General features: G+C 44.4%; 2 protein-coding genes and 1 long non-coding RNA gene across 3 annotated transcripts; 2 read left to right on the forward strand and 1 right to left on the reverse strand.

Moving 5' to 3' along the window:
- Nucleotides 1-2719: 2719 nt before the first annotated feature.
- On the forward strand, nucleotides 2720-90387 carry FOXP4 (forkhead box P4). The gene is made up of 18 exons (XM_033917779.1): nucleotides 2720-2808; nucleotides 3116-3231; nucleotides 38174-38360; nucleotides 52438-52527; nucleotides 62013-62135; nucleotides 64746-64826; nucleotides 65811-65940; nucleotides 68724-68901; nucleotides 72052-72156; nucleotides 72930-73017; nucleotides 76188-76253; nucleotides 77641-77842; nucleotides 77924-78000; nucleotides 78189-78290; nucleotides 82563-82684; nucleotides 86609-86675; nucleotides 86809-86981; nucleotides 87452-90387. Exons 3-18 carry the CDS (start codon nucleotides 38190-38192, stop codon nucleotides 87594-87596), a joined length of 1920 nt encoding a protein of 639 aa, XP_033773670.1. The 5' UTR covers nucleotides 2720-2808; nucleotides 3116-3231; nucleotides 38174-38189; the 3' UTR covers nucleotides 87597-90387.
- LOC117347198 lies at nucleotides 66162-73211 on the reverse strand. Its single transcript, XR_004536743.1, has 3 exons — nucleotides 71942-73211; nucleotides 68707-68955; nucleotides 66162-66444 (listed from the first exon to the last, which is right to left on the reverse strand). It is a non-coding gene; the product is annotated as an uncharacterized LOC117347198 (long non-coding RNA).
- Nucleotides 90388-101468: 11081 nt separating the features above from the next.
- MDFI (MyoD family inhibitor) lies at nucleotides 101469-115290 on the forward strand. Its single transcript, XM_033917780.1, has 4 exons — nucleotides 101469-101930; nucleotides 109396-109581; nucleotides 113452-113718; nucleotides 114229-115290. Exons 1-4 carry the CDS (start codon nucleotides 101855-101857, stop codon nucleotides 114480-114482), a joined length of 783 nt encoding a protein of 260 aa, XP_033773671.1. The 5' UTR covers nucleotides 101469-101854; the 3' UTR covers nucleotides 114483-115290.
- Nucleotides 115291-120654: the final 5364 nt, after the last annotated feature.

Consider the following 120654-nt stretch of genomic DNA (forward strand, 5'->3'; position numbering starts at 1 on the left):
TGAGACTCTAGAATCTTGTTACTCTTTGAGGATTCTGCATGGAATGTTGCTACTATTTGGGGTTCCGGAATCTTGTTGCTCTGAAGATTCCCATGGAATGTTGCTACTACTTGGGGTTCCAGAATCTTGTTACTGTTTGAGATTCTAGAATCTTGTTATTCTGCATGGAATGTTGCTACTACATGTAGTTCCGTAATCTTGATACTTTTTGAGGATTCCACATGGAATGTTGCTACTACTTGGGGTTCCGTAATCTTGCTATTCTTTGAGGATTCTGCATGGAATGTTGCTATTAGTTGGGGTTCCGGAATCTTGCTATTCTTTGAGGATTCCACATGGAATGTTGCTACTACTTGAGATTCTGGAATCTTGTTACTCTTTGAGGATTCCGCATGGAATGTTGCTATTACTTGGGGTTCCTTAATCTTGTTACTCTTTGAGGATTCCGCATGGAATGTTGCTACTACTTGGGGTTCCGGAATCTTGCTATTCTTTGAGGATTCCGCATGGAATATTGCTATTAGTTGGGGTTCCGGAATCTTGCAATTCTCTGAAGATTCCACATGGAATGTTGCTACTACTTGGGGTTCCAGAATCTTGCTATTCTTTGAGGACCCGCATGGAATGTTGCTATTAGTTAGGGCTCTGGAATCTTGCTATTCTCTGAGGATTCCGCATGGAATTTGCTACTACTTGAGGTTCCATAATCTTGTTACTCTTTGAGGAGTCCACATGGAATGTTGCTAGTACTTGGGGTTCCAGAATCTTGCTATTCTTTGAGGAGTCCGAATGGAATGTTGCTACTACTTGGGGTTCCGGAATCTTCCTATTCTTTGAGGATTCCGCATGGAATGTTGCTATTAGTTGGTGTTCCAGAATCTTGCTATTCTTTGAGGATTCCACATGGAATGTTGCTACTACTTGAGGTTCCAGAATCTTGTTACTTTTTGAGGATTCCGCATGGAATGTCGCTATTACTTTGGGTTCCATAATCTTGTTACTCTTTGAGGATTCCGCATGGAATGTTGCTATTCAAGGCCCTGGCAATAGCACACAAAACAATTTATGCCACCACCCCCTCCTACATAAAATCCAAGCTTCCCATCTACATCCCCACCTGCACCCTCCGCGCAGAAACGGAGATATGCCTATGCATTCCTCCCGGAAGGTCCCTCCTCTCAGAAACCGCCCGCAAACGCTCCTACAGCCACTTCATTCCCCAACTCTGGAACCAACTCCCCCCTCAAATCAGACTACAGAACTCACTAATGACATCCCGGAAAATGGTAAAGACCCTCCTCTTCAACTAAAGGTCACCCTCAGTCTACACCCAACCCCATTAAACCCCACCTCTACCCTTCTTTCTCCATTCTAATCTTCTGCCTAAATTTCTGTATAGTCTACTCTCAGCCTATACTCAAATAACTTGTATCTAAACTAAACTACTTATATTTAAACTACTGTTCTTAATTTGCTGTATAGTCCCTATATCTAAACTGCTGCACAGTCTTGTATGTCCAAGTATTTAAATCTACTGTATAATCTTATATGTCCAATTCACTCCATTGTGAATGTTTACTTGTAAACCGTTCTGAGCTACTGGGAGGACGGGATAAAAATCTAAATAAATAAATAAATTAGTTGGGGTTCTGGAATCTTGCTATTCTTTGAGGATTCCGCATGAAATGTTGCTACTACTTGGAGTTCCGGAATCTTGTTACTCTTTGAGGATTCCGCATGGAATGTTGCTATTAGTTGGGGTTCCGGAATCTTGCTATTCTTTGAGGATTCCGCATGGAATGTTGCTATTACTTGGAGTTTCGGAATCTTGTTACTCTTTGAGGATTCCGCATGGAATGTTGCTACTACTTAGAGTTCTGTAATCTTGTTACTTTGTGAGGATTCCGCATGGAATGTTGCTACTACTTAGGGTTCTGGAATCTTGCTATTCTTTGAGGATTCCTCATGGAATGTTGCTATTAGTTGGGGGTTCTGGAATCTTGCTATTCTCTGAGCATTCCGCATGGAATGTTGCTACTATTTGAGGTTCCGGAATCTTGTTATTCTTTGAGGATTCTGCATGGAATGTTGCTACTACTTGGGGTTCCGGAATCTTGTTATTCTTTGAGGAGTCCGCATGGAATGTTGCTACTACTTGGGGTTCCGGAATCATGCTATTCTTTGAGGATTCCGCATGGAATGTTGCTTCTACTTGGGGTTCCGGAATCTTGCTATTCTTTGAGGATTCCGCATGGAATGTTGCTACTACTTGGTGTTCCGGAATCTTGTTACTCTTTGAGGATTCCCATGGAATGTTGCTACTACTTGGAGTTCCGGAATCTTGCTATTCTTTGAGGATTCCACATGGAATGTTGCTACTACTTGGGGTTCCGGAATCTTGTTACTCTTTGAGGATTCCCATGGAATGTTGCTTCTACTTGGGGTTCCGGAATCTTGCTATTCTTTGAGGATTCCGCATGGAATGTTGCTATTAGTTGGGGTTCTGTCACGTTTGCCGCCTGGGCTAGAATGGACCACTGTGGGTTTAAAACTTTGCCACTCTACTGTCCTAGTGGACGTGCAATTGCATTTTGAGGAAGATGCCTTTCCCTCCCCCTCTCCCAAAGTGCTGCACCTGCTTTCGAGGCTTTATGGTAGAAGCGGGGCGGGCGTCGCGGGCTGCCTCCTCCCTCTCCCCTCCCCCTCCCGGGTCCCTCCCAGTCCCAGCCCCGGTACCGATCGGAGCCTGAGCCGCGCACACGGGACAGGAGGGAAGCTCCTGGTGCTCGGCTGCTGCCGGCGGTGCAGGTGGGTGTCCGTGGGGTGGAGGTGGGGGACAGGGAGAGGCGTCGCCCCCGTCCCGGGAGGCCCCAAAACTTCTCAAGTTTGTCGCTCGGAAGCCCGACGCTGCCCAGCTCTTTGTCGATCCCCCGGGACTGGCCGGTCCGGCTGGGGAGCCGGAGATCGAGGGCTTTTCTTGCTTTCAAAGCAAGTCGCAGCCCCATAGTTTGCGCTGCACAAAGTAGCTGCCGGGGGGGAGGGAGGGAGGGAGAGAAGGAGGACCTGGATTCGGCTTCGGTCTCGGTCAAAGGTCCGCTTTCTGCTTGATCCGCAGGCTCCAGCGAAGGGGTCGTCCGGCCCAATGACACGTGGGTGCCTCTGCTGCTGACCATCATCGTCCAGGTCCAGCATCTCCTGCAAATGGCCCTCAAGCCGCAGCTCTCCTGAAAGGTCAGTTTGCTTGACAGATCCTTCGCCAAAGTCCAGTTGCATCACTTCAGGCTCTTTGTTTGGCTTTCCAAGTTCTCTTTGTCTCCCCCTCCCCAAATGCTGGCCGAGCCTGTGGGGCTGGAGGGGGGTCCCTTTGTGGGCTCCTGATCTGGCCAGCATTTGGGGCGCCGGAGTCCTTTTTTCCTTCCAGATGGCTTGTTGTAGGTTTTCTTTTGTGCCTCATGGTTGCCAGAGCAGAGTCTGCAGAAGCCCCGGGGTCCAGTGGGTCCAGCTTCAGGCTCGCTCTTCTGGCAAGGAAGTTCAATGAAAGTCAGATTTTCCAGGGCTGAGACAGGATTTCAGATCCCTTTTGTAGTTTGTGCATTCTTGATGGACATTTTGGGTGGGAGTTTGGTTTTCTTTTCTTTTTTTTGGGGGGGGAGGGGCAGGGCACAACAGTTTATTCGCACTCATTTGCATTTCCAGCTTGGTCAGAACCAGTATTTGTTGGGCTTTGATGCCCTAATTCTCCATTTTCAACTCCCCAGAGCATCCCCCTCCCCTCCCATTTTTATGTCCTTCATCTAGTCATCACTACAGTCATGATTAGTGACCACAAACCATCACTAATGTGGACCTGAAGTCTGTCTGAGCCCCGCATAAGACTCCTTCTACCCACCTCCTGGGGCTCTGAATTCTGCTTCCACCTAGACATCCAAAGCACCTGCCACTTGGCCAGCTCAGGAGAGATCGCTTGGAGTGAGGTAAGGAAGCAGGACCCACAGAGCTGGAGCTGGGACTTGGCTAGATTGTAAAGTCTTTCCATATTGTGTAGAGCTGCTGTAAATGTGATCCATTCTAGTGTTTATAGCGCACTCTTCACTCGACTCAGTGGTGATTTTTTTCAGTTGATAGAAAATGTTTAGAGTAGTAGCAGACATCCACGACTGTGTTGTCTGACAGTAGAATCAAAGAGCAGCTGGGTCTATCTGGCGGGCTACAGGGTCTCTAATTGCTTCTGCACGAACTTTCAGTTGAGATCCGAACTTTTAGCCGGGTCTCTCTGGCAGACTGCCCAGAGGAATGGGACCTGGGAAGCAGAAAACAGCTGGATCTGTCTGGCTCTGGGAGCTCTAGTGGACACTGGCATAATTGCAGGTGTTTGGCAGCCTTCAGAGGGGACCCAGGAATCCGGATGTTTGTCTGGCTGATGTGAGGTGCTTTTCTCTGATTTTCTTTTCCTGTGTTTCTGTTCTTTGACAGGTTAACCAATCATTACCCAACTCATAGTTTGCTAAAGTTCTTTCATGAGCCATAACCTGCTTCACTTCTCTTTTCCCCTTCTCTGAACCTTTTCCACTTGCGCTATATCTTTTTCTCAGTGTGGTTGCACCAGGGACCTAGGCAGAGGCTTAATGATATTCTCAGGTTTCTTTGCGATGCCTTTTCAGATAATCCCTAATATGCTACCATTTTTAGCAGCTGTGACACTGGGTTAAAAATGTCAATGTATTGTCCACAATGGCTCTGTTTTTTATTTTATTATTTAGAGCATAAGAATTGCCACTGCTTGGTCCATCGTGCCCAGTGGTCTGCTCCCATGACGGCCCTTAGGTCAAAGACCAGAGCCCTATTTATTTATTTTTTGTATCTGGTGCTTTATTATTTCACACATTCATATTAATAAAATATTTGTAAACTCTTATTTGAACTTTATGTACCTATTAATCTGAAGGTTAATGTGCATTAAATTGATTTTTTCACACATTAAAATTTTTAAGGTGCCTTAACCAGCCAAATACACACTAACGAATGCACATCATTCGCTTCTAATGAACAGCGTGGAATACAAAAGAGGAAGAGAGAGAGACTTTGTCCCTGAAAGCATGGTCAGGAATAATTGTGCAGGATGAGTCAGATGGTCTTTCTCCTCCGTCATTTGCAGTATAACAGGATAAGGAGAGCAGGTTGGGCAGGCATCTCTGCCCATATGCAATTTTAGGGGAGCGGGTCTTACCTGAATGATCCAACTAGCTGAACTTGTAGAATATAGAAAATTATGGCTGGAAGACCATGTTGCTTATTCGGACTGCAAAACCACGCCAGCTGTTAAGAACTAAAGGTTGAGAAATGAGGAAAAAATCAACGTGAGGGCCCAATGAAAAGGTCTCTGGCTCTCTTTGTTAATCTGTTGCGTATGTTCCTGCTCTAGCCTGGTAGAAATGAGAGGTGACATTTCAACAGTAACTTCTAGCTTGGTAGGACATAGCTGTGGACTCCTAGGGGTGCTCGGGGCTTGGGATATAGTGGTGAGGCTGTGGACTTTTCGGGGTGTTTGATATTCAGTGGGATTTAATCAGGTTGGAAGACTCCGACCCACTTAAATCCGACAGACTGTCATTCCTGTTGATATTACTGGCATCGTGGCACAGGCTGCCACAGCTCTACCTGGTTAGTCCCGAGAGAGGTGGTGGAGAAGAAAACGGTGACGGAGTTCAAAGAAGCATGGGATGAACACAGAGGATCTAGAATCAGAAAATAATAGTAAATATTGAACTAAGGCCAGTACTAAGGGCAGACTTGCACGGTGTCTGTATATGGCCTTTTGATTAAGGATGGTTCTGGGGAGGGCTTCAATGGCTTGGAGGGTGTAGATGGGCTGGAGTAGGTTTTAACGGAGATTTTGGCAGTGGAAACCCAAGCACAGCACCGGGTAGAGCTTTGGATTCTTGCCCAGAAATAGCTAAGAAGAAAAATTTTAAATTGAATCGGGTTGGGCAAACTGGATGGACCACTCGGGTCTTTATCTGCCGTCATCTACTAGGTTATGTTACTATATGGGCCAGAGAGGAGTTGGGGGCCATCTTTATTTTAATCAGGCAATTGTATGGGCACCCCTCTAAATACCAGCTAGCAGCTGGGTAACTTTTGACGGTTGCCAAAGATCTATCTGGTCAATGCGATTAAGCCTCTCATTGAACATTGGGGTCTTTTTCTGCCCATAAAAGTCGGTGCCTTTGTAATGGCTGGTTTTTAAAATCCTTCACTGATGGTCCCTTTTGGCGAAGCCTTTTCCTGGGGGGGTTCAGTTTTCTGGAATAAACTCTCCGAGGATTTGTAAGAGATTTCTCATATCTGTAATCTCACAAGCAGTCTTAGGCAGGGTTGTTTCAGAATCTATCAACCGCCTATTCCTAGGCAGCAGCATTACAGAGTAAAATAGACAGGATTTATACAAATATCTTAGGTTACAAATGCATAATTACATCGTCAGGAACCTTAATTCACTAGATCTTCACTGTACCATTCATCCTAAAACCAGTTTTTATTGAAAAGCTTCTGAAAACAGTGTAGTTTGAAGAATTTTCTTAAATTTCTGAATGTCCCGTTCATTTGTTCCACGGTGTTACTCCTATGATAGAAATGGCAGAAGCTCTCGTGTTTTCATAGTGCATTTTTTGAGAAGTCTGTCAAAGCCACTCGCATCGAGGGTAAAAGGAGGCATTTTATGGTTTAGTAATAGCTGTAGTTTTTAACATTTTTCTTGTAAACCATTTTGTAGTAGTTTTGAAGAAACGGTGTGTAAAGTATCTTCATGAAATGAAGTCCCATAAGTGTACTTGAGTGAATGGTAACTGGCCACATCAATGCTGGTCCGAAGGCTCCATGATGGTCACATCAGATTCGACAGCATTTGGCTGATAATCAGGCAGGATGGATAATGTCTCTCTCTGGTCATTCACACTTAGACCATGGTGTTGCTGCTGCTACGGACATATGGACTAAGATTTGGCTTTGGGCTGGGGCGGAGGAGAGCAGAGAGCTCTGCCACCTGGCTTATCACTTGCTGCGGAAGTGGTGAGTGCTGTAAGGGAGTTGGAGAAAGTAAAGCCTGTAACCGAGGGCCGCAATCCAGTCTGGTTTTCAGGATTTCCCCAATGAATATGGATAAGATCTGTTAGCATACCATGAAAGCAGTGCATGCAAATAGATGTCATGCATATTCATTGGGGAAATCCTGAAAACCCGACTGGATTGCGGCCCTCAAGGAGGGACTTTGACACCCCTGTACTAAGGCCTTTCCATGGTGACTGTTTACAGTACCTGAAATGGAACGTACCCTGAGCTTAGGTGTGACTCCAGATCCACAGTTGGATGTAAATTCTCAAGAACTTCTTTCTTAATGAAATGCTGGGTTTGTACTCTGGAGCGCTGTGTGCAGTGTAAAGAGATGCGCTTCAGTACGAAAGTCCAGGACTTTGTTCTGTTCTGTCCCTTTGTTTCCACCGAGAACGAGGAAGTGAAGCTGCTCGGTTTTAGGGGTTTTCTGCTGCAGTGGGTGATTCTCCGAGGTTAGTATCCTGCGATGTGGAACCATTTGAATTTAGACCAGTGGTTCTTAAACCTGTCCTGGGGGACCCCCAGCCAGTCGGGGTTTCAAGATATCCCTAATGAATATGCATGAACAAGATTTGCCTATAAAGTAGGTAGCAGACATGCACATTTCTGGGGGTCCCCCAGGACAGGTTTAAGAACCACTGCCTTAGACAGTTTCAGATCAGAAATACTACGGAAGCCGCACTAAAGTGGATTAGCCACTATTGACAGTAGGATACTGGGCTAGATGGACCATCAGTCTGACTCGTGCCGTCTGGGCATACCAGTATAACCCAGTATCGGTTCACCTTGCATTTACACCAGGAAGGGACAAGCGTCACTTACGGGATCCTGTTTAAACACGGCCTACGTGGCAGCCCTGCCGATCTTCCTTTCCTGTGAACCATCCCCCTCACATACACACTGTGCCATGAATGTACAGCGTGCTGAGACGTTCGGATATTTGTCCACCGATATTCAAAGCTGGGGCCCAATTATTGGTCAGGGCTAGTTGACTAAATGGTGCTGGATATCACGAAGCCACGTTTATCGCATAAATGTTTGTCCTATTTTTGTGCAGTAATCCATGGCTGCTAAAGTGATGAATATGGACAAACGGCTAATCTAATCCTGGGTTCCAGTGCGGCCCCCCCTTCCCTTTCCTTGTAACTTTTAAATTTCTCCTGCGTGAGCCTGCCCACGTCGGTGTTGGCTCCCCTTTGACATCACTTCCTAGACGCGGGTCCCGTTAGTGACATCAGAGAGAGCGCCAAAAAGGTACAGGGAAAGGCAAGGGGTGCGCGCAGCAAGGAGAGGAGGAGGGTGACTGCACCACCCCTTACTCCGCCACTGCTCAGTTCTTTTATCAAGGTTCAAAGGTAAAAATAACCGGAGGTCCCGGCTTTGGATATCTAGGAATCACTTCATCAGAAGTGAGCAAAATGGTCGTCGTCTGCAGAAAACCAGAGCCCTGGTTATTTTTTAGCTGGTCAAGATGGAGCCACTTATGCAAAAATAGCACAGACTCCTGTGTGGTCCCATTTGTGCGTTAAACCTGGCCGCTTAAAGGCATTTTAGCAACTAAGTGCTGACTTTGCCGGCTTTGACTTTGGTGCTAGCCCCGACCAAGTGATTTAACCAATGCCAAAAGGACTGCTCCAAAATAAAATCTCTTTAATGGTCCACGTTTCGCCCACTTTAGGGCTGCTTCAGGGGTAGAATACTCAAAACCATTGAACTAATAGACAGACAGAATCTAAAGTTTTTCAACATAAACGTTCTAAAAGTATGTGGGATCCAGGAATGACATCATGTGCACGAACATTGAGGATAAGACCAGCAACTAGAAATTAAAAACATCAAATCACACAATCACCATCATAAATAAACACAAAACCCGAGTTGTGCATAATTACATTAAACACTATAGTGGAACAAGTGAACAAATTAGAATTAAAACAGGAGCTTGACTTTTGTTAATCTCTGCCGCTATCCGCACCTATTTTGACCTTTGACACCTCGTAGAGACGTGATTACGATGTCTGCCTTTGAAGGCGTCTACCAGTGCATATTTTTTAACAAGTTTTTATTTGGGGGGGTTTTCTACATGGTCAATTACTGGGGCTGTTTATACATATTGTACTAAAAAATAATACCTATTTTTCACATACCCAGAAGTGGGAAGACTAAAGGATTTGTGATCCGAACTAAAATGCTCAGAAACACTCAAAAAGCAAAACAGAGTTTTATGTTAAGATCTGTTTGTCATTGTAGACAATACGATCAAACAAGATGCTAGAAATTATTAGAAAAGACTAAGAATGTCCTAATGCCCCTGTATCGCTCCATGGTACGACCTCATCTGGAGTATTACGTTCAATTCTGGTCTCCTTATCTTAAGAAAGTTATAGTGGCACTAGAAAAGGTTCAAAGAAGATGGTAAAAGGGATGGAACTCCTCTCATTTGAGGAAAGACTAAAACGGTTGGGGCTCTTCAGCTTGGAAAAGAGACGGCTGAGGGGAGTAAAATAGGTACAAGTGGATCGATTTTTCACTCCGTCAAAAATTACAGACTAGGGGACACTTGAAGTTACATGGAGATGCTTTTAAAACCAATAAGAGGAAATATTTTTTCACTCATAGTAACACAGTAAATGACGGCAGGTAAAGACCCGAATGGTCCATCCAGTCTGCCCAACCATACATGCTCCATAAATTAATCATTTAATTTAAATGGTCCTTTTTCTTAGATATTTCTGGGCCAGAAACCCAGAGCCTCTGCCCGGTAGTGTGCTTAGGTTCTGTCTTCTGGAGTCTCTGTCAAAGCTCGCTCACTCACTCAGAGAATAGTTAAGCTCCGGAATGCATTGCCAGACGATGTGGTAAGAGCAGTTAATGTCGCTGACTTTAAAAAAAGATTTGGACAAGTTCCTGGAGGAAAAGTCCCTAGTCTGTTATTGAGAAAGACATGGGGGAAGCCACTGCTACTCTTTGGGTTTTGGCCAGGTACAAATACTAAAGGCCAAAGGCCCATCTGCAGTAACCATTATCTCTTCCTAGTGCTTGCAGCTGCTGGTGATCTTATCAGCATTGTTACTGCACTCACTTTGAAAAATGTTATATCATGTTGGTTTCTTATTTAGATTGTTTTGATTATTGCTTTTCATATTCTACCCCTGAAGCAATCTAAGAGTGGGTGAAATTTGGACCACCTTTGATGATTGTTTTGATAAAGAGATTTTGTTCTGGAGCAGTCCATTTGGGATCTCTTTCTTTTGCATCATACTGTTGGGTGTTTGTTGTGAGGGTTGGTGTGTCTGGTATGTGGTATGGGTGCCTGTGTTTGTGGGGGTTTCTACATTAAAATTATGGCTGGGGGGGGTCTACTCTGGCTCTGTACTTTTTTGTGGGCACTGGGGGGCGAGGATTGCTTGGTTTCTGTTTTGTCCTCTTGTGTCCAAAAACCCATTCCCTCCCCCACCTCAGCATCTCTTTCCCTCCCTTTTTCTCTCCCAAGTTCATGCCTTGTGTCCAAAACGCACTCCCTCCCCCCTTTTGTGTTCCGTGTTTGCCTCCCAGCCCATCTTTGCAACTTTCTCAGCAAAACGAAGCTCAAGCCGCGAGGCTCGTCTTCTGCTTCCTGCCTTGCCCTGCCGCGCACAAATAGCCGAACGGAAGTATTCTCCGACGTCAGCGCTGACGTCGGAGGGCAGGCTTTGCTTTAGCCCTCCCTCTGACGTCAGCGCTGACATCGGGGAACGCTTGCGATCGGCTATATGTTAGCTGCAGGGCAGGCAGGAACAGAAGACGAGCCTCGCGGCTCGAGTTGTATTGAACTCCGCGGGTCCCCCGTCCAGCTCTCTCCTGTCCACGTGGGGCGGACCGCCCCTCTCCCTAGACTGGTGGTACTGCCCTGATGGCGGCCCTGACCGTACGGCACACCAGGTGCCTTACTGGGTCAGTCTGATGATCCATCTGGCCCAATGTCCTCTTTCCAACACTGGCCAATCCAGATCACAAGGACCTGGCAGAATCCCAAAGAGTTTTGATCCCAGGGAAAAATAGTGGCTTCTTTAATAGTAGGTTATGGAAACTTTTTTTTAAAAAACCCACCTAAATTAACTGCTTTAACCACATGCTCCAGCAGCGAGTTCCCAAGCTTGACTACAGTATGTGTAGAGTAGGGCTGTTGGATAATTAAAAATTTTAATACAAATTAATCTCACAATTGCAAAAATAATCTGCCTGATTTGTGGGCAGCATCTGTGATGCAAGCAGGCTTCCTCTACCTGTCCTGAGAGCCTTCCTGCAGCTACTTTTCACCCTCATGGAAACAGGAAGTTGCATCAGAGGCCCAGTCTTCAATTTCCTACGGTCCTCTTGCAGTTTCTTCTAGTCCACATGAGCTATGAATAGTTTTCTGTCCTCTGGAAACTTGATCACCTTGCTTGTCATCCTCATTTCCACTGTTCACGTTCCTCCATTAACCCTACTCCTGGCTTTTGATCATGTATCCAGTCTTTAGGGCAGTGTGAGTTTGGGGTTTGTTTTGAGGGGCTTCGGATTTGTTCCTTGGGTCCCTAAGATGGTAGGCAGTGGGTTGTGGAGGTTGTGCTGGTTTGGGAGTCCCTTTCCTGGATGGATGGTGTCACATGGGTCACTTGTGTTACCCACAGAATAATCAGTATTGGTATGTGGTACACTTGTTCTTCAGTGTAGCCTGTACAGGAGGAAGGGAAGGGATTGAGATTTGAGATACCGTCTTTCTGTGATTACAATCAAAGCAGTTGACATATATAGTCACAGTAAACACTTCTCCCTCCGTATTCGCGGGGGTTAGGGGATTAACATGACCACGAATACTGGAAAACTGTAAATAACTTTTTCATATGTTATTCGTGGTTATCTTTTAAAAACCCTCCCGCATTTGGTGAAACCACGAATAACAATCTCACATTCCGGTAGCTCAACCTTATTCTAACCTTACTTCATCCCCGCTCCCCCTCTGATGCAAACACTTTCCCTGTGTTGCGTCCCGCCTCCCCTCTTGACTCACGGGTACTTTTGACCTGTTGGCGTTGCTCCAGTTTTCAAACTGGAAGCCTGTGTGTTCTTTCCCCTTGCTATGTACCTGCTTCTTCTGTGGGTTTTTGCACATGGAAATGTACAGTCTAACCATTCCAAGTTTCTAAAACACGTCGCTGGTTCTGGGAGCATTGTGAATTACCACGTATATGTTTATCCGCTTTGACAGACGGCACTGTTCAGACAGTCCATTGTACATTGGACTGAACAGCTTTGCCTGGACATGGGAGAGAGGCAGCTCCCACCTGGGCTGCTTTCCATGGAAAGAGTTTTGGCTCCCCCCGAGGGACGGCACTGTCCTGAGGTAAGGTCACAAGCTGCCCTTGAAGGCTGATTTGGCATTTAACTCAGTTCAGAGATAAATAGTTTGTGGAAAACAAGAGGCTTTGTATTGCGAGGGAAGGCTTGTTTGTCTTTACAGCAGGCACAAATTCTGGGAATCTTGGGTTTTAACCAGTTTTTCCTCTTTCTTGCCCTCTTGGATTGCAGGTGTGTAGTGCGATCTTATTTGCTGGTTCTGGTAACCCTGAAACAAGACCCTGAGGTGCCAGAAGGAGAGCCAGGGCTACTCTGCTTTTGTGGGCATGTCTTTCGAGCAAGGCTAAGGAAGCTGCTTTAGGAGTGTTTTTGTGAAGTTGTTCACTAGAGATCTGCATGAAAAAAACAGGGGTCATTTTCTGCTTCTTCACTGCATTTTGGAAATCTTCCTCCCTCCTGGTTTACATTCAGGTACTCAAATATTTCTCCCTATCTGTCCCGGTGAGCTCACAATCTGACTAACGTACCTGGGGCAATGGAGACTTGCCCAGGGTCACAGGAGCAGTGCTGGGCTTGAACCCGCAGCCCTAACCACTAGGCCACTCCTCCATTTCACACATTTTGTTTGAATAAAATTGTTTAATGCGTTTTAGAACCTTGTCACGTTCATTAATTCTTAGGTTAATGTACATTAAATTGATGTAGCCTGTTCTATATTTTTAAGGCGGGCTAACGAATGCAGTCTGGGGGAATTGCATTTGTTGAATATTTGGAAATGGTCCTGTGAGAGTCTGTAAATCCTTTAGCTAAAGATTTGGGCCATTTGCCATGCTGGGGGTACAGTGGTGGTGGTAGTTCAGTTTCATTTAGGAAATTCCGTGTTTGTCCGACTGGATTTTGGGGTCGCTCTTCACTGGTCTTTAAACAAGGCCTTATCCGGTTAGTGCCAGGCAGTCCAGGGGCGGACTTGGAAGTTATCCAGACGCCTGTACTGAATTTTGGGCCTATTGGAGTGCAAATATAGCAGTCCTAACCAAGTCCAGGTACTGGCACTGGATATCGACTGGATTCGTGTGACAGTCCAGGATACCCATATTAAATCTCACCAGCGAATATCAGGATCTGGTCAGAGTGTAAAAGCGAGGCATGACTTCCTTTGGCTGGATGTTACACCGTTGATCCTAGGACCTGTGTTAAGGTGATGTGTGTTGCTGCTTATAATGTGACTCGTGTGTTGGTCTGCAGTGTTGTGTGGATTCTGGACCCTCAAGTCTTGGATTGTCTTGAGGTTTAATTTTATTTGATAAAATCACCTCCCTTACAAGTAAATCAAGGTGATGTACAATAAAGATATATAAAATCAGAAAAGAACTCCATCAAGGTAAAGAAAAACTCACATTCAAAGTATTTTATTCAAATAGGGCCTCTTTTCTTTGGAAAGGCGGAGGCTTAGAGGGGACATGATAGAGACTTACAAGATCATGGAGGGCATAGAGAAAGTGGAGAGGGACAGATTTTTCAAAAAATACAAGAACGAGCGGGCATTTGGAAAAGTTAAGAGGGGACAGATTCAGAACCAATGCTATAAAGTTCTTCTTCACCCAGAGGGTGGTGGACACCTGGAATGCGCTTCCAGAGGGTGTGATACGACAGAGTACGCTACTGGGTTTCAAGAAGGGATTGGATGATTTCCTGAAGGAAAAGGGGATTGAAGCAAGGGTATAGATAGAGGATTGGATGATTTCCTGAAGGAAAAAGGGATTGAGGGGTACTGATAGAGAATTACTTGACCTGATGGGCTGCCGCGCGAGCGGACTGCTGGACGGGATGGACCTCTGTCTGGTCTGACCCAGCAGAGGCACTGCTTATGTCCTTATGTACTTAATTAATCCAGTTTCTACCTCGTAGTTCAGGAGTCAGACAGGGCTCTGAAGTGTTGTGTCCCGAGGCCACAGAATGGATGACACCAGCCTTCATTAGAGATCGTAACCCTTTTATTTAAGGTTCTGCCACACATGGGGGCAGAATCATCAAGACTTAGGGAAGATAAAAAATCAATCCACAGTTTTGCCAACTGCATTGTCAACTCCAGCACTGCCGTGTCTTTCTCCTGGGACAGGTCTTGTTGCTGTTCGCTCGGCATGTCCACCATTCTCATCGGCTCTAGGAGAAGGTAGAGGGGTCACCTCTTAAGTGAACTCATTGTGCTGTACTCTATATTACTTTTAACAGAGATTAATATTTTTAGGAGGCAGATCAGGCAAAAATGGAAAAAAAAACCCGATGGTGGTAAGGGCCATTTTCCAATTTCTTTCTACACTTTTCATTTCCCTCCTAATTAAATGGTTGGAGTTTGCACTGACTGCTTTGCACTTCTTCCTGATGATTACAAAGGGATATTCATTCATTTGTGCCTTTTAAACACCGCCCCGATTAAAATCAGAGAGATTTCCTTCATCAAAGTCTAACATCCTTGAAAAATTAATTTGATGTCTCTTGTTATCAGTTAATTGAATCTGGTTGGGGAAGAGGCCTGGGCAAGGAGTGATTAAAACCAGTCTCTTTTTTCCCTTAACTGCTTTCTTTTTTCCCTTCAAAAATCTGGCATTATAACTTGTTACAAATCATGTAAAAATAACAGAATAGAACGTGTTCGTCTTTATTTTTGAATGTATAAAAATCCGCTGTCCTTTGGGTGCTAGAAATTGATGCCTTTACAATTTTTCACCGCTGAAAAGCCATCAGCTCCTCTCTGAAATGTGTATATTACATATTTCATTAAGAAGCCTTTTCTGGCTTGTAAATGCCACTTGCCAGTGCTGGGAACTTTGTCACTGATCTTGTTTTTAATGGAGTTGGCATTAGCTGTGACTTTTCCAAACTCTTTAAGAGTAAATCTTTCCTCTATGACCAGTGGAGAGGAGAGCTGTCCGATTCAGGAAAATCATTTTTCATTTGATTTTGCTAATAGAATGGATTTTTCGATTCGATTTGCTTTCTGTGATTATAGTTTTAAAATTAGCTTGCAGGTTTATTTTGCGGCCTCTTCACCCACCCTTTGCCCTCTCCAGCCCCACGCCAGTGCTGTCATATGTAAACAAAACAAACACGGTTAGGTCCTAGCTCACGCTCGCAGTCTCACATATTGTAATCACAAAATAGAAAACAAAATTGTTTTTCTACCTTTTTGTTGTCTGATGATTTTATTATTCAAATCATGTTGGTCCCAGGCTCTTGATTCCTGTTTGTCTCCTGCCCATTTGACATTTTCTTCTTTCTCCATGCTCGCCTCACCATCCATCTTTCATCTCTGTAGCTTCCATTCCCTTCTCTCTTTTCCTCCCTGCAGGTCCAGCACCCCCTCCAACTCCAGCTTCAGCCTCCCAGTCCAATGTCTCCCTTCCTTCCAGCATCCCCTCCACCCCATGTGGCCAGCACCCTCTCTCTTTTCCCTTCCCACCAGCTCCAGCCTCAGCCAAATTGTCCCCACCACCATCGTCGGGTCCAGCATTCTCTCTTCCTTCCCTGCAACTTCCAGCTCCTCCTCCAGGTTCATCAATGGCAGCACACCATAGCACTCCACTCTACTATCTTCTTAGCCTTTCCCTCTGCCGGAGTCCTTCCTTCTGGTGTAACTTCCTGTTTCCAAACAGTGGCCCAACCAAATCACAAGTATCTGGCAAGATACCAAGGAGAAAAACCAAATGTTATGCTGCACCTCCTAGGGATAAGCTACTGAATTCCCCAATCCATCTCAATAATGACTTATGGACTTTTTAGGAAATTATCCAAACCTTTTTTGAACCCTGCTAAGCTTTCACACATCCTCCAGCAACAAATTGTAGAGTTTAATTACACATTGAGTGAAGAAATATTTTCTCTGGTTTGTTTTAATTCTAGTACTTTGTAGCTTCATCGCATGTCCCCTAGTCCTAGTATTTTTGGAAAGAGTAAACAAATGATTTACATCTACCCTTTCCACTCCACTCATATCACCCCTGAGCAGAAGAGCAGTAGCCGCTTTAGCCTTTCCTCATAGGGAAGTCGTCCCATCCCTTTTATCATTTTCGTTGCCCTTCTCTGTACCTTTTCTAATTCCGCTATATCTTTTTTGAGATACGGCGACCAGAACTGCACGCAGTATTCGAGGTGAGGCCATACCATAGAGCAATACAAGGGCATGATAACATTTTCATCTTTGTTTTCCATTCCTATTTGCTTTCTTAACCGCCACCAGAGTGCTACAGCTGTCAGAAATTAGATTGAGTGACACTATCCTGTTACATGACATTGAATGGTCTTTCTGGGACCTGGTTAGTAGGAGTTAACCAGGCAGAAGCCCCTCCCACTCAGTTAATTCCCACTGAATAATGAGCCCTTTGTTTGGACCCTGAGAGAAAGGCTGAGACAAAACCCCCAAACCCCTCATCAGGTGACTTGGGCAAAATTACCTTCATTTTACTGCCTTCCATGAAGTCCACTTTGTAATGTGTTTTTAAAATAAAGCTTCAACTTGGTCCAGTTCCACATGTGGCTCTTTGAACTTCTTAAGGTGTTAAATGAGACGTACCCTCTGGGTCCCCCAAATGCAAGGCGCTGATAAGGAAGGCAAAGAGAGGCCTTGAAAAGAAGATTGGCTGGAAGCAAAACACAGTAAAAACATTTGTAGGTAATTAAAAGCAAGTAGCCGGAAAGAGAATCAGTTGGATCGCTGGATGATCGAGGGGTAAAAGAGGCTCATGAACACAAGGCCATAGCAGAGAGATTAAATAAATTCTTTGCTTCATGAGGAAGAGGTGGGAGAGTTACCAGTGACAGAAATGGTATTCAATTCAGATGAATCAGAGACGCTCAAACTTGGAAGATGTAATGGGGCAAATAGACAAACTGAATGGTAGTAAATTGCCAGGACTGATAGAATTGAAAAATGAACTTACAGAGAACTATTGTTAGTAATTAGTAATTTAGCTTTAAAATCCAGCATAGTACCAGAAGACTGGAGGATGGCCAACGTAACGGCAATTTTTAAAAAAGGTTCCAGGGGTAATCTGGGAAATTATAGACCAGTGAGTCTGAATCTGTGCCAGGAAAAATGGTAGAGACTATTAGAAAGAACAAAATGGCAGAACATATATGTAAGCATGGATTAATGAGAGAAAGCCAACATGGGTTTAGTCAAGGGAAATCTTGCCTTTGAAGGGGTGATAAAGGTGAACCGGTTGACATTGTGTATTTGGATTTTCAAAAAGCATTTGACAAAGTCCCTCATGAAAGACTTCTGAGGAAATTAGAAAATCATGGGATTGAGAACTGGTTGAAAGACAGAAAACAGAGTGGGTTTAAATGGTCAATATTCTCAATGGAGAAGGGTAAATAGTGGGGTTCCCCAGGGGTCTGTGCTGGGACCGCTGCTTTTTACCATATTTATCAATGATCTAGAGAAGAGAATAACTAGTGAGGTAATTAAATTTGTTGATGACACAAACTTGTTCAAAGTTCTTAAATCACAAGAGGTTTGTGAAACATTGCAAGAGAACCTTATGAGACAGTGTCAAAATGGCAGATGACATTTAATGTGAGCAAGTGGAAAGTGCACGTGGGAAAGAGAGGAGTTACCACCCAGGAAAAGGAAATAGGTGTCGTTGTTGAGGATACGTTTAAAAACCCTCAGCTCAATGTGTGGCAGCTGCTAAGAAAGCAAATAGAAGGTTAGGAATTATCAGGAAAGGAATGGAAAACCCTTGGATCCTCTATGGTATGGCCGTACCTCAAATACTGAGTCAAAAAAGATATAGTGGAATTAGAAAAGGGATGGAACAACTTCCCTAGGAGGAAAGGCTAAAGCAGCCAGGGCTCCTCAGGGGTGATGTGATAGAGATGGATTGGAAAGGGTAGATGTGAATCGCTTGTTTACTCTTTCCAAAAATACTAGGACTAAGGGACATGCAACGAAGCTACTAAGTAGGAAATTTAACCCCCCCCCCAGAGAAAATACGTATTTTTCCCTCAATGTGTAATTAAACTCTGGAATTCATTACCACAGAATGTGGTGAAAGCAGTTAGCTTAGAAGAATTGCTCCCGGCCCGTCGCGCCATCAACCTTGCGCTCAGTTGTCGGCGCGCCGTTGTCTTGCGCGATTTAGTCCCGTCTCTTCTCATTGAGGGGTGGAGGGGGGGATCATCTGTCCCTGTTCTTGTCTGTGGTGTTCCCAGAGCTGTCAAGATGTCCCGTTCCAGGAGAGTAATTGAGAGCGATTTCTCATCACCCTCTCAATGGTACATTTCTGGGATGTAACTTCAGTATCACAAGAAGTGGTGAACCCATGAAGGTCTGGCTGCTACTCTTTGGGCTGGAGGAAGCGTTGGTCTGACCCAGTATGGCTGCTCTTATGTACCAAAACCAACAGTCCCAAAGATGTCAATCATTCAGCAGTGGATAATCCAAAACTTGCTTTCTCAATGAACAGCACAGTAGGGTCGACTCTACACTGACAGTGTTTTGGCGATTTTGCCTTTGTCATAGATATAAAAACAAGCAGATACACCTAAATAAAGGTAATAAAAACATACAACAATATAAAATGAACCCAGCCACAAAATTTCAAATCATAGATACAGCAGCCGTCACATTTCCCAAGCAAGAAGAGGCCCTTCTAGTAACACATCCCATTTTCACCTTTTGCTCACGGTTTGAGGCACCTTTTCAGTTTGTGCGCCCCGATGTACCGCATCATATGTTGTCATGCTTTAACATGTGAGTCCACGAAACAGTTCACTAAAAATTGGCAGCCACTTTTACTTGTGCCCCTTTGTGGAAAAGAAAGGGTGACATCGATTCTCTGCACCTTTTCAAATGTTTTATCCTTTTTTCAAACACCCCAATGCCAGCTCCAAGCTGGTGCTAGGTTTCCAATGGTAAGGGTGGCTTTGTTTTATGCGTGGTTCTCTGAGCATGGGGGAGGAATAGGAAATGACCTCATTAACATCCATTTGACTACATTTAAATACTATTTGCATTAATCATTAGAATGCGGTTTGTTTCCTGCATTAGAGCTCTCTGCGCATTCTACCTGTGCTAATTTCCTTTAGTGCTGGCGTTAGGTTTTGAACATCTCCCAGATTGAGAGGAGCCAAAGAGCTGTAAGTGTAAGAAAACCAAGCTAAATTCAGACCAGCAGAAGGTTATTTGAGTGGGCAGACTTGTTGGGCCCTTTTCTGCCGTCATATTCTATGTTTCTATCTTTCTGAAAGTGTTATTTCCCCAGAGCCTTTTTTTTTGAGGGTTCTGGCACTGTTTGCGACAATGACTTAGTTCAGGGGAGGCTTTTCTTCAGTCTTCCTTTTTAAAAGATTTGATTATACATCTTTCCAAATCAGAACTCAGCACAAGTTAATTCAGACATAGGGAAAACCTCTTAAGTTTTGCACTTGAAGCAGCAGTGGGATTTAAATGTGGACTTCCCACTTCTAGGCTGCTTTTGAACTTGCCTCGGGTGCAGTGACATTCCCAGTTCCTGGACTATTAGCCTGGTTTTCCTGCAGGACTCCTGTATGTCCTTCTATCTAGCCAGACCGGACCTTTAATTAACATTACATAACATAAAAATCAACTTCTAGATCACATAACCTTGCAGATCTATGCGGTTTGCAAAATATTACATCTACTTATAACCAAACAATCATCACGGAATTTAATTACCCAAAAATCTAGGGAATAAGTTTCCAAGTTTATTAAAATGTTGATAAAACGCAAATCAAGATTTCTAAGCGTTTAACAAATTGTATTAAAATAAGGGGAAAACACTGAACATATAAATACCAACTAAACAATACATGACAAACATGAAATGATAGGAAAGTGGGGAGAATTACAATTTAAAAGTAAAGAAAACATGACAGGTAAACAACATTAGGGAAGAAAGTAAGTTTTCAAATGTTTTCTAAATTCCAGATATGAGAAAGACATTAGAGATAGTTGTTTGAATTCTTCTAGTTTGTTTCCTTGTGGAAAGTGACAGAATTTGCTGGAAGGGACAGTCGGCAGTGTTGGAGGGCCAGGCAAGAGAGGCAGCTTTTGCAGCCCAGAATTCATCACTCCAGTGCAACCAGCTTCTTGGCTCTGGGGTTTGCTTTCAATGACAGATTTTGAGCGTCGTGAAACAATCTTTTTTTAAAGTTAAGATTAATATGATCGATTTGTGACCTTCTTTTCCCAGAAGCTTTGAATAGATCAGTGCATTCACTTGTAATCCAACAATTAGACTATTGTAATGCTCTTTATGTAGGTATATGTCAAAAAGACATTTGAAGATTGCAAAACACAGCAATTCGGTTAATAACCTTTGTACATTGGACCGTATTACTCCATATTTGAAAACAGCACATTGGTTGCTGATTAATCATCGTATTACGTACAAAATACTCTTAATGACTTTTACAGCCTGTTTTGCCACACGGCAACAAATCCCTTTAAATCTCTATGGACTTCGGGGCCGTTACCGCACAGCAGCTACTAGCGCGGCTTTTTTAAAACAGGCCCTTAAAGTCTTACTGACAGATGAACCTCTTCATTTGGCACGTTTTTTGAATTTATATGTACCATCGAGAACACTTGATCAATAAATCAGAAACGGCTTCTAGTTCCATCTTAGCAAGAAGTATTTTATGAACATATTAGGGCAGCTACTTTTCCTGTAATGGGTTCACAATTCTACACTGTTAACACTTCGACTAATAGGGACGCTTGAAAAGTTTAAAACCAAATTTAAAACATTTATTTTTTCGGATGCATAAGAAAATAAATAGAAAAGTTTCAGCACTGAGAGAATCCTGTAAACGACACAAGATGCTTTGATTTTGAATTAAAAAAATTGGGGGGGGGGAATTGAATTGTAATTTTATTTTATTTTTATCTAGTAATTTCATGTAATTAATTTTTTGGATAATTATTTGGATTTTAGAATGTAAGCCGACCAGAAGGTTTATGACCCTTGGTGCGGTATAGTAAGATTTAAATAAACTTGGAAACTTTCAGGCTCACATTCTTCAATCCCCTCTCCCTTCCCCCCTTCTTTTTTCCTTTAGTATATTTTGCAAGGCTAAACTTTTTGGAATAAGGCCCAGATTGTGGGGGATTAAAAGGGGAGCTCTGAAGAGAGAAGGTGGGATTTTGTAAAGCTTGAGAGAGGGCAGAGCCGTGTGTTTAGGGAGGTGAGTGTGAAGTACTGATCCATTTCACAGCCCACCTTTTGCCTTCCTGGGCCTCTAGCCTTTGTTTTCTCCTGTGGTTCTGTACGGTGACACTGCACGTGCGCTGAGATATAAGGTGGACGGTGGTGTTGCAGGTGTTATTCTCCGATCTCGCTCCTAACTCTGAGATTCATATAGTGGATACCAGAAGTACACCGCACTTAAGAGAGAGACTTCTGAAAGCATTTCCACAAGAAGAGACAGTATCTGACACACAGAACCTTGAGTAAAATTTCCCAGACAGCTAAGTGCATAAATCATCCAACCCGTTACTGATGCGTGCGTGTATTCTTCTCAAAATGCAGGATGTGCGTGATGGATACTCCTCTCTTTCATAAAGTGGTACGACTTTTATGCCTCACCTTCTACACCATTTGATCAATTTCTTTGACTGGGTGACCAGACAATTAGATAAGAGGAAGTGCGCTAGATGTGGTGTATTTATTTAAAAAATTTCTATACCGTTTTATATCAAAACGATTTACAAAATGGTTACATACATAAAATGTTAAAACAGATCAGGACAAGTAGAAACAGACAGAATGAATTCTTACAGCAATAAAAATCAATATTCAAAGAAATGCATCAACAAATAGTTAACAGTTTTCTGAATGAACTCCTATCACTGCATTTGCAAGTTTGGTCAACAAAAGGTGTCCCACAATTTTACTCCTGCACATGAAAAGTCATTGATTGCATTGGTTTCCGCATATTTTGGATTGGCATTTGTTTTCAACAATGCAGAATTTTCCAAACGCAGTGATCTTGTTGGTTGATAACTAGACATCTTACTCTTAAAGAATTCTGGAATGAAGCCATAATTGCTTTGTTTTGGATTCTAAATGCAACTGGCAACCAGTGAAGTTGTCAAAGATATGGCGTCATGTGCTCATATCTTGATGTTCCTCTTATCAATCTAGCCGTGGCATTCGGTACCACCTGCAATTCCCTGCACCTGGTTGTGGTTATTCCCAGGTACAGGACATTGCAGTAGTCCAGCCACAACAAGATCATTGCCTGTAGAACGGCACGAAAATCAAATAGTGAAAGCATTGGTTTCACACGATACAATAAATGTATCTGAGCGAAACATATTTGTATTGTCTTTGCCACTTGGCAATTGATTGTAAGCCCAGGATCCAATCTTCCTCCCAGAATTGTCATTGACTTCCTCACTTGCAATACCTCATCTATCCCAATCAGATTTCCCCACAAACATTACCTCCATCTTCTCTACATTCAGTCTCAGGCCTTGCCTTCCATCCACCCAGTAATTTCACTCTTCAGTTTCTCTAATTTATCTCCCCATACATACAAAAATAATATCATCCACATATATTCGATATTCAATCCCTAATTTTAGACGTCTAATAAATAACTGATGCCCTTGGAATGGGCCCCAAAGTTATGGGCTGAGTCAGGAACTGTTTGAGTGGAAGGCGACAGGGTCAATGAAGATTGCTCTGAGGAAAGAACATAAAAGGACATAAGAATTTGCCTCCGCTGGGTCAGACCAGAGGTCCATCGTGCCCAGCAGTCCGCACCCGCGGCAGCCCATCAGGTCCATGACCTGTCAGGTTATCTTGATTTAGCCCTATAGCCCCCTTGTTTTTACCTATACTCTTTCCATACTCTTATCTACCCCTATCTGTTACCAGTGATGTGCCTCAAAGTTCGGTTCTTGGGCCTGTTCTTTTTAACATTTTTATAAACGATATTGCTGGAGGGTTGTCGAGTAAGATTTCCCTCTTTGTGGATGATACCAAAATCTGCAATAGAGTAGACACGCCGGATGGTGTGAATAACATGAAAAAAGACCTGGCGAAGCTTGAAGAAAGGTCTGGGATTTGGCAGCTAAAATTTAATGCTAAGAAATGCAATGTCATGCATTTGGGCTGCAAAAACCAGAGGGAACGGTACAGTTTAGGGGGTGAAGAACTTATGTGCACAATAGAAGAGCGGGACTTGGGTGTGATCGTATGTGATGAGCTTTTAAGGTGGCCAAAGGTGATGGCGAAAGCTAGAAGGATGCTAGGTTGCATAGGGAGAGGTATGGCCAGTAGGAAAAAGGAGATATTGATGCCCCTCTATAAGACTTTGATGAGACCTCATTTAGAATATTGTGTACAATTCTGGAGGCCCCACCTTCAAAAAGATATAAAAAGGATGGAGTTGGTCCAGAGGAAGGCTACTAAAATGGTGTGTGGTCTTTGTTATAAGGCATATGGGGACAGATTTAAAGACCTCAAAATGTATACTTTGGGGGAGAGGGGAGATAAAGGCGCATGAGTTGAGTCTCTTTCAATTGAAAGGAAGTTCTGGAATGAGATTGCACGGGATGAAGTTAAGAGGTGATAGTCTCAGGAGTAATCTAAGGAAACACTTTTTTACAGAAAGCGTGGTAGATGTGTGGAACAGTCTCCTGGAAGAGACGGTGTCTGAATTCAAGAAAACCTGGGACAGGCATGCTGGATCTCTTAGGGAGAGGAAAAGATGGTGGATGCTGCAGATGGGCCATTTGGCCTTTATCTGCTGACACCTATTGTAAAATTTCAGAGCCGACTATAGTGGGTTCCATGGAGAATTCAATTGCTTATCCATAAATATAATGTTCAGGGGAGCAACGGCATGGGGGTGGGGCACAACGTGGTGATGTCGGGCATCAACCTCTCTCGCTATGCTACTGCACAGGAGTTTTTAAATATTTACAGTACGCTGTTATTGAATTAAGCTCAGATCTGCAGGGATCGTGCCCGGGGCTGGCGGGAGGGCGTGCGTATACCCACGCGCATGTATCATGCCTAATACTTGACAGGAATGTGCACGTAGCCAAGTGAACCCCTTTTACAAGACTTCAACACTTAATTAGGCGACCCTGATTAAGAGAACTTGGCGTTCGGCATTCTTTGCCCTCATCTTTCCTGGCTTAGAGTCAAGGGCTTTGATATGCTAATTAGGGAGTAATTTAATTTCAAAGGCCGCAATTAACAAGGGTGTTGTGGACATGCTGTAGTTAAGCGGTGTAATCTAATTTGCATTAGTAACAAGCAGGGACTAATTAGAAGCTTAATTAGACACTTAGCTGGCTCTTGTGTTTACCTTCTTAATGAGATGGAGTGGAGTCACTCCTCCCTTCGAGTGCTCAGCAGATGGCAGGCCACGGGCGCACTTTCTGTGCCAGGGCCTTGTGTGTGTGCCCTGCTGGCTCTGTGCCATAGCAGGAAGGAGCAGCTTGGCATCGGGGAGCCCTGGCTAGGAGCGCTGTACTCTCTCTGCTCCCCAGGCAGAGCGTGAAACAAGCACTAGGATGGAGACAAGCAGTGGGGGGGGGGGGGGGGGCTGTGCTCGACTCTCTCTTTCTGGTGATGTGAGCTATTAGGCTTTTTCCATGCAGAAAGCTGGGTGTTGGAGCCTTGTGTGCTTAAAACTCAGCATGGGGGGTTACCCAATGGACTTGTCGGAAAAAAATTACACCCAGTGCAGTATAAAGAATAATAATTACAGTTTAATATACCGCAAGGCTGTAAAATTCTATGCGGTTTACAATAGTTAAAAATACAACAAATTGAATAAAACTAAAAAGGTAAAAGCCAATCACTAAAAAACCTTAAAAAGATCTGATTATTGCCTGATAAAATTCTATAAATCAGCTACCTAAGTATTTCAGGAACAGATATGTTTTTGGATGTCTCCTAAATTCCCCATAAGTATCAGTAAGCAGAAACGATTGTTCTAGATCTTTGCCCCCTAATGCTTCCTAATATGAAAAAAGATATTGATGATGTGTTTTAAGTTTACATCAAAATTCAGGTGTGAGCTTCTCTTATGTCTGTTGGTAGCAAAAGAGAAAAGCTCAGTTATGTATTTAGGAGCTAAACCAAATAAAACCTTAAAACAAAACCAACCACACTGAAACTTCACACGTACCTCCATCGGCAACCAGAGCAGCTCTCGATAAGAAGGTGTTACATATGCAGCGTGCAAGAGATGGACCATGTGCACATGAGCCTTCGATACCACTGGTGTATCGTGTAGTTGCTGAAACTCTAATTCAGGGCTGCCCAAGTCCGGTCCTCGGGATTTCAGGATATCCACAGTGAATATGCACGAGAGAGAGATTTGCATACCAAGAAGGCAGTGCAGGCAAATCTCTCTCATGCATATTCATTGCAGATATCCTGAAAACCTGGCCTGCCAGTAGATCTCGAGGACCGGATTGGGCAGCCCTGCTCTAATTCATACCTGAGCATCCTGGTATCCTGGTTGTACTGTTAGTGGCTCAGCCCCTTCACGTCTCGCCCAGCTCCTCAATCCTGCCTCGGGGAGGGGGGGTTACCTCTCTCTTTCCACAGACATACAAAAGTTACAGGTCTTTCATAGCCATAGTGAAGAGAAGAAATGACATTTTCACCAACGCAGAACGAGATACATTTTTACTGCTTAGACCCGGCGTTAAACCCCCCCCCCCAGACTCTCTTTTCGGGTTCTTGGAGAACCTCTCTGCATCTGGGATTAAAAACTAATACTTTCGTTAGCAATGGAGTTTTAGCGAGATGAGCTGTGCGCGGACGCTACGATAGAATCCACGCAAGCGGAAAATGCGTTTGTCACAGAGCGTCATGGTAGCGCAGAAAATAGTGCGGAGAAGCCATACTAACCTGTGCACAAAGGTTCCTTCGCTTTATTACACTCACTTGTGAGTTTGGTTATAATGACCAGATGTAGATGCACCAAAACATGAGATGGAAAAGCTTCTTAAGGGGGGGGAGGGGGCTACCTTGATCCGTGGCTTTCTCTCTTTGGATACTACCCGCCTTATTTAAAGTTACTACTGCTATTACTTATGTCTATAGCACTGCTAGATGTAGCCAGTGCTGTATGTTAAGCATTCAAGAGACAGTCCCTGCTCAGTAGAGCTTACAATCTAATCAAGCAGACAGACAGGACAAGTAGGGGGTTAGGGAGTTCTGCTTTGTGATTTTTTTAAAAATGTCTGGGCAGAGAGGATCACGTTAGGGGAGGGAAAAGTTTCTAACAATAGCTATTGTGGGTCAGACCGATGGTCCATCCAGCCCAGTATCCAGGTCACAAGTACCTGGCAGTCTCAGAAGTGGCAGAGTTGCAGTCCCCTCCACCCCCCCTTTGTACTCAGTCAATACTATTGGCCAAAACTACTGACTATAGCAGAGATTAACGAAGGAGCGAGCGAGCGAGCAAGCTCACGAGAGCGTGATTTCTCAGCCAAAGCTTTCTATTCTAGGAGTGAGCCACGGCTCTCTCAGCAGGGTCCAGTTTGATTTGTTTGCTGACACTAATCCCAGCACTTTGTCATAAATGACCTTATTACGTTGCTTCATAGGAATGAAATTTAGGGCTTGTTCTGTTTTGAGGTGCTCTATCTCACCTGGGTCTTTTGATTTCTACAGCTGCTCCTGCTGCCTTGCATGTCCTCTCTGCTCTTCCTCATGATGGGTCCATCCAGTCCACTGGGAATCCACACCAGTTTTCGGCCTTCCTTCCCCTGCTTTACTTTTCAGGTAGTGGTAGATACTTGTACCCCTAATACGGAACTTTAGGGACACTGACCCTCCCCAGTTTCAAGTCAATATTAATTTACTCTGACTCAGGCTTTGCTTTCTGTCCACATTCATCTTGAACCCCACCTCCCCCCACCCCCCACGGGCTTTCCCTGTATGGCTTAGAGCTCATTTTTGGAGTAGGGGTAAATGGCTGTGTAACCCCCTTCAAAATCAAGCTCTATTCTCCTTAGAAGAGCATAAATGAGAGAAAAGTAGCTGCCTTACTGGTTCAGACCCAGGTGCATCCATCTAGCCCAGTCTCCTGTTTCCAACAGTGGCCAGTGCCTGGCAGAGTCCCAAAAAGTAGCAAGATTTCCCCAGGGAAAAGCAGGGACTCTCTCCAGGCCTACCTAAATAACAGTCTATGGACTTTTCCTCCAGGAATTTGTCCAGACCTTTTTAAACCCAGCTACATTAACTGCTTTAACCCTTCATCTCTAGCAATGAGCTCTTTTTGTTTGAAAAGTATTCCTTTAAACCCACATTGCTATTTGTGACCCCAGGCAAGTCACTTAATCCCTTCATTGCCCCAGGTACATTAGATAGACTGTGAGCCCAGAGAGGAAAAAAGGCTTGAGGACCTGAATAAATTCATATAAACTGTTCTGAGCTGACTTAGGAGAATGATGTCCCCTAGCCCCTTTCACTTAACCCACCCCTCCCTCCTCCTGTGGGACTATCACAGAAATAGGCTTATTTCTGATGTGAAGGAGGGTTACCTTCGAAAGCTAATCAAGCAATGCACTAAGTTAGTTCAATAATTGAGGTATTACCTTTATTCCTTTTGTTCTGTTTTATTTCTATTTAATTCTATATATTATGAGGGGCCGTTGAAAAGTTCTCAACCCAGCCAAGAAGAGAATGATGTGGAAACCTGAAACTTACAAGTTATTCCACACTTCTCTTGATACTTTGTTTCAAGGAGGCAAATGCATCTATGAAATGGGCACAAGTATCGGGAAACCAAGCCATTGTGACATCACCGATGAGGCACTGGTGGATGGAGGCATTATGACATCACAATACAAAGGGCCGTTGAAAAGTTCTCAACCCAGCCAAGAAGAGAATGATGTGGAGACCTGAAACTTACAAGTTATTCCACACTTCTCTTGACACTTTGTTTCAAGGAGGCAAATGCGTCTAGTAAATGGGCACAAGTGTAGGGAAACCAAGCCATTGTGACATCACCAGTGAGGCATTATGACATCACAATACAGAGGAGCCACTAGAAGGTTCTCAACCCAACCAAGAAGAGAATGATGTGGAGCCCTGAAACTTGCTAGTGATTTCACACTTTTCTTGACACTTTTCATTTCATTTCATAACATATATCGGCCTCTTGTACACTTTGAAAGAGTAAACAATTGATTTGCATTCCTGTTTGACTTCACTCAGGATTGTGTAGACCTCTATCTTATCCACCTCCCCCCCCCCAGCCATCTCTTTTTCTCTTTAGCCTTTCCTCATGTGAGAAGAGTTTATCACCTTCATCATTTTGGTAACCCCTCTTTGAAGCCCCCTTTTATGAAGCCATGTTAGGGGGGGGGTTTAATCACTGGCTACTGTGGTAATAGTTCCAACGTTCATAGAATTTCTATGAGCGTTGGAGCTTTTACTGCATCAGCTGACAATAAACACCCCCCCCCAACATGGCTTGATAAAAGGGGGCCTGAATCTTTTCTAATTCCACTGTGGTGCTCATTTTCAAAGCACTTACTATGGAACTTTGTAAGCCTAAGTGCTTTGAAAATACACCTATGTATCTCTACTGATGATGTAGTCTCACCATGGAGCAAGACAGGGGCATTTTGGCCATTTGCATTCTATGGTCTTTTTTCCCTCCACCCACAGAAAAGAGGGATTTCACTAGCATGAAATACTAAAGCAGAGAAAAAAAGCATAACCGGTCTCGAGAAGAGGGACGCAGGACACTTTATTACAAAGAAGCCGAGATGGCCCGTGTTTCGGCTCTAAGACTGCATTGGGGGTCGCTTTCCAACGGGATAATTCTTAAGACTGAAAAGACTTTGTGAGAACAGCTCCACTTTTGATTGTAATGACAACTCTGCTGAAAAAAACACAGAAGACTTCAGCCTATTGTACACAATGACACCGAAATCCTTTTCCTGGTTGGTGGACCCCAGTATCATGTACTATAAATTGAGTTCTCTTTCCCAGTGTGCATCGCTTTGCAGCTGCCATTTGGAGACCTAGTCTTCCAGCTTCTTGAGGTTCTCCTGCAATTTCTCGCAGTCTGATTTGCGTCATGTCCCAATTTTCATCACCTGGCTCATTTCTCCCATTCCCACATCATCTTCCAGTCCCAGTAGAAGCCACTATTCACTTTCCTCCATTGAGAGAATTGGCCTTTTAATCCTCTCTGTTTCGGTCGTCACTGACATAATTATGCTTAAATAACCCCTGAAGCAATGGAGCTGCGCGTGAGGAAATAGGGCAGAACAGGCTTAGGATATAAGCGGTATCCCAGAAACTTGCCCTGTCTCTTTACTCTGGCATTGGTTAAGTGTTATAACAGGGGTGACCCAGTGCCGTGGCATTGTAACTTTTGTACAGTGTTCACAGCAATCGTTGTCAGCTATTATTTTGGGGTTTTTCAGTGTTTCTTTTGGCGATACTTTGATATTTTGGATTGATACAGCATTGGTTTCATTATTCGACACTAAGACTCCTGAGGCAGGCCCTCTTGGGCCAAGATACGATCGTGTTGAGTCGATTTGATAAATAGGAGTGAGCACCATCTGGTCTCCTTTCTTCTTTCTTATTCTAACTTGTTATACATATAGATCTCAGGTGTGACTTTAGAAATTCAAACTTAAAGATCTCAATATGTATTCTCTGGAGGAAAGGCGAGAGCGGGGAGATATGGTAAGAGACATAAATGGACATGAAGTGAGTCTCTTTCAATTGAATGGAAACTCCAGAGTTGAGAGGGCATAGGATGAAATTAAGAGTTGATAGGCTCAGGAATAATCTAAGGAAATACTTTTTTACCAAAGGGGGGCAGTAGGTGAGTGGAACAGTCTCCTGGTATAGGTGATGGAGACAGACTGTGCCTGGGATAGGCAAGTAGGATCTCTAAATGGAGCGGAGGAGATAGTGGATTCTGCAGATGGGCAGACTGGAAGGGCCATTTGGCCTTTATCTGCCATCATGTTAATGCTCTATGACCTCACAATGCAGGTGTAAAGAGCCTTAGCCTATAGGAAGAGAAGATGCAAATGTTAAGAGCCTTAGCCAATAGGGAGAGGAGGAGATGGTGGATGCTGCGGATGGGCCATTTGGCCTTTATCTGCCCTCATGTTTCTATGTGCCAGAGAAATTTCTGGCTTGTCCACGTGTGACCGGTGAGCACCTGTTGGATGACAAAAAAGAAAAAGTAGTCTGTCTTGTAGTGTGCTAGAGACATTGGCTGATCTGAGGTAGTGCCCTCTAAGGGGTTCATTTTGTACCAGGGGGTTAAAAGGTTCCTTTTTTAAGTTGCAAATTCACCCTCGAAGAAAATGCAAGTGCTAATTCTGACCAGGTCACTGAAATTTAGGCACAGATTTGAAATTGGCAATTACACGCAGAAGGCGGTACGTGTGCGCCAATATTTAAATGTGGTTGCTTAGAATGACTGCGACGAAAACATTGCTGTTGTATCCTAGAATCTTAGCACAGAAGTGTTGGCGCCTCCCACATGCACGCTTCTTGCAGTTCTGCGCCGTAGATGGAATCGCGACTACAAGTGCAAAATTAGCAGCAATGAGTTCTAGTTATTGGTGATGCTGCTTATTAGCGCTAATTAACACCTAATTGTGCAAGTCATTTAAATGTCTGTAAGTTTTGCAAGATTAGGGGTACATGTGGATATTTTCTTAAATAAATATTTGCATCTCAACTTCCTAAACTGGGCTTCAGGAGTTCTACAGACAGATAGGGCGGCGCTGGTAAACATTGCTTTCCTAATCATTTATGCTTCTTCAGAACCAGTCATAAATATAAGCAATATACAGTACATAAATCACACCTTATTCAGGGTTTAAAAAAGGTTTTGGATAATTTCCTAAAAGAGAGGTCCATATGGGTTGGGGAAATCCACTTCTTAGTCCTAGGATAAGCAGAATAGAATCTGTTTTATTACTTGCCTGGTGCTTGGGACCTGGGTTGGCCACTGATGGAAACAGGATGCTGGGCTTGATGGACCTTCAGTCTGTCCCAGTATGGCAGCTCTTGTATTCTTATAGGACAATGAAGCCATTGTGACATCACTGCTGAGGTTGGCTCTTAGGCATTGGTGGAATGAGGCATTATGACATCACAATCTCAGCTCTGGAATGTTGCTACTCTTTGGGTTTCTGCCAGGTACTTGGGACCTGGGTTGGCTACTGTTGAAAACAGGCTACTGGACTTGATGGACCTTTGATCTGTCCCAGTATGACAATTCTTGTGTTCTTATATTCATTTAGGATAAGGGGACTGGGTAGGGGCCAGGGAAGGTTTTGTTAAGTTGGGGGGAGGGAGCTTTATTCAGCAAATGGATCAGTAGATAATCCACGAGTTTTCCTTTACAGACAATAGGGACCGTGTTTCTAGTGGATTGGGTCCTATATGTTTATAGGTCTTTCTGTGGATTATCCAGCTTTATAAGTCCAGCTGGGCAACATGAATTCTCCACAGTCTTTTTGTTTTAATTTTAACATTGGCTTATAGCATACTTATAGGTACTTTTGGAGCCCTAATTTTGCAGTATTGTATTTGTCCTATTGCGACACGTTCTGCATCAGCTAAATAGAGGCCTTTAAAGAAGAGCATTGCAGTAGTCTAAATATCCCAAAGTTAGCGACTGAAGCCGTATATACAGGGCATTTTTGTCAAAACGTGACCTAAGAACGTGTTGTCTTCAGGTTGGAAAACCTTTTTTTCACGCCTGAGATGTAAAATGAAAATTCTGGCGCACGGTCTGAAGGGTTCCATAAGTGCAAGGGGGCACAGAAAACGATACGGCACACACACATCCCAATTATGCCCTTCATTGACCTCAGTGGAATTTAGGTGCACAGACCCGTTCTAGAATTAGCGTTCCCCGAGCGGTATTGGGGACAAAAATAGGACGTCAGGTCTCAACTCGTGCACACAGTGTCCCTGAGAAGATTGTGGGCCTGGGTGAGAAGTCCGAAAAGGCCCCTGTGCTCCTTAATATAAACTGAAACACAAATGCTCAGACACTGGGGTAAATTTGAACTTGTGCTTTTGGCATAATCACAGGTATTTCATAAAATACTACAATTATCACCTAAACTGTGACTTCCAGATGTAACAGCCTACAGATGTGCACGTGTGCATTTGTACCCGGAGAAAGCTTTCTAAAATTGCCTCCCCACGTGCCTACTTCTTCCACTGTACCCTGTGCCTGCGCTGGAGCAGCCAATCCAATTCACGTCCTGTCTGTCTGACGCTGCTTTTAACTCTTCATGTACCAGGTTTGTTGATTTGAGCAATGTTTCTATAGTAACTCAGATGACTGAAGTCTGTTGTTTGTCTGGCTTGAGTGCAAGTGCCACTGAGTGGAAGAACCGCCTAGTGGTAATGGGCCAAGAACCATGGCAGCCAGGGTTCAAATCCTGCCTCTCGGTGACCGTGGGCAGGGGAATAAGTTGGGTACCTGAGCTCTGATCTGAAGAAGGCAAGTAATTGAAGCTAAAATGCAAATCCAGCCGGAGTTGATCTGTTCGCTGCTGTGCTCTGGTCCGCACAAGATGCGTGAAGTTGGGGCTCTGACTGGAAGACGATGTGTGCGCGCTCCTGAGGACCTTCAGCCATCTATCAGCCTCATTAGAGCGAGCAAGTGCTAATTGGAAAGAGCCGGGGGGTGTGTGCTTTGGGAGAAGGAAAGTCCAGAATAGATATCCTGCCTTGTCAGAGGATCTTGGGGTTAGTGGTATTGCACAGATGGAGGAACTCTTAATTAAAAAGCAGCAGTAATTAACAGCAATTAAGTCTTTACACAGGAGCAGCGGTCTTGCATTCCTTGACGTTTCAAGATAATGTGTACAATTATGTAACCCAGAGCCTGTGTGTTTTCTTGCATTGAATTTCTTCTCGCTGCTTTCTGCCTTGGCTAGGTTTTTCCTCTGGACTCCCTTTTTTCTTCGCAGTCACCAGCCTTGGAAGCTGGCAAAGGAGTGAGGTGCACAGGCCGAGCTGAGGGTGAGGGTCTCGGTGCTGGATTAGCAGGGCGGGAGTGAGCTGCTTTGGCAGAGATCTTTCTGGAGGAGTTTCAATGACATTTTGTCTGTAGTAAGGGCAGATGGAATTGGATTTTGTCATTTTCCATGAAATGCATTGGAATAGAAATAAAGGACCACTGAATCCACGGTGGGATGTTAAAGGTGGGGGATGGGGGTCTGTATGGGGATTAATGCCATTCACACAACCTCATTTCAGAAGTTAATCTGGGCCATGCAAATGGCTGATTACTTCTGGAATGATCGTTTTGATCTTTCATGTTTTTGGAAGTACGTTAAGTGTTTCTGTCCCCTTATGTAGAATTATTTCGGTGGCCAACTGTTTCATCAATAATTCTCTGTCTCCAAAATGTAACTCCAGAGTTGAAGGGTAGCCTAATGGTTAGATGAGCGGCTTAAAACCACAGAAGCCAGGGTTCAACCCCCACTGTGGCTCTTTGTGATCCTTGGCAAGACGCTTCACCTACCATCGCCTCAGGTACAAGCTTAGATTATTAACCCTTCGGGGGCTGAATGAAACTCCTTTGAGTTACTGCTGAAAGGGCCTGACCTAAATCCAAAATCTCATCCTTTCTCTGGTGTCCTCTTGGATGTTTAAAGTTGTATCTGTTTGTCTTTAAGAACATAAGAGTTGCCAGTGGTCCATCGTGCCCAGCAGTCCGCTCACGCAGCGGCCCTCTGGTCAAAGACCAGCGCCCTAACTGAGACTAGCCCTACCTGAGCACGTTCCGGTTCAGCAGGAACTTGTCTAACTTTGTCTTGAATCCCTGAAGGGTGTTCTCCCCTTTGACAGACTCCGGAAGAGCGTTCCAGTGTTCCACCACTCTCTGGGTGAAGAAGAGCCTCCTTATGTTCGTACGGAATCTATCCCCTTTTAACTTTAGAGAGTGCCCTCTCGTTCTCCCTACCTTGGAGAGGGTGAACAGTCTGTCTTTATCTACTAAGTCTATTCCCTTCAGTACCTTGAATGTTTTGATCAAGTCCCCTCTCAATCTCCTCTGTTCGAGGAAGAAGAGGCCCAGTTTTGCTAATCTTTCACTGTATGGCAACTCCTCCAGCCCCTTAACCATTTTAGTCACTCTTCTCTGGACTTTTTCGAGTAGTACCGTGTCCTTTTTCATGTACTGCGACCAGTGCTGGACGCAGTATTCCAGGTGAGGGCGCACCATGGCCCAGTACAGCGGCATGATAACTTTTTACGATCTGTTCATGATCCCCTTCTTTATCATTCCTAGCATTCTGTTCACCTTTTGATATGTTACAAGGGAGAACCCTGGAAAAAGAAAGCATGAAACTTGGGTTGCCTGATTTTGATCATCTTCTGACTAGCGTAGTGATGGAGCAGGGAGAGAAAAGGTCCGGAAGCGCAAGGAAGCTGGTTTGGTACATCTGAAAGAATAGCTGGGATGAGAATACAATCCGGCTTAGAAATGTTTCTCCACGGAGGGAAATGTCCTGCTGTTTTTCTGCCCAAAAAAGAACTTCACATAAACTTCAAATAAAAACTCCTTTAACTTAACTACATCCACATAACCCAACATGGTCACGTTTTGCCAAATACGTGGCTGAATTAGGGATTAACAATGTGCCAAGAACTGTATTATTTAGACTCCTGCTACAATCATTGATTTTGAGTTCACTGGATTATTGTAATATCATTGATCTGGTCTCCAGTTAAAAGAATATCAAAAGGTTGCAGATCATTCAGATCATGGTGTATTTTCAACTTGAAAAAATTTGATCATGTCACTAAATTCTATCGGAAACTACGTTGGTTCCCAGTTGAGGTAAGAATATTAGTCAAGTTAGCTTGTACCTGTTACAAGACATTGTTTGGCCTGATTATATTATTGATCACTTTAAATTTAATGACAGTTTTTCTCAGCATTTTAGATTATTTACATTTCCTATGGTAATTTTATCTTTTCAAGCTGGATCATGGGATAAACCCTTTTCTGTCCTGATAACAAACTCCAACTAAAGACCTACTTGATTGGCAAATTCTTCTGAATGTGATTATAATACACTGGGCTTGTAGAGTCTCTTGATTGCTGTCAACCGCGTTCAACTGAGAGATTGCGGGATATAAGTGAATTTGTTATGTTAAGTTAAATTGCTCTGACAGCAAAACATTCAGAGTCTCTGGATACAATTCTGTGGCACTAGAAAACGGCAATTCAGGAGTTCCCAGAATTCCCCCTTCTACACTTCACCCCTTTCATAGTCATGTGGATCAGGACTTCCGTGTCTAGCCTAGACTGGCAGAAGTCATGTCTGCATTTCAGAGAAAGGTGGGGTACTTAGATTTTAGCAAAAATCGTTCACAAAGTTCTGTACAGGTGACTTATATCTAAACTGAGCGTCCTAAAGTGACGGACTGCGACACATATCCAACTCTGCTAAGACCTGAGTGAAGGAGGGAATGAGCTTGGTTCATTTTTAGAAAAGGGAGAATAAGCTTGAGTCCTGACCTGAGCTTGAGTTGGGAAATGAGGAGGAGGTAAGAAAGGGTGAACTTGGACCCTTACCTGGGGAGTGGACAAGAAAGAGAGAAACATGTCAGCAGATAAAGGCTAAATGGACCATCCACAGCATCTACCATCTCCTCCTCTCCCTAAGAGATCCCATGTTCCTATCCCAGGCTTTCTTGAATTCGGACACAGTCTCTGTCTCCACCACGTCTTCCGGGAGACTCTTCCACGTATCTACCACCCTTTCTTAAATTACTCCTGAGCTTATCACCTCTTAACTTCATCCTATGCCCTCTCATTCCAGAGCTTCCTTTCAAATGAAAGAGACGTAGGTATTTAAATGTCTCTTTCATAGCTCCCCTCTCTCCAGCCTAAAGGTGTGTGTGGGGGGGGGGGGGGCTGTAATGATTAGCAAAATGAGATCCTCTCAAAGCTATTCTTCTGTTCATTTTGCTTTTTGGGAAAACCTCCTAAAGGAGATATTTCAGCATTTTCTTTTTTCTGTCTTCAAGTGTTGATGACGGTTGAGCTTGACTGAAAGTCTTAAACATTGTTATCCCTTTTGACGGATGATCCAACCTGATCATGACCCACTCGCTAGTAAAGCACACAGGCCTGCTGAGCAGGGCCTGTCTCTTGCATGTTTAAATCTGCAGAATTGCATATGTCCAGCAGTGGTAGTGGTAGAACTGATACTTGTGCCGGGATTAGAACCCGCTCATTTTGGGCCTGGCTGTTTGTCCGTCTCTATAAAGCGCTTGACTCGGCCTTGTTTTCTCATTCACAAAGACTTGAACTGGAGTCTAAGAGAGAAGTAGACAGATATTTCTGCTGACAAACATTTCCCCTTTTTTGCAATTTCAGAATCTACTTGCTTTTAGTTCCTCTTTTAAGTCAGTTGCAGGTGCGTTTTATGGCCTCCGAAAAGAAGTTTTGGGTCAATAGTTTCTGCACAGGATCCGGACATCCAGGGTCAGCTGTCCCACCCCTTCAGCTTTGGTCGGTCATGCTTTCCCAGCCCTTGATCAAGGCTGGGTTCTAGGGATGTACAGGCAACTGCCTGGGGTGGAAGCTAGGTTGGACCACTAGCCCCCAAGAAACCACGAAGTGTGCCATTGTTCAGCTGCCAATGGAAGGGGAGAAAAGAGCGTGAATGAACTGGCAATCAGTGTAGTGGGTGGAGTTTTGGGCAAAATTAGTGCCAGTTTTCTGTCTGGTTATAGTCGAGCAGTACATTCAGTCTGTACTTCTTAGCAGCCAGGATGCCAACTTCACTGGTTAAAATTTAGCCGCTTTCTTATCCCTTTAACTTTCATTGGATAAAACACTACTGGCATTATACCTTTAATTGCCCTGAATGTAAGGAGAAAGCATTTATGTTATGATTTAATTTGCATTTTAAGTGAGGGAGGTTTGGGCCTTCATTTGCCATCTATTCAGTTTCTGAAGTTCTTTTGCCTTTGTGTGTTGGGAGTTACAGGGATAAAGTCCATTTGCTGGTAATCTAAATCATCATCCCCCTCCCCTCACGACCTGCACTTGAATGGGCCATGGGCCACCTGCCACCCCCTTGCCAACAGAGCTGAAGCGATTCGCTTCCTATTAGCACCATAACGTGTGTTAAATGATTGCACATGATATCTGCTATAACATGGGTAAAATCAATTTGCATGTGTTAAAAACGTATTACCAAAAATGTGTGAAATAACAGCCAACTGAATCAAAAAGACATTCTCATTTGTTTCCTGTGCATATCCCCCCACCCCCTCAGAACCTGTCTGCATCATCCCTTAATGTGGAAGAGATGGGGGGGGGGAGGGTCAGAGGTTCTCCTAAAATGAGAGGATGTAAGAAGACTGACTGCCTTTCCCAGGGAGAATCCCACCTTCCATTGGGCTTTTGTGTGTGTATGGATATATACGTATGGTCAAAGGAGGGATGTTTCTGTCATAGGAGGAGGGTGTCCACGTCTCAGAGTCTGACTAAATTTTATTGTGGGGAATGGAGGAAGAAAGCTCAAGGTAACTGTTGAGCAAGGACATGTATAGCACTTTGTCAGTCTAGTGGTGGAGATGGAGGTCTGGGGCCACAGTGTGGCTAGTGTTGGGTGGGTTGGGCCACAGGTGCCTAAGTGGTTAGCCTGTGTGGATCTCCTTTCTCTGTATGAACAGTCAGACTTGATTTCCTTCTCCTCCAGGTCCCATTAACACGCCATGATGGTTGAATCTGCATCAGATACTATCCGATCAGCTCCAGCCAATCAAAATGGGGTTAGTAGCCTTGCTAACCAATCAGATGGATCTAGTGGACAAGAAGGAGGAGTCAATGATGAAACAAATGGTGAAATGACGTCAGTGGAACTTCTACATCTCCAGCAGCAACAGGTAAAAATAAAATGGCTGATGACCTTAACCTCTAAATCGCTGACCTTCCTCCCATGTCCCTCCCTAGTGAATCGTTCACCTGTCTCACTGACTGGTAAGTATTTTTTAAAAAGGTTATTTAACTTGTCCAAATATCATCAGAAGCTCATATGTACCAATTTTATGGGACCCATCGCTTCTCATTTCTATTCCTCTCGATGGAGGCTGTCTTTGTTATTTTTGTAAATCATTGGACTAATGCTGGTCTTTCCTTCCAGTAAGTGGCAGTTGTTCATTTAGCTGCTTGGATTAAATGCACAGCTTCTTTCTGATCTTCCCTAGGAAGGTCCACATCCCACCAATACCCCAGGCTGAAGGTGGAAAATCTTCTCAATATACCCCTGATCAATGAATTCACCTGCTTTCAAAACAAAAATCCAAAGCTGTGCCAACACAGACCTGAGGTGGCCCCCTCATATTTTTTGTAGAGCGAGGGGTACATATAAACATGTTGTAATTAAGAAGAGCTAACCGCCCTGTTAGTGAGCCTGGGGGCCACCTCCTCCATCCAGACCAGCAAGCAGAATTAGAATGGCAGCCAGAAAGAGCAGGTGCATGCTGGTCCCACCCCCTTCAACTTAAGACTTGGGTTGCATCAGAGGGAGCGGGACCTAAAGATGCCGAACCTGCTTAGGCTCAGAGCTCTGTGGCGGTGCATGCAGAACATGAGATGAGATGCAATTTTTGGACACACAAGAAGTGGAAGGGGCAATTAGGGGAGATGGTGGACATTGGGAGGTGGAGAGAAAAATGGAAGGGAAGATGCTGGGAAAGGGGATAAGACAAATGCTCGAGGAAAGATGATGGACACGTGTGGTGTAGCAAAAAGAGGAAGCTTGACTGTTTGTAGAGGAGTAGGGATGGAATATGAGTGGATCGAGAGAAGAAAAATGTAAGAAAGCTGAGCATGAAAGATCAGGTGGAGATGAAATTAGGGGATAAAAGAAAAGGCAAATGGACAGGGGAGATTAAAGCCAAAGATGAACCAATATGTGATAAAAAAATAAAATCCATACAGGAAATTTAATAAAGGTCAGAGCAGAAATATCACCTGAATACAAAAAAAAGGCCACTCTCTTCTGATGTCAGGAAGGTAATTAAGGACCATATAGTTAACAAACTAAGCGAGTGGAGAAAAAGTCACAAGAGGCTCAAGAAGTGATCCCGTAACAGTCACAGGTCATAAAAACACTCCACTTGCCATTCACGAGAACAATTTCCTGGTCATCAGGAACTGCAGAGTCTTTCCAGTGATTAAACATATCCACACATGAGTGGAGCAGTTTGTGGATTATTCCTCTGAAGATGCGCCGTAGGGATTTGCGATTTGGATTTTTGAAGATCAGCACAAGAGAAGTGGCGAAGTTTGTATTTTTTGTGCTGTTAAAGTATTTTGCTGTCTGGGTGGAACTAAGACTCTGCAGTTCCTGACGTTTGGTGAGGAGGGAACGTAAGAACTGCTGCTGCTGGGTCAGACCAGTGGTCCATCGTGCCCAGCAGTCCGCTCACGCGGCGGCCTTCTAGTCAAAGACCAGTGCCATAACTGAGACCAGCCCTACCAGCGTACGCTCTTGTTCACCAGGAACTTGTCTAACTTTGTCTTGAATCCCTGGAGGGTGTTTTCCCCTATAACAGACTCCGGAAGAACGTTCCAGTTTTCCACCACTCTCTGGGTGAAGAAGAACTTCCTTACGTTTGTACGGAATCTATCCCCTTTCAACTTTAGAGAGTGCCCTCTCGTTCTCTCTACCTTGGAGAGGGTGAACAACCTGTCCTTATCTACTAAGTCTATCCCCTTCAGTACCTTGAATGTTTCGATCATGTCCCCTCTCAATCTCCTCTGTTCGAGTGAATCGCAAGTGGAGTTTTTTTTATGGCCTGTGACTGTTACGGGATCATTTCTTGAGCTTCTTCTTGCGGGTTAGTGTTTCCCTAGCCTCTTGTGGCTTGAACCGAGGACTTTTTCTCCACTCGCTTAATTTGTTAACTATATGGTCCTTAATTACCTTCCTGATGTCAAAAGAGAGTGGCCTTTTTTTGTATTCAGATAAAAATAAAATCACCAGACAATAAAGGCATGTCTGATTTCCAAAGTTAAACCACTTAGCTACATGGATAGTACCTAAATAGACTCACAGTCCTTATAGCTAGAGGGAACATCTTTGCAATGCCAGGACGGTCTGTAACAATTTTCTCAGTGGTGATATCCACATAGGGCCCAATTCACTAAAGTCAGTGATTTGTGGCTGAATCTGTTTTCACAGGTTTAGCGACAATCACTGCTCTCCGACCCGATTCACAAAACTGCCCAGTGAGTGTTTTCCCCCATCGATCACCCATTTCCCAATCCGGCCATGCAAACGAGCCAAGCGATTGATTCACTAACATTGACGGGACGTTTAAAATGCTTCCTCTTCAAAGACGCCTATGCGAGCGGACTCAGTTCCCTGATTACAAAAGCTATTTCTCTCCTCTGATTTGCTCCTCCTCTTCCTCTCACTTTGACCTTTTATGTTTGCTTTCCTTGAAATATTGTAGTTCTCCCTAGTCTCCTCTTGTTTTCACCGTACGTTATGTCAATACGTTTTGTTTTTATTAAGTTATGATGTTCCCCATTTTATTTTATTCTATAGCGCTTAGAATTTATGATTGGCGTTTTAGCAAAATTTTAATAAACCTGGATTTGTTGGCTGTTTTACAATTCTAAAACCCGACTGCTGTACCTGTCAGTAACTTAGATTGTAAGCTCTTTTGAGCAGGGACTGTTTTCTTTTTCTTTGTGACTCTGGTAGCGATAGAAATAATTAATAGTAGTAACTGGGTGTTTGTTTTTTTTTAATGGCACAGATATTTTGCGTGTATTACACACGCAAAATATCTGGCCAGTGTAAAGGAAAAAGCCCACCCCTCACCCCCACCCCCAAACCACTAAAAATGGCAGGAGGGATGCCGAAGTCATTTGCATGCAAACAAGATAGTGAATCAATCACAGAGATTGAGTCGCTATCGTTAGTGAATCTGGGCCTTCGTATTGCTGAAATTAAGACACTTAGCACATTGAGGGGTAAATTGTCAAAAAGTTGCCAAAATGTAGTTGCCGGCGTGATGCACAGCTGCCGTTACACGCATCTGCTCAATGGCTGCCCTAAATGCTTATGCCTAACTGTGGGTGGTTAGGCATTTAAATAATATCCTAAGACCTGTGCATCCCCCACCCCAAGTCCACATCCCCAGTGAAGCTGCACTTTCTGGAAATGGTGACCGAGGGCATTTGTGTAATTCTTGGCTGTTAATGCCAATTAACAGCCAATTACTGAATTATGTTACCTGCGCAACTGCCCTTATTCTGTAACTTGTGTGCAGAAATTCATTCAATTAGGCAGTTAGTTATCCAATGTCTTGTTTTGGTTGTGACACAAAGAAGAACCGATCGTAAAAGTCCTTAAAATACCTGACGTGGGCCACATGCTGCAGCTGTGGGAAGAAAAAGCAAACAAGAAGGGTAGATTGTCGTGCCAAGCGGGAACACGCCAGTTGGACTCCATCATCTAGTATATATGACCACGGGTGAAACGTGGGCCACGCTGGGCATTTTTAAGGACTTCTGCGGAATTTTACCTACCTGCCTTTTTGGGATCAGCTCTTCCCTGGGTCGGTGCTGTTGTGGATCTGAGGGGCCTTTGCTTGGAGTTCTGTTGCTAATTCTGGAGATTGAGGCCTTGGTTAGGTCAGATCGGTGGATTTTATCCTTTAATCGTTTCAACTTTGCATTTTAAGGAATCTGTAATCTGCTTTGCACATACTTTGGTTAAGTGTCCAGATTAGATTGTAAGCTCTTCTGAGCAGGGACCGTGGAAATGAGCAATAGTAGTAATAGCGATCACGCTTTCACATTAGATTCTCACTTTGACTCATGAATTCCACTGGGATTGCAGTCTTTGACACGTAGTATTGAACGTTGTATGTGCATTAGCTGGAGAAGAGGACCTGGGATAGGCATGTGACATAAGGGTTACTGTGGATGGGCAGACTGGGTGGGCCATTTGGCCTTTATCTGCCGTCATGTTTCTATGTTTCTTACCTGTTGCTTCAAAGAAGAAGATTGAAGGACAATCGGGGGACTTAATTCAGGAATCTGAACAAGAAGATGAGTGTATGAATCTTGATAATCTTTAGCGATTTTAGAGGATTCAGTATCGGTAATTGAGGAAAGAGCTACCTTATTTGTGTTTCAATGCAGAAATTAGATTCTATTTTCGTAATGCTCAGACTCCATATTTTGGACACTGTGTTTGGATTTGCCCTGATGGGAGACTAAAGAGACACAGGAAAAGAGGAAGGCATTTCTCGGGGGGGGGGGGGGGACTTTTTTTGCTCGCATATCCTTGTAAATGTTTTGGGTAAAATATCATTTTTTGAAGATCATCTCTGTCAGGTAATGGGTGTTTCTAATTTTTGGAGGGTTTCTTTTTTTGCCTGGCTAAGCCTAATGAATTTTTCTGGGCTGACCTCCCTCCATATTAGGGGTCTAAGAAGAACTATATTTAATTTAGCTATGGCTTGTTAAAGCTTTTCTTATATGTTTTTTTCCCTTTTCCTAAACCAAAAAGAAGGCAGGTTGTCTGCTCTGGCCAGTCCCAGGAGCTCTTCTGCGACCTCCTCCGGATGTAACTTCCTGTTTCCTCGTAGGCAGGACACAGCAGAGGCAGCCTGTATTAATCATTGCCCACCATAGCCATGGACCCTATGTAGCCTCTCGCTTTGGCGGTAAAGTGGGTAGAGCATATATTGATTCTTTTTTTTTACTGTTTTCTAGGGAAGGGGGTCTCTTCTGAACAGGGTTTCAAACAAAATGAGCTGCAAATGCAAGCCTTTCTAGCTCAGAACCAGCGCTAGGGTTTGGAGCAGTTCTTGGTCTTGTAGGAAGTTCTAAAAGACTAGGCACTGCTTTCTTTACCAGGCATATGCTGTGTCCGTTTCCTCTTTCTGGGGGCTTTGGTGATTTGCAAAATCCCTCCTGGATTTAGTGCTGTGGTTGGGGGTCACTGGACGTGGAAGTGCTGCCTCTGGAATGGCCACCGTGGTTGCTGTGGCAATCCGGAGAAACTTCCAGCCCGGTCACGGGCGAGTGAGGGTGATTTCAAGCACAGCCTTTGTACATTGGTGACTTTTATTGTTTGGCTTGGGGGAATTCTCGCTGCAGTTTCTGACCCCTCCAAGGGTTTATGTTGGATGGCGGCAAAGGGTTACACAGAAATCCTGCCAGACTTGGAGGCCAGCCCACACGCTCGGCAGCTGTAGGGCAGTCTCTTAGGAGGAATTTGTTTTGGGGATGATCTGGGCCGCAGAGGAGCGATCTCCTGCTGAAGCTGTGCTGGCTGAGCCTTTCTGCTTTTTATTAGCAGAGTTTGGAGAGAAGAGAGGTTTCCCCAGCCGCAGAGAAAGGTCATGGCTTTCTTTTCCATCTGAATTCCCACTTGGTTTTGATTAGGTGGAGTTTGTCTGGAACTGATTACGGCTGTCCGTCCTTTCAAAGGCTCTGCAGTGCTGTTTCTTTCACTTTAACACATTTTAAATTTGCAGTGCTGGCATGTCACTTTTAGGAGACTGATGTAAAAATAACTCTTTTTCCAGCAAGCAGCTTTTATAGAAAGAAATAGGTGTAGGATTGTTTTATAGACTTTTAAACAGTTCTGTATAATATACATTTTGTCATTTTTTATTTCAAGTTTGAATCTTATTCACATCCAGTTTTCATGCAGAAAAACTGAGCTGGCTACAACTGTTTGGAAGTTATAAGTTAAAACAGAACGGTGGGCCGGGACCCCCACTCTGTGACCTCTGCCTGGTGTGGGCACCGAGCGTGACATTCACTGGACCTACCCCTCTCCTGGGTGGGCTTCCCGTTAGACTGGAAACTTTCCTGACCTTCTTTTCAATACGTTGCAAGAAAGCAGTTTGTAGTAAAATCAGAAAGAGCAAGAAATACAATTTTAAAAACCAAGACCCCACTGGAGGTGATGGCACCCACCTGAAGCCACTTGCTACCATGGGCTGAATTACCCCGGAAATTAGTGATCGGGGAATGGGCGGCTCCCAGCGTTACTACCAGGGTATGATCGTCAACCCTGGAACAGAGCCAGGCACCAGCTAATACGCAGGTAGGTGCTTTCTCTCTTAACTGTTTGCGGTTACTTAGCCACTTAGCAGACTGAAAATGGCCACTAGTAGGCTGGAGTGGAAGCTTAGCCTAAATCCACTGCTGGACTGACCACAAGACTAGCCAGGTTTAGTGGCACTAACTGATAAGTGCTGCTAAAAAATCTATAGTTAGCCCAGGACAAGTGATTTAAATGGCCAGGGGGCTCTTCTGTCTGTTTAAATGGCTCTGAATATTGATCCAAAGATTCCACATGATGTAGGGTCAGACCGATGCCAACTGCAACCGAAGGGAGGGCTGTAGGTTTGTTTTCATTTTCATCATCCACAGCCATAAATTTTCAAGGGTAAAATGGGTTAGATTGGATAAAGGGAAGTAGTCGCCATCTATGCACATGAGGTGAAGATGGGCTATAACACTAGTCCTTGGCTTGTGCTTTTCCTGTAAGAGAGCCACAGCACAAGCAATTTAAACAAAGGCCTACTGCTGTTCAAACCCTGGAAATGTTTAAGTAAATTTCTAACCAGGGTGGATTTGATTTTTTTTATTTTTTTTTTTAGTATAAATCATGTTTTATTGGCACATCAGCAGTAAATACATAATACAGCACAACAATATAACAAGGTCGCGAACACCAAACGTACCATCAAACACATTTTCACCCCAACCAAAGAATCCCCCCAATCCCCACCTACTCCAAAGCCCAAACCCCCACCCCATCCCAAACCCACACCATGAGACCCAATCCATACTCAAAACCCCCCAACAAGAAAGGAGTATGCTGAGCAAGCTGTTTGCTTATGCCGCTCAGCACATATCAAACAAAACAAGAGATCCAAATCCCATCCTCCCACCCACAATATGTAATCCCACCCTACCCACCGAACTCCACATACTTGGTGGATTTGATTTTAATCAATGATTTAAATCACAATTAAAATTTCAAATCGATTTAATTCACTAGACAGAAAGACTTGATTTAAATCATGGTTTTCTACAGAGACTCATTCTTGTTGGTTAACTGGGACTCTTACCGGTGGAAAAAAAAAGTCCCCCAAAGCACCAACGGCAGCGTCCTGAGCCGCAAATCCTCCTTCCCTCAAGCCCCTAAGCCCCAAGCAGCTATGAACCCCCCTCCCTCCCACTCCACAGCAGCAGTCCTGAGCTGCCTAGCCTTCCTCCCTCAAGCCCTGAAGTGGCAGAAGCAGGTGGTGGTCCCCTCGCTCCTGGCCTCCCTCCCTCTCTTCCTTACCCAAGGTGCAGCGGTCAGCAGGAGGAAACAGGCTGCTCATGGCCAGCCAGGCAAGGCCTTTCCTCTGACGTGTTGGAAGTGACGTGACAGAGGAAAGGCCCTGCCTGGGTTGGCTGCAGGACCGCTGCGCTTCAGGTAAGGAAGAGAGAGAGAGGGAGGGCAGGAGTGAGGGGGTTCGGGGTTCGTGGCTCAGGACCGCCACTTGCTTCTGGCACTTTGGGGCATGAGGGAGAGCGGATGGAGGGCTTTGTGGCTTAGGACCACTGCCGCAATGGTTCAGGGTGGGAACGTGGGGGGGGGGAGGGGAATTGAGAGTGTCTTCCGGAGGCTGTTATAGGGGAAAACACCCTCCAGGGATTCAAGACAAAGTTAGACAAGTTCCTTCTGAACCAGAACGTACACAGGTAAGGCTAGTCTCAGGATGCTGGTCTTTGACCAAGGGCTGCCACGTGAGCGGGCACAATGGACCACTGGTCTGGTCCAGCAGCGGCAATTCATATGTTCTTATTCTTGTATTTGCTTAAGCTTAAACAAAATATCTTTTTAAAAAAACCCTAAGACTATCAGCCAGGACCTCGCATGAAAAACTTAAACTATTGCTTTCTGTAGAGCTCTCACTTATCTTCATCTTCTTTTTTGTTCATAATTTGGAAAAGAAAACCAAGTTTTCCTGATTTCTCAGTGTGGAACAAATGAGTCCAAAGGAAGAGAATATTCTATTTCAGCAGAAAACGCTACTTCTGTTACAAGTAAAATCATTACTTCAACAGTCTCTAAATCCAAGTGCTTTCTTTAAAATATCATTGCGATGCAAGGGAGGAGTCGGAGTCAAGATGGCAGACAGACTGACGACGTTCTTTCGCTCCAGTGATTTTTTCTGAGTGGCTTGGCCATTCTAATCTTTTTCTGTTTCTTCTTTGGAGATTTTTTCTCAATGCCACACTCCAAAAGGAAGGGGACAGAGCCAGTTTATTATCGCCACTGTCGTCCTCACCGATTCAACCTACGATTCCTCAGATACTGGACCGACATGCCGCTGCCAACCCTCGGCTGGAGGATCAGAGGCTTGGTTCTGCAATGGAGCCGAGCGAAGGAGTATTCGACTTCCAAGAGCATGATATCTTGTTATCGCCTCCATTAGGAAATGTACCGCCCTGCCCAGTGGAGTGGGAGATCAGGAGAAGAAACTCTGGATTCCTGGAACTAGATTTGGGCGATGCCTCGCTCCTGAAGGAGCTGCAAAGTGCGGAAAACATCAGAGAAGCTGGAAATTCAGGGTGGGAACCTGCAGTGACACTGGCAACACTTCTTGAGGGCCATAAGGAAGCTCGATGCAACTGTGGGGCAAACGGCACAAGATATAGAGGTACTTGTTTCAAAAGTTGACTCTTATTCTACGGAGAAAATAAATATAGAAACTACTAATTTGAAAGAGACAGTGGCTACAATAATAAAGGATCAGAAAAATATTTCATGGAAAATCAAACAAATATAAAACTTCAATAGACGATTGTTGAATTGTCCAAAACTTTTGAGTATGTCTCCAGTGGAAGTGTTTGAAAAAGTTTATTTTTGAAAGATTGAAGTTTCCTCATGAAACTATTCCACCCATAACCCTATTCCACCCACCCTATTCCACCCATAACCCCTACTGGTTAATAAGGGCAAAAAGATTGGAACAGAAATTCAATAAGTAAATAATATTGGAAGTACTGATCAAGCAACAACCAAAAAAAGTACTTTGCCACCGAAATAGAAAATGGAAACTTCAATTCCCGAAAACTTTCCTATAATGCGCTAACAGCAGCCCCTGTGCCAGGCCTAACAATCATCACTTGCCAACCAAATGTACAAGAACTAGCAGATCCAAATGATTCAAGAAGCTCTCGGATCTCCTTCAAGGCATTCCTCATTCACAACCATCACTCAAGCCGAATGGCAGATGATTCTCCCCTCACCCAAACGCATGTGCCGCCACCAGACATTAGATGAGAAACTGCAGAAGGAAATTAAAACCATTTCTGTATGAACTGCGGACAGACAAATCTAGTAACAACAACTTCAGACCCTCATGGCATTATCTCATCGCATTCTGCAAATAGTATTCTGCTTTAACCAGCTCTGTAGAATCATCTGGGTTTTTTGTTTAATTGCTTAATCGATTACTTTTGGTTCTTTGTAAATTCCCTGTAATCTTTGGCATAGAGCGAGCCACAAATCCTAGATTAGATTTCCAGCTGGGGTGGGTTAGTTTGGAGTTTTGGGGGGGGATTCTGGGGAGGGGTGGTTTATGGGCTTGGGTTTGCCATGAGGTGCTAAGAGTGTACATGCCTTGTGGTTTCTTGGGGGATGAGTTGCTGTTTGTTTGGGAGGAATGGGGGTGGGCTGGGTGAAACCTTGATGACTTTTGGGTTGATCATTTTCTCCTGTGTTGTTTCTTGATCTGTATTGATTTGTTTCTCTGTTTTGATTGCTTGTTATGTTTAGTCATCAATAAAAATTGTTTCAAACTAAAAACGCATTTTATTTTAAAAAATTTTAATAAAAAAAATCCTATTTCTAATTTTTTTTTTAAATCATTGATTTTAATCTATCCAGTTTCTAATTCACAAAATCAACTCAATTTTCATAGAGTAGGTCTTGGCCTGTGCTCTCTCTGCTAATGCCGTCATGTTGAATTGTCTCGCCTATGCTGCTTCTCTGTGGTGTGTACATCTTAATCCTTAGGATTTGGGAAAATGTGAGGACGTTGCCAAGTCTAGCTTGACTTTTTCTGTGAAGGAAAACGGTTATTTTCCGTTCATCGATTGGCTCTTTTCCCCTCTCTGGTTTCTGTGAGATGACGTGATTAAATCCAGCTGAAACATTTCTCAGGGGCAGATACAGGTTTGTTTTCAGTCTCCTCTTCTGATCGTTAGGGGCAGGCCTGACTCTCTCTCTGACACAACTGCCACTGGACCCAGACTTTTCAGAAAGTCTTCTCTTCCCAGGATACCGAACCATGAATTAAGGGAGGAACTGCAGAGCTGGGTTCAACTGATGGTCGAATGTTTGTTTGGGGGCATTTGATATACCGGCCTATCTTGGAGAAATTCAGGGCGGTGTACGTACGTTTGTTTTCTGTCTGTCCCAGTGGACTCACAATCTAACTATGCTACCTGGGGCAATAGAGGCTAAGTGACTTGCCCAGGGTCACAAGGAGCAGGGCTGGAGTTGAACCCGCAACCTCAGGGTGCGGAAGCAGCATATCTAAGTACGACTTCTCCTTCTGAGAGAGGGCAGCAGTAACTGTGATAGTCTCTAGTGGGTTCAGAGCCTGTCTCTTCTGCTTCAAGTGATGGTGTCTCTGCTGAAGCTGCTGGAACAGAAGGAAGCAGGGTGTCTACCCCAGGGGATTTTACTTCCAGTACAGAAATTGCTTTGTCTTTCGAGCATTGCTGGGTACCTACTGGGGGCTGAGGGAAGGGTTGTCAGCTGGCCTTGTGGCTGCCATGAGGTCCCCACTGTGCAAGATTGAAGGTCTTTTTTTATTTTTTTTGTTGTAAATCTTGTAATTTCATGCTTCAGAGAACAGCAAAGTGAGAGAGTCAGCAGGGAGTAAATGAAATCCCCAAGAGGAGATTCTTGGGTGGGGGAAGGGCTGAGCAGGTTCCCTCAACACCTTAGCACTGAACCCTTTGCCCTCCTGCATCAGACTGCCTCCCTGTGTCCTGTGCTGGCACTACACCTCTTTGCCGCGTGTACTGGGCCTTCCTGGTGCGGTGTCCTCCTTCTCCGTGTCCTGTGCCACACTAGTGACCTTCATCTTTGCACATTTTGAGCACAGGCAGCAGTTGCTGAATTTTGCTACCTCCTAGTTTCGGTAATTCAAAGACGTTGGAGGGGCATAATTTAAAAAAAACCTCATCTAAATCTGTTTTGGACCTAAGGCGCTAGTTCTCCAAAGTCGGCAGCATCTAAGAACGTAAGAATTGCCGCTGCTGGGTCAGACCAGTGGTCCATCCTGCCCAGCCCTCTGGTCAAAGACCAGCGCCCTGACTAAGACTAGCCCTACCAGCGCACGTCCTTGTTCAGCAGGAACTTGTCTAACTTTGTCTTGAATCCCTGGAGGGAGTTTTCCCCCCAGACATCCTGTATTTGTGCATGAGATCTAAAGTCCAATCTCCAAAATATATATATTTTTTGAGAATCGTCTACTTCTACGTTCAGCCGTTTGATCGTCCAGACCAGTAAGTCGTCTATCTTTATACCGCATTCTCGTTCAAATCCCAGACGCCTAAAAAAAGACCTTTTGGACGTGGGAGAGACCAGCAAAGTGATGGACTGGCCACCCAGACGTGGCAACAGAGCAGTGGGGCACCTTACAGGACACTGCTGTGAACTTCACAAAAAGGGTGCCATATAAACATCTCATCACAACTCCCTTGCAGGTCATGGTGAGTCCCCCCAAAACCTACTATTTCTACCTGTCTACCACCCCAGTAGCCCTTATGAATGCAGGTGCCACCTATATGGCAGTGCAATAGGGTTTTGGTGGGTGCACATGTTTCCCCATGAATGCAGTGGATAGAGTGGCTTATGGGCCTGGGTCCTCCTTTTCTATGGTTCACTAGCCCACCCCCCAGACTGCTTAAGCCACCTCTGTGCAGCTCTGCTAGGCTTTCCTAAGCCAAGTGCTGATGTTCCGGAGGCAGATATGTACGTTTTTATTCCAATTTATATGGGGGGGGGGGTCAGTGATCACTGAGGGAGTGTGTCGGGGTCACTTTGGATACCTTCTGGGTACTTAGACCTGTTTTTAGATCGCCTAAATCACAATGTATAAGTTCCGTGTAGGCAGTCTCGTTAAACTTTCGATTATCGCTGCACCTTCCGCCCTAACCACTCCTCGAAAAATGCCCCTTTTCACTCTGGCACACAGTGGCAGTGAAAAGGCCTAAGCTGCGTTTAGATACGTCTTAAACCCGTTTTATTATCAGCACTTGGTCGTCCAAGTGTCAATTTAGGTGGGTTTTTAGATGTATTTTTGTTTTGATTATGTACCTCCTTACCTTCTCTAGAGTCCTTGTAAACAGAGAGGGGGGGGGGGGGAAGATATTTTCAGCATCCCAAGGACAGGGGTCCTGAACCTCTGTAAGCCAGGCCTGTATAGAGATGTTCAGTAGTTGAGCCAGGAATTCTGACCAGCCATAATGGTCTCTGTGTAACCTCCTCCCCCCCCCCCAAGTTACTGTCCTCTCTTTCTGCCATCCCCTCCCCTCCCCACCATCCCTTTCTTTCGTGCTGTGACTTCTTCTAGCCATTTCATTTAACCCCTCCCTCATAAAACTTCTGAAAATAGGCTGAAACATGGTGATATTCGTGAGTTACTGTCTCAAGTCATTTATGGCATTTTTCATTCTATTCTGAATTTTAAAATGTATTAGGGGCAGAGTTATCAATAGTGAGTCCCAGTGCTCGAATAGGAAAGTAACAGTTTTGTTTTCTTTCAGATTATACCCTCAGTCTATACCCTCAATCTGTATTCTCCAATGTCATGTACCCTCCTGGAAATGTCCAGCTCTCTTCTTATGTAATCCGCTTTGAACCGCAAGGCACAAGCGGAATAAAAATCACTAATGTAATGTAATGTAATTAAAAGCGACAAGGGAAAGGCTCTTGATGCTTGTAATGTCATTTCAAACAAATGCACATCTTGAGGCCTTTCTCTTCCTGCTCTCCACCTCGGTGAGGGAGTGGCATTTCCCCAGGATGCTTGTCACTGGCTGCTGTGCCAATGCTCAGATATTAAGCTGCTTTTTCTGCTTACTGATGGGCCGATTCCTGCTGTCCTGCTGCAAGTCCTGTATATGGCCACATTGGAACCCATGTGAAGCATGTTCTGTATGAGCCAGTAGGTGTCGCTGTAGAGCAACAGCTGAGGACCCTTCATGCTGGCTCTAGCAGCTGCAGGATTAGGTGTGATTTTGTAGCTGTGCATGTTTTGGGGCCCATTCCTGAAGCAGAATCCCTCTCTTTGTTACTGTATTAACAAGCAGGCCTTTCTTTCTGCCACGCCCTGAGAGCGGCTCAGGGTGGGGGTGGGAGATGGAAGTCTGTCCAGTGATTTACAGCTCTGGTGTTGAAAGCTCTGAGCAGAGCTGCCAAGCTGGGCTCCCTCTCTCGCCCCCCTGACCTTTCCCCTCCATGAAATAAAAACCTGCTTTGCAGCCAGCTGTACAATTACTTTGTTGTTTAAAAATGTTTAAAAAAAAATTCTTTAGACAAAAACTAGGAAAAGAGCTTTGAGGTTGGGCTTACAATGGCATCGGACATGGGGGGGGGGAGGATTGGCTTCATTGCTCACTGTTCCCTGATCCCTCTCACTGCCTTCCCCTCCTCCAAAATGCTGCCAGTTTCTGATGTTCTTTGGGTGGTTAGCGACTTGGCACTGCACAGAATTGCCAGCAGGAAAGGCAGTACCAGGTGCTGTCCTTAGGGGGCAGCTCTTTCAACCAGACCTCTGAGGCTGCTCCACAGTGCCTCCTGCTGCCTGTCTGCTTCTTAGCACTCATGATCTTTCTCCCTAGATGAATGTAGATACGTCGTGACTACAGAGTTCATCTCTAACCTTTTCTCTTTCTCAGGCCCTACAAGCAGCAAGACAGTTTCTTCTACAACAGGCCACAGGACTGAACTCTCCCAGCAGTAATGAAACAAAGGCCCAGGCAGTTCAGGTAAGAGGAGCTGGGCTTTCAGCACTAGGGCTGTCCCTGTTGAGCCTTCTAGGGTTACTGGTGTTGCATAAGCTGAAGCATAACCAGGAGGGTGTCCACTTAATGTGGCCCTGCCGTGGGCAGGCTGTTGAGGATGGAATGACTTTTCTGCTGTTAGTCTCTGCTGGGATTGCACCAGTTGCAAGTACTGGGGAGCTGGTGCTGGGAAATTATACTGTGTAGGAGGAAGCGCAGAAGCAAATCCTTGTGAATATTTTGAAATGGAGGCTATTAACTGTCTCAGCTCAATTCAGTGAAGGGCTGCAGAAGACAATGCGGTGAGAACAATGTAGGAACCTTAAATGCCAGGACTGAGAAGGCGCAGAAGGATTCGCTCGTTCTCTGCAGCTGACACAGAATAGCTAACAGCCTTCACCTCCCCCACTAGAAATACTGGTGGATCCCCTCCCCTGACACCCTGATTCCCACTGATACCTCAAAGACTCAGTAGACCTTGTGAACCAGAGAATGACACGGGGACAAATGTGTCCCTGTCCCCGCAGGAACTCAATGTCGCTGTCCCTGTCCAATTCCTGTAAGCTCTGCCTTAACCGCACAAGCCTCAAACACTTATGATTTTAAAGGGTTTGAGGACGGAGCTTGCAGGAAAAGAACTTGATGGGAAAATGAGTTCCCGCGGGAATGGGGGAAAAATTTGTCCCCGTGTCATTCTCTGTTGTGGTCCTTGAACAAGGGATGTTGTGATGCTCATTCACTTCTGCTGTCTTCCAAAATGTTGCTGCCTGACCCCCCCCCACAATGCATCTTTATCTGGTAGTTTGCACTTACACTGCTAGACAGACTGACCCTACCTAGTGCCCCATTTTGGAAGACGGTGGCATGAAAACAAAAACAAATGGGCTTTAGGGGGGCATCTGGGGGCCTGGAGAGTTGGGATTAGAGAGTTGCACAGGGACAGAAATCAAACCCGTCCCTGCTGGAATCAAATCCGTGCCCTCCTGTACCCACAAGTAATCTCTTCCGTCCCTGCCCATCCCCATAAACTTCAGAAGTAGTTATTTCATTTAATTCTGCTACTGAATTAGAGGCTCTGGTAGAGACCCCTTTACAAATAAGCAAAGACACTGCCAGATCCACTAATGTAAATATAGAATATAAATACAGTCAAACCTCGGTTTGCGAGTGTTTTGCAAGATGAGCAAAACATTCTCGCAAAACGTGTCTCGCAAACCGAGTGTTGACTCGATTTGCGAGAACCCCCCCCTCGATAACCAGCATTGCTCCCCCCCCCACTCGAACAGGCACCCCCGCCCAAACAACTTAAACTTACCCCTCCCCCCATCTGGCAGGTGCCGCTAGAAGATCTTCCCTGCTTCTGCCGGCCTTGAGCACTCCCGCCTCCTCCACCAACCATTGGCCCCTCCCATTATAATTGGCATCCAAACAGACCAATCATCTTCGCTTACCGGCTTTCACAAGGGCCAGGAAGCCAGGGGGTCGGGCTTTAGTGAACGGGTGAGACACCACCCCTTCAATCCCAACCAATGGTGAGGCGGTAAACAGAAGAGGGCTGCTCGGATTGAAAGGGTAGAGCGGCCAACGGAAAAGCGGTAGGGCACTGTGGGCGGATCCCACTGGGTTAGGTGTGGTGCAGCGCTGTCAGCTGTGCACTTTTGTTCACTTCGGAGCGATCAGAGCTTCGGAGGGTCCAGTTTGCACTCCTGCAGGTGAGCAGCGACGTATCCGATCGGCCGGGGAGGAGAGAATGGAGGCGCCACTGAGACTTCCTGGGGGAGCAGGAGTAGTAGTAATGTGTTCGTGGATTTATCCATGGGGAGTGAACGGGGCAATATAGAGCCCGTCTGAGGGAGCAGCAATGTGTTGGGGGATCTGCTCATGGGAGGAGGGAAAGGGGCCTAGGTCTTTGCGAGTGGGGGTGGGGGAGCAGCGCCGCTGGCCTCGGGAGGGGTGGGGGTGGGAACGTATCAAAGCGAGTTTCCATTATTTCCTATGGGGAAACTCGCTTTCATATACGAGTATTTTTGTTTACGAGCATGCTTCTGGAACGAACTATGCTCGTAAACCAAGGTTCCACTGTACTCCAGCTCATGAGGACCCCAAAGCTATGTCAGTGGAGGACTTCCTCTGAAGGTGACTGGGGGTTCCAGGCAGAAGCAACATCCCTGAGTCACAGTTGCTGGCAGCTTAATGGCTGAGGGATGCTGCCAGCGACTGCTACACTTGGTGGAGGGAAGTTCTGGTCACCATTGCTGGAGGTCCTCAGTTGGCACTGCTTGGGGATCCCTACCAACCACAGCAAGGGTCAGCAAGTACTTCAGCACTAGAGAAATAAAACCAGAAATGCATTTCCTTTTCTTTTGAACGCAATACAAAGACATCTGCTGTATACGCTTCCCAAAGCTAAGATATTCCAGGCAACAAATTCCTTTTTTTTTTTTTTTTTTTTTTTACCTTTGTTGTCTGGAGATTTATTTTTCCATCAAGTTGGTTCCAGTTTTTCTTTTCTCTGCTTTCTTGTCTTCTGCAAATTCTTGCTGTCCATTGGTTCCTCCTACCATGGTCCAGCATTTCTCTCTTCAGGATAGAAGATCCCATTGTACAGCATCCTCACTGCCTTCTATCCTGAATCATTCTACCTCTTTTTCCCACAAATGCACAGCATTTCTTCCTCTCTCCTCCACCTTCATGTGCAACATGTCTCCCTCTCTCTCTCATTGTCCATCATTTCTCATTCCCTCCCTTGCTGCAAATGGAGTGGGGGAAAGAGAGAGATAGGGATCTCCCATCCCCTCTACTATCACATCCAACATTTCTCCTTTTCTCATCCCCCGGACAATGTGCAGCATCTTTCACCTTTGCCCACTAGCCCCATGTCCAATATTTCTCCTTCTATCACCCCTCTCCAGCTCCATGCCACATATCTCCCTCCATTCCCTCCAGCATAAAATCCAATATTTCTCTTCCCCATGCATCTCTACAACAATCCTCATCTTCCATTCCCTGTGTGTACCATCTCTATTTCCCTTTCACTCACACACCTATGCCCAACAATTCTCCCTTTCTATTCCCTCTCCCTCCTCAGCATCTCTTTCCCTCCCTCCCTTCATTCTATGTCCCAAGTTCATGCCCTCTTCCTCTCTCTGGAGTTCATGCTTTCTCTCTTCCTTCTGTGTCCAGACATGCTCCCTCCCTCCCTTTTGTGTCCCAAGTTTGTGACCCCTCTCCCTACTTCCCTCTTTTATCCCAAGTTCATGCCCCCTCTCTTTCCTTTCCTTGATCCAATACACGTGCATATGTTCGCTCCCTCCCTCTTTTCTGTGGCTCCCCTCCTTCTGTACGGGTCACCGGTATCACTTCATCTGTAACGGAGACTTTTATTTATTTTTTTATTCAAAAAACAGGTAATTAGTTTCTTTTGTTTGAGTGGAAAAGTGTTGATTTGAAATGAGTAAAAGATTTGATGAGCCCCAGGAAGTTTCTTTCCCATTCTCACCATCGCATGAGTATGGGATTTGAATCAAATTGAGCACAGGAATGTAGGTAGTGAATTCTAGAGGTCAGCTAGGGTCGTGGTTTGGGGATCAGGAGCTCACAGAAGTGTGACTGGTGAGCTCCCACATGAGACTTTGGTGAATTTCTGTCACACGTGACTCCCTGTCTTGCCCTTGTTTAACAAAGGAAAATACAACTGTTCCCTGTACTCTAAGGCCAAGAACTGGGGCTAGCATTGGTATCATTACCCCTTCTCTCTTCAACCCCATCTTTTGGGGAGAATGCATTGAAATATATAAGTGGTGAAGCTGAAAGGGATACCACTAGAAAAGTGCCTACTGGAGGAGCTTGAGATAGAAATTATGCCTCTCTCTAAGTGTGATGGGGCAGAAGGAGATCCACCTTTGTTTGGATGCAGGCCAGGCTGGGATCCTTGGATCACTAGAAGACCTTGAAGATTCTGCATTTTGGAATTACCCTACAACATAAAGAGACTGTTTCAAGGCTGTGAAGGAGGCTCCTTCAGGCACCGTCTGCTTTCCCCGGAGTTGGTCCTGTATCCAGTGAAAGGAAATCTTATTGATGCCACTAGACAAAGGCTGGTATGAAAGTCTAATTGTCGTTTTGTGAAGAACCTGAGCCTGTGGGAGGTTACAGAATCACCCTGCCCATGTCGATTAATCGCCTCTCTCTTCTCTACGTAGATTATAGGGGTAATTAATGTTGTGAAAACCTGCCGCAGGTCTCTCTGTGCCTGACAGGGCGTCAGTCGGCTGGGTGCAAGATGGAAGGTGCTAGAATTCCACAGTAATTAGAACGCTATCAGAATGAAAATGCCAAAGAGTGCACAGGGGAGGGGGCAGGGGGCATGCAAATGAGCAGTTAATTATAGGGTTTTATTCTTGCATGCTGCTGGCTGAGGAGTGGCAGAGATAATGCCTGGGCCGCCTCCACTGGGCATCCCTTGTGTGATCTGCATTAAAGAGGCTGAGATGGTTCAGTTATGGGGAAAGATTCAGAATTACTGTGAAATCTTGATAAAGGAACACTTATCATCCAGATAGCTAATTGCAGAATTGAAGGAGAAAACCTGGGGTGGCAGGATGCACACGTTGTTCCCCAGCCTTTGCATCTGTCCTTGCCAAGCCAATTTGAAGGCCAGACAGTCCTGGGGAGAGATGGCATAATTCTGATCATGTGACCTCTGCCCTCTTGGGTGCACATGCAGTTGCAATGGCTCCTTTCTAGGAAAGCAAGCAAAAGTGCTTTTGATTGTGCCAGAGCCATGCAGCAAACACGATTCCTCCAGCGTAAAGCAGGGAAGAGTAGAGAAAAGCCCCAGACAAGACTGCCCAGAACAATTACAAAATCATTTCTCGTGACAATTGAATTAATATCAAAACGTCCTAAACCACACTGTACTCTGAGATTGAAAGCTACTGGAATCAATGACTGAAAAGTAGAAACATTTTTCAAGCATTATTTTCTAAAGAAAGCAGATTTTAAAAAAAGCTTGTGATTTAAAGAGGATTATGATATACTGCACTAGTGTCACTTTCTACCCCTGGAGACAAATGGATCGTCCCTCTGTGACATACTACATGATGTCACTTTCTACCCCCAGAGATGAGCATGTAGATTCTCTGTGACGTATGGCATGTGTCACTTTGTAGTCATGGAGATGAGCGTGTTGACCATCTGTGATCCATCACTGTGATGGATTTGGAATATGCTTCAAACAGGCGGGGAGGGAGAGTTGAGAGGTCATGAAAGAGAAAGGAAAAGCTGTTGGATTACATTTAGGAATTTTGCAGGTTAATTTTTATAAAAGTGCACTTACCTTAAGAGGTAAGTGGATACCTACTCGGACACTATTTTATGAAAACACATAGAGGCAATCCTGTAGAAGCCCAAAATATGTGTGTTACGATGGGATTGAGGCGTATTTTCAGAGCCCTTAGACTTACAAAGTTCCTACACCTATGGAACTTTGTGAATCTACAAGGGGTTGCTGAAAAGTTCTCACCCCAACTAGTTTCTTAAATTCTGAGCTTTGTTTTGCCACTGTAGCTGAAAAGAGTATTATTTTATTTTGCAAAGTGCCATTTTGCAGAATTGTAAGGCTTTGTTTTGACATAATTCGATCAATGATCTGAAAGAATGTCAATGAAAAGTGTGGAACTCCGAGCCATCTTGAAGTTTCTATTCCTGCGGAAGAAAACTCCAAAGGAAATCCATGAATGTAGGATGCAAATATTGAGTGACAAATGTCCATCATACTCCACAGTGAAAATGTGGTGTGCAAACTTTCAGCGTGGAGATTCTGAGACTGAAGATGCAACAAGGTCTGGGAGGTCTCGAACAGAGTCAGCTGATTTTGGCAGATTGGCGAATATTGGCTAAAAGAATTGCTGAGACACTACAGATATCCAGGGAAAGTGTTGGGTGTATAATCCATGAGCAGCTGGGTGTGCAGAAGCTGTCAGCCAAGTGGGTGCTCAAATGTTTGAATGCTGACGAGAAACCACATCGAGTAGACACTTCCAAATTGATTTTCAGAAAGCCGGTGCCAATGTTTTGGAACGACTAGTTACTGTTGATGAATGTGGATACACCCAATGACCCTGAGACAAAACAACAGTCCATGCAATGGCAGCACTCAGGTTCTCCAATGCCAAGGAAATTCAAGACCCAAAAGTTAGCAGGAAAGGTCATGGCCACAATGTTTTGAATCAAGTAGATGTTGTAATGAATGATTATTCTTCCAGGAACCAAACAGTTAATGCAGAATACTACTGTAATCTGCTGTGCTGATTAAAGGAGGCATTGAAAGAAAAAAGGAGAGGGCAGTTCTCTAACCTGCTCACAAGGATGGAAAAATTTTGGATGTTTTGTTGCAGTTGGGGTTTCAGTGCATAGACCATCTACCCTACTCACCAAATCTTGCTCGTCTTGACAATTTTCTGTTTCCAACCCTTAAAAAGAGTTTGAAATGTTGACAATTTTCAAGTGATTCGGAGGTGATTGCATCAATGGAGCAGTATTTCAGTGTCATAGTATTTTTGGGAAGGGTTACAGCAACTTCAGACACAGTGTGCCAAGTGTGTTGACCTTAGGGGAGAATATGTGGAATAACGTGTACGTTTCATGACTCCACGTCATTCCCTTCTTGGTTGGGATGAGAACTGAGCCCACGATGGATTTGTACACCAGCAGCCATGCACCAACACTCTCTCTCCAGGTAACAGGTAGGTGTAAACTGTAGCACCTGAATGTTGGCACCTGAGTGCACAACTTCCAATATTCTATAAGTATGTGACCTGCCCACATGCCCCGCCCCCTTTGCAGCTAGGCACTAAAGCACTTAGATGCCCACTAAGAGAATAGAAGGTGCCCAACTTCTATTTATCCCTGTTCAGGTGCTTATAGCACATATTAATAATAACAGCTTATATACCGCAATACCGTGAAGTTCTATGCGGTTTACAGAAGATTAAGCAAAGGTAACAAATTGAATTGACTTTAAGAGGGGAGGAAGAAAGAGATAGGACAGGAAATTCATACATATTAGAGATGGGCATCTGTTGTGTCTTTAGAAAACACTGACGTAAGCTGTAGAGATTGCAGCTACTGTACCTTATAGGTGGGCAACAATCACACCTGTTCAAGAGCAATTGAAAATGTCCCTGCCTAGATGAAGTACGCATGTAGGATAGCATATTTCATAATCTAGACACATACTTGTGAACTGTGCCCCATCCACCCCTGCTAGTAAAGTACAGTAAAACCTTGGATTGCAAGACAAGCAAAACATTGGATTCATTTTTCACTTGATCTACAAGCAATGTCTTGCAATACGAGTACATACAGTATACACACATCACAACTGAGCCGATGGTTCTCCTTTCTCTGATGCTGCAGGAGAGGTCTTGCAATACAAGTACGTATAGTATTGGGTTGTGGAACGAATCTTCTGAGTTTCCATTATTTCTTATGGGGAAATTCGCTTTGATATACGAGTGCTTTGGATTACAAGCATGCTTCTGGAACGAATTATGCTTGCAAACCAAGCTTTTACACCACATCTGATGTAGATCAGCAGTGACTTCTGCTGGTAACTTATGTGTTTTTTTGTATTCTCAGATGACAAATTTGCATAGACTCACACATTCACCCAGGAAATAGGATACAATAGATGCCAGCAGAACGATCGGCTCACACAGCTTCTGGTTACAGTTAGATGGTATTCATGGCAATCTCATAACTTCCTTACACAAAGAGGGGGCGTGAAGGGTCTGGACTTCAGAGACTTATAGCTGTATCTCCGCAGTACAGAGAGAGAGAGAGAATATCAGAGCAAGAAGCCAAAAAACAAGCTCTAGCGCATAGTGCAGTTATTCACTTGCTCTGTCCAGCCTAAGATTGGTTGGTTGCTCTATGCAAGCTCTACCCTATCAAATATGTACATGTGGGGGTAACATGCATGTCCACAGAAAAAGGAATGTTTCTCTCCATCAGTTACTAACTGCTAAGAGAGGATAAAAGCTTCAGCTTATGGCAGGGGAATTCAGAGACAAAGCAGTGTAAACATGTGCATGTCAGATGAGAAAACCAGATATGAGGTTAAAGGAAAGGCCTTGAATACCTAGGGAGAGGCCTCTGGGCCGAATTTCTACTGACAAAAGCACCTAGTTTACACTGCTCTGAATATTATAACACCATTTACTTGCATACATGGCCACATATGAATAGGGTTACCAACTGGATCCAGATTCCCCTGAAAGAGTTGCTCCATTCTTGGGTTTATCCCATTGAATGTAGGGACTTGGTAGTCTTACTTTTCTTAGGCAATACAATGGGACTATCAGAACCTCAAGACCCTGCATTCAATGGGGTAAACAGTTGGCAACCTTACATAGGCAAGTACAGGTGGGCATTAAGTATCAGAGCCTGAATGGATAAGAGGCAGCCACTGGGGCCTACATAAGGCTTTCTGGCCTGCTCTGCCCCACTCACTCCTGCCCATTGCAGTTCCTGCTTTAAAATAGCTCATGCCACTAGAGGTTATGGTAGCTATTTTGAAGTGGGAGCTGCAATAAGCAGTGAGTATTGCTCCTGCCTTTCTTCACTAGACCACCATTGAGGTAGGTAGGAATTAATTTACTTTGTTGGGGACTAGATGGGAATAGGGTTGGATGAAGGGGATGGGTGGAATGAGAGGGTGAAGGGGGGAGGGGAGAGAAGGAGGGAGGGAGGATTGGAATTGTGGAGGGGGAGGCAGATGATTTCGAGGAGGGAGAGAGGGGGGGTCAGATGCTCTTGGGGGGCTGGGAGAGGGATGGCAATGGTAAGAGAGGCGATCATAGCACTCTAGGTTACTATCCAGTAGTTTTTTGGGTGCCTGCTGATACAATGACATAGCTAACTGGACAATGTGGACCTTTATGCCTGTTTAACTGTGGGACACCTGCAGAGTTCCTGTTTCCTCTCGTACCTGGCGTTAAGATGACTGGTTAGTGACGATATTCAGTGGCACAGTTGGGTTAAGTGGTACTAGACTTGCACGGTCTGTGTCTGTATATGTCCTTTTGGTTGAGGATGGGCTAGGGAGGGCTTCAATATGTAGATGGGCTGGAGTGAGTTTTGACGGAGATTTCGGCAGTAGGAACCCAAGCACAGTACCAGGTAGAGCTTTGGATTCTTGCCCAGAAATAGCTAAGAAGAAAAAAATTTAAATTGAATCAGGTTGGGCAGACTGGATGGACCATTCGGGTCTTTATCTGCCGTCATCTACTATATTACTATGGCCTGCTGAGCGCAATTTAAGTGGGCAGAAGCTTCTCCTGCCCATTCCAATGACTTTGAATACTGGGTCCCAAACCTCCATTCTCTCTGTACCCTCCCCCAGGAAGCAGGTGCTAGTGTGTTATGAAGATCACTCTGTCTTACTGCCCCCTTCTTTCTTTTCACAGGTTCCCATGTCCATGGCCATGATGCCTCCTCAGATGATAACCTCGCAGCACATGCAACAGATTTTGTCTCCCCCCCAGCTTCAGGCTCTGTTACAACAGCAGCAGGCAATCATGCTTCAGCAGGTACCCTGACTTCCGATAGGATTTAACAGGGCAGGAAGTGTATGTGGCCCTAGCAGGATCTTCATAAAGGACATGAAGCCCAAAGATCTGTGTATTGGGTCCTGGTAGATATAATAGGCAAGGCAGAGACTTGGGGGAGGGGGTGTTGCTGAGAGAATTTAGCAAAATAGAAATTCAGTAAGAAACCAATAGTAACATGGAATCCTTATGGATAAGAATTGAGAGTGAAGGAAAAGAGAATACCGGAAAGGTTTTCCTGCTGTCTGCCAGGCCAGAACAAACAGATGATGATGAAATGTTCACAAAGTAGGGAAGCTGCCAAATTTGATAGTAATGGGTAATTTTAGTTACCAAAACAATAGAATAATTCTGCCATAATTATGAGCTGAAAGACAAGCCGGCAAAAGGCCACCTCCAAAGCCAGTCATTAGTGTTGCCTCCTAACCAGAAAAGTTCATGTAGAGCAAAAGATCATAAGAATGGCCAAAAAAAACCTCCCACAGCACAAATGTCGCTTATCATCATCAAGATCATCAAAACTGGACAGAGTATAATCTAGCTTTTCAAATCAAATACTTTTACACTAATGCAAACAGAATAAATGTATTCAATTGACACAGTGGCCAGCAAAACATGAGGAACCCTCGTCAGGGGAAGATATGAGCGGAATACACAGCGTAGATTCAGCCAACCAAAGTCTTTCCTCACCAATTTGCTTCATTTTTTTTTTGAAGTTGCAAATACACATGGGTGAGACGCCTGAGAAAATTCCAAAGTCATGGGATAGAAGACAAATTCTGCTATGAATTGGGAACATTAAAAGAAAACAGGGAGAAGGGTTAAATGGCCAGTTTTCTTAACATAGAAACACAGAGTATGACGGCAGGAAAGGGCCGTCGGCCCAACAAGTCTGCCCACTCGAATAACCCACCCCCCTAAGCACATCCTCGAAATGAACCCACATGTTTATCCCATTTATTCTTAAAATCGAGCACATTGTTGGCCTCTACTACCTGAAGTGGAAGATCATTCCAATGATCAACCACCCTTTCGGTGAAGAAATACTTCCTAATGTCACCATGAAATCTCCCACCCCTGATTTTTAGTGGATGCCCTCTTGTCACCGTAGGTCCTGTAAGGAAAAAGATGTCTTCTTCCACCTCAATAACATATTTGAGCGTCTCTATCATGTATCCCCTCTCTCTGCGTTCCTCGAGAGTGTATAGCTACAACTTACCTGGGCGTTCTTCATATGGGAGATCCTTGAGTCCTGAGACCATCCTAGTGGCCATTCGCTGAACCGATTCCATTCTCAGCTCATCCTTTTGATAGTGTGGCCTCCAAAATTGAACACAATATTCCAGATGTGGTCTTACCATGGACCTGTACAGCGGCATTACCACTATGGGCTTTTGGCTGACGAAACGTCTCCGGATGCAACCCAGCATTTGTCAAGCGTTGGATGAAGCTTTCTCTACTTGATTGGCCGTCTTGATATCTTCACTAATGATTACTCCCAGGTCCTGTTCTGTAACAGTTCTAGTTAAGGTCTCACCGTTCAGAGTGTAGGTTCTGCAAGGGTTTCCGCTACCAGGGTGCATAACTTTACACTTGTTGGCATTAAAACTCAGTTGCCAAATAGTAGACCAGTGCTCCAGTAAAAGTAGGTCCTGTGTAATAGTGTCGGATACGGTACTTCCGCCTACTACATTGCATAATTTAGCATCATCAGCAAATAATGCAATTTTACCCTGAAGTCCCTGAGGCAGATCCCATACGAAAATATTAAATAGGATTGGACCCAGGACCGATCCCTGCGGTACTCCACTAAACACCTCTGACGTTTCGGAAGGAGTACCATTTACCACTACCCTTTGACGTCTGCCACTGAGCCAGTCTTTAACCCATGCAGTTAATGTTTCTCCTCATCTTGTTCAATAATCTACGGTGTGGGACACTATCAAAAGCCTTACTGAAGTCCAGATACACTACATCCAAGGACTTTCCCTTATCCAGTTTTTTTGTTACCCAGTCAAAGAAGCTGATTAGATTGGATTGGCAGGATCTTCCCTTTGTAAATCCTTGCTGATGGGTGCCCCTCAGCCTCTCATCGTCCAGAACCGTATCCAATTTGTGTTTAATCAACGTTTCCATAAGTTTATACACTATTGATGTAAGATTTACCGGCCTGTAATTTGCCGTCTCTGACCTGCATCCCTTTTTGTGAAGCGGATACTGGGCTAGATGGACCTTGATCGGACCCACTAAGGCAGCTCTTGATCAGAGGGGGACAAGGACTTATATGCTTATGTAGGTGCCAGGGGACATCATCTCATCGAGTGTGAGTTGAGAGAATGAAAAGAAACGGACTCGGGAGTAGTCTAAGGAAATACTTTTTTAGGGAAAGGTGGATGAATGGAATGGCCACCTGGAGGAGGTGGATATGGGGAAATTATCTGATCATGAAAGCATGGGACCATCATGTAGGAGCTCAGAGGGAGAGAATGGGATTGAAGAGCTGAAGTAGAAGGTATGGCTAGGCCATAAAGTCTTTATCTGCAGTCGTTTTCTGTGTTTCTGTCTCAGTGGTCTCTCATTTCTTCCCGGCAGCTCCAGGAGTGTTACAAGAAGCAGCAGGAACAGCTCCAACTGCAGCTCCTGACACAAGCTGGAAAGCAACAAGCCAAAGAGGTGACATGGCAGAGACTTTGCAGTGACAATGAGGGGGGGGGGCCAGGGAACAGTTCAGGCAGTGTCATAATATAAAGACTGGTAGGAAATGCCATCAAAGCTCAGTTCAACCCATACAAGGCCCTGGTATGGCAGGTGCTTTTGGAAGGAAGGGAAAAACGTCTTCAACAGCCTGGCCTGTAGGTCAGAGAAACATGCATTTTAATTCCGGATCCGGCAGGAGTGAAGGGTGTAGAGAACACTAGGATGATGGCATTCACTCCACAGACACAGTGATTGAGAGTGTGACTCCGTGTAGCCTTTAAATCTCAGCAATAGACTTTGTTGCTATCGCATTTGATGCCCTCATAAATCAAAGTCACACAAGCTGTTCCAGCTGGCGACGTTTCTAATGTGTTGGGCGAGTGGACAAAATGTGTGTAGTCACAGAATCTATTCATGGAGTGGGAAGAGGGCACAGAATGACCCTTCCTTGTCCCTTCCAAAAATTATAAGTGAGAGATGTGGAGGAAGAGTGGTCAAAAGGGTGGATCTCTGAAGGAGAATATGGGTTTGTACAGACAGGGCAGTTGGTTTGGTCAGCAGACTGGACAAGCCATATGGTATGTTCTGTGAGTGGGGAGGGGAGAAGTTGGAAAAGGAAGGGAAAGAGTTGGAATGGATTGTGAAGAGGGAGGTTGGAGGGAAATGTTTAGCCAATATTCTTGGGGGTTAAGTGCCCAAAGAACTGAGCTGAGCTTCGTAACAGAGAACATGACAACTCTATGGTCTCCCCCAGGTTCTGCTCATGGTTTGCCCTGTGGCATTAGTAGTTCTCTTTGGAAGACACTGTGTACAGTCCTTGCAGGTTTCAGTAGGCTGGGATGTGTTTGGGGGGGGGGTTCAGCTGGGATAGTGGGGTAATCGGGTCTTGGAGTTTTGCTTCTCCTTCTGTCCCCATGGTCAACGCCAATGAATGATTGAGATCCATTTCTCTTACTACAGCCCTTAGGGAAGAAACAGTTGAACTTCCAACAACATTTCTTCCAGCAGCACCTGATAAATCTGCAGCGACAAGGGTTGGTGAGCCTTCCATCAGGACAAAGCTCTGTCCCAGTGCAGAGCCTTCCTCAAGGTAACAAACCTTTCATAAGCTCTCCTTTATCTGCCCCCACCCTTCCGATGCTTCCTTTCTGCCACTGTCCTCCTCTTTTCTGCCTCACCCCGCCCCCACTCTGCCTCTTTTGCTCTTTTACATCCAATCCTGGCTCCATTTGATACATACATGGAACTTTCAAATGTACTTCAAAATATAAGTTTACATTCTACAAAATATATCATACAAATACCTCAAAATAAATTGTAGAACATTTTGATTTATTTCAGAAAATTATAATAGATGTAAAGAAAAAGTGTGTCTTTTTATATAGATATAAGTGTTTCCCACTATAAGTTGTTGGTTAGACTCGGAGAAGTAGGCGTAAGATCAACAGTATTAAAATGGTTCATGTCCTGTTTTTCTAATCGTTCTTGTTCTGTGTATTGGAAATATAAATCATCGTCCTGGAGTTCCCCAGGGATCCTTGTTATCCCCAGTTCTTTTGAACTACTCGATATCTGGTAGATCCTCTTTGCTGAACTGTCAAGATATAAAGAAATTTGAATTTAATAGTAAATTTAGTCAACTAAGTAATTGGCTGTTTGAGCAAAACTTGATACTCAATATTGATAAAACGTCAACAATGTGGATCTCATTTCGTCACAAAAACCTTGAGCTTTTCCTGAAGTAATACAGATTTCTTCTAATATAACTGTTTTCTGTTTTCACTGTGATTCCAACTTAAGTTTTTGTCTCTAAATCAATCATGTTGTAAAGTCGAGTTCCTACCGACTACATAGGTTGCGCCAATTAAAACCAATCCTAGAATTGGAAAATCGCACAAAGTTAATGCATGGCTTTATAACAGTGGGCTCCAACTCCAACCCTTTGCAGGGCCACATTTTGGCCTCAAAAAATAGTTAATGTCTTGTTAAAGAAATGACAATTTTGCATGAGGTAAAACTCTTTATAGTTTATAAATCTTTCCTTTTGGCTAACGGCCTCTTTTACAAAGCCGCGTGGCAACAGCCCCGAAGCTCTTTAAATCTCTATGGGCTTTGGGGCCGTAAAAGAGGCTGTAAGTCTTAATAATAATATTTTAATTTATAGCTAAAGAGACATATGATCAAGAAACTGTTTTATTTTACTTTTGTGATTTGTGATTATGATAAAAATACTGAGGGCCTCAAAATAGTACCTGGCGGGCCGCATGTGTTCCCCCGAGACCACTGCTTTATAACATGTAGTTTGACTACTGTGATACCCTTTTTCTTGGCCTAAATTAGGCCAATGTACATCGGTTACAGTTGGTTCAAAATACTGTGGCCAGAACAGATCACATCACTCCAGTGCTGTATAAACTTCATTGGTTGCCTGTGGACCAGCAAATTAAGTTTAAGTAGCTGCGTATAATTTTTAAAGCTTGGCATTTAAAATCTCCATTGTACTTGACAAACAAGTTAATGAAATACTGCCACAGAAATCTCTGCCCTCCTTTCAAAAGGAGCAGTTTCTGTTGCCTGGTCTTGATCGAATTAAATTAGCCTTGACTAGAAGTTGAGCTTTTTCATATGTGGAATTTTCAGTTTGGCAAGTGTTTTGATGGCTGAAACTGCTGAAAACAGCACTAAGAACTGTAGTGTTTGATTAGCATATCATAATGAAAGAAAAATAAGGGTCCTGCAGACCATTAACTGGTTCGCGGCTACTGTTTGGCTATTGTACGAGCAATATGCTGATGTAATAGGCATCATAGTGAATGATGACGGATTTTGTATTTCTAGGCTTTAAATAGACTCAACAGCAGTTAATCAAGAAGAATAAATCCGATCCAAGTGCAAAATGGAATTAAGATACTGATAAGAGACAGTGTCAGGTGCAAGGCTGACCCAAGGGTATCTGACATCCTAGACAAACCTTCAGCCATTTTTCCTTCCCACCCCCACCACAACCAGCACCATTACTTCTCTCCCTCCCCTCCCCTTTCTTAAGGGTGGACTTAGTGAGTCTACTGAAGATTAATGGTGGTCCTGTAGGGCCTTGATCACCCATGAAGAAACCTAGAAACCTGATGGCAGATAAAGGCCAAATGGTCCATCTGCAGCATCCTCTATCTCCTCCTCTCCCTATTGGCTAAGAATCTTAACATTTGCATCTCCTCTTCCTATAGGCTAAGGCTCTTTACACCTGCATTGTGAGGTCATAGAAACCTGATAGCAGATAAAGGCCAAATGGCCCATTCGCAGCATCCACCGTCTCCTCCTCTCCCTATTGGCTAAGGCTCTTAACATTTGCATCTCCTCTTCCTATAGGCTAAGGCTCTTTACACCTGCATTGTGAGGTCATAGAAACACGATGGCAGATAAAGGTCAAATGGCCCATCCGCAGCATCCACCATCTCCTCCTCTCCCTATTGGCTAAGAATCTTAACATTTGCATCTCCTCTTCCTATAGGCTAAGGCTCTTTACACTGCATTGTGAGGTCAAAGAGCTTTATGGTTATAGAAACATGATGGCAGATAAAGGCCAAATGGCCCATCCAGTCTGCCCATCTGCAGTAACTATTATCTCTTCCTGTCTTTCATGTGTAGGTCTTCTGTTAATATGCTGACTGCCACCCCCCAAATTGTGCTGCTGCCTAGATGGACAAGTGGTTTGCGTAGTGGTGGAGGCAGCCCTGGCCAGAAATAATATTGTTTGAAGCCAGCTAATTCCATTTTTATGACAAGACTGACGTGTGTGTTTTAATGAAATCTATTATTTTCTGGTGTCTCCAGTTTCTTTTTGGGGTTCATTTAATACCTGCCATTTCCATGTAGCCATCTGCCCGTCGGACCTTCAGCAGCTCTGGAAAGAAGTGATAGGCACCCAGTCTGTAGACGATGTGGATCTAACCACCATTACCAGCAGCTCTACCTCCAGCAAGATCTCACCAAACATGTCCCATCTCACACTAGCCAATGGCCAGAGCAGCCTGTTAAGCCCACGGAAGGACAGGTAAGTGACTACCACGCCAGGTGTATGTTCAATCCAAAACAGCATTGTAAATTACTACAAAATAAAATAAATAGAAAAATTACTACAACCAATAAAATAAAATAACTAGAAAAATCAGTCCTTGGAATGCTAAATATATCCAAAAACAACATTTAAACTATATAATTTTGTTAAAGATCCTTTTCCTTTTTCTATATATTGCAAGTTTTGTTGGGATTATATATTGTGTGTGTTGCTTTTATCTGGAGTATTGATGTAGACTAGAGAATGACACGGGGACAAATTTTTCACCGTCCCAGCGAGTTCTTTTCCTGTCCCTTTCCCATTCCTGCAAGCTTTATTTTATTTTTTTTTATTTTATTATTTATAGTCCGCATATCCTACAATTCTATGCGGATGAGAAATTATTCAGGTACTCAAGCATTTTTCCTTATCTGTCCCGGCAGGCTCACATTCTATCTAATGTACCTTGGGCACTGGGGGATTAAGTGACTTTCAACTCTAATACCTTTCTCCAATGTTGTTTTGAAATTTTGAAATAGACACAAGCTCATTGAAATGTCTATTTCAAAACAACATTGGAAAAAGGTATTAGAGTTGGAATTTGATTTTTTTCTTTCTCATTCCTGTATATGATATTTGGGGATTAAGTGACTTGCCCAGGGTCACAAGGAGCAGTGGGGGGTTTTGAACCCATAACCCCAGGGCGCTGGGGCTCTAGCTCTAGCCACTGCACCACACACTCTGTCCTCATCCGCACAAGCCTCAAACACTTTCAAACCCTAAGTAGCAGCATTCTAGAGCTGAGATTGTGATGTCATAATGCCTCATTCCACCAATGCCTAAGCTCCGCCCTCATCTGCACAAGCCTCAAATGCTTTTAAACTCCTAAGTGGCAACATTCTAGAGCTCAGATTGTGATGTCATAATGCCTCATTCCACCAATGCCTAAGCTCCGCCCTCATCTGCACAAGCCTCAAATGCTTTTAAACTCCTAAGTGGCAACATTCTAGAGCTCAGATTGTGATGTCATAATGCCTCATTCCACCAATGCCTAAGCTCCGCCCTCATCTGCACAATCCTTAAACACTTTAAAATCCTAAGTGTTCAAGGCTTGTGCGGTTAAGGCAGAAATTACAGGAATGGGACAGGGACAGCGACAACGTAGGCCAATGCCCCACGTGGTTTCTTCCTATAAGTACAGAAAAGGCCTTGGATAGGGTCGACTGATCTTTTTAGGTTCAAGCTTTTGGAGAGAGCCACTCTAGGACCAACAAACAAAGGCCCATCAAGCCCAGTATCCTGTTTCCATCAGTGGCCAATTCAAGTACCTGGGAAGATCCCAAGAGTAAAGCAGACTTGATGCTGCTGTTGACATTCAAAACCAGAAAAGCAGTTAAGCCTGAATTTATAGACTTTTGAGTCTCGTTGATCATCTACCCAAAATTCTCTCCTTAAGACATATTAACACCATGAGAAATGGCATTTTTTCCATTACAGCCCCCTCGCTGTGGAACTCTGCTCCAATTTATTGGATAATTTTAAGTCTAGCCTTAAAATGTTTCTTTTTAAAGATGCCTTTGTTGTATGATGGTCCTTTTAAGGATCTTTTAATTTACCTTTCAGTTCCCTTTAATTTGTCATTCTTCACCATTCCTCTTGTGTCAGTCTGTTAAGGTCAGTTTTTAGTAAGTCCGGTGTGTGGCTTGTTTATGTTTAATTCTTATATAAAGCCGCTTTGAATTTTGAAAAGGCAGGATATCAAATTTTTAATAAACTTGGAAACTTATCCCAAGAATAAGCACTTCCCTAATAAAAGGTCTGTCATTTACATAACCTATAGTAATGCATACCAATAGGTTAAAGCAAAAAAGTAAAAATAAACACTGCAGATAATTTTTAAAAAATGCTAACAATCTCTCAAAAGTCTCCAAACTTTGACAGAGCAAACCACAAAAATCAATATTTCTGAGTACATGTAGAAAAGTCTGTTTTTGCACCGAATTGCCTTAAAAGAAAGAAATATCTTTTTCCTGATGGTTCTGAACTGACACATGTGTCGTGTGTTCATGGGTATTAATAAGGGTTATTGGCATCCCAGCGAAAGGTGCATTTCATACCAGAGAACATAATATTTCAAAAACTTCCGGTTTTTCTAATGGCAACATTTGCGGCTGTGTTCATTGGCAAACAGACCCTCAGCTGCTTCTTCACCTCACCCTCATCCAAAGCAGTCAAATACAACTTATGTAGCCAGGGAATGTCGGTTTCTCAGGAACTGTGAAGTTTTTTTTAAATTTTATATTGCATTTTATTTATTATTTTGATGAAAGTGTGAGTGTATTTCTTGGGCATTCCTTTTCTAAATGTTTGTTTAATTATGGACACCGCTTTGGCTTGCTCGTCAGTAAAGGCGGTTTATAAAGTTTAACAAACATACAACCATAAGGCCTGAACCTTTGGAAAAAACGGAAATGTTTGACAAATCCTTACAACCCAGCAATGAAACCTCACCCTCAAATCTAAGAATGAGCCACAATCCTCATCACGTTAACCAACCCTCGCAATGTAGCAAACCAAACCAATTGACTTGATAAATCACATGTTAATGCCTCAGTTTCTCTTGTAAATTGCCTGTGTGTGAACTTGAAATCTCCGTAGGTAATGTGTCACACTAATGTAACTGTAATTTATTATAGGTATTTATCTGTTAACTTCGTCTATCTTATGGATATTTGGTTTGTTTTAATACGATAGATGTTATTCTGTACACCGCTTTGAATCTAAGCGGTTTGTAAACTTTTTAAATAAATAAATAAGCAGTTTACAATCAGTCATACCTGGGACAATGGAGGATTGAGTGACTTGTCCAGGGTCACAAGGCGCAGTGTGGAATTTGAACCCACATCCTCAGAGTGCTCTAACCACTGCGTCATGCCTTCCTCTATATATATTTGACTGTAAATCGCCTTGAGCGATTCAGATTAGATTAGAATTTGCATCTGTTCCAAGGCATTGGCTTTCAGTGTGTCGTACTTACATTTAGAGGAACTGTTTTCCCCACTTTTACAAGTGGAAAATGCATTTTTGTAATGATCCCCTGAGTGTGCAGGGTGTGGCTGAATTTGTATCTCTGTTCTTCTTTGACAGCTCAGCACACGAAGAGAACTGCAGCAACCACCCCTTGTTTGGTCACGGAGAATGCAAGTGGCCAGGCTGTGAGGCGCTCTGCGAGGACATGGCGCAGTTTATCAAGTAGGTGACGGAAGGCTGACTTGGGCGGGGCCTAGAGCTGGGGGCATGACTTGTAAGTCTCTTATAACTGATTAACTCTGCTAGCACCAGGGTCAAATAAGTTGTTTTCACGCTTCATCAGAGGTTTACTTAATTAGTTCATTTGCAATTAGATCTCTTTGCACCTGGGATTTTAGCTGAGACATCAACGAAAGCAACAGCCTCTGTTTCTAAGGTGGTGATTTAAAATGCCATAAGAAGACGTCTTGTCGTCTTCCTCCTCCTCCTCTGTTTTCCACATCTGATTGCGTGTCTGAGGCTGCTCATATTTCTGGCTGTTCACACATTCCCCCATACCTGGGATTGAGGAAGGGATTAGATACCCCTTGTGGCCCAGATGCTCCAAAATCGCTGTTAAAATCCTGTGGGTCGCTGTGGTGCCAGTAAATGGTCTGATGTGAAAACGGCGATAGATGTTGAAACAGTTTTGCATGCAAATGAGTTTCGTGGAGGTCCACCATAATCCCATCTGATCAGTCGTTGAAGAAAGCGACTGGCAATGCGCAGAGCCAGCAGGGGAAGCCCTGACACAGCTCTGAACTTTAAGAAAAAAGAAATCAGCTGGAGGAAAGCCCACTCCCTCCTGCCTCAGCCACCCACAACCCTATCTCCATGGGGGGGGGGAGGGGTTAGCCTCTCACTTTGTATAAGTGAATTCTGGGGATGGAAAGGGTGACCTCGATCCCTTTCACTGAATAACTGGATTCTTTGCTTTTTCTCCCCCCCCCCTCCAGACACCTCAATACAGATCACGCCCTTGATGATCGCAGTACAGCCCAGTGCCGGGTCCAAATGCAGGTTGTCCAACAGCTGGAGATTCAGGTATGTCACATCAGAACCAGGTACCAGAAACCTTGTGTGACTGGGATCGCCAGCAATCGGGTTGGGATGGGATTCTCTCCTTTCCCTGAGCCAGATGCCCAGGACAAGACCATTTATTCCTGCTTTTGATGTGTGGCAGGTAGGAACCCGCAGCTCTGATCTCTTGCAGGACTTTAGAAGTGAACCTCTTTGACAAGGATAGGGAATGAGGAGATGTAGAGGGAGGGTAAGGAGGGGCTGCAGATTCCCATGACAGGAAGCTGCCCTGTGCTGCTGTTTTAGGATCTTAGCTCATTTCACAATCATTTGCTAAACTATTGCCAAGAGTTAAATAAATGAGGGAGGGAGACGTCGAAGACAAGGACACAGAGAAGAGAAGCTGCCATCCCAACCACCAATTATAAGTTTTCAGCTTGAAGCCCCCGCTGTGTGTGTGCCGAAGGTGTCAGCATCGCAGGGGGAGACGTGTCTGTTGTAAAGAGAGCGAGGCTGGTACTGCAGAGCAGCGTTGGCTGTTCATCTGATGGCTCTGGAAGAGGGACCTGGGGGACTGGATTTAATTCTCACTGAAGCTCCATAGGAGGTTGAAGCAAATGGGGGGGGGGGAGTCCTGCAGCGAATGTCCCTGGGGGAGGGAGAGAGATGTGTACATGGCATGAGAGACTTTCCGTGAGGTGGGGGGACTGAAGGGAGCATTATGTAACAGAAGATGGGGGAGGGATTGGCTCATTGGTGAGTGAGATGTGGTCATGGCAGACAGAGCTGGACATTTAAACATACGCCTCCCCCTCACACTTAGCATTTCCCCATTTTCCAGCATCTCCTTTCCCGTGAGGTCCCTCCAGCATCTGCCTGTTCTTTGCTTCTCTTCCCTCGGTGATGACAACAGATGTCGGTTACCTTCTTGACACAGCACATGTCATGTTCAGCATGCTCAAGACTCACCAGGTCCTGCTCCTTCTGAAACAGGAAGTAGGAGGGGGAGTGATGAAAACCATAAACTCATTTTGGGGGGTGACTTTTGACCAACTGTGTTGGGGCCTTGACAGACTGTGAGGTTCTTTCCTTCTTGGAATGAGTGGCCACCAGATTTCTTAATGAAAAAAAGAGAACAGGTGGCCCGGCCCTCATCTCTTTGTCCCCAAGTCTGGGCTACGTCTGAGTGTGCGCGCATGCGTCTGACATCATTACATCACATCGCATATGCTCGGAGGACCTTCAGATGCGTCCCCTAGCTCAGGACAGACTTCCGAGTTTCGAAAATCCATCGGGGCACCCGGACAGAGGACATGTCCAGGTTTTCCCGGACATCTGGTTCTTTTCTCCCTTCTTGGTCTGTGAATAATTTCTTGTGTTGGCAAACTGACTGCCACACCAGTGCGATTGTGAGGTTTATAGGCGAAAGCGCGTGAGGACAAAGCCGATAAGACAAATGACAAATGACAGGACGTCAGCGCGTCGGATTAAAAGGTAACTTTAAAGCGCTCCGAGGGGGGGGGGGAGAACCCCCCAATGTTACTTAGAAGTGTTGACGCTGCCATTGGGGGGTTTGGGGGAAACCCCCCCATTAGAGAGGAAAGTGTAATTTTTCCCAGTGTTTTAATGAAAAATTACAGTTTCCTCTGTAAGTGGAGGGTTCCCCCCCCCCCAACAGCAGCGGCAACACTTCTAAGTAAAGTGGGGAGGTCCCCCCCCCCCTCGGAGCACTTTAAAGTTACCTTTTAATCCGGAATGCTGACGTCCTGCACGCATTTGTCTTAGCGTCTTTGTCCAGCGCGCTTTAGTCCCGTCACCGATTGTGGAGGTGGTAAGAAAGGGAAGGGGAAGCCACTGAGTAGCTGGGGGGGAAGGACAGGGAGATGCTGAACACAGACACATTGACTAGGCTCATTGTGTCCCCTCCCCAGTGTGCTGCTGGGTCCGTGTTTGATTTCTAGATGCGAAGAAAAGCTGATCTGTGCTAAGTTCTTAAGCTCTGGTGCTTCTGTGACTGTGGCTGCTGAATTCATACCAGACCGGTTTTAGGGATGTTACCTCCTAGACTGTGGCACAGCTGGCTGCCCCTTGCAAGATGCACTCAGGGGGAGGAGACAGACTGCTAGGAGTTGGAATGGGCCACTCTGGGACAGCACTCGCTGGGTGCCACCTTGTTAGTCAGTCATAAGAACATAAGCAATGCCTCTGCTGGGTCAGACCTGAGGTCCATCATGCCCAGCAGTCCGCTCACGCGGCGGCCCAACAGGTCCAGGACCTGTGCAGAAATCCTCTATTTATACCCCTCTATCCTCTTTTCCAGCAGGAAACCGTCCAATCCTTTCTTAAATCCCAGTACCGTACTCTGCCCTATTACATTCTCTGGAAGCGCATTCCAGGTGTCCACCACACGTTGGGTAAAGAAGAACTTCCTAGCATTTGTTTTGAATCTGTCCCCTTTCAACTTTTCCGAATGCCCTCTTGTTCTCTTATTTTTCGAAAGTTCGAAGAATCTGTCCCTCTCTACTCTCTCTATGCCCTTCATGATCTTATAAGTCTCTATCATATCCCCTCTAAGTCTCCTCTTCTCCAGGGAAAAGAGACCCAGTTTCTCCAATCTCTCAGCATATGGAAGGTTTTCCATCCCTTTTATCAGACGTGTCGCTCTCCTCTGAACCCTCTCGAGTATCGCCATATCCTTCTTAAGGTACGGCGACCAATATTGGACGCAGTATTCCAGATGCGGGCGCACCATCGCCCGATACAACGGCAGAATAACTTCTCTCGTCCTGGTTGTAATACCCTTCTTGATTATACCCAGCATTCTATTCGCTCTCTTAGCGGCCGCTGCGCACTGTGCCGTCGGCTTCATTGTCATGTCCACCATTACCCCTAAGTCCCTTTCTTGGGTACTCTCATTCAATAACATCCCTCCCATCGTATAGTTGTACCTCAGGTTTCTGCTTCCCACATGCAGTACTTTACATTTCTCAACGTTGAACTTCATCTGCCATCTCGTCGCCCATTCCCCTAGTTTATTCAGGTCCCTTTGTAATTCTTCGCAGTCCTCTTTAGTCAGTCATGGAGGGGCTGAGGCAGATCAGAGGGACCACCTCTAGTGTGGCTTGTGGGAAGTGGGAGGCCTGTTTTGTGGTGAGACGTTAGTGACTGACTCTGTTGCTTCTGCTTTTCCACAGCTGGCTAAGGAGAGTGAACGCCTCCAAGCGATGATGACACATCTGCACATGAGACCCTCGCAGCCTGTAAGCACCAGCGCCAGCCCATCTCAGGGCTCAAAGATAGCTTTTCCAGCAAGACCCTTCCAGCGCAAGCCCAGTTTACTGTCCAAGAGAGCACCGAAAGGCGTCATCAGAATGAAGAGTTGCAGTGCCCAACTGAAATATGACAGCTCTGTTTGAAACCTAATTTCTGTGGAGCTCAGACTTGCGGCCTTTGCTTTCCCTCTGTGCTAGAGGGGTCCTGATTCCTGGGTGGAGGAGGCTGTGGGAATATGTAGGGCTCAAATGATAAGGAAGGGCCTTTGAATGTGCTGATTCAATGGCTTCCAAGAGAGGTTTTGCCCAGGTCAGTTCCTTATTTACCAGAAGGTAGAGTATGGCCCCCTTGCACCCCCTCCCCCTCTATGGTCATAAGACTCACCATATTGGTCCATCAAGCCCAGTATCCTGTTTCCAGCAGTGGCCAACCCAGGTCCCAAGTACCAGGCAGAACCCCAAATACAGGTAGTAGCAACATTCCAGAACTGAGATTGTGATGTCATAATGCCTCATTCCACCAATGCCTAAGAGCCAACCTAATCAGTGATGTCACAATGGCTTCATTGTCCTATACTCGGCTCACATAAGAACTGCCATTCTGGGACAGACCAAGCATCCTGTTTCCAACAGAGGCCAACGCAGGGTCCCAAGTACCTAGCTAAGTCCTCCAGTTGGTGACCAGCATGCTGCCTCCTATGCATTCATAGGAGTTTTAAATGGGCTGCAAAGAATAATCCTGTCCTAGAGGTATGTGGACTGGGAGAGCAGACGTCCAGTTTCACGCAGGGACACTTCCCCAGACCATGAACCTCATGGTGCTTAAGTGATTAGAGTCTAGTGGACTTCATCCTAACATATGTGCACCTGCTCCCACACCATGGGGCCAGCTCTGTTACACAGGCGGTAGCCTATATACACCCACTGACAGCATAAATGTTTCAAATAAAGCATTTATGGATGTGCACATTTCATGCCAAAATGGTGCCTCGGCACTCTCCTGCAAACAGCCGCTTAGCTTACACGGCGTGCACACGGGGACAGAGCGCTTGCGCAGAACTTCTAGAATACAGAAAATTACGCTTGTATCTGCAGCTTTGTGGCTGAAGTGCGCATTCACCCGGCTAGACTTGTAAAGGAAGGAGGCATCTACGTTCATGTATAGGAAAGGCACCATTTTACGCTTAGGCATGTGAACAAGACGCTTGCAATCTGGATTAGCTGCCAGCTTCTCTCTGGGTTATTACTCAATAAATCTTAATTAGCCAAAGACTTTTGAGCCAGTTTGTGACCTTCCCCTTTGCTCTCACTCTTTCACACTTTTTATCATCTTGGGTATCTGAGGCTTCTGTTTTTTTCCACTGTCTCTTTGCAGCTGAACCTGGTCTCAAGCGCAACACTCTCCAAGAACGCTGCTGACTCTTTTCCCGACGGCTTGCCTCACCCCCCCACCTCAGCTACGGCTCCCATCACCCCCCTACGGCAAGGCCCATCTGTCATCAGTTCCTCCACACTGCACTCTGTGGGACCCGTTCGCAGGAGGACTACGGACAAGCTCTGCTCACCTCTCTCTTCAGGTAGACTGGCTGCTCCCGCCTCACCCTCCCGCCTGTCTCGCTAGTCCATGTGCTCATCTCTCCATCTCTCTCTCTTTTCAGAGCTTGCACAGAACCATGAGTTTTACAAAAATGCAGATGTGCGACCTCCCTTCACCTACGCTTCGCTAATTCGTCAGGTCAGGTGCTTTCTTTCTTTTGGACTGCATTATGACATGAGACTGTCTCATCCTGCACAGTTCTGTATCGCTTTAACCTCTGCCAGCTGCCCAGTTAACCTGGCACCAACCAGGGGAGTTTCTCTGGCACGGATGCTTCCTGAAGTATTGAAGCGTGGGGACCTGAGATTGTATTTTTCCTGTTACAGGCCATTCTGGAGACCTCAGACCGGCAACTGACACTGAATGAGATCTACAATTGGTTTACACGCATGTTTGCGTACTTCCGGAGAAACACGGCCACGTGGAAGGTGAGACTGTGGCAGAAGGGTGTAATAGCAGGGATGGTAAGGGGGGGCAGCCAAGCCCTTGCTCTCATCATGTCTGTCAGTGGTAAATTCTCAGGTTATACAAAAGGTGTTTAGTGATTGATTTATACCACCAAAGAGACAAAGTGCCACATGGCAGGCAGAGAGCTAGTGGACGCCATAGTTTCCCAGATCAGCTTGGAAGCTTCATTTCAGCTCTTCCCAAACATTCCTCTTGGGTTAATCTCCCAGAATTCTGCTGGTTGGTTTTTGATCCAACTGGTGTGGAAAATCCAGACCGCTCTCGATTGGGTGAAGGAACCTGTGTAGAAGGCCTCGTGTGCCAGGACGCAGAGTGAGAGAGGGACTGAGGAAGAAATCTCCTGCCTGGGGGGTCTGTATCGCATGCTGCCTGCTGTGCCCTTCCCAGAGACACGTTTCAGTCCCTCCAGGTAATCATTTTTCAAAGGGGTAACCCTACCCCCCCCCCCCCATCTGTCTACCATTTTGGCTGCTTTGCTGTATTGCAGTGAATGTGCTGGGGATGGGGCTGGCCTTGCTTCCCCCCCCCCCACTGCCTTCCATACCAGCATCCTTGCGTCTTGGTCAGCTCCGTTATTTGTGTGACCCCTGTTTGACCTTTTAAATTGCTCATAATGTTTTAGTGTAACAAATTAGTCTCTCATCACAAATGAGGGCTTGGATTAAACCCCCTGTGAGGTCGTCTCTCTGAAATTGGGGTCATTCTCATTTGCAAAGCTGAGTGTCCTGAAGACTTAATAGAGGGAAATGAGATGCCCAGCAGTGCTGGGTGATTAGGCTGCTTGTAATTCCAGCCTGGGGAGACTCCGCTGCAGCTCAGCCGCCTTCTGGATTAGCAACTGAGTCTGAAAAATACAGAGCATTTAATTAAAGGCAAATTAAAGTTGCTGATGAGAGCAGAGTCGGGCAGATAGGAGAAGAGCAAAGCCAAGGTCTGTGTGCACATCCGTAGCCCATTCTCCCAACGCAGATCAGGCACTCAAGCATTTTCCCTGTCTGTCCATCTGTCCGGTGGTCTAAGAACCTGGGCAGCTCTTTTGCCCCAGGTACAAAATAATATATAAATGTAATCACAGAAATGCCACCTTTTTCCCTTAGTGGAGTTTGGCCTGGGTTTTTTTTAATTTTTATTTGTATCTTACTGATGTCCTAGTCCCCCTCCCTTGTGCACTTTACACCCTACTGGTATCCATTTGCCCCTCAAGCAGCCCCATTGGCAAAACATGGTCATATCGGGCGTGAATGTATAAAACCTGGAATAAAGGCTTCAGCTTTACACCCTCTGCCTTTTTTCTTGTTAACTTCTGCTACCGTTAAGCCATTTTAATTTGGGGCAAACTGAAACCTTACGTACTGGTGATTTTGAGTCACTGTTATCCTTCTAACTTATTCAGCCTGTGGCGAGAAGCAACTTGCAAGTCACTCGCAGCCACGGGCTGAGGTAAACCCCACGCTTTGACTAGTGGAACACATGTTGCGTCCAGCTTGGCGGATAAAATTAGGACGGACTTTCAGCTGTTGTATTTTTCTCCGCTCAGTAAACCAGTTAGTGGACTGAATATCACTGTAACTGGTTAGGTGCCAGCTCTGCCCCAGGCCCTCCATAACCCAGCCAGTTACTGCTTTGGCAATCAGAGGGGATAATCAGTGGCATTTCCAGTTAAGTACCAGTGAATGTCTGGGAATGACCAGCTTAACAGGGTCTAAGTAGACAGGAGCCTTTCAACCCCATTTTATGCAAATAGAAATATACAAAAAACGGCAGTTAACATGGAGAAAACCAAGCAAAACATATTTAAAATGTCTACTTCAAGCTAGCTACTATATGTCAGCATTTAAAAGAAATCAAAAGGAAATAGAGGACTTCACAAACAAGTATCCAACATTAAACACAATGATAGTGATACTAATGGACACAGCGAGGAGAAAAGACATCAGATTCCCCTTTGTCAAGTCAAAAAACCGTAGTTTTTGCAATGACAATCTGATGAGGTCAAAACCTCGCTGTGACCCCAGAATGTGAAAAAATATTTTTATAATGCAAACATTCTGTTTCCTGTATTTGTGATTTTTTTTTCCAAAATTCTTCAGGAAAAAAATAAATCTAAATCACAGGGATCTTTCTGACTGAAATGACTCAATATAGCAAAAATTGCTGTATTGAGAAAGACATGGTGAAGCCACTGCTTGCCCTGGATGCGTAGCATGGAATATTGCTACTCTTTGGGTTTTATTAACCGGTTTGAGTCCCTTAAGACCAAGGATTAGATTAGATTACGCATGGAATGTTGCTGGTATTTAGGGACCTGGTTTGGCCACTGGGCTTGATGGACCAATGGTCTGACCCAATGAAACCAAGAGACAGTAGTAAACTAAAACAGGAAGAGCACTTATGTCTAATGGCCCGACGGTGGCCTAGCCGTTTCGCTGGAAGCTTTTTCAAGGGTTGTGTCCTCCACAGCAACTCTGCTTTTTTAACAAAGGGGAATTTGAGGTCTTTTCTCCTCGCTGTGTCCATCAGTATCACTATCACAACATTTAAAAGAAAGAAATCTCAGAGCTTCGGGATGGAAGTATACATCGCACTTAGCCATTCTTATTGGAGTCCCCGTTTTATCCTAGGTTTCAGCCTGAAAAAAGCTCCTGACTTTAACACTGCACAGTAAGGGAGAAACACCATTCTTCCCCCAAAAACAGGCAAGCTGCAGGGAACGCTAAAGTGAGCCAAAACCAAAAAAGGTCCACAAAAAAACTTTGAAACTCTGCACAGCAATTTGAAAAACTTAGCTCAATCCTCAATATGTTGCACCAACATCAAGTGCAACATATTATCAAACAATGTACAAAATAAACACCTAATTCCATCAAATGATATAATAAATACATATCCCTTCCCTCCCACCCAGCCCTCCTGAATGTGTATAATCAAAGGGCTAAAACCACTCCATGTCGGATTCTCAGGAGCCCCCACCCCTCGTGGTATGAACATCAGAAGTCAGGACTGGAATCGATATAAGAACATAAGAATTACCACTGCTAGGTCAGACCAGTGGTCCATCATGCCCAGCACTCCTCTCTCGCGGCAGACCTTAGGTCAAAGACCATTTCCCTAACCTGCATACGTTCTGGTTCAGCAGGAACTTGTCTAACTTTGTCTTGAATCCCCTATAACAGACTCCGGAAGAGCGTTCCAGCTTTCCACCACTCTCTGGTGAAGAAGAACTTCCTTACGTTTGTAAGGAATCTATCCCCTTTCAACTTTAGAGAGTATCCTCTCTTTCTTCCTACCTTGGAGAGGGTGAACAACCTGTCTTTATCTGCTAAGTCTATTCCCTTCAGTACCTTGAATATTTCGATCATGTCCCCTCTCAGTCTCCTCTTTTCAAGGGAGAAGAGGCCCAGTTTCTCCAATCTCTCACTGTACGGCAGGGGTGTCAAAGTCCCTCCTCGAGGGCCGCAATCCAGTCGGGTTTTCAGGATTTCCCCAATGAATATGCACGAGATCCTTTAGCATACAATGAAAGCAGTGCATGCAAATAGATCGCATGCATATTCATTGGGGAAATCCTGAAAACCCGACTGGATTGCAGCCCTCGAGGAGGGACTTTGACACCCCTGCTGTACGGCAACTCCTCCAGCCCCTTTACCATTTTAGTCGCTCTTCTCTGGACCCTTACGAGTAGTACCGTGTCCTTCTTTATGTATGGCGGCCAGCAATAAAAACCTCAACAAGGACATCTTTCACTATAGGTGAAACTTTACAAACAAAATAGCAAATAAACTCTCTCAATGAGATATTAGCAACATACAGATATTGCCAGTGGGATACAGACTCACTGACATTTCTAAACCACATCTCCAGTCCTCCCTGCGTGATGTACAGCAAACAAAATACATAACACATGGCATTGCAGTGCAGTGTAGAACATAAACCACCTCTTCAAAATATCTGGTCAATAAGTTTTCAGCCCACGCCTACAAGTACTCGATCTCTTTTCCTCTTGGGAGGGTATCCACAATTCTTGCTTCTGCCTCTCGAGGCAAGATCCCCTCCAAGTCCCTCCCACATCTGCCCCGCACTCCTAGCATGCTGCCTGCCTGCCCCTCCTCCCCCCAAACTATGGCAGCCTGAGGACTGGGATACTTAAAGCTGAAGGAATTATAGCCTGGGCTGCCCCCTCCCCCCATTCAGTTCTCCACACGTGTGTAATGATGTCCTGTTCTCCTTTCCAGAATGCAGTGCGTCATAACCTGAGTCTACACAAGTGCTTCGTGCGAGTGGAAAACGTGAAGGGGGCTGTGTGGACAGTGGACGAGCAGGAGTACCAAAAGAGAAGACCGCCAAAGATGACAGGGTGGGTGTACAAGGTTACTAAGATAATCGCTCCCATATCCACTACATGCTCCGTGCTGTCCAACCATCTTTCGTTCCCCACCGCGGAGACAACACTTCCACCATTCCCCATTCCCCACCAGCACAGCATCCCCCCACCACGGGGAGGAGTCTGATCTCCACTACTCTCTGTTCCCAATCAACACTGGGTTCTGCCCTTTTCACTCAGCTATTTACAGTGATATTTTTGAAAGGATACTAACGATATCAAACTGTTCCAAGGATTGTTAAACCGGCTGGTGCTGTAGAAGATTCATTAGTCTGATTTATGAAGTGTGTGGAAATGCCATTAAACTAATGGGGTGTGTGCGTGATGGCATTTTTAAGCTGACGGTGGTGAGGCAGGTGCTGGATGTGTGTATTGCGGGTTCTCCTAGGTGGGTGCCTGGGCTCAGATCCTCATCAACCGGGCAGTTCTTTTCTTATGTTGAAGCCACTGTTCCCTGTAAGCTGAGTGGGAGTCCTCCAACTGCATGGCAGCCTCTAGGGGGTGGTACTTCAATGTTGTTTTCAATTTCTAGGGCTGAACTCTTGCAGAGTTTGTCTGTCTCTCATGTGATATTGAAACAGCACCCCCCACTGGCAGGTCTGTAGGTGGAGGACTCCCGCTCATCTTCGAGAGAGTTGTAGCAAGACAGTGAAGCCATCTTTCTGGGCTAAATTCCAGTTCTCAGGACTTTACTAGCTCAGTATTAGTCTTGTTTTTCTCTGCTCACCCTGTACCTCTTTTTCATACCTCTACACACTCCCTTCAGCACGGTGTCTCGAAATTAGGTGAAGGTTACGGACGCCTGCTCTGGCTTGCAGGTGCCTCTCTTTGGACTGGTTTTTAAGGCCTACATTTTGGGCACCTACCTTTCATGTGAATTGCACTTACAGAGGCTCTTTATGACGCCTATTACCACTTCTGGCATTTACCACACCAACAGTGGTGTTACGCATCATGAAACGCCTCCATAGGTGCGATTCCGGCGCCTACAAGCACTTTTAATCAGACTTCAATGGAGTTTTCCACTTAAGTTAGGCACTGGCAGGGCACCTACAGGCAGCGTTTGTAGAATCCGGGCCTTTGTTCTTAACAATAGCTTCCACTATTTTACCAGACACTGACATCCAACTTCCCAGTCTGTAGTTAATTGGTCCCCTTGGAGTCTTTTTTTTTTTAATTGGCATTACATGGGCTACCCTCCAGACCTCAGATACAGAGGTAGATTTAAATAAGTTTGCAAATTCATAGATTAGTATCAGAGTTCATGTAGAATTCTGGGGTAAATACCATCAGGCCCTAGGGATTTACTATTCTTTGGTTGATCAGTTTGCTCTAGTGCCACTTCCGGATTCATACTGTTTTGTTTCAGGTCCTCTAATTAATCACCTATAAAATCTGGCTTTGAGTGAGTATCCTCTCAACATCATACACTGTACAAATTTAAACAAAGAATTAATTGAGCTTTTCATCTATGGCCTTTTCTTCTCTGAGTTCTCCTTTTTACCTCCCAATCATCTAATGGTGCAGCTAACTCCTCCACAGGTTGCTTGTTCGTTTATTTGGAAAAAAAAAAAGAAGATTGTATTTGCTTAAGCTTCTTTTGCAAGTCTCTTGAAATTGACTATTCTGCTTTATTAATATTTTATATATATTTTGAACAATGTTCGTGTCTCGATCTATTTGGTCCTCTATTCCATTTTTGTAAAGGATGCCCTTTTGGCTTCAATAGCCTTTTTCATGGTACTATTTAACCATCCTGGTATATGCTAGTTCTTTAAGTTTTATTTTTCTTGCTTTATTTTTTGTAACGTTTGTGGAAAACATTTTATCTGGGCTTCCAAGAGGCAATTTTCAAAGCCATTTCCCCTGGCTGAAAAATTCCTCTCTGCCTGGGACTTTCATCATACAGTATACATATTTTGTTGGATTAAGAAGAAATGTTGTCAGACGTATAATAATAAAATAATAATAAATTAATTTTTGTATGCTGCACATCCACAAGGTCCAGGCAATTAACAACAAAGAAGAATTGTACAATCAGTGAAAGTTACATCAAATTAATAAAAATGAATGACAAGATAAAGAATACATAGTTATTTAACAAACTTTTCAAACAAATGTGTTTTTAAAAACTTTCTAAAAACGTTATAAGAATCTGACAAATAAGTGTGCTTAAGCAAGAGTTCAGTTTACCTAGTTGAAAGGCAAGTGTCCTGTTCAAAAATTTCTTGTAACGACAGTTCTTAACTGAAGGATACATAAACTTAGTACGAGTGTTTTTTAATGAGGTATAAAAATTAAATTGAGAGGCGGAATAGAGCACACTTACATTTTCAAAATTTGCTGCTTCTCAATCATCCACCCAGATAACAGCTATAAAGTATGATGATACTTCCTCTGTGTAGATGTTCACAGTAGCTGATTTTTGTAGATTTTCTCTTTGAAACATTTCTATAAAAATACCCAGGCTTTTCAAAAATTAATAATCCAAAAGAACAGTACAACTCTCCAAGAATATTTTGCTGTTGTAAAAACTTTTTATTTTCAATCGATATGTGTTAAATATCAAAGTCGGTAGAGCGCTCACACCTGAGTTTACATCTTTTTCATCTCCAGGCTTGTACCAATGGGAGCTGGAGGGCTTCAGTTCTTCTGTTCAGCCTGGTGTTATTACATGGGCCCATATCAGCAGAGTTAAAGGCAGGTTAATAACCATCCTATGGTACTGAGGAGCGTAGAAGGGCTTGCTCAAAATTTCTCAGAGGTCTGGGACTTCTGATTTCAATTTGCAACTAGGGCTGAAAGCTAATCACAATTAACTCTGTGATTAAAGCATTAATTATTATTCATGGTTTATAGTTCAACAATTCTTTTATTGATGACCACTTCAAGATAGTCTCCTCCAAACATCAGTTCTTCTCTCTTCTATTCCCAACCCCTCTGCTCAGTGCAGTCCAGCAGCTTTCTCCTTGCCTGTAATGAAACAATACTCCCTCTGCTCCCCCTTCCCCAGCCAGTCTGCCATAAAGGTTGGTCTCTGGCCATTGCAGTATTGCATATACACTGCTCATGCCCTAGAGAAGTGGCCAAGTGGTTAGAGCAGCTGAGGTTGTGAGTTTGATTCCCACCACAGCTCCTTGTTACACTGGGCAAGTCACTTAACACTTTATTGTCCCATGTAAACCGCTTGCATGTGAGACCACCTATGGAGGCATTTGATTGTGTAAATCACACAAAAAAGTGGTATATCAAGTCCCATACCCTTTACCTTCCCACAATACTCGCCTATTGGAGCTAATCAGAGACAGGGTGGGGGAGTCGAATGTCATTCTACACTCTATAGCAGTGGTTCCTAAACCTGGGGGACCCCCAGCCAGTCAGGTTTTCAAGATATCCCTAATGAATATGCATATGAGAGATTTGCATACCTGTCACTTCCATTATATGCAAATCTCTCTTATGCATATTCATTAGGGATATCTTGAAAACCTGACTGGCTGGGGGTCCCCCAGGACAGGTTTGGGAACCACTGCTCTATAGCAAAACATTTCTTTAATATTATATATCCAAGGGGCATCCTGCACTAGTCCATGCTTCTAAATGAGGAAATGCAAATCTTGCCACCTGAAACGGTCATCTATGAGCATTCACAGGTACACATTACAGACCCAACTCACAGTAGCCCATGGGAATTCCAAACTTGGACTGGTGGGAGTGGGGAGGGGGAGGAAAGAGATCAGGCTGCTGCTAGTAGGGAGAGGAAGGTGCCCTGGGGGAGGGTTTTTTAGGGAAGGCAGTGGAGTATGCATGCTTTAAACAGTAGGAAAGAAATGAAGATCTTTTTCTGCAAATGTAACTTGAATGTAATGCTTGATTTATTTTTTCTTCATTTTGTAGGAGTCCAACTTTAGTTAAAAATATGATCTCTGGCCTTGGGTATGGAGTACTAAATGCCAGTTACCAGGTAGGAACCTCTTGCTCCCACACTGTCACTTCAGGGGTTCCCATCCATACAGCATTGGTCACCCTGTACTTGGGAAGGTGGCTTCGCCCTTCCTGATCTCACTGACCCTCCTTCTGTGCTCTTTCTCTGGCAGGCTGCGTTGGCAGAGAGCAACTTCCCTCTCCTGAGCAACCCAGCACTTGTGAACACGACCTCCAGCAGCTTCAGTGGCCTGCATGTGGCTCATGATGATGTCAGCAGCACCGTGGAGCAGGTGACCAGCAACGGCAGTGCCAGCCCGCCACGATCTTCCCCACAGCAGTACAGGTGAGGGCTCCAGGGCGGGCATTGGGAAGTAGGCAGAGAAGGGCAGCACTCGAGGCTCTCCAGAGTAAGGGCTGGGAAGAATATGGACGTTCTGTCCGCCTTGAGTCCCAGGAGAAGGAAGAATGCTGGCAGTGGAATGGAGGTGGAGAACCAGTTAATAGTTGAAAGGGTAAATTACTGTTGCTAGTACCAGGACTAGGGGACACTGTGAAACCAATGAGTAGTAGATTTCAAACAAAATTGGGAATGCATCGTTAAGGTGTGAAATTTGCTACACAAAATGGGGTCCTTTCCAAGAGTAGAACTGAGGTAGTTGCATAAAGCTAGACAGATGTGGGAGTGAGTAGTAGGGAGCAGACTGTTGAAATCCTAGTGTCTCAGAATGACCGTTGTCGGAGACGAGAGGCTAGGCATTTCTTATCTGCGTCTATTAAGAGAGATTAACACTTTTTTCACTTATCCTTTCTCAGCCATCAAGTCTATGTGAAGGAAGAACCAGCTGAGGCTGAAGAGGAGACAAGGGTGGCACCACTCATGGCTCCCACGAATCAAAATGTGATGATTCCAGATGACCAGGATCTAGATGACGATCTACCCATGGAAGATCTAGCCTAAGTCTTCCGGGCCTTTCCTACTCCAGCACTTCCACTCAAGGCAAGGTGACAGCTTGCCCCTCCTCAGCTGTCCTGTCTGAACATGACACTTCCTTCCCACACAGGTCTCACATCTTGTGACCTTAGTCATAGGTTAGACACTGGGGCCCACGAGAGCAAAGCACAGCAGGAGAGGCTGACAGCTGGCCTTTTTTTCCTTCCACTACTCTTCAGCTGGCAGATCCATTATTTTCCAGACCATTGCTGGAGTTTTCCTGTTGCCATGGTTACTGACACCAAGGTCCCCAGAGCAACAACTTGTGTGCTGGGCACTTTTCCCAATTCCTGCTTGAAGGAACTATTTCTCCTTCAGATTGCATCTCTGAGATGATGAGCCCTCCTTTGCACTACGGACATTGTGGATTCTGGGTGGGTTTGTAAGCACAGGTACCGGTCATCTTCTGCTTCCCCATGCTGGACAGGAAAGCGCTGGAAGTGGACTTGAGGTAGTTGTCTTCTGTCTCTGCATGGTGATCCGGAATTCCTCCATCCTTCTGAAGAGCATCGATGTCTGTGGGTCACCATGAGGATGTCACACAGGGCTAAACATTCACAAACCTGAATCTGGGAACAAATCCCATAGGATCTCATTTTTCCATCGCTTCCTAGCAGATGTTTGAGGGATGGATGCTGGAGCTCCTTCTGCACTGAAACAACCTCTCTGCATTGGCTCCTGCTAAGATTGACTTGAACAAATCCAAACTTACTGAGGCTGACAGCTGGATGTGCAATGTCTGAGCCAAGAGATGTGGGAGCTGACAGTAGCATCGTGAGGTTGCCTGGGGTGGGGTCCAAGCCTCGGGCACCTCAGGACAACAGTGCAGGGTTAAATGTTCCCTGTTGATGGAAGGACAGTATTCATGCCAAAAATAAGATTCTCTTTGTATTTATTATTTGACGTTGCCGTCTTCACGATTCATGACATGAAAAGTCTTCTCGGCTCAGCCCCCTGCTTAGACCATACCTTCACTAGAGTTCCAGCTGAACGCCATGTTGCCAGTCTTTGAGCAGTATAGTAACTGGGTTTGGACCAGGACAGTGGTTCAATAGAAATGACAGTGAGTAGCTGCTAAGACAGGACCTTCGAAGAATGAGACCTTGAGGCTGGTGGGTGCAGGTGGTGCGAGCACGGACCATGCAAGAGCCTTACCAGTTAAGAGGTTTTGTGCATAGCAGCGGGCGATGCGGATGACATAAACCAACTGGGCACATTTTAGAATTGTTTGCTTTCTACAAGGAGCTGTTGTGGGGAGGGGGATTAGACAGGCATCCTTAGTTCTTTAGGGGTTAATAGCTTTTGTTGCTGCCATCCCTGCACCACACTGCACAGGTAAATAAATGCATGTCACCTGCCAGTGTACTGGAAAGATAAGAAGACACACCAGGGGTTGTGGGTTGTGTGATTTGTTAGCATATTACAGGTGGCAGCAGCAGTGCCCATCTGCTTGTCAGACCATTGTTGAAAGGAGCCTGGGCTCAGGTAAGAACTGGGCTGGCTCTATACAAATGGAGCTGCTCTGCTTTAACTCTGTGAAACTCAAGACTGGAGAAGAGCGGAGCTTCTTCCAGCCTGATGAAGGACATCGACGGGCCCAGTAAGTGCCCACAGAGGAGCTCATGGTGGTGAAGAAATATGACCCTTAAAACCCTGCTGCTGGCAGACCTGAAAAGAAATCCGTCATCCATATACAAAATGTAACAGGGGCAATGAAACATAGTGGTATGGTAGAGGTGGGTTTGTTTTCTGTGTGATTTCAAAGGGAAAGTTCTTGCATTGCTTTTAATGTAAAATACTCGACATTCTTCTGGGGCCTTTTCGCTTCACCTGTCCTCCAAGGCTAGACTTTTTTCACTTCCTCCAGTGGCTCTACAAGAATAGAGATGAAAGTACCCACCGCCCCTCATGACAGATAGCCACAGAGGGAAGAGCAGCTGTATCTCATGCTGGAAAGAGTTGGTTTCCCATGTTCTGCCCAGGTACATTAGATAGACTGTGAACTCACTGGGACAGATAAAAAATACTTGAAGTACCTGTATGTGAACCACTTTGAGTTTGGTTATAAAAACGAAGCCCCAATCCCTTGAGATACTGTGAGAGAGGATTTGGCTCTTCTCCTCTCGTTCAGGAGAGCTAACTGCAAGAGCACTTGAAACTTGTACAGAGCACCTTCTTAGATCCTCATTTTACAAATCAGAGTGGGAAGCTGCTCTGCGTTCCTTCATGCTGGAATCACAGAGGCTGTTGGGCATCAGTTGCAAGGCTCAGGGAAGCTCTTTGGATCTAATGCCCTGTAGGCTTGCTGTACTTTGAAGAGAAACCTCTAAACTGGTACCAGAGTTTCTCAGCAGGTTCTGACTGGTTCATAGATTCCCCTGGGCTTGGGATCACTCAGGATAATCTCCAGTTAGTAGAGGGTGAAATGTTGCACCGAGCGTGGACCTTCTGAAAACAAGAGTTGACCCATTTGTTTAAAACTGCTGAGCATCTGTGCTGACCCCCGTTGCAGCTCCTGGCATGTGGGGTTTTACTTTGTGTCATTTCTCGAAGGAGGTTGGGGGCAGAATTGAGAGGGATACATCTGGCCCCAGTACCTTGCTTTCCTTTGCTGTATAAAGCTGTCTTGTTTGTATTCTGACTCTGTCTGTCTGTCTGGCAGACGATAAATCTTTGTACAGTAGATTCTAGGTGCATGATATAACCTGTATGGACAGTGGCATTATTAATGCAATAAAAAATTACCTCGGACACTACAGCTGCCTCTCCAGCCTTCCTTTCTTGGCATTACATGTTATAAAGCTGCAATTCAAAGGCACTTGTATGTTTACATGGCCAGTAATGTGGGATTTCCCCAATGAATATGCATTTGAGACACCCTGAGAGGCATCGCTACTTAATTAAGAGTTACAGATTTAGTTATCCGACTCTCCCCATGACATTCTGATCATAGTTCATTAATTACAACATTTCATGCTGTCTGGAGCTCTATACAAAGCTCTGCATATGAATGCATCACAGGCAATAATACCCAGATGTCACCAGAAGGTCTAGAAGCAAGTTGGGCCCAGGGCTAAGCACTTTTAGGGGCTCTGAAACAGCTACGGGAACTGCATAAATAGGCCTGGATACGAAGTACTCAACGCAGACATGAGCCGGCATTGAATTGCTGACAACTGGGCCTCTTCTACATTGACATGAAAAAGTAGAGGGCCATCTACTTTGGATCATACACCCTTCCCTCCTCACTTTCGGGCTCGCTCTCACCACCTCTGCTCCATTGACCCAAGTCCCACCTCAGGCTCTCTCTATTCTCTTCCCCCTCCCCCTTCATTACCTCTGGTTTTGTTCCTCCTCCGCCTCAGTGTTGGAATTTCATTCCCCCATCCATCACCACATTTACTTTATTTTACATAGACGTCCTCTGGCTCTCGCGCATCCGTCATTATACTCACTTGGTTCTACCCTCAACTCAGATCTTATGGATGTACAACACGTGCCAATAAATCCTCAATCATTTTGAAAAGCTGACTTACAGTTTATAGTGGTCTACAGTGATCACAAAATACACAAATTCTTAAAAATAAATTTAAAAATTACATTTAAATTAAACAGAAAGAAAACCATAATAAAGTACTAATGTAATGACATAAGCATAGCCTTGCTTGGTCAGATCAATTTTCACCGTTCTCATGGTGGCCAAAACCCAAAGAGTAGCAACATTCCATGCTACCGATCCAGGGCAAGCAGTGGCTTCCCCCATGTCTTTCTCAATAACAGACTATGGACTTTTCCTCCAGGAACTTGTCCAAACCTTTCTTAAAACCAGCTATGCTATCCGCTCTTACCACAACCTCTGGCAACGCGTTCCAGAGCTTAACTATTCTCCGAGTGAAAAAAACTTTCCTCCTATTGGTTTTAAAACTATTTCCCTGTAACTTCATCGAGTGTCCCCGGTCTTTGTAATATTTGACAGAGTGAAAATTCGATCCACTTATACCCGTTCTACCCCGCTCAGGATTTTCTAGACTTCAATCATATCTCCCCTCAGCCGTCTCTTTTCCAAGCTGAAGAGCCCTAACCGTTTTAGTCTTTCCTCATACGAGAGGAGTTCCATCCCCTTTACCATCTAGGTCGCTCTTCTTTGAACCTTTTCCAGCACAACTATATCTTTCTTGAGATAAAGAGACCAGAATTGAATGCAATACTCCAGATGAGGTCACACCATGGAGCGATACAGCGATATAGGCATTATAATATTCTTAGTCTTGTTAACCATCCCTTTTTAAACAATTCCTAGCATCCTGTTTGCTTTTTTGTCCACCGCCGCACATTGGGCAGAAGGTTTCATCATATTTTCTACGATGACACCCAGATCCTTTTCTTGGGCGCTAATCCCCAAGGTGGACCCTAACATCCGGTAACTGTGATTCGGGTTATTCTTCCCAATGTGCATCACTTTGCATTTGTCCACATTAAATTTCATCTGCCATTTGGATGCCCAGTCTTCCGATTTCCTAACGTTCACTTGTAATTTTTCACAATCTGCATACGTTTTAACAACTTTGAACAGTTTAGTGTCATCTGCAAATTTAATCACCTCACTTGTCATTCCAATTTCCAAATCATTTATAAATAAGTTAAATAGCACCGGTCCCAGTACAGACCCCTGTGGCACTCCACTGTTTACTCTCCTCCATTGAGAAAAATGACCATTTAACCCTACCCTAACTCTACCCCATTTATCCGATAACCAATTCCTAATCCAAAACTGAACTTTGCCACCTATCCCATGACACTTTAATTTTCTCAGGAGCTTCTCGTGAGGAACTTTATGAAAAGATTTCTGAAAATCTAGATACACTTTATCAACCGGCTCACCTTTATCCACATGTTTATTCACACCTTCAAAGAAGTCAAGCAAATTGGTGAGGCAAGATCTCCGTCAGCTGAACCCATTCTGACTCCGTCTCATTAAATCATGTTTGTCTACGTCAGGGGTCCCCAAAGTCCCTCCTTGAGGGCCGAATCCAGTCGGGTTTTTCAGGATTTCCCCAATGAATATGCATTGAAAGCAGTGCATGCACATAGATCTCATGCATATTCATTGGGGAAATCCTAAAAACTCAACTGGATTCGGCCCTCAAGGAGGGACTTTGGGGACCCCTGGTCTATGTGTTCCACAATTTTATTTTTTATAATTGTTTCTACCATTTTGCCTGGCACTGAAGTGAGGCTTACCGGTCTGTAATTTCCCAGATCTCCTATGGAACCCTTTTTAAAAATTGGTGTAACATTGGCAACCCTCCAGTCTTCAGATACCCTAACCCTCTAATGTTCACTGGTGCAAGTGGCTTCTTCAGCTTGCTCATGCCAGTGTTGGATTTCCCTCTGATGTCACTTCCTGGCCCCATAACCTGGAAGTGATTCAGAGGGCACCCAGGCTGGTGTGAGCAATAGCCAGGAGAAGATGCTCATTCTAGCGAAGAGCTATAGAGGGGTAGGGGTGCCCCCACCGCCATGGCACCCGGGGCAGTCCGCCCCCTCTTACTACGCCATTGAGTCCAGGTGTGGAATGAGATAGTCACTGCGTGTGTTGGGAGAAGACCCAGCCTTTCACCTGCTTCCTGAAGTAGAGATAGGTCCTTCGGGGGTGAGTTCCGAGTATGGGGGCTGCTCCTGAGAAGGCTGGCTGGCTTGTGCAATTTGTTTTGGCCAGGACAGACAGTGATCAAATGCAGGAGCTTAGAAGACTTGAAGACACGGTGTCCAAATGGCAGATGAAATGGATAAGGAGAAGTGCAGAGTAATACTATACAAGGCTGGGTTCCATCTCAGGCTAATAGTGGGTACTTGTGATCTGGACTGACCATTGCTGGAAAAGGGAAACGGGGCTAAATGGACCTTATGCTCTCCTGGGTCAGATTGAGCTTTTCCTTGTTTAGTTCGATGAGGTTCCCACCTGCCCATGGCATGGGAGAAAGGAGGAAGATCCTTAACCATGAAGGCAAAGCCTAGGCTAAGCCCCAAGAAGCCAGGGATTAGCTGGGGGCTGTGCTATTTTACCAGGAGGGAGACTGACCAGAGCAGATGACACTTAGGATTTCTACCTGCCCTTAAAGGTTCCATTTTTCCAAAACAAACTGCTTCACTTACGACAGTCACACACTATTACTAATCACATCTGTAGCACTGTACATTTTGACATTTATAGACAGTCCCTGCTTGCAAGAGCTTACAATCTAACTTGGACAGACATGGCACACATGCTCAGATGATAGGTTTCTCGTCTATATCTGCATTAGGCAAAGGGGTGGCCTTCAGCAGCGCCTGTTTCTGATAAGTCCAAGCTCTGCTTTGCTCTGAAAGCTGCCCGTCCTCTGTACAGACAGCGGTTCCTCTCGGGGAATGAATGAATGAATAGCTATTTTGTGTAACACGTATGTAGAGAGAGACATGCAAAGGAAAGGATCGTTTCTTAAACATTATTATCTGGTTCAGGAAGTGCCTGAAGATTAACTTTTCATAAATAGGGACAGGCTGTGATTTACTGAAGAAGAAAAAGGTCTGAAAACTTAGAAAAATAAGCCCAGAGCAAGGGTGGGAATGAAGCCTGCAGTCAAGGCCTGCCAGAACAAAGACCCTCTTGTGTTTGCTGGTCTGGTGGTGGTTTACATCAGCAGCTCCTGAGCCCTTCCCACCCCTCCCAGCAGCCAGAGCAAAAGTTTAGAATAATAGGGCCCCCCTTCCTGCAAGGCTGGGCTGGGGGGGGAGAAGGACCCTGGTACTCCTGTAGGACCTGGAGCACACTTTAGCTCATCCCCCTCCCCTTCACTGTTCTGCTCTCCTGCCTTCCCCTCCCTGCTTTTTAGCCTCCATCTGCTTCTTGGGCCTTGTGCTGTCGTGGGGATGATGTTGAGAGGACAGAGGACCTCTGCTCAGACCACCAATGGGCCTTAGGCCTTCCTGCCAGAAACTCAAGGCTCATTAAGTAGCCTCTTCTCAAAACAGGCCAAGAGATTATCTTGGGGGTTTAGAAGTTGCATAAAAATCAAGGCTAAGCAGAGCCTGAGATGTGTCTGGGAGTGAATCTCAGGCCCAGGAATTGTCACCTGCATCAGACTCCACATGAGAAGAGTCCAGACAGACAGAGCAAGAAAGAGAGACAGCACCTGAAGTATCAAACCAACCAGGGAGGGGTGGGGCACAAGGCAGGAAGCTGACAACTGGGCATCTTAGATTTGGGTACAACCTTTCTCTCATCCCTCATAAGTAAGAGAGAAAATGGGTGTCACAGTCCTGGCTAAAGATCTCTAGGGGAGTCTTTTCCAAATGCAGAGAATCTCTAGAGCCAGGACATGTGGTGGGGCTGCACAAAAGACAAATCAAAGGCAACCGAACTGCCCTCCTGAAGGAGGAGGTGGAGGCCAAAACAGTGCTAGGAATTTAAGAAGTCTCGGAGTGTATTTAAAGGGCAAAGTATGAAACTAAGAAATGGAACACTTCAGCTCAAAACAGGAAATGCCAATATGGTTCTCCTAAGAAACGGTGGATGGAAGTAACCCCCTCCCACACACAACCCCCCCCCAAAAAAAACCCCAGACATGAGAAAAAGTAACTTGCCTTGAACCCCCCTAAAAAAACATAGAGCTATGATGGCAGATAAAGGCCAAATGGCCCATCCGCAGCATCCACTATCTCCACCTCTCCCTATTGGCTAAGGCTCTTAACATTTGCATCTCCTCTTCCTATAGGCTAAGGCTCTTTACACCTGCATTGTGAGGTCATAGAGCTTTATGGTTCTAGAAACATGATGGCAGATAAAGGCCAAATGGCCCATCCGCAGCATCCACTATCTCTTCCTCTCCCTATTGGCTAAGGCTCTTTACACCTGCATTGTGAGGTCATAGAGCTTTATGGTTCTAGAAACATGATGGCAGATAAAGGCCAAATGGCCCATCCGCAGCATCCACTATCTCCTCCTCTCCCTATTGGCTAAGGCTCTTAACATTTGCATCTCCTCTTCCTATAGGCTAAGGCTCTTTACACCTGCATTGTGAGGTCATAGAGCTTTATGGTTCTAGAAACATGATGGCAGATAAAGGCCAAATGGCCCATCCGCAGCATCCACTATCTCTTCCTCTCCCTATTGGCTAAGGCTCTTAACATTTGCATCTCCTCTTCCTATAGGCTAAGGCTCTTTACACCTGCATTGTGAGGTCATAGAGCTTTATGGTTATAGAAACATGATGGTGGATAAAGGCCAAATGGCCCATCCATTATCTCCTCCTCTCCCTATTGGCTGAGGCTAACATTTGCATCTCCTCTTCCTATAGGCTAAGGCTCTTTACACCTGCATTGTGAGGTCATAGAGTGTTAGGGTTATAGAAACATGATGGCAGATAAAGGCCAAATGGCCCATCCAGTCTGCCCATCCACTGCATTCACTATCTTCTACTCTCCCTATGAGATCCAACATGACTGTCCCCCACTTTCTTGAATTTAGACACAGTCTTTGTCTCCGCCACCTCTACTGGGAGACTATTCCATACATCAACACCAGGCCTGTGGAAAGTAACATGCACTGAACCCCCATCCTCCAGCAAGAACCCACACATGCCACACACCCCTCCCCTTAAATAAAACCAGGCATGAGGAAAGTAACCTGCACGGTGGAGCAGGGACTGAACGCACTTATATCAGTCTATACTGTTGAATGAAAGAGATAGAGACACGAGAGTAACTGATAAGTGCGGACAGGAAAATATGGGCAATAGTAAGAAGAGGATTAGAGGGATATCTGCTTTGCTGGTTAGTCTGGTTTCAGCTTTAATTAGATACGCACCCCACAGACCTTGCAGATCTTGAAAATCGGCTTCCTTTGAATCCACGAAGTCTATGTTTTACCCCCTCCCTTAAAAACTTCGTCCCTTGTGGATGAGCGGGATCTGTGAAGTCGTGAGAGTTAAACCAAAGACCCCTGCAGACCCCATGCCATGGCCGCTTCATTTTTAAGGTCGTGTGGTAGACATCTGCGGGGTCCGTGGGTTCCTTGTTTTACCCAGTCACAAGGGAAGTTGCCTGGCTGGGCCACTGAGCTTTCCGCAGCACTAGGGAATTCCCTGTCATGGGAACACCATGGATCAAGCAGATTGATAGCTGTGTCCCTAGGAGGGGACGATCAGATGAGAATCCATGTAGTGAGCGGGATCCATGGGGTCTGCAGGGGGAAGCACATTGTGGTCCATTATAGATAAACTGAAATCACAAACCACAGCTGTCAAAACAGAGGGAAGCAGATTGTTAAGGATGTGTGGTTGAGATTAGCAAGGCACATGGGGTCCACGTTTTACCCCTTCCTCTCAGGTTACACTGGTCTGAATGCTGTTCACAGAGGGGTGATTCTGAGGCTGCCTCTTAAAGCTGTTACTCTGAGTTAATCCTTGGATTTTCACTAACAGAATTTTACCAGAACTGTGAACACGTCGGGATGTGCTGAATGAAGGAAAGGGGGTGGGAGCGGCACCCTGGGGAAAGGGTGAAATGAAAGCCAGGGGCTTATGATTAGAAAAGCCCTAGGAGAGAGAAGGAGGCCCTGCTAGGTTGTGCTGGGCCAGATCAAAGAACATGCTGGGACCTGGGAACTGGGGTGGAGGAGGAGGTTATTTGGCTGGTGGAAATCATGACTGGGCAGTTCTTGTGCGTGTGTCAGGGGTGAGTCACTGATGCTGCCTCAGATGAGTTTCGGGAGTGCTCACACATGGGATGGTCCTCGGAGCACAGATACTAGAGGACAGGGCAGAGGGGAAGGAAAAGGACACAGCTATTTTCACCAACCAAACCATAGGCTTTTCTTCACTCTCAACTCTGCTGAATACATAAGACTATGATGGTACAACGCCAATTAGAATTAAAAAACTGTTGAGAATATATGAAATAGGTAGCAGTGACGCTGCAACTTCACAAACGCTAATGGGCCATCTAGCCCAGAATCCTGTTTCCACTGGCCAATCCAGGTCACAAGTACCTGGCAGACACCCAAAGAGTAGCAACATTCCATGCGACCGATCCCAGGGCAAGAATGTGCAAGTTTACCACACGGGGGCTAAGCAAATTCTAAATAGCATCACTTCTCCAGGTACTTGCAGGAATGGCTTTGAAAACAGCCCCCTGACCCCCCCCCCCTCAACACATTAAATACAGTGATGAAACACAGACTCAAATGTATTCAGTTTCTCGGTGTATTATATGTATGTATACGAGATGAAGAGAGAAAGACCATCGAGCCTAACCATGCCTCAGAGATGCAACATGCTTGTCCCAAACTTTCTTGGATCCAGATACATCTTTTTGTCTCCATTACCTCCACCGGGAGGCCGTTCCACACATTCAGCTCCCTTTTCATGAAGTACGAGGTCTATTCAAAAAGTTCTATTAAACAATCTTACAATGTATTCCATTGGGTCTCCTTCAAAGAACTCCCCCTCCCTATATATACACTTTTCTCAACATCGTTTCCACTTCTGGAAACAGTCCTTAAATGCATCTTCAGGAATCGCCAAAGGTTGCTGAATTAAATTTTGCTTTATGTCTTCAATGGTGTCGAATCGCTTTCCTTTCAACGTCGAAAGCCTTTCAGCCGAAAGCCTGAAGTCATAATGCCGTTGTACAGGGCCATGGTGAGACCTCATCTGGAGTACTATGTGCAATTCTGGAGGCCACATTACAGTAAAGATGTGCGCAGAATTGAATCGGTTCAACGGATGGCCACCAGGATGATCTCGGGGCTCAAAGGTCTCTCGTACGAAGAGAGACTGAACAAATTGCAGCTCTACACTCTTGAGGAACGTAGGAAGAGGGGAGACATGATCGAAACATTTAAGTACCTCACGGGACGTGTCGAAGTGGAAGATGATATTTTCTTTCTCAAGGGACCCTCAGCCACAAGAGGGCACCCGCTCAAACTCAGGGGCGGAAAATTTCATGGCGACACCAGAAAGTATTTCTTCACAGAGAGAGTGGTTGATCATTGGAACAAGCTTCCAATGCAGGTGATCGAGGCAGACAGCGTGCCAGACTTTAAGAATAAATGGGATACCCATGTGGGATCCCTACGAGGGTCAAGATAAGGAAATTGGGTCATTAGGGCATAGACAGGGGGTGGGTAAGCAGAGTGGGCAGACTTGATGGGCTGTAGCCCTTTTCTGCCGTCATCTTCTATGTTTCTATGTTTCTAGATTTAAGTTTAGGAAATGAGAAGAAGTCAGCAGGGGCCAATTCAGGAGAGTTGGGAAGGGAGAGAAGAGAATTGACAGAATGATGCTTCCATGAAACTTGTTAATTCAGAATCTGGGTGTGACCTTTGACTTGCATCTCTCTATCGAAAAATAAGTAGTCCAGAGGAGCAGGATTACTTTCCACCGTTTTAAAACTTGTTTTATTGAAAACCAAGAATATTTATACTTGTAATAACAATAGGAAAGATACAAAATTCCCCCCCTCCCCTCTCCAATAACGAATTGGACACTTCCAGACCTGTTGGCCTCTTATCCAAGTCTGGAAGTATACAATAGCCCAAGGGACACATGGAAGATAATCAACAATTCCAAATCTAGCTGATGACAGAGGCTCCCAGATCTGTTGATACTTTTGCCAGTGGGCAGGATGATTCCAACCTGCCTTCTGTTGTTCCATTATCATAAGCGCATATAACAGATGTAATCATTGAGTCCTATTAGAAGCCACTAGACTTAGCTTTTGTAAAAGGACAGTTCTTCTAGCCGTTAGAAACATAAAATGAAACAGAATTTGCTTTGTCTTATTCAGCTTCGGAACAACCAGGTCATAACAGTCAACTAGGAAAACAGAAGCTTACCTCCAAGAATGAACCAGGCTGTTACTGGCCTATCAGTATTTGTTACCTTACAAAGCCAAGTCCAAACTCTACAAAGTGGGGCAATTAGGCTTCAGATCTTCAGGTGGCAAGGTAACGTGTCAAGAATCGCATGTAAAACCTAATTGTAGCAAGGGGACGCTTCATGCTGAATGGGGGGTAAACTCATTGGTCATTTGTATCCAGTCTGTAATTTGGTGAGTAGGTTGTTTAAATTTGATTCCACTTTTACGATGAGTGGGGCACATCTGGCACTTTCTTTAAACTTCCCAGATGGCTATAGTGGCTCAACTGGACTTTTGTAACATAATTTCCCAAAGAGGCTTCTGGCTTTAGAGATTTGGCAGAATACGGTTGAGAAATGATGCATTGTGGCCACCTTGTATTTGATCGAGCTAGCCCTTATTTGATGGGGCTTCATTGGCTTCCACTGGTGCTAGAAGAGAATTTCAATTACTCAGTCAAGAATTACTTTTGAAATGGGATTTGCACAGGTCGGACACCCCCTTCCTGCATTATCTGATTCTAGGCAATTATGGTCAAATCACAAGACACTTGAGGCGCTGTTTCTACGCGTTGGGCTTTCCTTGCAGTCCATTCAAAGAGGGAGGGGTCCAGTTTGTGGGATTTGGGGTGGGCTGGTACTTACACGAATGCTGTGATTAGCAAAGTTAATGATTCATTTTTATGGATTATAATTTTGTGCCCATATTTCATCTCTTTTGTAATCTAAGAGATTTTGATTAAAAAATATGGTGGCTGAGGAGTTGCAAAGAGCAGCGTGAAAGAAGGACCAGCACTAACTAGACCTGGGGGTCAATGGCTTTTCTATATGATTATATTCTGTAATAAAATGGATTTAATCTGTTCAGATCAATGAAAATCAATAAGAACATGTGGATGGGGACGGCTTTCCTACCACTGCAGGTTGGCATTGCCGGGTGTACACTGAGTGGAAGTGTAGGTGGCACTAGAGACCATGCACACACGTGTTTATTCTCAGATCGTCTTCCATGCACTTTTGGAGTCTTCTTTCTTGGGGACATAGAGGTGCCTATGCTGCTTTTCGGACTTCAAACCCCTAAACGTAAGGACATAAGTATAGCCATTCTGGGTTAGACTGGGCTGGCCATTTAGGCTAGTCTCCTGTTTACACGGTGGCAGAATCCCAAAGAGTAGCAACATTCCAAGCAGAATCCCAAGATTCCGGAATCCCAACTAGTTGGAACATTCCAAACAGAATTCCAAAGAGTATCAACATTCCAAGCATAATACTGGCCACGCAGGCAGCGAAACTTGACCACCAACTATCCAATCTACTGATCACGACAACAGACTACAAAACTTTCAGAAAAGAAATGAAAACCCTGCTATTCAAGAAATCAATCAAGATAAACTAACTCCGCAGGAAGCATTTCAATCCTCTAAAGTAACCCGCTCAACTCTGTAACTCTTATGTATTCTGCCTTGAACCGCAAGATAATGGCGGAATAAAAGTCACTAATGTAATGTAACAGAATCGCAAAATTCCAGAATCCCAAAGAGTAGCAACATTTCTTGCTACAAGAAGTGGCTTCCCCTATGTCTGTCTCAATAACAGATTATGGACTTTTTCTCCAGGAACTTGTCCAAACTTTTTAAAATCCATCTGGGTTAACTGCTCTTACCACATCCTCTGGCAACGCATTCCAGAGCTTAACTATTCTTTGATTGAAAAAATGTTTGGTCCTATTGGTTTTAAAAGTATTTCCCTGTAACTTCATCGAGTGGCTCCTGGAGTAAAAAAATCAATCCACTTGTACCAATTCTACACCACTCAGGGTTTTGTAGTATCTAAAGTTTATTATTTTGACATGATTATTCTGGAAGGAACAGGTGCCTAAAAATAGCAGTGGAACGACTGAAATGTGGTTTAGCTCAGCCCCACCCACCTTGGTTGGTTAGAACCCACGTTTCAGGGTCTCCTGTGAGGTCCTGCAATTGGGCTTTGTCAGTCGTGGGTTCACAGCTTCTGAGTGAAGGGACAGAAATGTTTGCAAACAAGTTCAGCTTTTTACCTCCCCCCTTCGCGCGATTTCCTGAGCCTTGAAACCAGAAACCCAGCAGATCGCAGGCTGTTGCTCGATCCTTAAAGGTGATTTGAAGGAAGCGGGTAATCGCAGAGGATGTAATTTCCTGTACGAACAAAGCCCGGAGGCAGAGCTCGACTTAGGCAGCGAGAAGTTTCAAGCGAAGAGGAAGAACGAAAACTCGCTTAAGCCCGAACGAAGAGAAGCTTCATGGTACATCTGGCGAAGGGTTAGCGCGGCTCTGCCCAGTACGTGCTGATTAGATGTCCGAAGGGAAGGGGAACTGCCCCAATGGACTCCCGCAGCCGGAGCAGTGCCAGCCTTCAGCCTCTGCCACAGGTAATTTTGAGAAAAATTGCAGTCGCTTGCTTTTTTCTGAAGCTTCTTCCCCCCGGGGGGGGGGGGGGCAGATGCTGTCCTGAATCTCCCTGTTTGAGGGAAGAGCCCAGATCCCAAGATCAGTGGTGCTGGATCTGCCATTTCTGCCACTAGGAAGGTGCAATGAAGCCTCAGAAAAGAGGATGGATGGATGAATGGATGAATGAATGAATGCGTTCCCTTCTTGAACAGGTTACAATTTACACAGGATTTGGCAGGTTTCAGGACATGTTTTCTCCTCATTGACACAGAGACAGTTTACAGGTTGGATCTGCCACAGATAGCTTCCAAGGTTTCCAGGCGTCACAGGGGAGATGGGTGAAGAGGTCGTTTTATATTGCTTTCCTAAAGTTGAGGAGGCCTTCAAGGGATCGTCCTTTGAGGCGTATTTCAGCCTGGGAGCGGAGAGACCGATTCGGCCATCATAGTCTCTTGCACCCTCCCCTTCTTCCCCCAGGGGTGGGCTTGGAGAGCGTAAGGGGGTGACTGACTGTTTGCTGGGAGTAGGAGAACTTGGACATCACCTGGACGCAGGCGGTTCTACTCAGGTGCTGAAGAAATGCAACCGGTTCCCTCTAGGACTTGCCATCCTCTGTAGTTTTGGGCAGGGGCTAACGAACAGGTTCTCAGAAAGCTCAGTTCATCCCATAACAATGACCCACTGCTCTCAACAGTTAAATAAAGATCAGACTGAATGGAAATGTATTGTTCCAAGCCCATGGCAAGGGTTTGCTCAGTAGTTTCTCTGCTCTATAGACAAACTAAAGAGCCCACATTTTGCTCTCCAGGAATTCTCTTCTTTCTCCGACTCCCACCCTTGACTCCCCTTCTGAAGCTCTCTTTCTAGAGCACTGGTTCCCCAACCCTTGAGGACCACCAGCCAGTTGGGTTTTCAGGATATGCATGGAGCAGATCTGCATGCCTGTCACCTCCATTATATGCAAATCTCTCTCATGCATATTCATTAGGGCTATCATGAAAACCCGACTGGCTAGGGGGGTTGAGAACCACTGCTCTTGGGTGTACTTGACTTCATTTAAACTGTTGCTTTCGGAGACGATGGAAAGAGTAGAAAGCACAGCCGACCATTTAATTGTTCTCTACTTCCACGTTCACAAATGCACATACTTTGATTCCCAACACACCTTCTCTCACACACAAGCTCAAGCCAACCTGCCTTCACTTCAGCACAATTTTAAGAAAACAAATCTAGAGAAACGCATGCCAACTTAACAGTACATTCACGTCAGAAGAATTGGTCCATCTAACCCTGGATTGGCCACCGGTCACAAGTACCTGCCCAAAATCCAAATAGCAGCATCATTCCACGTAGTGGCTTCCCCCATGTCTGTCTCAATAGCATAAAAACATAAGACAAGCCTTACTGGGTCAGACCGATGGTCCATCAAGCCCAGTAGCCTGTACTCACGGTGGCCAATCCAGGTCCCTAGTACCTGGCCAAAACCCAAAGAGTAGCAACATTCCATGTTACTTTATCGAGTGTCCCCTAGTCTTTGTCATTTTTGATGGAGTGAAAAATCGATCCACTTGTACCCATTCTACTCCGCTCAGGATTTTCTAGACTTCAATCCTATCTTCCCCTCAGCCGTCTCTTTTCCAAGCTGAAGAGCCCTAACCGTTTTAGCCTTTCCTCATATGAGAGGAGTTCCATCCCTTTTACCATCTTGGTCGCTCTTCTTTGAACCTTTTCTAGTGTCGCTATATCTTCACCTCAACACTTCCTTCTACTAAGCCACCTTTACCCCATCCCTCTTTCAATCCATCCTCATCTCAGCACATTTTCATGCCAACACTATCACACCAGCTCACCTTAACATCAACACAACTGCCTCCTGCATATGAACATAAGAATAACCAACTGGGCTTCCAGAAGTGGTCAGTCCTGGTCCGAAGAACCTGGTAGAATCCCAGAGTAGCAACATTCCATGCTACCAATCGCCAGGGATAAGCTATGGCTTTCCCTGTGTCCATCTTAATCATGGTCCCTGGAGTTTGCAGGAATTTATCCAAACCGTTTTTAAACCCAGCTATGCTAACTGCTTTTATGACACCTCCAGCAACGAGTTCCAAAGTTTAGCTATGTACTGAGTGGAAAAATATTTTCTCCTCTTTGCTCTACTTCATGGCATGTCCCTAGTCTGTACTTTTTGAAGGAGTAAACAAACAATCTATTTATTTAAAACATTTCTAAACTGCTTAGGTCTAAGCCAGGGGTGTCCAATGTTGGTCCTCGAGGGCCGCAATCCAGTCGGGTTTTCAGGATTTCCCCAATGAATATGCATGAGATCTATTTGCATGCACTGCTTTCAATGCATATTCATTGGGGAAATCCTGAAAACCCGACTGGATTGCGGCCCTCGAGGACCGACATTGGACACCCCTGGTCTAAGCGGTTTACATTAGAAACATACATAATGTTAAAACACACGACATAGAGCTCAGATATTACAGGACAGTAATGTTGGAATTTCTCAATAAGGCGATATAATAAAATAACAATGTCAAATTTAAATTTCTCCCTTCCTTTCCATCGCTCAATCTCAATGTCCTCGCATCATGTATGACATGAAGGCATCCACAAACAGTTGAGTTTTAACATTTTCTTAAAAGTCAAATGAACCAAAGTTTAACTCCTGCTATGGAGAATATGGACACCCTCGAACTCATATAATAGTCCTTTTACTAAATGCTAACGCGTGCAAACGTGTCCATTATATCCTATGTACGTGTTAGCTAATTTTTAGCGCACGCTAGATCAGCTCCCGCACCTTAGTAAAAGGACTAGTGAACATTCATCATTCCTCCTTCAGATCGCAGTTTTCTAGCTGGTTGATAAATATTCCAGAAACTTAGATGAATACATGATGGAAGCTTCGATCTTAATCTATATAGAATATGCAGTTTATTTATTTATTTTGTAAAAAAATATATGAATCTAAGCGATGTACAAAACATTTCATCCACAATTTCAAGCACAAACAAACATTATAAAATGCAATAAACAAATAAGTCGATCTAACCCACAAATTTCCCCAATACAGAATTCTTTAAATCTAAAACAAATAATAACCACAAACAATTGTGTTTTTAATATTTTCTTCAGACACACGATCTTTGCATCATCTCATTAAAACCTACAAACAACTAATAAAAGACAAACATAAAGCATTCTACTCTACTAAAATCAACTTATCTTGCAATGGTTCACAAGGAATCAATACAAAAGAGCTGTTCAACCTGATCACAAATCTATTTGACACCACTCGTTACACCATTCCCGTGCACAACTCTAAACTACCCTCTGCAAATGACCTAGCGCTGCATTTTGATTCAAAAATTAAAAACCTAAGAAAAAACTCTTTAACAAACATCCCCAGTGACCACCAAATAGTTAACGCTCAAGGAAATGAAATACCAGCAGACATGGTTTGGATTTCCTTTCAACAAATACTCTAAATCTTATTGCGTCCTGGACTCATGCCCCCCAGAAATTATGAAAGTGGCGCCATTAGAATTTAAATGATCATTGTTACACTACTTAGCCCATAACCTAAAAAATGGCCTCATTAACGGTCACATAATAATAACCCCAATCCTAAAAAATAGAAAGGAATCATCAACGTTAATAACCAACTACAGACCTATAGCATCCATCCCACTTATGTAAAAATCATGGAGGGATTGGTTCACACCCAACTGATGGAATATCTCAACCAGTTCTCTCTCCTCCATGAAACTCAATCCGGTTTTAGACCTTTATTCAGTACGGAGACAGTAATCACGGCTATCTTAGACAATTTGCGCCTATTGTTTAGCAAGGGCCTCAATGCCCTGATCTTGCAATTCGATATGAGCTCTGCTTTCGATCTGGTAGACCATGGGAAATTGCTTCAATGCCTGGATGCATTAGGGATGAGGTGTTGAACTGGTTTCGTGGCTTCCTTACATCTCGTACCTATCAGGTACGTTTCAACTACGATCTCTCCAATACCTGGAGCAATTCATCCGGTGTGCCACCGCTATCCCCATTGCTTTTCAATGTCTACATGTCCTCATTGGGCATACAATTAACTCAGCTAGGGATAAAACTATTCAGTTACGCAGATGACTTTACGATCTGCTAACTCTATCTCGGAAACCATTCCCAAGACAACAGAAGTAATAAATGTGATGGAGCAATGGTTGACAGACTTCAAGCTCAAACTTAATTCAGAAAAAACTAAATTCTTCATTGCTTCCCCTCACCCGCTTGACACCAAAACCCCACTATGCATCAACGATCTTAGATACCCTATTCAGTCCACCATGAAGATATTGGGTGTAACTCTGGACCAATGCCTAACCATGAAAGACCAGGTGGACTCCATAATCAGAAAGAGTTTTTTCACTCTCTGGAAACTGAGATCCGTTAAGTCATATTTTGATACGTCAGCATTCAGAATCCTGGTACAATCCCTCGTACTAGGTCAACTTGACTACTGCAACATCGCCTATTTAGCAATTTCCCAAAAGAATATGCAACGTCTGCAACTAGTGCAAAATGCAGCAATCAGACTTATCTTCGGGTTAAAGAAATTTGATCACGTGACACCTTACTACCGACAGAAGCACGCGTAAAGTTTAAGTTCGCCTGCCTCTGCTTCAAAGTACTCTATGGTCTAGCCCCTAAATACATAACGGACCTTTTTACCTTCTCCACCAACAAACACAAGAGAAGCTCACATCTGAACTTTGTTTCCCCCCCAGTCAGAGGTTGCAAACTAAAAAACCACCACGAACACCTTCTCTCACATCAAGCAGCATTATGGGGCAAAGACCTAAAACAATTGCTTTCGCCCACCACTTACGAGGAATTCAGGAAGCGCCTAAAAACATACCTAGACACACCTCTCTCAATAACGGTTTTCTTGACCTATTCTCACTCTCTTCTCTCTTAAGTTCACTCATTTTGAACCTCTTGTAATCTTTTGTAAACCGCATAGAACTTCACGGTATTGCGGTATATAAACTGTTATTATTATTATTATTATACCTGGAATTGAATTCCAGAGATTCTTACAGGTAAATGAGAAAATCGATATTCTAGATTTAGCCTAACAAATCCCATTTTCTTTTAAACTGATGAGGAACATCCCTCCCTCAGATCTCAAACATCTTGCGGGTTGATAGACTTCCCACAAGTAGGAGAAGAGGAGTCCAATATTTGATGAACGACAGATAGAGCTTTATAGCAAATTCTCTGTTGAACAGGTAACCAGAGGAGAGCTTTTAAGATCTAGCCGCTGAATTCAACAGAAGTTGGACAGGTTTGGTGTTTTCTTTGACAATCCGAGATACAAAAGATTGCTGTAATCAATTTGAGATAATAATCAGGATTGAACGACAGAGCGAAAATCCACCGGCAGAGCATCAGTTTTAATCTACATAAGATGTGACGTTGTGCATATCCTCCTTGTACCATGTTAGCTGTGTTGGTTCATAGAGAGCTAGGAATCATCTCAGGCTTTACCAGTAATTGTGTGCCCATAACGATGAGTATCGTAGGACTACTTACAATGCCAATGTTCTCCCAAATCAAAACCTCCGTTTTTTTCATATATAGCTGTAGGTCATGCTGCCCCATACACATCGTTATTTCATGCAAATAGCTAGTCAAATTTATCTCTGTTTCCTGCAAATTCCCTATGGGGAAAAGAACAAGTTGTCATCTTCATACAGGCGGTATTCTACTCCTAAGGAACGAAAGAGCATTCATCTCCCCCTTGTGATCCCATTTCAAAAAAATTGTCAGGAAGTTTCTCAATATCTTCACTACTCACAATCACTCACAAACTGCTACAACCCATATTCATCCATCCAAACCTTCACCTCATTCATATACCTAGATAAATCCAACTCAACTTCCTGAAGATTGTCCTTCAAAGGGGAAAAAACCCAGAACGTCATCGGCCTACATTCAGTAATCAACACCCTATGTAACCATATAGATGATAAATAGCAAAGCATATAACGTTGATCCATGAGGTACCTCTCTTCATTATCTTCCTTTCAGAAACCACTAAAGATTGTGCCAACCTCACCACTGATGCCAAGATTTGATCATTTCAACAATAACAACTCCAAGTTGACAGTATCAAATGTACTGGGGATATCCAGAGATATTACACAGTATGAAACAAAACCTTGAAGTTCACTGTGGATTAACAAAAAGATAACTGGTTATTATCAGGAATTACAATGTCAACATAATGCAACCCCCTCCCCCCCCCAGGCTTTTTTAATGCCAGCCACAGTGGTAAAAACTCTGATGTTCATAGAATTCTGTAGACCGTTAAGGAATTAAGCTTGAAGGTGTCTAGGGCCAGTATGTTCTCATGTATAGGTCCCAGGGAATGCAACGAGCTTCCATTATACATTCGCCAGCAGGAAAACTTGCAGAATTTTAAAAGATGATCTATTGCTCATAATCTCCTTACTGTTCCCACTTAGAAAAAAAATTTTCCATTAACACTCCTTTTCTCTGGAACTACTTGCGGGAAAATACAACACTTATCAGTTTTAAGGTGAAGCGAAAGACATTCCTTTTCCTTGATGTCTTTTAAGGACGACTTAGATGTAAGAAAGATTTCTACTTACAGCTCCCCATCCTTTTGTTCTTCCCCTTAAGCGTTCTCTTTCTTTCTATCAATGTAGTTCAAATCCCTTCTTCCCTCTTTTCCCGTTCGTCTTTGTCCTTAAAAATTGCCTTTTCCCTCGGTTTGTTTTTGATTATATTGCATTTTAATTGGCATATTGTTATGGCTTTTTTTTTTTGTACACCGCCTAGAAGGTTCAAGTGGGCAGTATGATAAATTTTGAACTTGAAACGTGAAAAAAACCATCTTTTCTGTAAAATGAAGTCTGGTACCTGAATATTGAATCTTGATTTGTGTGAGAGAGTGCTGGTCACTTGATTAGTCATTTTATCATTTGTAATATTTTTTTGTACATCTGTTGTCATGATAATAATTATGTCTGTATTTGTTGTGAGGCAAGTATAAATAACCCGAAAACTACTGCAACCCTTCCCCCAACCCACATTCACAGAAACAGCTCTTTAAAACTATACCTGCCGCCTGTTTCTCTGTTGTACATGAGTGGTCCAGAAACAGGACAGTGAGATGAAAGCGGAAATGATCCTTAGGAAGAAACGCCAACTGGTAGGCCCAAGAGTTCGAGAGAAAAAGCATCGGACCTTTACTTAATTCGCCTAAGTCTTGTTTCCTGTCTCCCTTCCGCTCCTTCCTCCCACCCTTAACCATTTTCCCTTCCTTTCCTCAAGTCAACACACAAATATTAGATTAGATTTCTCTTTCTCATCTGCTATTTGTAGAAACCGACCTCAAATATTTGTTTGATCTTTCAGATAAAGGGAAAAATCAAAGTACTTTTTGCCTGCAAAATTCAATGCTAGACCCGGTTACACACAGTTCCAACAGTCAGAAAGAGGACGAGAAGGACCTGAATCAGGCAGAAGGCCTCACACTCCACAGCAATGGAGCAGACGGACAGAAGACGCTCATCGACGGAGAACCTCTGCAAGCCATAACGAGTGAGTCTCTATCTGACCTCCAGTAGATGTAGAATGCTGTGAGATGGCTGAGTTCCCTTTGTGTGAAGGTGGTGGGACTGGAATCTGCAACTCATTCCCTAATTCATTCTGCTTTTGAGTTCAGTTTGGCTCATACCTTTCTAGTACTGTAGGTCAGAGTGAGTTGCATTCAGATACGATAGGTGATTTTAGGAACTGGAAAGCTGACCCAGAAAAAGAAAGCACTGGCATAAAATAGTAATAATAATGCAGGTGAAAGACACTTTGGAAAGAAGCCGGCTGTCCAAGGGAAAGGAATTATATTGAAAGCAAAGAGCCTGTGAGGGAGTCATTTGGACTCACAGCCAGTGGATTAAAAGCAGCTCAGGAAGGACAGACAGAATAATAGCAGAGAAACAAGTGGGTTGATGGTCTCCAGAATTTACTGGATAATACCAGTGAAAATCCGGAGAGACCATTTCAGCGCTCCACAGTTACCCAGTGAGTGGCAATATTCAGTCCAGGATCTGGGTGCAGTTAGACAGTCGAAAGCTTGTCCCCTTGGTTCAAGGTCATTCGATCAGGATACCAGTCTGAATATCACCTGCAGCTATTTGATACCAAGTATTCAGTGCAGATACCTGGGTACACTTGGCACTAAAATAGTCAGATATTCTGTAGAAAGGTCAGGGTGCCTAGTATTTAAACAAAAACCAAAAAAAAACACCCCAAAAAAACACTGATCACCACAAGGAGGATGTTAGGATTATGCTTGTATCAGAAATCTTTTTAATTGGTCAGGATTTGAAGCAGCTAAAGCAAATCACTAAATCTAGAAGATGTAATTGATCAAACTGACAAGCTAAAGAGTAAGAAATCACCTGGACTGAATGGTATTCACCTAAGAGTTCCAAAATAGCTCAAACATGAAATTGCTAACTTGTTACAACCACTAATCCCTAATCTGTTATTTAAAACAGTCACAGAACCTGAGGTCTGGATGGTGGCCAGTGTAAAACCAATGTATTGAAAGTGTAGATAAGTGAGGCTGACATTGGTGCTGGACAAAATTTCTGAATATATAGACAGACACAGTTTGATGAAAAAGAATTTCCGAGCACACCTGGATAGGTTGCCTTTAGGGGTCATATCTTACGAATTCCAGAGGGAAGCTCTCTGGCAGTGTTAGCAGTATCTTAACCCAACCCTTCCCCCTCCTCCTAGATAAATTCTCCCCCAAAACCTCCACTTAAATAATCTCTTCCTCCCCAAAACACCAACCAAGTATTCTGATCCCTGAAATGTAACGTAATCTTATTTGTACTCTAACTGTAATCTATTTGTTATATCACACAGTAACGTACAGTCAATTTAATATCCAATTTGCAAGTTCTTCCGGAATTAATCCAGCTACCTCTCCTCCCTTGTAACTAAAAAAACCCCAAAACTGTTGTAACTTCACTGGAAATGTCCCGTTAGCTCTTTTGTAATCCGCCTTGAACTGCAAGGTATAGGCGGAATAGAAGTCCCTAATGTCATGTAACGTAAATCTGAGAGACTGAGATTAAACTCCACATACTCTGGCTTAAGAGTGAAGTTTGTTCCTGTCATACTAGGGGCAAAACTAACTCATTTGGAGAAATTGCTCCTAAAGGAGAGAAGGGAAAATCCAAGATGACATGACGTTTGTAGATTTTTTTATATCACAGCCTAATCCTTCCCCAATGCACCTTCTTCTGTCCACCACTTATTCAGCTCTGCCAGGGAGGGTTTCTCCTGGTCTGATGATAAAGGGGCTGGAACTCCTCTCGTATTTGGAAAAACTAAAAAGGTTTGGGCTCTTCAGCTTGGAAAAGAGACGGCTGAGGGGATTGAAGTCTACAAAATCCTGAGTGGAGTAGAACGGGTACAAGTGGATCGATTTTTCACTCCGTCAAAAATTACAAAGACTAGGGGACACTCGATGAAGTTACAGGGAAATACTTTTAAAACCAATAGGAGGAAAGTTTTTTTTCACTCAGAGAATAGTTAAGTGTTCCCAGAGGTTGTAGTAAATGTTCATAGCCTAGCTGGTTTTAAGAAAGGTTTGGACAAATTCCTGGAGGGAAAGTCCATAGTCTGTTATTGAGAAAGACATGGGGGAAGCCTCTGCTTGCCATGGATCGGTAGCATGGTATGTTGCTACTCCTTGAGTTTTGGCCAGGTGACCTGGATTGGCCATTGTGAGAACGGGCTATTGGGCTTGATGGACCATTGGTCTGACCCAGTACTGTGTCCTGTTTTCTGCCCCGCACGCTGGATCCTGGTTACTTCACAGTATTAATGTTGTTTCCCAGTCCTGGCTGCTTCCAGACAGAAGTATCTTGTTTGTTGGTATCCTTTGACTTTTGCAGACTCAGCTCTTGTTCTTAGCCAGCACTCAGGCTGTCTCGTAGCCCTCCACCCCCTCCTTTCACCCCACCATCCAGCATAAAGGGGCCAGTGTTCTTCGTGGGGCTCAGCCCTCCAGCAGGCCTTCTGCTCTCTCATCACTTGTTTACTGAAGGGAGAGAAGGAGAAAAGAATTTAGCTTTTGGCCAAACAAAAAGCCACTTTTAAACCAGCTACTGAAGGGAGCCGCATTAACCCTTTCCCTCAGTTCAGAGGGCTGGTCTTGGGGACTGAGGCTCTTCTTTCTATCCTGATAATTCGCGGAGGGCAAATAAATCTCTCTCCTTTCATCATCTCCTGAGTCCAATATAAAAATGTATTTATTTATTCAATAAGTTGATATGCAGCACTAATTATCCTACAAACACTCACAAAACTAGCTGGAATTTCAACTTTCCTCTCTCCATTCCCTACTGATGAAACTGAGTTATAAACAAAAAACACGCTAGTGTAACTTCTTAAAAGTCCTCTTGAAACTCCATATTCCTTATACTTTAATCAGTGGATAGATTGTGCTCAGAGACATGGAGGAAAGTCCCCCAAAAGCCTCACCACCCAATCATTGCAAAACTTCCACCTTAACACACTTTTCTATGTGCATGACTTGAAAGATTGTATTATTGAAAAAACACTTATCTTTTGTGTATAGTTCTTTGGCCTCGATGTGCTACGTTTCAAAATTTCTTCAGGTAGCCAAATGGTAACAGCGAAAGACTCTTAAGTCTTCCAGAATGGGTGTCAGTCTCGGGTCTAGCTTGCAATTCGGCTTTCAATATCTGCTGACAACAGCAGGAAGATGCTCAAGGAGGCTCAAGCAGGGGCAAGACCTGCTGCCCATGTTCCCCATTCTCAGGAGGGAGACTTTTTGGCTAGTCCTAGTTTTAAACTTACAAATCCAAACTGTTTTGGAATTTCCTAGAGGCCTTGACTATCTGACTATCTCCATATGGATGAAAAAGCAACTAAGACCCTTCACTTATGAGAAATGATCGTCAGGTTAATTGATGTAGCGTTTCAAGTTTATTATGGCTTGATACACCGCTTTTCATTTCCAAAGTGGTTTACGACATTACAAATCGTTAAATATTAAAAACAACAAAATTGTAGGAATTCTAAACGCAAATACATAGGTAGACAGATCTCATGAACAGCATGAGTTGGATGTCTCTAGAGAAGTGTTTCTCAACTCAGTCCCAGAGACTCCCCTTGCCAGTCAGGTTTTCACGATACCCACAATGAATATGCATGAAATAAATTTGCATATAATGGAGGCAGTGCATGCAAATCACATTTATGCATATTCATTGTGGATATCCTGAATACCTCCAGAACCGAGTTGAGAAACACTTCTCTAGCGAACTAATCTCAGATGTTGTCACTGCATGGAGTTCTCCACACCTCTAGATGGATCTGTGGCCCAAGTCTCGCTCTCTTCATACCATTGCCTCGTCTTCCCTGCAGGTCAGCCACAGACCAGGTCTCCCCCGCTCAGCTTCAGCAACAGTACAGACCATTCACCTCTGTTGAAGAGCAACAATAATCCAGCCCCAAATGTGCACAATATGAAGAGCGGAACAGATGATGGTATCTCGTCCTCCAATCTCATCTCCATCGGTAACTCTCAGAAACCTCTCAGAAAGCTGCAGCCACACCCATCCGTCAACAGCCAGAGAAGCAAGGCCAGCTCCAAATCTAGCTCCTCTCAGATCCCCAAGGAGGTCCAGCAAGGTAGGTCTTAAGATCAAAGACTATGATGTCATGTCTCATCTCCTCCTTAATGAAATCATCATCTAATGTGTCCAATCTTTCCCTCATTAGCCGCTATCAACCCTATTACTTGCCCCTAAGAATGTTTCAGCTCTCCCTCATTCCCATCACCTTCCAGTGATAGCAGAGTCTCCAATGACATCTCACCCCCTCACCCTATCTCTGGGTCACCGTTATCTGCTGACCTTTCAACGTTATCTCACTAATATCCTGACAATCTTGGGTATCTGGAGCCGTTGCACTTGCTGTCTCAGGTGATAAAGATGATTTAGCCTACGTGCCACGTGACACTTTCCTCATAAACTTGTCTGATTTTTCCTTAAGGTGCATTTTGTATTCTTTCTCTTTCTTTGCTCTTCCCCTTCTCCTTATTGCCTTTCTCTGTCTCTTCTCTATCTTTTAATTTTCTTCTTCTTGGCTCTAGTCCCTCTTTTCTCTCATGTCTTTTGATTTTCTTCTTCCTTCACCCAGATTGCTGTGTTCACTGCATCCTGGCCTGTCTCTTCTGTAAGTTCCTGATGCTGTGTAATATTGTCGTGGACTGCATCACTTGTGGATCATGCACCTCAGATGAATCCTGCCTGTGTTGCTGCTGTTGCCCCGGGGAATGTGCCGACTGCGATCTACCCTGCGACCTTGACTGCGGCATTATGGACGCCTGCTGTGAGTCTGCGGACTGCCTGGAGATTTGCATGGAATGCTGTGGCCTCTGTTTCTCCTCATGAAAAAAAGCCAAATCCTGAGGGAGAAAGATAAGTAAAAGGAACCCTGAGTAGCAGGAGAACTGATGAGGCGCTGATGAGTGACAGCTGATCACTCCAAGGGAGCAGCTTCTAGTTAGCCCTTCTTGAAACAGAGTGAGAAGGACTCAGTGACTGTGAACTTGTGGACTGTATTTTCATTTTCTTCTGCAACTGACATATGACATTACGAAATGATACTGAAACGAAGCTCCTGGATTACCTGCTGCTCTTGAGACCTTCCTATCCGGGAATCCCACCAGCATCTTTCTCTGGCCCAGTTCAGGGATACCAGTTTCTATAAATAAAGAACATTCTGTGATTTACAAGGTTTCTCACATGACTGCAAAGAAAGTGAATGAGATAACGGCACCCCTCCCCCTCCCCCTCCGATAGTGTGCTGATTAGAGAGGAGGAGATTGATAGGCAGTGGCCTGCCTAGTGTATTTCGTCATTTGTAACACCCCCCTCCTCTCTATAAAAATATCTTATTTTTAGTAATAATCCAAAGAGGTACCTAGGGAAAGGGAGCTTATTAAACATGTATTTATTTAATTCAGAGCGGGTGACAGGTTGACATACATAATATACAGATAACAAGTTTCAATTTGCCATAGTTACAGTATACAAGGTTTTCTCCTAACTCGACACGGATCTAAAACCAATATACATAGAATACAATTTACAGGTTGCAATTTGCCATTAGGACATAAGAATTTCTGTACTGGGACAGACTGAAGGTCCATCAATCCCAGGATCCTGCTTCCAACAGTGGCCAACCCAGTTCCCAAGAAGTAAAACAGATTCTAGGCTGCTTATCCTAGGAATAAACAGTGGATTTCCTCAAGCCTTCTCAATAATGGCCTATGGACCTCTCTATTAGGAAATTATCCAAGCCTTTTTTAAATCCTGTTAAGCTAACTGATTTCACCACATTCTTCGGCAACAAATTCCAAAGTTTAATTACAGATTGTACAGTGCAAAATTTTTAAATACAAGTTTTTATTCTAACTTGACACATACTGAGGATCTAGTACTAATTAGTGCTGCCTGATTCGCCGATTCGAATCGATTCACTGATTCACTTCAGTGAATCAATTTGAATCAAAATGTTTTCCCTACGAATCGGACTTACCAATTCAGTGACCACCCCTCCCCCTGGTGAGACCTGACATACCTCCAGAGCCTCCTAAAGTAGCAGCAGCAGCAAAATCTGGCAGGCAGATGCAGCGCTGTAAGCAGGCTACTCATGGCCTGCCCCACTAGGGCCTTTCCTCTGCCGTGTCACTGATGACAAGGAGTCAAGGAGTATTCCTGGGCTGCACACTTGGTCCTTTGCATGGAAGAACAGGTGTGATTGCATTGTTCTTTGCGGATCCAAAGGAATTCTGTTTTGGAGGCATTTCATTGTAATTTGTTGAGGGACATCCAGTTTTTGATTTCCAAGAAGCAGTTTATGATTTTCTTGATCTGGGAGTCACGAGTTTCTCCTAGCGGTAGATATGGTTGGATGTCATCCGCGAAGAAGTGACTCTGTATTTGCTATTTGTGGTCTAATGTAGAGATTGAATTATAGGGGAATAGTAGAGCCCCCTGCAGAAGACCGTATTTGATCGGTTTCAATAAGCTCATCGTTGAGCAGTATGCTTTGGGATCTATAGTTCAGGAAGGAAGCAACCCTTTGTAACGCAGTGTCTCGGATTCCAATGTCAGAGAGCTGCGCAATGAGGAAAGGATAGCCAATAGTGTCAAATGCTGCACTGAGATTCAGTAACACCAGAAGGAACTTTGTGAAAAGCTTTCTGAAAATCTAGATACTCTACATCAACTGGCTCACCTTTATGGTGTTCCACAAGGTTCTATTCTATCCCCTTTACTATTTAATATTTTTCTTTCTCCTCTTCTAACTCTAGCTCAATCTATTGGATTTACGATCTTCGCCTATGCAGATGACATTCAACTCCTTCATCCAATCAACTCCTCCAATAACTGTGACATAAAAGATATAAACAATAAACTGGACTCCATAAATGACTGGCTCTACTCTAACAAACTTTCCCTCAATGTCAACAAATCCCGTGGCCTCTTATTCTCAACCAAGAACACTGAATCTTTACAGGAAAAAATTACTATTAAATCAGTTCCAATTCAAATGGAAACAAAAATAAAACTTTTAGGGGTCATTATTGATAAAGATTTATCATTTCATGATCACATCAGTTCTATAATAAAAACATGTTTCTATAAACTCCGCATCATTCGTTCATTAACTTCAATTCTGCAGATCGAATCTATCAAAATTCTGGTTCACTCTCTGATCATTTCTCACCTTGACTATTGTAATTCCCTTCTTAACGGTCTTCCCCAAAAAGAAATCCGACGTCTCCAACTGATTCAAAATACTGCTATAAAACTCATTTATAAACTGGGTAAATATGATCACGTCACCCCAATTCTGAAAGACGCTCACTGGCTTCCTGTGGCCCACCGAATCACATACAAAATTATCCTTTTGACCTTTAAAATAAAATCCTCCCATCTACCTTCATTTCTACACAAACTCCTTATTCCCCAATGTTCATCTCGTACTTTAAGATCTACAAATCAAAATCTCCTTTTGATCCCCTCTATAAAACACTTTTACTACACACGGAAAATAAATTTTTCTGTCTCTGCTCCTACATTGTGGAACTCTTTACCACAACCTCTTTGCGACGAGCAACAACTGGATAAATTTAAGATAGGCCTAAAGACTTTTCTATTTCGCGACACATTCACTTCAGTTTAGTCTCTACTTTTCCTGATATTTTCAATCATTTACCTTCAAAAATTATATTTAAAAAGACTTTTCCCCACCCAAATGTTTATTCCCATTCCCTCTTTCTCCCTTTTCTCTCTACTATGTAACTTTACCCTCCCATAAACCTCTCTCCTCACTATCAAGTTTGTCTTGTTTATGTTTTAATATACACTATATGTACTTCTAAATATTTATTATATTAATTTTTTTTCTTTCTTACCTATATTTTTTTTTATTGTAATGTAAACCGGCCAGATATTTATTTGATGGTCGGTATATTAAAACCTAATAAACTTGAAACTTAAACTTTCTCCACATGTTTATTCACACCTTCAAAGAAGTCAAGCAAGACCTCCCTTGGCTGACTCTGTCCCATTTTTATCTATATGTTCAGTAATTTGGCTCTTCATAATAGTTGCTGTCAAGCTTATAGGTCTGTAGTTTCCCAGATAACCCCTAGAAACCTTTTTAAAAATTGCAACTTACACATCGTCTCCTCTGTAATCGCATTCTGCGTTACAGACAGGGCAGCCAGGGCAGGATTAATTCGTCGAGGGCCCCTAGGCACACAAGTACACTGGGCCCCCTGCCCCGCCCCACCCCACCATGCGCCCAGGCGGAAACAGGAAGCTGCATCAGAGGGAAGCTTTGGGCAAGCAGCACCGCTTGCACAATTACAGTTCCCGTTGCCTTTCTTATCCGCGTTGCTTGCTTGTCTTACTTTCCGTCGATGGGGGAGGGGGCTGCGTTGTCGATTGGAGTGGGGCCCGCATTGCCGATCGATGCTGGAGGGGCCCATCGCCATTTGGAAAAAACAATGTTGATGCCCTCCTTCATCGGGCCCCCCTGACCATTTCGGGCCCTAGGCAAGCGCCTACTTGGCCTATTGGTTAATCCGGCCCTGATGGCAGCTCTGAGGTCCTGCATGTCAGGAACATTAGATAAAGACTTTGTAGAAGAGTTTCTTGAAATGTAGACTACCCAAACCTGCCTCATTGCAATATGCAGCAGTCTCATTATGTCTCTTTGGAATGTGCAGTCACTCTCTTGAGATCACACAATTCTGGAATGCAGCAGAGACCTGCTTAAGACTCTGTGGAAGCAATGTGCCCTGTGTGACATGCCCCCTAGGGAGCTGCTCTGCCTGCACAAAGCTCAAGAGGGCCCTGGAAGCAAGGTCAGGATACAAAGCTACTTTCACTTCAGTGACGGCACTCTTCATTTAAATACACTCAAACACATCCAGTGTTGCTTCTCACGGCACATCTGGGGCAAACTCTCCCTCCTAAACACCGTGTCTGCTTCTCACTGCACTATTTGGGGGATTCAATCACTACTACTTGTCACTTAGCATTGAAAGGCGTACGCAGTGCTGTACATTTTGACATTTATAGACGGTCCCTGCTCGGAAGAGCTTACAATCTAACTTGGACAGACAGACATGACGTAGAGGGTTGGGGATGCAGAACCCAAGGGGAGAGGAGTTAGGAGTCTAAAGCACTCTCAAAGAGGGTCTGGGCCTTGAACACTGCCAAAGACGGAGCCCACTGTAGGGATTCGGGCAGGTTGTTCCAAGCATACAGTGCAGCAAGGCAGAAGGGACGGAGTCTGGCATTGGCAGTTGAAGAGATGGGCACAGAAAGGAGGGACTTACCAGCTGAATGGAGCTCACGGGGGATATGTGAAGAGAGAGAGTGAGGGGCAGCTGAGTTGAGTGCATTTGTAGGTCAGTAAAAGGAGTTTGAATTGTATTCGGAAACGGATGGGAAGCCAATGAAGTGGCTTTAGGAGAGGGGTAACGTGAGTAAAGCGGCTTGCCCGGAATAGGAGTCATTCAGTTGAATTCTGGAAGGATTGGAAGGGAGTGAGATGGCTAAGCAGAAAGCCTGAGAGTAGCGACTTGCTCTAGTCTAAGCGCAATGTGTGTTTCAGAGAGGAACGGTCCGATTTTGGTAATATTCTAGAGGAAGAAGTGGCTCTGCACATCTGGAACAAAGCTTCCCTCCCAAACACAGCGCCTGCACATCTGGGGCACAGAGTAGCAGTAGATCTGCCCATCTGGAGGATTCAATCACCTCCGAAACACTGCGCCTGTTTCTCACTGCACGTCTGGGGCAATCGGTCTCCTCCCAAACACTACTCCGAAGCTGGTTCTGGTGCTACGTAGGGAAAGCAGCTGATTAACCTGCTAGGCTGGGTCCCAGTAATCACAGGCCATGCTAATCAGCTGGAAGGGTGCTGGGTCTAGGCAGAGTGATAAATGGAGGCCTGGTAAAGATTTATTTCTAATTATCCCATTTCTTTCTCTCCATTACCTTTTATAGCATAAATTTATGACACCATTATGGAAGTTCACGGGGAGCGATGGGGGACGCTGTTTAATACTAATACCAATACTGATAATAATTAAAGAAAGATTAATATGAAGAGCGATGCGGTCGGTGGTCCCCAGAGTCTGCTCTGGCCTTTATCTCAATGCACCGCACTGTGTCCTTGCCAGCAGGGTAACCCGTCCTCGGCTTCTCTCTCTCATATGATGAGCACGCTCCAGGCTTTGGCAAAAGTGCTTTCAAGGGCAACAGCATCAATCCATCACTGCTCCTCTCTTCCCCTACCCTTCTATGCTCCCCTTTCCCCTCCGCTTTTCTTTCCTCTCCCTCTTCCTGTCTTACACTCTTTCCTTCTTTCTGCTTTTTGCATGTTCGCTGTTCCCTGTATTTTGAGCTCCACTCCTCTGCTCTCCCCTTTAAGAACATAAGAACAGCCGTACTGGGTCAGATCAATGATCCGTCTAGTCGAGACTTCTGGCAGAATTCCAAAGAGTAACAAGATTCCAGAACCCCAAGTAATAGCAACATTCCGAATCCCTAAATACCAGCAACATTCCATGCTACCGATCCAGGGCAAGCAGTGGCTTCCCCCAGGTCTTTCTTAATAACAAGACTGGACTTTTCCTCCAGGAAATTGTTCAAACCCTTCTTAAAACCAGCTATGGCGTAGGGTTGGGCAGTTTAACTATTCTATTCCAGAGCTTAAGAACCTAAGACTAGCCTTACTAGGTCAGACTAGTGGTCCATCCAGGTTACTAGTACCTGGCCAAAACCCAAAGAGTAGCAACATTCCACGCTACCGATCCAGGGCAAGCAGTGGCTTCCCCCATGTCGTTCTCAATAATAGACTATGGACTATTGTCTAAGTAAAGCAATATTTCTTCCTATTTCAAAGTATGTTCCCTGGTTTTTGTAGCTTTCTCTTCCTCTCTTTCTCTCTCTTGACTTACCCAGAAGAGGGACAGGCTGGGATTTAAAACCTTTCTGTATTACCCCCCCATCAGTACAGGCCAGGGAGGTGCAGGAG

Source organism: Geotrypetes seraphini, chromosome 13 (genome assembly GCF_902459505.1).
Source record: "Geotrypetes seraphini chromosome 13, aGeoSer1.1, whole genome shotgun sequence".
NCBI classification, from domain to species: domain Eukaryota; kingdom Metazoa; phylum Chordata; class Amphibia; order Gymnophiona; family Dermophiidae; genus Geotrypetes; species Geotrypetes seraphini.

Bases quoted from the DNA above. Each gene is read 5' to 3' on its own strand.
- FOXP4 (XM_033917779.1), top strand. From the start codon at position 38,190: ATGATGGTTGAATCTGCATCAGATACTATCCGATCAGCTCCAGCCAAT. The intron at 68,902-72,051 runs GTAAGTGACTAC...CTTCTTTGACAG, and splicing joins TTAAGCCCACGGAAGGACAG to CTCAGCACACGAAGAGAACT. The intron at 86,982-87,451 runs GTGAGGGCTCCA...ATCCTTTCTCAG, and splicing joins TCTTCCCCACAGCAGTACAG to CCATCAAGTCTATGTGAAGG.
- MDFI (XM_033917780.1), top strand. From the start codon at position 101,855: ATGTCCGAAGGGAAGGGGAACTGCCCCAATGGACTCCCGCAGCCGGAG. The intron at 109,582-113,451 runs GTGAGTCTCTAT...TCTTCCCTGCAG, and splicing joins ACCTCTGCAAGCCATAACGA to GTCAGCCACAGACCAGGTCT. The intron at 113,719-114,228 runs GTAGGTCTTAAG...TCCTTCACCCAG, and splicing joins CCCCAAGGAGGTCCAGCAAG to ATTGCTGTGTTCACTGCATC.